The following is a 144,179-nucleotide window of genomic DNA, read 5'->3' on the forward strand; positions in this document are numbered from 1 at the left end:
GAGGCAATGGAGCTCCGCACGGGTGGTGCATCCACCTAACTAACCGTTGGAAGAACAGTCTCACCGCTCCAGATAGTTGGAAGAGAGCGTGGGACTATAAACCAGTCTATCAAGGAAGTGTGTGAAGACAGAGGTGCGCGTAGAAACAGGAGGTCACAGGGTTCGTGCCCACGCACTAGGGGGAGCGCTGCCATGCAGATAAAGTATGAAGTGACCGTTGGTGTCACTGTTCATGATGAGATGGTGAAATTAAGACAAAATGGAGTGGGCAGCGGACAATTAAGACGATAGTTATGGACAAGATTTTGGCAAATCTGCCACCCAGGGAGCATTTATGATCTGGATTTGGGGGGAGCGGTCGAATTCGAATTTGAAAAGTGTTATAAAACCACAAGTGCCTGCCACGAAACAACACTTGGTCTCTTGAGAATTGAGCTGTTGCAGAGTGTTAAGTGCCAAGCAATTTTAGAGCAGTTGCGTGCGCGATCAACTAATTTCAGACCAACCACCATGACTATTACCAGCCCATAGAGAATGTTTCCAAAACTATCACTACAGAAGCTGCGCAGCCCAGAATAATTCGAAATGAGCCCGCAGAGGAAGGAGTGGCATTGGAGGTTCCTAAATCTCCGTAAACGCCGAGGCCAAAAAAGAACAACTAGGCATAGGGACCAGTCTACATGTCTCCACGAAATCTGCGCTTTGGCCGGTTATCGATGAAAGAGAAGGGCAAGGCGGTGAACGTTGAATCTGAGGACGAGGAAGAGGATCTGCAGGAACTCATTGCGCAGATAGAGCAGCAGGACGATATAGAAGAGGACACACCACCTATGGTTTCCTCAACAAAGATTCCCGCGTACGTTCCTCCGTGGAAAGGTAAAGCAAGGGTTCCTAAGGATTTGGAGGCCACGAAGAGTGCGCTCCAGACCCCGCTCCTCCCTGATGGCATCACTTTTGAGGGTCCGCCGTTAGGCAGGGTGCCTACATTGAAATTTGAGGATTGGGACCTCGCGGATAGTGAGAAGTTCCCGCACTTGGCAGTTGAGAGCTTGATGAAGCAAAATGTTGCGGGGTCAGTAACGATTTTGGAGCCGCGAAAATGGTTGCACGGCATGGCGAAGGCTGGGTTACTCCATTTGCGATGGATACCCCACTATCACTGCGCGCTAATTATGATTTTTGTCATTAGGTAGCTGTTGTGCCTGGTGCACGATGGGTATCTGTGGCTGGAAGAGCCAATCCCCATCATGGCCATGCTGATTCATAGGGTTACTCGGCTGCCCTACCAAGGGAGTGACCCCGCGGTAATTTCGGGAAAAAGAAGCGACTTGGCCCTCGCGGAGGCAATGAAGGCCAAGTACAAACTCGAAAAGAAGAAGCGAGGGTACACTATCACGAGTATTCAAGATAAGGGGGTGCACGTAGCCACCCAGTTGCTAGCTGGCAAGCTCATGAGGAAGTGTCGTGCTGATGAAGTCCCCACGCTAGTGGTTGTGCTGGCTGAGCAGTGTGTGGAAGGCGTCCAATTTAACTGGCGAAATTCCTCTGTGAGGAATTTCTCATTAACTACAAGGAGGCCCAGGAGCAGGGTAAGACCTTCCACTACGCGTGGTTGCTCTTATCCATCTTGTTGGTGGCAGGAGAGTTGCTGGAGGACAGCCAGTTCCCCGGTATTGAATAGGACTTACCAGAGGCTGTGAGGCATGTCTCATTGTGGGCCACAGAGGACGTGAAGCAGATTCGTGAGGTCAAGATATTTTGGGTGCATATGGAGGCAAGCATCCACACATGGATAAATCGACGACCGCGCCTCTCTCCTACCGTCTACAATAACTTACAAGGCTCGGCCGAATTCAAGGTGGATATGCATAATGTGTATATTCGGGCGCGAAAGGACCCCGCGCGGAACTGGGAAAAGCTTCCATTCATCGTAACGGACAATGCCATATTTACTGTATTAGAGTCTTGGCCCCCGGAGTGGCATGCTCCAGACCTGACAGAGTTGGACAAAGTCGCTGCATAGAAACAAAAAGAAGAAGCCAGACATCAGGTTACACAGTTGGCAGAGAAGCAGCATAATGAGAAAGAAGTCGCGGAAGTTAGGGTGCATCACGAAGCCGTATTGGCGATCGCAGCGTAGAAGAAGGCTAAGGAAGCAACAACATCACAGGCAAAAGAGACTACAATAGTGCCCATAGAAGAGCCCGCGGAGGGCCAGGAAATGTCCCCAGAGTAAGACATCCAGGCGGAGGATAGGACAGAGGAATGCATAGACCCTTGACCATAATCAACTCAACTCAAGAGGCCATGCATCCATGAGAAGCCAGCCCCATGGAAAATGGTCAAGGCAACAAAGACCTCGATCGACCCAATCTCGCTCACCGAGGGAGACCTTTTTGACATTGGTGAAACAGTTCACGATGTCACTAAGGATACCTTTGAAGAATTAATGACAGAGTAGACAACTATGTTAGGGGTTCTTAGTGCGCAGTTTCAGGCATTACAGGTGTGACCCCCAGCAATGATGGCACCATATGTCGCAGTAGGTGCATCTGAAGCCGAGCAGATGTTGCATACCCACGCAACAAACACTTTTGTGTTACCAGAAGGCACAGTCTCAACATCAGCTGAGGGCAATAGGGCCACAGTAAGGAAAATGAAAGACTTGGGGTTGAATTTGGCTGCCCTTCCGAGGGAAACCTTATACCAACTACAGGATGGGGTAGCTACTGATCTTCACGCTAGGGAGGGCTGCGCCCTCCAGGTCTTGAGTGAGTAGAAAATAAATATGGAACAGCTCAACCTGCATCACAATGACCTAGTCACATAGACCCATGGATTGGAACAGGCCGTTGAGGAGGCCTGCAGCGGCATACCAGAGTTGGTCGTTCTAGCGGTACTACCAATAGCAGAAAAGATTCACCGACTGGTGGCTGGAGTTCACAAGGCCAAGGAGGAGACAGCGAAGGTTCAGTTGGAGTTGAACCTGTAGATCGCTAAGCTGCAGCTGAAAGTGCAACCCTCTACACCGTCGAAAGTCAGAGAGCAGCGCAACCGCACCATTTAATTGGGGTTGGAAGCAATAGAGCACGCCACACAGGATTTCACAAGATTTTTGGATCAGTCACTCTTCATGCTCACCTCACTGCAGGAAGATCCAACTATACAGTGTGTAGAGACAGAAGCACAGCAGTTGCAGCAGGCATATGACAATGTCTGGGGTACCACGCATACAGTTGCCCTTACTCAGTGACCGGCCAAGATGAAGGAGGCCGAGGCTCTAAAGGAACAAGTGGATGCCGCGCGTCAGAAAGAAGCAATGCTTAAAGCACACATCCAGCCTTGGCTCGAGGAAGCATTCACGGTCACCGCCAAGATTAAGCGAAAGCTGGCATAGATGCAGGGAATATACGCGCTAAGTCAAGGAGGTGTCCATGACAACGAAGCATCGGAGATACGCGCACAACTCGTACAACAGACAACGAAAGAATGTACTGCAAACTTACGTGAAGCACATAAGCTATTGGATGGACTTCACGCGAAGATCACCACACCAATGGAGTGACTCGAGGGTGAGTCACGATGTTTGTGTTGGGGGCCTGTTGGGCATCGGATCCCCCGCGCAACGGTTTTGGGGCTTAAAGCCTGAATTTTGGGGAAAATTGTATTGTAAAGACTCCGCGAAGTGCGCAGAGCGCGAAGTGAATGGTCAAGTCAAAGGGTTGTATTCCCTTGAGTATGTAAAGGACTATATCATAATGTCGGCCTACCCATGGTCCGCGGACCATGGGATTGTATAAATAGAGCGAGGCTCTAAGATGTAAAGCAGTAGTTTTGAAAAAGAAAGTCTTTTGTCGATGAAGGAATAACTCTGAGCCTGTAAGTTCGAGTCTTGGGTCGTTGGAGTAGGTAGAAGGCTCTGCAACTAAGTGCGTAGAGGCCTAGAGTCCGTAGGTGAGTGCACAAACCCCTACAGCTGAGTCCGTAAGGTAGGAGTTGGGATTGTATCTAAGAGACATCATTAATAAAGATAATGTTGACTCTGAATTACCGTGTATCTATGTTCCTGCTATCTTGTGCATCCTTTTACAGTTTTATATGTGCGTGCACTAGTTATGAATTATGAATAATAAATAAGAATATTAAGCCTACACAACTAAACTAAGAATCCTAAGCATTGTAAGAATAGAGCAACGAGAGAATACCTCCTTTTCATAGCTGCGTGAAGGTAGTTACACAGGTTGCGAGGGATAGACAACAGCGCGGAAGCAGCACAGTGCGCAGATTCGGACCACGAACTTTCCAAGACTCATCAAAGACATCCCTAGGGTGCAGAAACCTGGTTCCAGCACCCTCCCATACTACCTCGGGTGAGACCTCAGTCAACGCACCGCAGACTGTTGACGAAAGGGCAGGTAGTTTCAGGATTTTTTCGGTTAATTCACCTCTAAACCTGGGTCAGGCCCCATCAAGCCAACAGGAAGCCGGACCTACATCGAAAGCTCTATGATTACTGTCATAGAGGGGTCAAAGTCTAGGAACCAAGGGATCATGAAAAGTCCCCCTTTCCCTAGAACCATGGGCCCTTAGATAGAGAATTATGATAATCTTCTCGACAGGAATGCACAACTATGAAGAAGCCCTTAGAATAGAAGAGATCCTTGCAAGATCTAGTCCAATTAGACAATATCCATTTGTAAATATTTTTTGTTTGAGGCCATAGCCCATTGAAGTGGTAGATCAGGCCATTCTCTACCATTAGTTTGTGAAGGTCTTCCAGATATGGATGGGAAATGTTAACCAAGGGAATAGCCTTTGATTTTTCAATGATAAATGGACTAGGTACATCCCGGGAACGTCATCCTCATCCTTCGATCAAGGTTACTTCAAAAACCTTGCTCTGCTCCCTAATTATCAATTTAGTTTACGACGAAGGACTGGTTAAGTCTCGTTGTGGAGATAGGGCTTACTAGGCCCTGACCCAATAGGGTTAGATAAGTTTTTTTCTTTTTCTTTTTTTGTAATATGGTCATATTGTCTTAATTATTAGGCACAGTCACACGGTTGACTGTAGTTTATTTTGAAACAAGTCTAAACAAAATGAAACCAGACATTTGTTTAAGTTATGCGAAGCTTTTATCAGTTCTCCTAGTTTTATGTATGATATTGTAATTTAAAATTGGGCCTTTTAACATGGTTGGGATTCATGCATGTTGTTTACTCGCATAGTTTTATATCTTGAATATAAGTCCTTGTATAGTGAGGTTTTGGCCCAGAATCGATACTTGTGGTTTACTATAATTTTGTCCTCATATATTCTTTACCAATGTTAGTTTCGAGTATTGTATTTGTCTCCACATGCGTGGTGCATGTAAATGTATTTAATTTGTTTTCTGTATACAATCATTACCTACAAGTACATGTATATTATTTTGTTTCATATATATTTAATCATTACTAGGTCTAGAGCTATATCTCGCCCCTTGTATCTATGCCAATGAAGATGGCACAGTGCTTTTAATTACTACATGTTTTTTTTTTACTTTTCCCTTTCCTCGGTGGCTAAAAATTATTGATGCCTGACTGAGAAAACATCCTGGGTATTTCAAGACTAGTCTCTCGACCCTTAAGGTATTTAGTTAGGTTACTTAGAATCTAGGTTGCCTAGGTGGAGCTCTGGATCATCACCTCCTACTAACCAGGTTCCCCTTGAATCTTTGTTATGAATCTTCTGTGAAGGTTAAGAAGTATACTGGTTTTCTTTTTTGTCTCTCTATTTTTTTTTAAAATAAGTACTTTATTACTCGACATTTTTATTGAACATAACCACGTTACATACATCACATAGTAATTATTTCATGCACAGGATCATGATACACAAGAATTATTCTTTCCACATGCCTTTATCAACATTGGCTATAATAAAGAAAGACCAACTATTAACTGCTACACAACCTGTAATCCAAGAATAAAATTAAACCGAAAGTAACACTATTGCACAGAGTTCACTATTAATATATACAAAACTCGTAAGAAACTTTTATGTGTCTGTCTTGACTAGTTGTTTAGCACCTAAGAAGACCAAGCTACCCAACCATGAGTCTGGCAATGACATCCAGACTCTCCCCCCAGCTTCCTTGCTCCAGACAGTTACAATATTCAACTGCTGAGTTAATCCATTTTGAACCTCAAGACTTACTAGTCCAGCTCAGAATTACCCATTCTCAAGGTTTCTTGTTCGAGGGTTCCACTGGCTTAGTGTCCAGGTCAAAAACACCTCAAACCTGGCAGAACTATGTCCCCTTTCTAAAACTTCTACATTGATTCTATTCCTCAAGTTTTTCACTTCTTCGTTCTCTCAATCCTCTAGCTAACTTTTAGCCATCCCCCAGATTTCCCCCACCAAGATTGGGTTTTCCTTCTTTTCCCTTTCTCTAGGAAGAGAGCAAGTGATAACTATTTCAACTTTTTGGACATTTGGAGTTCGTTACCCTTGGTCTCTTTTAATATTTTTCAAACACACCTTTTTGTATTTGTAATCAACAAAGTTTATTAAAAAGTTCCACTAGGTTCTTCCACCGAGCCACAAGTTCCAAGCAACATACGAAAATCAAAAGTATTATGATAATTAAAATAAAAGTCACGAGAGTAACTTATGTATCATGGGGTGTTACATATGAAGACCAACACTAGTTACATTCTTCAACACCATTGATAGAAGACTTCAACTTCTGCTACCTTTTTGGTTTGTGCTCTTCCTTAAACCACCACTAATAGAACACTTCGAATTTTGCTATCCCATTTAGTTTGTGGTCTTCCTTAAACCACTAGATTTAGTGTTCGCATCTAGCCATTGTTTTTTATTTACCTTCATATTTTAGCTCTCTTCTTGGACTCACATACGCCCTTCAGATTGGTGAATGTTGGCAGCATAATCCTATAAATTTTAATATTCACTTGTGTGGAAATAAAAAAGCCACAAGTGAACATGAAGAGTTATGAGAAGTCCAAGAGACCTCTTGGAATATGAAACCAAGTGACATAATCTTTTGTATTTATGTGTATCATATGAATAATATTTGAATGTCATGTTTATCTAAACTTTCAAAAGGGCCAGATGCAAACATGAAAATGGAACCATCCATGAAGGATCAAGTCAATGAGAAAAGACAAAAAGTGTACCCCTTCTGAAATGTGATGATAAAGAGAGGGAGATGGTTACATGATAATTTCGATGTATTCATTGTTATTATAGTGAAGATATAATAAATTGATTTCAATTTTATCATTATTTTTAAAATTTTATGTAGATCATAATGAAAATTTCTTAAAATGGAGAAAGAAAGAGTTTAAATTAATTTTTAAAAAATTCATATAATCAATTCAACTTTGAAATTTCCTTTGGTCTAGCTCAAATGGTGGAAAGGATAATTTTTTATGATCTCTGTCAAGTTCATATCTTATTTATGACATGACTAATATTTATGATGATCCCATAAATTAAGAATTTAAAATATTAATAATTAAAAACATTAAAAGAAAAAGAATTATTGGAATTGTAAATATCAGTTGTTGAGATAAAGGATAAATTGTTAGGATCTCTATCCAAATTCAAATCTTATTTATGATACATGATCTCTGGATAAGCTAAACAATTAGGATATTGAGAATTAAAAATATTAGAAAAAAAATTATTAAAATTGCAAATATCAATGGTTGAGATGCCTAATTAGATTTAATTGCGAATTTCGGAGAAGGTCCTCACAGGGTCCCGAATCCCGACTGAGTCATCGCGGTTAGGTTTGAGGCGAGCAGGGATGGAGTTGCGTCGACGTGCACGAAACCCTAACCCTAAGGATGGATTTGCGTCCACGAGCTCTTAACCCTAACCCTAAGGATGCCGCCATCCTGTCAATTTCGGAAGCCATTTAGGTTTCCCTGGATTTCCGTCCACGAGCTCTTTACCCTAACCCTAAGGATGACGCCATCCTGTCAATTTCTGAAAAGAAAAAGATGGCGTCGTCAATTTCTGAAAAAAAAAAAAATCAATATAAACCGTGGAAAAAATGTAAAATCGGCCCTTTAAGAAGGCAAGGGCTAACCAGCCATATATTGAGTCATAAATGCCCTTGCCATCTATGTATGTGGTGCACGTCAGTAGGATGGCATACATAACTCCGGCGGGCGACCTCGCGTTTCCGGTGACATACGCGGGACCCACCAACGAGGGCCCGCCCGCCCCGTCTCGTTTTTGAGAACGGCGACCCTCCGTTCCCGCGCGCCAAAACGCCATTTTCAAATATCCAGAAATTTCAAATAGCAAGAAACACGCAGCTTCGAATAATTCAACGCATGGAACTGTGAGCGCATACTGATAGGTTCGCACCATTTCTGGTAAATTTAACATCGCGTGTGTTCCGATTGAAGCCAAAATGGAGATATCCCTGGTATCTATTGGCAATCTGAGGGATGGGGATTTACCAACACGGAACAATTCAAAAAATCGGTCTGCCCAATCGGTCTGCGCAAGAGCTCTGTTTCATTCCCGCTACATTCCTGTTACATTCAAACGATTGAAATCTGATTTTGCAGAGACCTGGAAGGAGCATCGAGACCTATATCTTCGCTATTTTCAACGAGAACCAGAAGCCAGGGGCTGAGACAGAGCGTCACTTTGGTGGCTTCAACCCTGATAAAACGCCGGTATACAATCTTCAACCCTACTAAAACGCCGGTATACTCTGTGTTTGAAAATATATTGAAGGTTTAATAGTGGATTAAATCTACAAATGCACTCAAATTGGCCTCCCAAACAGATTGGTATTGAGATATATTAATATTGGCCTTTACATGCCCTACAGTTTCTTGCTCTCGATAATTATTTGATGCCATTAAAGGCATACAGAACCTGTATCGCCACAGTTTCTCCTGCTTTTGATTCATCTGTCATGGTAATCTGTGTGTTATAAATGAATGGAAATGGAGAAGAGTAGTCAGTTAAGTACATTGCTGTTGTTGTTGACAATTGTATGTGGGCAATGCAAGAAAACCCACATTGAAGGCAACCCATTTTCAATATGTGAGCACAGTATTAATCAAGGACGACTGTGGCCAATATCAGGCGAAACAGAAAATTGTTCCCCATTAGCTTCAACCATTGATTTGGCACGCCAGTTCAGCATTGAAGACAGTTCTAATTCTGAAATGAGCGATTGGCTGCCCAGATCCAGTAATGTAGTGTGTGTAGATGAGTTTGGAGCTAAAGGGGATGGAGAGAATGATGACACCAAGGTGAATTTGCATTGCCCACTGATTCTAAAGCATTATTTGATGTTTGTTTGATGTGAGGGTTTACTAGTATCAGCTTTGACCGACTGGAATGTGCGGTAGGTATTTTGCTGTCTTTTGGTTAAGGATCCATGATTACATACATATGTATGTGTAACAGAGGATTTTGTTTTGGGTATGCGTATTGTACATTGTCACTCATATGTTTAGGAAACCCAAATAAGAGAAAGAAAGCCCACAAATTTTTCAGCATATATAGTTGATGGCCTCATAAACTTGATCTACTCTAAATTATTTGCCTTTGGGCATCATGGCTGGATTTGGTCTGGCGCACTTTGTTCCAGAATACTAGTGAATTATGATGAGTGATGTGTTTCAGGCATTTAAGAATGCATGGAGAAAGGCTTGTTCATCGGCTCGTGCAGTTTTCATTGTACCCCATGGAAAGAGGTATCTTGTGAAGCCCATCAAATTCTCTGGTCCCTGCAAATCTGCGTTGACTATGCAGGTACCGTCTTTCCTTGTATAGAGTACTTAGATGGAATTTCAATTTTGATATGGGTCCGATTCATATTGTTTTCCTACGCAATTTGTTTTTTTCCAGGTGTTTGGAACAATCATTGCCCCTGCAGATCCCAGGGTTTGGGATGGATTAAACAGAAGGCAGTGGCTTCGTTTTAAGGAAGTAGATGACCTGACAGTAGAGGGGGGAGGGACATTTTATGGTAGTGGAGAGCAATGGTGGGCAGAATCTTGCAAAATCAAGAAAACAAATGTAAAGGAGGCAAACTCTCATCTTCATAAAATCTCTGCTGCATTAATCGCTAATTTTGGCCTTCCTTTTGCCCCTCTTATATCTAGGTTAATATGTGGCAGAAAGAGTAAGACAAAATTAAGCTGGTTTGCATTGAATATATAAGTTCATGACAAACTTTTTCCTTCTCTGTTGCAGCCATGTCGATCAGCTCCAACTGTACGTACCTCCTCGGCCCTTTTTTTTTCTTTCAAAGCTCAACCCATGAGAGAAAAATAAGTTTGATGCCTTTTAAATTTGCAATACAAGAAAACGAACTGCGATACGATGTGCTTCTGAACTTAGAACGTTAGATGCCGTTATGGCTTTGGAAAATTGGGTCATTGGGGTTGTTTGCCAGTCTGTATGGACTTAGACTATGGAAAATTTGATTCTTTCAGGCAATCACATTCGAATTATGCAACAATCTAAGAATGATGAACCTGACTGTAGAGAATAGTCAACAAATGCATATAAATCTCAGAAAATGTGTTGGGGTAGTAGCCGACCATCCCAAGGTTCTTGCACCTGGTCATAGTCCTAATACAGATGGCATTCATGTTAGCGCTTCCAAAGACGTGGTGATTAGGAATACCATTATTGGAACAGGTATCTCCACAAGACCATTTATTTCTCTTTCGTTAGCTCTGCATAAGCTTCAAAATGCATTCCCTGTGTTGATATTTAAATACTGGGGCCTTCCAACTCCATTAGAACAGGACCACTAACTCGACCTGTAGCTTTTGTTCTACAGTTGGACCTCGACAATTCAAGAGAACTTTGTCTCAGTGGTTGCATATAGGTCTCAATAGTTGCTTCCCATGACTCAATAATTTGTCTTTGGTGCTCTGAAGATTGTTTAAATTCTGATGCAGGGGATGATTGCATTTCCATTGTAAGCGATTCATTTAACATTTGTACTGAAAACATCACTTGCGGACCAGGTCACGGGATCAGGTAATCTGAACTAAGTGGATAAAATTATCAGAATCTAGAATTTCATTGAAAAATCTTGTAATTACATGGGCAATCCTTGATATCAGCAGTATTGGAAGCTTGGGTGAGGGAAGCGCAAAGGCCCAGGTCGCTGATGTGTTTGTACATGGCGCCTTTCTCGAGAATACAACAAATGGTCTCAGAATCAAGACTTGGCAGGTATATTATGTCTGTTCATTCTTTCCTCTGGAGACCAGTAATTCATCACTCTGAACCCCCACAAAGTGCAGAGAGCCACAGGAGAGCTACAGGATAATCATAGTTTCTTAGAGAATAGAATCAATAGATGATGATAACCAGAGAACCTTACTGTGAAGTGTTTGAAAATAGCAAGTAGTCTTTTAAGGATTCATGACCATCTTTTAAGGATACATGACTAAGTGTTTAATGTCTCTCTGCATTTATTTGACCTCAAAAGTTTTTCACAATGACTTTAAATTTGGCATGCTGAAATCCAAGTAAGTTTAATTTGAATGACTCATATTTTTTTGATCACATAGATCTTGCATGCTTTTCCAGGACTGAGTGGACATTAACATTTCACTGATTTATTTGCAGGGCAGCTCTGGCTTTGCTAGGAGGATCACATTTCAAAATGTGCAAATGCAGAATGTCAAACATCCCATAATTATTGATCAGTACTACTGTGATTCTAAGAAACCATGCTTAAATAAGGTCTGTGAGTCTAATTAGCAAATTTTGATCATGTTGCTCTCATAACATGTGGAAACAGAGTGAAAGATATTTTGTTCCAACCAATGTATATGTATCGTGCTTGGGCTTATTGAATGATAGTAGAGTTGTTTTAAAATACAAGTGGGTAAAGAAGAGGATTGTACAAAAAGAGGGTTTGGAATTTCTAATATTACTTGTGTTGCATCAAGTGCAGACATCTGCTGTGAAAGTGAGTGACGTTGCATTCTTGAACATCAAAGGCACATCGGCAAGCAAAGAAGTAATGAGATTTGCTTGCAGTCAAACTGTTCCATGTGAGAACATTGTCTTAGCTGACATTGATCTTACTGCAACTTCGGGATGCACTCCAACGACATATTGTGAAAATGCCATGGGTTGCACCACGGGCTCAGTCAGCCCTCGTCCATGTATTCTGAATTACAACCAAACGGGTATCTACGAATTGAGCATGCTGGTATCAACTGACAGGAGGAAAGGGAAACAAGAAAAAAAGGACTATATTAGCCATTTTCAAAGATGATCTATTCTTTTATATTTATATATATATTATGATCTATTCTTTATATATATAGAGAGGGTAAGGTCTAGTTGACGAGACCTGATGGTTGACTAAGTTGAATATGTAAGTTGGTTGATTGCACACTTGGGTTGACCGACCAGAGTAGTTAGCCAATTGCAACTTACCTTGTAATTGATTCTTCAAGTATAAATATGTGATTTATAGCTGGTTTGCCCATTATTTTGTGTTTTTTGTTCTCTCCTCTGTGTGGGTTTGTCTAATATTTTGTGAATTGTTATATAGTGCTTTGTCCAAGGACATTATTGATAATTGTTTCCCGCAAGTCCCTAGATTACAACATTGGTTTTGTTGTCGGTAGTCCATGAACTCAAATCTGTATCATCGTGCACACATAAATTTTGAGTTTGGAAAAGATTTGTGAGTGGTGGGAGCTTAAGATTAATAACTATACCAAGAATTATGCAAGAACTCCACTGACTCTATCTGAAGCATGAACACAATTCTTCATGGAAACCCACAAATTATTTATAGAAACTATTCCTAAAGAATTATGCAAATATATTAATCGATCTATTTATGAATAAATATGTTCTAGATGATGAAATAATGATAAAAATCATTAATGGAGGTCATACAAACTTACATGAGTGGGTTGAGAAAATTGTTCAAAGACTACTATGAAGACTATTACCCACCATTTTGTGGGTGATATCCTTAGGGGTAATTTTGTTCTCCATGATGGTTCTCAATTGGCAACCACCAGTTCCTTGCAGCCACCAACTAGCTCGTTGTGCCATTTCTTTGCCACTTGAGCCAGCTATGTGGTCCCTCACCTATCTGTCATGATCGTATGTTTGAAAGTGGGCATTCCAAACCTAAAGGTATGCCTTGCCATTTCGTAATTGAGTATTTTAGTTTACTTATCATGGAAACTCTTGGGCATGGACTAATGGGGGGATTCAACGGAAAGAGTGGACTAGGTATGTGCTCTTGTCCCCTAGATCTCTTTTAGGATGTTAACCTTGAACCCTAGTACTGTGGGATCTCTTTTACTAGCCTTTGGGCTTCTGGGATTGTATTACGTGGGAAACCCGGATTTTGGATGTGTGGTCTTGATCCCCGATTCACATATATCATTCCCCTTCCGCTCATTATAGCTCCTTTCATCACTTCTCCCACCTAGGTCCACATTCCTCCACTGGGTCCATATAGAGTCAACCACCCCCTCCCTTTTCCCACATCTTGAGTTGGGCCTGGAATGATGCCCCAGAGGTTGATGCAGCGAAAAAGAAAAGAAAAAGCATATTTGGCCACATTCAATAGGAAAGTGTACCACAAAATGCTAAAGATGGTTGGGACAAACACATTTAGCACGTGGGAAAAAGACATGACATGAGCTCTTCTCCTTCCATGGCCATCACCCTGGTTCCTAGAGGCCTTAGATGAGTCTCCTTCATCATTCAAGAACCCATGATTGTTCCAACCCCTGGTGGGTGATGAACTGTCTCACCTTAAAAGGGGGTATCCACTGCTATACTTTGCACATCATTCTCTCATTCCTTTGAGCCCCGAGTAGTTAACCAAAGAAAATCATAAAAGGTAAAAGACATTCGAAGAAGGGTGGAAAAACCAAGGTTGAGATAACTCACGTACCATTATTGTTCTCCTACACATTATTTACCCAAGTGTGGGTTTTTGTTTTATTAGCTACCCTTGTGCCATGGGATGTGACCCAGGTTGTTCCCATTTGTCCCCTACTCCATTCCATCATTGTATCACATGCCACCACCATTTGAAGGATGTACCATGAACATATCAGCCCCTTTAGAAGCAAAAACTACCTAATATGATGATTTGTTAATTTGTCTTGGAGATTGGAGACATTAGCACATGCCAAAGCTCATTATGGAAGGGCATGCCATTATGAAGTGCCCACTTGTTTTCCATGGTTTGTAAACTCTTTTACTTGATTGCTTTAATGACTTGATATGTTGGAAGGTATGGGGAGGCATTGGATCTTTTGCAAGATTGTAGATGGTTTTGATTTTGGGTTTGGCCTTTCTATATGGGGTCTTAACCATCTAGAGGGTTACATTTGCACATGTAGGGTGTGTGTAGAGAGCCATGGGACTCCATAGCAACAGGTACCATTCCATGGATCCCCAGAGTCATTCAGAGATCGCTTATGGTTCACCTATTGGACGAGGAAGATGCACCTGGTTCACCATGCCTAGCCGGCCCCACAGTCACATTATGCACTTGGAAAATGACCCAAGACTTGTATGGTGATGTGACCTCATTTATACCATCATCCGAGCCCTTGCAGATGGCCTACAAGCATCTTCGATTTGTTTGGAGACCCATAAGGGCACTTATATGCCCCCACACACACTTGGGAGCACCATAGGTTTATTACTTGGAGAACAAGGGGTCACCCCCTTGTCCACTGCTTTGGGAGCCTGATTTCATATTTTGGCACCTATGGACTTCATTAGGCCTCCTCTAAGGCCCATCGACATGTATTATTAAATATTCGACCTCTTGAAGGACATATTCTTTTATTTTGAGCTAGTTTGGTGGGCTTGTCACCAAAAGTTAGTTATCTTGTACATTATTTTATATTAGGGGTTCAATTAGGCTTTATTAGGCAAATCGAATTCATTTGGACATGTATAAATACAAGTGATGTCATTTCATTATAGGATCATCACTTGGATTGGATCATATCTTCTTGTGAGATTTTCGCTATCTTTTGAGGATGAGACTTTTTGGATGAATGGATGAATTTCGATGTTTGGTTATTATTCTTTGTCTTGGAGCTTCTACGATTGGAATATCGTGGTGATTGGATATATGCAAAATCAAGTATGCAAACTAATTGCTTCTGTTGATGTGGCAAGTGAATTAAGGATGTTTGAGGATGGCTAGAATGGTTATGAGATGGTTGGATGGTGTGGAAGACCCTTGGGAGGATTTTGGTGACTTCTTAGAGGTTTTCCATCAATTTGGCCTCAAAACATGCCATTTCAGGAAAACCTACAAGATGTATTAGAAACCTACAGGATTCCCTATAAACCTACAGGATATAACCGAGAGAAAAATGTGAGGTGTTGGAGGTGATGGAAGGCCTAGGAAAGGTGTGTGATGGGTGGAATGGAGTGGGAGAAGGTCTAGGGTCACTTAGAATTCAACATGAAAGATAGTATATGGTTGGATTCGCTCAATGTGCTTGGAAGAAATTCTATGAAAAATGATGAAAACTAGTGAAGGTGATGGTGAAAACAAGGGATGACTAAGGTGGATGGAGTGGAAGGTGGCTACTGGCTATGAAGTATTAATATCCTCCCGAAGCACCTGCTCTACATAAAACATGTATATCTTTCGAAAAGCTATGCAAAAAAGAAACATTTTCGTAAACTAGAAAAGCAGAATTAATGAATTAATTGCCTACATTATGCATGAGGAAAGTTGTTGAAAGGAATGAAAGCATGGATGAGATCTACTGCAAAAATGAATAAGAAAAATATGACAATGGAATCCTACCTTGCAAAACTAACCAAATACTAATTTAAAAACAACAAACTCGAAAGCTCATAAAAGAACTAGAAATTTGTGTTTTTGGGGCTACTTAAGGGTCCCTTCCTCAAGTCATGATCCCAGAGGGAGGAAGTGAGGCCAAGACACCTGCTGACAACCTTATGGTGATCCTTTGATCCCTGATAACCTGCTACTAAAGTAAGGCACAAAAGGAAGCAAGTTAATAAATAACCAATCTAATCTACACTACTTGTAATGGAAATGCATGTAAAAAGAAAATTAACAATGAAGCTATGAAACTACACTAAACATACATATACAAGAAAGAGGATCGTTAGCTGCTAGGGTTGGGCCCTAACCTAAGAGCTTCAGCCCTGTGAGTTAACTTAGTGCTAGCTCAAAACAAAACTCATTCTTATTACCAAAACAACAAATTACATCAATAGAACTTTCACAATTCTGGAGATCGAAAATAGCTTAGAGTTTTACAATAGAAATCTGAATCCTAATGAGGCTCTAGGCCTCTATACTTATACAACTGAAGTCCCCAATGACTTCCTTAAAATCAGGGAGGCTCGGCTCGGGAACCCGAGATAAACTAGCTCTTTGTATCTCACTTGCTCGGCTGCCTTCTAATCCTCAGGACTTGGTTGCTTGCACTCTGAGCTGGTGTGATGGATGGAGGAATATTCAAATGGGGGATAAGTAAGTGAGGAGGATTTACCTCCTAGAATCCCTCTCCCTTGTCCCGTTCGAGTTTTAACCTTATTATTTGCAAAAATTCCTTGATTTTCTCCTTCAATATTGCATTTAATGCATATTAGTCCACCAGGCATAATATCCAACTCTAACTCCTCTCATAAACAAAATATACTAAAAAAACATGTAATAAGTTGTGAGAAAAGTTGGTTTGACTAAGCTAGGAGGTGAATTAAGGCCCATATAATTACGCAATTATGAGGCTCATCAGAATGCATGACCTAATTGGTGTTATGATAGCTATTGTGAGAAATATACATTGGTCATGTTGGAAATACTGAGAGGGGGGTTGAATCAATATTTCTTTTCAATTGTTATTTTCTTCAGTCAAAACATTTATATTCAGAACACAAGATGAACAACAAGAATAAATGCTTTTATTAATATAATGTTTGCAATCATATATATATATATATATATATCTATGGTTCCAATCTATTGCCAAGCACTAACTTGGACTTTTGTGAGGTTCCAACCTCCAGAGCACCAACTCTGTTTTGTCAAGGAACCAACCTTGGACTTAGGAGCACCAACTCCCAGGACACCAATCCTTCTAGTTCTGAGGCACCAACCTCAAGGGCTCCAACCATCTGCTGTCAAGGCACCAACCTTGGATATAGGAGCACCAACTCCAAAGACACCAATCCTTCCAATTTCTGAGGTGCCAACCCCAAGGGCTCTGACCCAATCTTGTCAAGGCATGTTTGATAGTAATTTTCTACTCCCAAAACTCTTCTTTACTGAATTCTATCTGTTTACAGCTTCACTGTAGTCTCCATGCTATAGCATCAATGGAAACCAGTCTTCATATGAAGAAGCCTTTACAACTCTTCATACTGTCCACATAGAGTCTGCAAAATTTATCTCATGATGATATCAAATAGTCATCATGATCTCTGATAATGTCTCCACACAACTTTAGTGAGTCTACTATTAGCTGCACTAAGCTCTTCATAAGAACCAACTCTCTGTTTCAAGCCTCTGTTCTCACTGTCATGGTGAATGCTTCCAGCGTGACTACTACGCACTGTTCTTGCTATTGCAATCTCTTACTTCCCCGAAATACGTTCACATATGCTTCAATACTGGTGCTGGCTACTATTCCCTTCAAGTGATATCAAATGAAACTTTATTTATTATATCATAGAATTGTTCTTCAGTATGCATTATGTACCTGATTAATTCATCACAGGTCTGAGTCTTTCATAGGGTAACACAACAGAGTTTCTTGTCCTTCAACTACCTCCTGTCCGGCTGGACCTTCGTCTTCCTTCTGTCCTGCTGGACCTTCGGCCCTTTTCTGTCCTGCTGGACCTATGGCTTGCTCCCTTCTTCTAGTTCACCAACAACAACACCATAAAGACAATTCTCTATTTTCTTATCTTGATATGCCTGACCCTTGGCTTCCCTTTTCGCTCGCTTGAGCTTCGGCTTCCTCAATGCTCGCTCGACCTTCCAGCTTCCCTCCTCCAGTCGCTTTAGCTTCCTCTACGCTCGCTCAACCATATATGCTCGTTTGACACTTCGGCTTTCCGATCCATGGCTTCCCTCTGTCTATTCGAGTGTTCCAATACTCACAGGACACGTAAATGTGGAAGAGAGACCGTATTATAATAATATTGCATATTAAAGAAATAAAAAATATCAAAGAGGCCCCCCTTTTTTTCAATATTCATACAATGGACCCAAATCTATCGAAAGCATTTATTTGACTTTAAGCCCTAGGAAACACATTTATCGGAACCATAGGAATACACAGAAATACACCCTCCGAACACATAAGGCCAAACTTCAAATGCATTACACCCGCATCTATAACTTCATCGGGTCGACTCCACAACTTTATCGCAATCGGAAGATTTGCACATAACATAGCCAATTCCCTGATACCCGGATGCGATATTATTATAAATTGTTTTTAATAACTCCGTCGAGTCCATATATATATAAATCAATTGATGCTTTCAATGTGGCAAGGCTTTAAGCCTTCAAACCCGGGACCAAACAACATATCTTCCAACATGGTGGACACGATATTACAATAGGGCGCATTACAATGGAGCAGCGGGTACGCGGTATTATCACAATCGGAGTTTTAACGTGACAAGGCCTTAAACACTGTGATACATAACTCCCGATACGACGGACGTGATATACCATTAGGGCGCAATAAAATAGGACCATCGGGTCCGCAACTGTATATCGCAATCGACTGTTTCAATGTGGCATCCAATTAAGACTTATGATATGATAATTCCGATGAGGCGGATGCGATATAATATTAAACGGTTGTTAATACATTCGTTGGGTCCATAGCTTATCGCATTCGACAGTTTTCCCTTGTTACCTATCTTCAAGACTTGCAATTGCTGCGGATGCGATATTACAATAGAGCATATTGTTATGGATCCATAATACATATCGCAGTCGAGGAATTCAATGTGAAACATAATAAAGCGATAAAGCTGCCGATATTGATTTTTCACAGTATTCCTTAGCGATCCTCCACCGTTGATCTGCTCACGATCTGATGGTCAACACTTAACCCGATCAACTCAGAACCGTCCATTGATCCTTCACCATCGATCAACCTGCGCTGGATCCAACGGCCTGCATGAATATCAGGTGAGAAATTTGCAAGGTAAATAACCACCCGAAAAAGTGGTTTTCTCTCTCCACCCAAGTGCTACGTGTCGCCCATTGAATGGAATCGGGCGCTCTCCTCTAAATACCACTTACCGCCTAGCGCCCACATGAAAACCACTGCCACTGTTACACATCCACCTTTTGGAATATAACCACGTGCATTCACTTTGACTTTAACCCGATATATGTGGTTATATACTTTAACCCGATATATACTCCTCTGTTCTTTTCTGGTATGATATGACGTCATGATGGCTTCTTATGCATTGCTCCAATAGCTCTTCTATGATATTCCTTCGATATCGCATGATGTGTCTCCTCTGTTAATTTCTCTTCCACTGGCTTCTCCTCCTGATGCATGTTCCTCTTCTGATGGCTTCGCTGATGGCTTTGCTCCTTGGCTTCTTGCTCCTGTTTCTTCATGGATCTACTCTACTTGGCTTCACATCATTGTTTACTGTCGAGAATATTTCCATATTGACATCAATGACAACTTAGATTAACAGGTCATTCTTGTTAAACCTCAGATAGGTTTCATATCCCTATGTTCATATATGCATTCATGACTTGTAGGTTGCATGTTAATCATGGGTTTAATGAAATTTCGATCCTAGTTGGGAGGGGTTAGGTCAAGTCCTTGTTCAATTTTTTGGTTTAGAAGCTTTGTTTCTATGTTATTCATCATCTCTTGAAGTTTCATTGAGTTCTAGGCAAAGGCCTGAGTCGTAGCCATGAAAAAGTGGCTTAGAATCCAGGGTTGCTGACACAAAATTGACTAAAAATTTCCATAGTCATTGGGAAGCAGAGCAACTGGAGGCTTACAGTCACTTGGAGACCTTGAAAAGGGAGTGACTGAAATCCTAGGCAAGTGAAAAAGAGAGTTAGCTTAGGGGTTGGACACTTGGAGGGGTTAGGTAGCTCCTAAAGGTCCTGTAGCACCTGAGGGAAGTCAGTAAAGTCTTAAGTTGTCGACTCCATTTCCTCAAGGTCATATAGGAGGTTGAGTCTTATCATATTGACCCTCAGCTCATGTTTACCCTGAGAAAACCGATGAAAGTGGGTAAATGTGGGAGGAGGCAGTTACATGATGACTGATAACACTTGACCTAAATCACAGTAGCCTTTAACATTGTTAGATTTTTTGACCACAAAGTTTTTAATAAAAGACATTTAGATCACAAAATGTCTTAATAGTACACCCTATCATCATTTATTCTACACCCCTATTGTTAAAAAATATTATAATAATATGAAAATAATAATTTTAACAATTATACTCAAAATTATTTTAATAATAAACAACATGAGTGGTTTTCTCTATATAAAAATAAAAACCTATACCTATAACTGATTTATTAATTTTATTATCCATTATAAATTAAGTGAAATGTTGAGTGAAGAAATGTAAGGACATTTTTTATTTTATTGTTATGATATCATTCTTTCTTTCATAATTAATTATTTTTAAAATAGCTCTCGAGAAAGCATGAGAAAGCATAAAAATGATATATAGTATAAGAGCTATTTTGGAAAGAGTATTTAAAGATATTTTTAGTGTTAATGATTTTTTTTTATGGTTAATAATTTTTGATTGATTTTCTATATATTTTTTATAAATTAATATAAAAAATATATTTTATTTTAATATCATTTTAACATTATATTAATTTTTATCATGTTAATAATATTGAGCGAGAATCTTATTCTACAATTATGGGGAGATGTGTAAGTTTGTTTTGTCTGTGTCTTTTTAAAATAAAAATAAAAAGTAAAAGTTATGTTTTAAATAAAAAATAATAATATCCGTTATAATTAAAAAAATGAATATATTTTAAAATTATTAGAAATAAAAAAAAAGGTGAATGAGATGTTTAAATCTTAATACATTTATGTCTATATCAACTTCATATATCTATATATGGGAAAAAAATTAAGTTTTTATGATTAATTTTTTTAATTGATCTTATATATTTTATTTAGCATTCAAAAATACAATATAGACAATGAAAAATAAAGCATTGTATTTTGTACTCTAGATAAAATTTAGACCTTAAGAAATTGCATCCTCCTCCACACATATTAAATCAGTACTTAAAATAAATCTATTAAAAAAAAACCTACTTACTTTTTAACATAATTTTCATAACCCTCCGATAAAAGAGTTCCCAGAAATTTATATATCTTTACAAATATGTTTTACTGTTATATTCCAAGTTAAGCAAGGAAGAAAAAATAATGGATATCAAATCATCATTTCCTAAGTGGTGTATCTCTATAGATATTCCCGCGTTTTACAATTTATACCATTTGAAATAATATATTACACTTTACATATATGATGGAAACAACAGGAAAGAAAATTTGTATTTTTTTGGTGACATATATATTGGATCTGTCTCTATACACACTCACGCGTTTTACGATTCATATCTTAAAAATAATATATTACAATTAAATATGATGGAAAAAATAGGAAGAAAAATGTTTAAATTTGCTAGCGCTTCAGAGAAATTGCGCGCGTATTGTAAAACCCAAGAGTGATTTGTAATTTTGTACGTCTCATTGTCCAGAAGTTTTGAATACGAGAGGGTTTTTTGAATTGTTCCGTGTTGGTAAATCCCCATCCCTCAGATTGCCAATAGATACCAGGGATATCTCCATTTTGGCTTCAATCGGAACACACGCGATGTTAAATTTACCAGAAATGGTGCGAACCTATCAGTATGCGCTCACAGTTCCATGCGTTGAATTATTCGAAGCTGCGTGTTTATTGCTATTTGAAATTTCTGGATATTTGAAAATGGCGTTTTGGCGCACGGGAATGGAGGGTCGCCGTTGTCAAAAACGAGACGGGGGCGGGTCTCGTTGGTGGGTCCCGCGTATGTCACCGGAAACGCAAGGTCGCCCGCCGGAGTTATGTATGCCATCCCACTGACGTGCACCACATACATAGATGGCAAAGTCATTTATGACTCAATATATGGCTGGTTAGCCCTTGCCCTTTAAGAATGTTGACAGTTTGGTGGGCAATGACTAATCCCTTCGATTAAACAAATCCCCTCCGATTAAACAATCTATCTCATTCGTCATCGAGATCTTATTCTTTTATTTTTAATTTTAATTCACATTTTAATGCGTGAAATTCTCTTTCAATTTCTTAATCATTGTTCTTTATTTATTAAAATAATTTACAATTTCTATCTATATAAAAAACTATTATAATTACGTTGATACAGTCAAAAAAAACTATTATATAAACAATATGAAAGCACGTGCTGCATATAGTAAGGGTCTTTCTGGAATCGCTTTGATGATCACCAAAGGGAACATTTGTAGGGGATTTTATATTGAGTCTGCAGCATTCAACCCCATCCTTTCTCCCTTGCAAGCGGCTCTCGTTGCGTTTCTTTGTCAGGATGGAGGACACTGACGCTATTATCGATGCTGTACCTGTGGAAAAGAAAGTTGTTGTTCAACAAGGTGATGCTATTAAACTTGCTCTGCAGAAAATCTCTTTCAAATGTTTATTTCATCTTTTAAATTGTAAGATAAAATGTTGATTTCATCTTTTAAAATGATCTGATCACTCTTAGTCATTTGCATTAAAGATAATTTGATTTTAAGATGATTTGTCATGCCTTTTGTAATGGTATTGCCCTTCTCAAATGGGAAGGGCATAACCAGAACTGATGCTTGAAATCATAAATTTTTGATATCATATTATTAATTTATATTATGGAGATCTCTTTTCGAGAGTAACAATTATAGCTCTTCTATATTAACATTTTATGTTTCATCTCTATCATGATAATATATTATCATTCTAATTATTATTGTTATGTCATTTTAATTTGTATTAACTTTATATGGAAGTTATGAATAAGTTAAATATTAGATAATGGTATATTATTATATTTCTAAACAAGAAATTATTATGATTATAATTAATGGTTAATTTAGAGGTTAGTGGTTTAGAGTTAGGATAAGGGATTAGTGAGTTAGAAGTGAAGAGGATAATTTTTTTTAGAGTTAGTAACTTGTGGATTAAAATAATAGATTAAAATTTAGTGGATTATTAGTTAATCATAGTCAAATATATAGCAACCACACTCAATTCCCAATTATGGTAATTGATGAGCCATGTTCAAAAATATAAGTATAATAAATCATAGTAAAACATAGTAAATTATGGTTAAATTGATTTGAATATGGGTTAGAGTCTCATATTATGTGGGTTAATCTATTAGTGGTTAGGTAAAATCTAAGTTCTCGTCATATCAGTGTACATTTATGTTAGGGTGTATTTGCTATGTATTTTATATTGCTGACAACATTTTTGCACGCAGTAGTTGCTATTAGTGAAGGCAGAGCATATGTTGCAAAGAGCTCATGTTGATGTCCATTGATGCAATATTTATGTATGCTTGTTGCATGTAGTATATATGGCCTTGTATTTGTACTACTATAGTTAATAGTTTTTTTTCTAGTCACTCATGTTAGTCTTGCTTTCTATGTTGGTGTTTTATAGCAAGGAAGTGATTATAAAGTGGATTTGTTGTAATTTAAGTCATAATATTGTGGATAATATAAGTTAGGGATGCCTTAGTGTCTTTGAAATTTTTATTGTGTCCCACCTCTTTCTTGTTAGGTTATGTATACTTGACACAATCTCTTGTCATTGAGGAAATCTCTTTCGTTTTGTTTTGTTAAATGTCTTACAGATGCCTAAGGGTATTTGTATTTATATCGTGGTTTCATTATCAATATTGCAAGGACTAGATTTGGAACCAATTTTACAAAGGCCCAAAGGGAAAAAAACAATGTTAAATTATTTCCTTTCTAATCATGTATGTCATTCCAAGAATCATGTTGTAGAATATATCAAGTTCATGTAGCACCAACAACCCCAGCCAAATTTGTGGAGATGTAGCATCAACAATACCGGCCAAATTCGTGGAGTGTCTAACGGGCCTAGCAATAAACCCAAAATAGTGTGGGCCAATATCTTGATGATTGGAATAAAGCCTTGTTACAGATCCATTTGGACACATCAATCCCAAACATCCAGATTAGTGTTTTAGGTCTCATCAAACCCTAATTTCAGTTGCTTCATGCCCTAAACAAGTCACCCCTTTGAATGTCTCATTCCAAGACAGTTTCATGACTTGAAGACATCTAGAAATAACCACTAGACGGACCAGCACACGTAAGCCCTTGTAAAGGTGCGCTGCAGAGAAGTTGAGTCCACTACCAGGGTGCTCTACAGAGCACTTAGGCTTCCTTTCACCTGCGCTTGGCACGAATGAGCGAAATTCACATAGGGTTGGGGAATATTCTTATCTTTTGGAGTCATCTAGAAGGTTGCCTCACTTATCAACTCCTATGAGCTCGAAAATGGATGAGGAATGAGTTAAGGTGCATCCTATCCTCTCACCGCTTCCTCCATGGAACTAATTCTAAGTATGGAAGGTCATTCAATGCCACCATTTCTGACAAAACCTCTTTCATCTTCCTATAAATTGACCACTCATCTAAGTGATTAGGGGCTGGATTATGTTGATTTGTAAGGAGATAATGCTGCTATGAGATTTGGCTTTGAAGCAAGTATTGTAATGTTACAAGTTTGTCATGCTTTTGATGTGATGTGGATGGGATCCAAGCTGAAGGAATGGCTTTGAATCAGACACCAATGGTTGTAATTTCTTCTTCTATCTAATAAAGTGTTTGAACCTTTCTCCGATATGTTGTATTGTTTCTTAATGCTTATATGTGTGAATTGTATCTGATTCCTTTCATTTATATTCAATAGATCATGTGCTTTGATCAATTCTTTGTTTTCTGTTTTGTTTACAGGGTACTTCTCAAGCGTATTAAGTACGAGAAGGAGTGACAGGATCGATACAAGGGAGACGAGAGGAAAGCAGAACTACAAGTAGGTCTTCTCATCTTCTCATATTATCTATCGCTTGTAGGAAAAGTCTAAAACACTTTAAACTGTTGTTCTAGATACAACTTCTTATCTAGGGAATTAGTATTTATCCGTAGATACCAAATTGTCCAAAACAAATTGGCGACTCCACTGGGGAAAGATCATCTTTCATAGTAGCTTATCCACCTCCTAAGACATCCTTGCAGACCTTATTTGTTTTCATATATTGTAATTCAGCTCCTTTCACTGAAAATTTGGTCAAAATTGTGTCAAATTGCCTCTTGAAATGGCTTACTGTCACCAGCGCAGGCTTGTGAGGGACACAGTGCACTGCAAAGCACCCCTGGCTTAGGGACAATTCTCTGAAGCACATTGTCTCCCACTCTGGGCTACGTTGATCCTCCTAGGGTCAGTTCCCCACCTTTGGAAAGTGTTTTTTTCCACCTTTTCTCTGTTTGTTTGTTTACTGATTGATTAATGAATGTTATGTCTTAGAAAAAAAGTTTCTATCTCCTGGTCTAGCCCAACTTTGATTAGATTGACTAATGTTTCTTGATGTTTTCTTTGTCATTATCGATCGATAGTCAAAGTTAGAATATAGTTGATTAATCTTCATTCGAAAGAAAGTGTCGTAAAGTCTTCTCTTCTTTCGAATTAGAACTGTCGTAAAAGTATCCGTTCTTATGAAATATTGATTGATTGTATGTGCATATTTTATTTTATTCATATTCACATTAAGGAAACCGAAAAGAAATACATGCATGTTGCATTGAAAATGTTTGTGTGTGCTCATAGGAATAGTGTAGGGAAATTGCATTAGATTGTGCTTTTTGCTCTTTGATCGAAAGAAATCTGATTGCTCTATCCATAAGTAGCTAGGATTTTCATCATTAAATTGAATGGAAAGAATGCTTATCATGATAGTTGCATTCCTAGGAAGTTCAGAATACATCACGCAGTGAACTTGAAAGGCAAATTCCTAAGCAAGATCAACGTAATATTAACATCAATTTACCTAATGGAGCATTGTCATTAACGAGAAAATTTAGTGGTTCTAGGCTAGAGATGTGTTCTGGCATCGTAAAACAAAGCAATTGTCGCTAACTTGTCTACAGTACATCCCGAGTGTGATACCTCATTCCACGTACGTGAGTATATCGTAGCTCGTCCACATACATTTGAGTATATAGGGTGGTATTATAGTACGTAAAGTATATGGGAATGATCTCACTGTGTGGTTTTGCATTAGACAACGCTTATACAAATTGGGCCTCCACGTACCTTTAGGTATATATAGGAGGACAACTCTAGCTTGCTATCCATCCTTAAGTAACCGAGTCGGCCACCTTGTACACTATGATACACTGAACACAACATTCAGAGAGATTGCCTGCTCGTACTTCTTGGTTTGCCAGGAGGTATTCTATAGTTCACAGTTGCTTGGTAAACCTTTTGCCTAGTTTACCCCCTTCTATTTATTTCTTTTTTGATAATAAAATTGATCAGTAATCATGGAGGAACATCAACCTTTACCCCATTGTTCGCGAAGAACAACGAGCAAACCGCCTTTGCTGCCCAAAGCTACACCTATTTGGTCAAAAAGGTCTCGTTTAACTGAGTCAAGTACATCAAAAAATCCTAGTTCTTCATCTGAATTACCTGAATCATCTATTTCGGTAAGTATTGAGACTCCAGTTACTCCAACCATTTCTGGTACATCCATTTCTGAAGGAGAAGTTTCATAATTACCTGAGGACATTAGCATTGATCCTAGTGAAATAGTAACCGAAGTTGTTCAACAACAAGTTGATCCTAAACTTGAAGTTGCTCAACAAGAAATTACTTCTGAACTTGAATCAGTTCAACCAGAACTTAATCCAGAACCTATCATAGTTCAAACAAAAGTTACATCTAAACCTGAAGTTGTTCAGGAACCTCTTTCTGAAACTGTTGTTCATTTACCCGAACATCTAGAATTCGAATTTGAACATTCAAAATTTGTTACTTTACCGAAATACGATCAACCGATTACCCCTCAAACAACAGTAACTCCTGAAACTTCAACTTTATCAACACCAGAAATATTTTACAGACTAGACGGTAAAGTTCTTCCACTAGGTTTAATTGCTATAGAGGAAGAATTGGAAGAAGATTCTACACCTGGAACCCCATTCGACGTTGGAGTTGGGCTTTATCTTTACCCTCATACTCCTCATTTTACTATTCCGTTTGATCCTGCTTATTTTCAAGTGCCCGTCAATTCCTTGGGACAAATTTTGGGTCAGTTAACTATGGTTGAACAACCTCAACATCCCAGTCTATATCATCTAATGTAGTTGCAGTAGAATTTTTTGTTGCAGCTTCTTCAATGTTTTCTACCACACCTGAGTCGCACCTATATGGTGAATCGTCCATCCCATTTGGTTACCAATATTTATCTAGAACCCACTCAGAGGTTGCTTCTACACCATGGTCATCACCCATGTCCTCAACTAGAATTTTACCTAGTTCTTCTTTAACATGAACTCAACAGTTTGATCCTGCATATCAATATCAAGCTGGGAAATCTGGTCAACAAAGACCTATGTATCCATTAAATACTAGATTTCCAACACATGAAGAGAAATACCTTATTCACGTTATCCTCCCTATCCTAGAGGACCGTCATATGGTAATATCCCGCAATATTAAGGTCAACCTAGAATTCAAGTTTGTCAGTGGCAACCAACAATTCTAGTTCAACCAAGGCTTGTGTATCCAACACAACCAATGCATACTGTGTTAGCTATTCCTACTACACCCGTTGTTACTACTGTACCACAGTCACAAGTTCAAAATATTGTTTCTCAACTCGTACAAACTAGTCCTTCTACCTCCCAACCACAAGTTTTGGGTCAAGAAGCTCAAATTTATCAGGTTGTTGTACAACAACCACTTGTTTCTGGGGTTCAACAACAACGTCAGGTTAGTATACCCTTATCTGGACTGACCCAAGCTTACACTGGTATATTTTATTCACAACCTACCCAAACTTTCATTGCTGGGAAACAACAACTGTTAAATCAACAATAGTTGTACAAAAAGCAACAACAGTTGATTCAACAACTGTGGCAGCCTCAATTTCAACAACCCGAAGTCTAGGAATTCCAACCCCAATTCCAGGAATTCCAACCCCAATTTGGACTTGCCCAACAGGCTCAACCTGGGTTTGGACAATATCAAGCTTACCAAGGTCCTGGTCAATAAGGCTTTGCAGGTTATGGACAACCACAAATTCAACCTGGGTATCAACAACCACCTTATGCTGGATTTGTTCAACAGCAACCTTACCAAAGGTTACCAAATGCAGATGCGCTATGTTGGTATGCAAATAACTATTGCTTAGGCAATTCCATCATATCCTGGGTATGTTCAACCTGACCTAAATTGACAGTTTCCATTTGTAGCAACTTTAGAATTAACAGATTTAAATTGGCTCACTAATGATCCAATCTTATATGCACCTTGGTGGCCGATAATTCTACATAAGTTACCTTCTGACATTCGAAAATTCAATGGAAATCCCAAAGAAGACCCATCAAATCTTGTCATGACCTCTCATTTGTGGTGTTCATCAAACTAAAATGATGATTTGGTTAGACTCCATCTTTTCTAAAGAACACTTACTGGTCTGACTATTAAATGGTACAATGAGTTACCAAGAGCTTCTTTCGACTACTTTATGACTTTAGCCACCACATTTCTGACCCACTTCCAATTACCTATCAGATACGAGTTTGGAACGAAAATACTAACCAACTTGAAAGAGACTACTGCTATCCATATATCATATCATATTCATGAGTGGCGGCATTGTCGTTGAATGGTTAAGACATCTGTTCTCGATCAAATTTTAGCTGAGTGGTTCATAAAATCCTTGTTGCCATCAATCACCGAGGATGTGGAGAAAGGTCGAGTCATCATAGAAGATCAAGTAATTACTCGTGCCCAATACTTGGATTTGATTTACACAAAATCCGGCACGCTCTACGACAAAATTCCCAATGCACCCGAACCATCTTTCACTGTTCCTCCTCCTCCACAATCGAGTAAGGAATCTCATGCCGACGATGGTGTGATTGGTTCTTCGAGCACGTAAACGGCAGAAAGACCATCTAGTCAAACTCTTGCCATCACCAATCAAACTACCAATGCATTAGAAAGTTAATGTTGTGTCATCTGACAAAGGAAAAAATTAAAAGCAATGAGGAGGCAAGAAAAAGGGGAAAAACAAGAATAAACAAGATAATTCCCCTCAAGAGAAATCATCTGATTCCTCTACTTTGGGAAGGAAACCTCGTTATCCGTGTCTAATCTGTAATGACAACCATTTTACAAGAGATTACCCACACCGCTTAGAGCTCTCTAAACTTTTAAAGACTTCAAACACATCTTTAGTGTTGACTGATCCGTTTCCAAAGCCGGAGACACATTTGGTTGCGAAAGACCATGCTTCCACATCCCAAGTACTCATGTTATCCATCACAAAGCCACAAAATGAAGTTTTGGTGTCAAAAAGAAATAAAGATTATGGAAATCCACCATCATCGTTGAATAATCAGGCCACTGATTAGCCTAATCCTTTGACTTCGACTAAATCTGAAAATATTCCACCTAGTGTACCAGAATTGACAATAAAACCACCAAAGGGAGTTGTGCATAAATCAACATTTAAACCTCAGGCTCGAGGAGCTCAGAACTATAACATAGTGGAATACCTTGCTCAATCACCTTTTGCTATGTCGACACTTAAGGTGTTACAAAATTTTCCCTCCCAGAAGCAGTCTTTATTGTCAGCAATTGGCATAATAGACCGTACAGATTCCAATCTTGTGGTTTTTAACCATGCGGGATATACACCACAGTTACCAGCGCAGTTACCTTTCCTAATTCAAGTAAAAGCTCTCAATAAGAATGTTCATCGAACTATTATTGATGAGGGGGCATCTACTTGCATTATGTCAATGAGCTGCTGGAAAACACTTGGTTCACTGTCATTGTCACGATCACCAACCACGTTAAAAGCTTTTGACAGATGAACATATACTCCTTGTGGGATTTTGAGTAACCTACAAATCGAACTAGGGGGAAAAACAATTACTGTTGAAGTTGAGGTAGTTGACGGACCCCTCGATTACAACATTTTACTGGGAAGGCCATGGGTATATGCTATGGCTGTTGTGGTTTCCACGTACTTTCATACTATTGCATTCCCTCATAAGGGTGGAATCACAGTCATCGATCAGCTTGCCTTCTTTGCCAATAGTTTACAGGCTACGGGAAGCATTCTGTTGGTACACGAACCCCCATTGTCACTTCAAAGTGTTGGAGTAGGTCTCTTTAAAGATCCTTCCCTAATGGGTACTTTTACACTACCATCACCATCTGATTTAGTGGAAGTGGCAAGAGTAGAGACTTGTAACATGATTTCCTCCACCACATATGATTTAAGGAGGATTACCAACATGTTGGAAGTTGATAGTAATATTGACGTAATGCTGCTAAGCCCCATTGAACTAGCATAGCAATCATTTTTTCAAGCTTGTGCGGAAAAGCCAAATCCCCATTCACCAATTGTATGGGTAGACCATTCATTAGAATATGGAACTTCTTCAGATCCTTTCTCTTGTATACATTCTATAGATGAAGGAATCATCCAATCAATGATGATAGGAGAAGAACCTTGGGAAGATTATCATCATCGTTCCCATCTTCCAGATGACATTGAAGATTATTCAAATGAACTAAACCACCCTTCAGTTGTTGATTTCCTTTCAAATTCAATTTTCATAGACACAGTAGAATCTGAGCGAAACCTGTCAAATATTGAAGAAACAATTTCTATTAATATTTTGACCAAGCCTAATGTTGTAGAGAACATTCATGTTGGAAAATCTTATTCTCCATTAGAACTTGATAGTTACCATACTCTCTTTCGTGAATTTAGAGATATCTTTGCATGGTCTTATGAGGAGATGCCAGGCATTGACTCTAGTATTGTTGAACATGAAATCAAAATGTACCCTGATGTCAAGCCAGTTTGACAGCAGCTTCGACCTGTTCATCCAAAGAAAGCCACTGCAATTAAGGCAGAAGTTGAAAAACTTTTGCGAGTTCGTTTCATTTACCCTATACCTCTTACTCACTGAGTTTCCAACCTTGTTCCTGTCATGAAGAAACAAGGGACAATTCGAGTGTGCGTCGATTATAGGGATGTAAATCAGGCATGTCCAAAGGAAAATTATCCTACTCCTTTTATCAACCAGATTATTGATGAATGTGCCAGATGCGAAATATTCTCATTTATGGATGGATTTTCCGACTACAATCAAATCAATATCCGCCCACAGGACCAATCGAAAACTACTTTTATTTGTCCATGGGGCACATTCGCCTATAGGAAACTCCCTTTCGGTTTAAAGAATGTAGGGGCCACATTTCAGAGGGCAATGAACTATGCCTTCCATGACATCAGGCACATTGTTCAACCTTACCTTGATGATTTACCTACTCATTCACGAAAGTGGACTGATCACCTACAACATTTGATAGCAATATTTTTACGGTGCCGACGCTACAAGACACGACTCAATCCAAACAAATGTTTGTTTTGTGTTGGTTCTAGTCGTTTGCTTAGATTTGTAGTGTCTAGAGAGGGGATTCGACTCATTCCATTAAAGGTTCAGGCAATTTTGGATTTGCCTCCACCTTCAAATCTTTTATAGTTACAGAGACTCCAAGGGAAAGGAAACTTTCTGAGGAGGTTCATTCCTAATTACGCTGAGATGGCTAAAGGTTTTACATGTCTTTTGGAAAAGGAGATACCCTTCCATTGGGATCAGGTTGCACAAGCTTCCTTTAATGCTCTTAAAGATACCTTGCTCAGAGCTTCATTAATGTATTCTACAAATTATCAAAACGACTATTACCTATATCTCGCCACTGCAGATATACCCATTGGCATGGTTTTAGTCCAAGAAGAAAATGGTATTGAACATCTAATTTAATATTTGAGTCGTAATCTCAATGATACAAAAAGCAAGTACTCTTATGTTGAAAAAATAGCTTTAGTAGCTATGCAAGCTGTTCAAAGATTTCGCCATTACATCCTGTTACGGAAAGCAACTGTCATTACGGATTGCAACCCTATGACATACATTGTGTCACGTCGATTGCTGGGGGGGGAATACTCAAAATGGATGGTTATTTTATAGGAATTTGATTTGGAATTCATCAAGTCCAAATCAATGAAATCTCTAGTTTTCACAGAGTTACTTTGCGACCTTCCCTCGACCTCCATTGATTCAACATCTGAACCATCAATTTTGGAAGAATCTCTATTTCTGATATCGTCATCTGACACATGGTATGGAGATATACATGTCCATCTCCAGACCCAAACTTTCCGGCCTAATACTTCTCACTCACAACAACAACATATTCGATACCAAATCAAAGATTCTCTGATCATTGGTGACACTCTTTACTGTCGTGGTATCGATATGGTTTTATGGAGGTGCCTCACACATGAGGAAGCTAAGAAAGCATTGAATGATTTCCATTCAGGTGCCTGTGGTGGACACTTGTCTCGGTATGCAACCGCGCAGAGAATTCTCCATGCTGGTTACTTCTGGCCAACTATATTCAAAGATTGTATTACTGCTATCAAAAGCTATCACGCATGCCAGATATATGATCGAAAAAATAGATTACCACCTACACCAATGCATCTAGTCATTGTTGTTGGCCCATTTACCAAATGGGACATTGACCTTATGACATGTAACCCCACCTTGGACGGGGGGCATGGGTATATTATAGTCGCCATTGACTATTTTACCAAATGGGCTGAGGCAATGCTAACATTGAACAACAGTGGCAAAACGGCTGCTCTTTTCTCTTTTAACCATGTGGTTTCTCGGTTTGGTATACCACAAGCCATAGTTACAGATCATGGGTTGCATTTTCGCAATCACATGATGGTTGAGTTGACTGCTAAGTTAGGACTGTCACATGATAGTTTTAGCCCTTATTACCCGCAAGTGAATGGACAAGTTGAGGCCATCAACAAAGTCATGAAGTGGATGTTTTAGAGAATGATAGGGGTTCATAAGTGAAACTGGCACTTAATCCTGTACTCTGCCTTGTGGGCATATCGAAACTTAGTGAGAAATGCAACTGGATTCACACCCTTTCAGTTGGTGTATGGTTTGGAAGCAGTCTTACCAATACAATGCGAAATTTCATCACTCAAACTTGTGATTGACCTGTTACTCGACACTTCTAAAGAAGAAGCATGTTTCTTGGAATTAATCCATCTAGATGAAACTCGTCATGATGTCGCATTGGCTAATGAAGCGCATAAGAAATGTATTAAGGCGCAATATGATAAAAATGTCAAGCCTCATATCTTCTCAGAAGGAGAATTGGTCTTGCTTTACGATCAAGAAGCTGATAAACTTGGAGTAGGGAAATTTGAACCAATGTGGATGGGTCCCTATATTGTCAAGCGTGTTCTGGAAAAAAGTACCTACAAGTTAGTAGATTATGATGGGATTCCATTGTCACATCCCCTAAACAGGCTGCACCTCAAACGTTACTATACTTGATTAAGTGTAGTAAAACTCACTGTATATATGCTTTCATTGCATGTGTGTGTGTGTATCTTTTAGAGATTTTATCTGGTTAGTAATCTGCTTCGCATTTGTTGCAGATGTTGGAGTCTTCGGAACCTTTTGTTGGTTATGTTGATGGTGCTAGTCGTAGTACGTAGAATTTTTCCTCTGCAACATGAGCTCTTTTCGCTCCAAGTGGCGAGTTAGTGAGTTTCCAAGGGATTTGTATCGGTCGATGTACGAACAACATCACTGAGTATATCGTGTTGATTAAACTACTTTATGACACCATTTCACTTGGCATTCATCGAATCATCATTAGGCTGGACTTGCAACTCGTTGTACTACAACTAACAAACATTTATACTCTCCATAATCAAAAAATTTTTCGTATGTTCCTTAGAGTTCATATTTTGGAAAGACATTTTGAACACATTCAATATCAATATATTTCTAGAAATCTTAACACATTAACTAATTCTCTAGCGAATTATGTGCTAAATAGACATTTGCGACACATGTAAAAGTAATATTTTCAATTCACATCATCAGTTGAATAGGATTGCATATAACCATAGAAAAATTTGAAAGTAAAATAGATAGGTGTTTTAAAAGTTTTTAAAAAATTTGTGTCCAAGACACGTTTGGTCATCTGACCCAAAAACTCAAAATGCATGCAAAATATCCTAAGTAGATCTAGTGGTGCTCATGGTAATAGGTCACAACATGTGCTATCATGCGCAAAAGCCTCACCTAGCAGCTAGGAACACCAATAGTGTGGCGCTGTAGCCTCATAGGTAACTCCTCAATTTGGACATCTGGAATACCAAGGGTTAACCCCTCTATGTGATCCTGCAACTCTACTAAGGTCTCAGCCAAATCCAAGTCTTCGAAAACTGCTCTCCTAATGTTTCTCCACATTGGTCCACCTACAATCTGTTGGTGTCCCATAGGTCAAACAGTACCAACATCTGCATGCATAAGAGTAATTTTAGTTTAGTCTGGGAAACATTAAAAAAAAAAACATGTAGAAACTTGAAAAATCAAAAAACACTTTGGTTAAACAACTTACCCATAGCACCCCATTTTGCTCCAACTGGTAGAATCAAATCTGGATCTCCATCGAAATCCATCCCTGAGTATGGATGCTCCTCGATGACAAGGTGTTGTCGCTCGAGCCAACTGAAAAATGCAGTGGAAAAAATGATTGTTTACTGACTTGCATGTCGATCCATCAATTCGACCCACCTCCTCGTACATGTATCTCTAGGACCAGCTACACCCAGTGATACATGTTGTGGTTGCATCAATGGGATTATTTCTAAGGTAAAATCGATTAAGATCGAACCATAGAATAAATTCTTTGTCTTACCACTTCTTACCTTGGTCATTTGTTATTTCAGTGAAGAAATCATAGCCTCGCACCAATTGAAAACTTTTGGCTCTAGACACTCCAGTGCATACTGCATATAAGATCTGTTCACCAAATGTAGTGTCACACTGCTAGCCAATTTTGTGATTGTGAAGAGGATCTTTCTCAAAGGAAAATCACCTACATCCCTGATGTTTATTTTCCCATCCTTACTAGGCTGTGTACCTGGCCGACAAAACTATCTAATATAATCTCTCACTGATTCACCTCCACGGGCAAATCCAGAAAGTGAGATGGGGGCACCTCGCCTCGACAGTCCAGTGAGAAAGTAAATGTCATCAATGGTAATAGGGACCATCTTGTCCCTATTGTGAAAAGTCTAATCTGTCGGATCCCATGCATGAACAAGGAACTATAGTAGTTCTATTTGTTGCCTCACACTACTGCATGTAGGGGGGTTTTAAGACAATATTTAAGACAATATTTGAGTCAATTGTCTTAACATAAGACAAAAAGAAACTTGTGTATTGTCTTAAATATTGTCTTTAAGCGGGTGTCTCAAAATATAATGTCTCAAAAATTTGTCTCTATAAAGACAAGAATTATTGTCTATTAAGAGACAATTTGATTTGTCTCTCTAGAGACAATTTCATTTGCCTCTCTAGAGACAACTTCATTTGTGTCTCTTTAGAGACAATTACATTTTTGTCTTTTTAGAGACAATAGCTGAGATTAAAAACATATTGTCTCTATAGAGACTATATGTCCATAATTCGAACTATTGTCTCTCTAGAGACAATATAAAAAATTATTTAAAAAAAATAAATAAAATCATTTTGAATGTTCTTTCAAAGTAGTTTCACATTCTCCCAGTTTTACTATAGTTAAAGAAGAATCTGTAGACTGTTGAATGGAAACAAATTTACATTTAGACAATGCGAATATTTATGCAGAAATCAATCGAGAGCCCAATTAATGAAATGGCGATACCTTTTTGTGTTCGACAGACAACATACCCGCAAGAATACCCAAGCAGGCTTGATAGCCACAGTTATCAACTATGTAAACCAATTTTAGAGTTAAAATAAATCCTCAGACATAGCTAGAATTTTCAGAAAAAGTTTTGACAAGCCATAATATATTACAAGAGATAATCATCGCAACTAGCATTTCCCCCAACAGTACACAACGAAAGGCACTTGAGCATTCTTGAAATATTTGAAGAGTACAAAAAGTTCTTGTGCAAAATGTGCAAGAGTATATAACGGAAAAAACTGTCTTAGCATATAAAAATAGCTCTGTAATGGAGTTGAACTAACATAGCTTAGCCAACTCCACCGATGAAAACATCTACACAGTACCCAAATCACATATAAAGAGATGCGATAATGATATTCTAAGCCCCGAATAAAAATCAGAATTAAATGTCGAAACTCAAGAGAAAACTCCAATGATACAAAACTAATTGAATCCGCCAATCCCTAAATATGCAAAAGCATCTTAACAAAGCTATTCAAAAGCATCATCATCGTCATCTTGAAGGGGTTGGGCCACAACTACTACAAGTTCTGCCTTGTACCTGACAACATAAAAGATTGTAAGCCAAAGTTTCAATCTTTTAGAAATGGAACAAATTATTTCAATAAAAGTTAACAAAAAATAATAATAAAATATCATTCTACTTATTGTTGCTGGGTTGCAAGGTCTATCTGAACCTCAGGAGGAGCAAGAGTAGATGACTCCACAAAATGAAGGTTTGGATCCCTATAAAAATAACCCATTATAGAATCAATGCAAATTTTTGAATATAACATTCATATTAGGGAGCATCAGAAACTAGATTAAAGGCTCACCCTGAGAGCTTCCATGCCAAGTACAGGAATGGCTTCTCAAAGTTGCAGTTACTTTTTGCAGATATCTCATAGTACTGAAGATTCTTCTTTCTATGAAAAGTAACTTGCTTAGCTTTCACTTTCCTATTCTTCACATCAACCTTGTTTCCACAAAGAACAATAGGAATTTTCTCACACACCCTGAAATTCACAAAGATATTTAGCTAATCGGTTCAGGCATTTGTGCCACCACACAATTAAGGAACCTTCATTTCTACTTAGAGATCCAACCCCTCTGCAAAAGAGATACCTGCAAAGATCTTTGTGCCACATTGGGACATTCTTGTAACTAAATCGTGCAGTAACATCAAACATGATAACTTCACATTTCCCATGAATACTGCAAAAAACAAAATCCCAATCAGTAAATAAGAAGGAAACAAATAAATAGAAGTGGAAAAATACGGAACCCTCGCCAATTCAATCAGGAAAATGCCAACAGAAACAGGAAAAGAAAACCAGTATTGATCAAAACAACCAATAACACAGTCTGTCTATAAATTCAAAATTAAACTAAATTAAAATTCAAATAAATATAAGTGGAAAAATACAGAACCCTCGCCAATTCAACAAGGAAAATGCCAACATAAGCAGGAAAAGCAAACCAGTATTGATCAAAACAACCAATAACACGGTCTATCTATAAATTCAAAATTAAATTAAATTAAAATTCAAAATAAAGAGACATAAATGAGTAAAACAAAGTGTTGATAAAAAGGAACCAAAAAAGGGCTCATAGTTGCTCCATTGTCATTGATATTGAGGTTAAAAGGTGTTGCTACTGAGCCCACACTACATACATATCAACACAGGAAAATAGAATTGATAAGTCAAAAGTTCTCTTGGGATCGATCCAAGTTTAAATCCATGTAGGACCTTTTTAAACAAAAAGTTGAAAAGGCACCCCAAAAGCTCAAATGTACAGTGCTCCAATCAACAGGTGTCTACTACACCTGCAGAGGATGACAAAAAACACTACTTTCGTAAAGTCCCAAGAGACCGCTCCTCTACCAAAGGATCCAACAAAGAGAATTATGACAAGGCATGATTAAGATTCTTCATATCAAGGAAAAGATTCAGTTACTAGAATCCCAAAAAATAAGTATATGCAATTAATGGTGGTTGAATCTCCTAGAGTGATTTAATTAGAAAACTGATTGTAAGAAGGTAAGGAGAAAGAAAGGGGAAATGGCAAGATTTTCCTTAAGGCTTAAGGCATTATATTATCTTTCTAATTTACACAACCCAAGATCTGCCTGCTGATGAAGAAAATCATATTTGAAGTTTTGTCCATGGGCATATTTATGGTAAAGACTGTAGATCAAACTGCAGAACCACTAAAAATAGGATCTGATATTTGTAATTTTTTGTTGGGCCGCCCAGATCCTTGTTGCACTATTCCTGTTATATATGCTCCACTTATCAGCCCAAATGCTCTCCATCTCCTCTCCTCCACATATTTCTTCAGTGCTGCTTCAATTCTTTTGTCTTCTTCTAGACCATTCGTGATTGTCATTGCTTCTCCCAAGCACCTTCCTAGCACCACTACATCCTCAAGTGTAGAACATCCACCTTGTACTAAGTCTGGAGTCATAGGATGCATTGCATCCCCTGCAACACAGACATTTCCCTTACATAGTTTTCCGAATAACACTGCCCATGGCCACCTCAAGCTGAGTGCGTTAATGTTAAAGTGTCTATTTGAGTTTTCTTTACTATATCCAGAATCTCCTCTGGATAGTCTCGAAGTCTTTCCAATGCATTTTCCAATATACTCTTTGGATCACGTCCAATATTTGAATCTGCAACACATCCAGTTAGGCATGCCTTATATTCTTGTTATTTTCTGTCAAATAGTTCACAGAGCTTGTGACTACTATATGAGGATTATAATATCAAGATAAAAAATTCAAATGCAACATAATTGTTCAAAATTATCTGAAAGGAATATAATAGAAGGTTTCAATAATTTTTGAAGAATCTATTTTTAAGATTGATGATTTCCTGCACCTACACATGATCCATAGAACAATTATAACAAAGGGTGCTATAATATTATACCACAAGGAAGTGAACTCTAGGTTGTGAACCAGTAAACATCCTTCTCATTGCATGGAACAAAACTTGCCCACAAATGTTCTCCCCAAAATAGCTGCACCTTTGGCCCAAACTTATGTCCTTCAGGGTATGTTGCCAATCCCCTAATAGCAGATCTCCCAGAAAGACTAGGGGCTGGAAGACCCAGCCATTCAGCGACTACAGAATTCCCTCCATCACAACCTATCAGTACCTGTGAGTAGAAACAAATTCCAAATGGTTGAGAGAAACATGATAACATAGAAGATAGATTTAATGATCAAACTTGCATTCAACAGACCCCTGTCGTTTTTTCTCAAATACAAAAGGACATCTAGTACTCGTGTATGAGAGAAACCACCACAGAAATTCCTGTCTGATAGAAACCAGCGCATATGGGTTATTAATATTACCTTTGTTTAGCAAGAGGGGATTCAATTCATTACTAAATTTACGCCCAAGTTTTACTACTTCAAATGGGAGTCAGAAGTTTGGATTTAAGATGCTACCTTAGCTTTGATAAGCATTCCATCTCCCAGTTTTACTATAGTTAAAGAAGAATCTGTAGACTGTTGAATGGAAACAACTTTAGCATTGAATCTGATCGTTCCTGGAGCCAATTCTTTTGCAAGGGTATCCAGAAGCACACTCCTTTGCACGCATCAAACTTCATGATTTCCACTGATAGACAGGAAAAGTACTTAGTATTACAAAGCATGTGAAAAAAAGATGACCAAAATAGTTAATGGGATAGAAAGTACATCATGTCATAGTGGCAATGAGGGAGTGCTGAAGCCATCTCCTAGATGCAGAAATGACCAGGAACAGAAATAAAGAATACAAACAGGTATACCCTAGACAAAGAAGTAGCAGGTGAAGCATTAAAGCTGAAACAGAGAAGCAGAAGCATTAATCTGAAAGAACCAACCAGACTAAAAAGTGAGGGATTTGAGACGAGAAGCATTGGATAACAAAATGGGCAAATCAAGAAAACATCCAATGTAAGTGAGATTTTTTTTTAAAATAGAAGTTTAAGGTACCCTCTAGATGCGAAATAAAAAGCTACCTGATATCAATCTGGATAGCCATATTTTTTCTCCTCTGTTTTATTATGTTGTTTTTGGATACTAGGTTTCATAGGTGCTGTGATTGCAAAGAATGTTAAGAATGTTGTGCCCAATAAGAATTGGCTTATATGATTTTGAATTTATATTGGTTAAACTCAGGGTTCACACCTTTTAGGAGTCCATATTCTAGCATGGCATGGACTATCTACCATGGAAGACCCCTCTAGTGAGCCCTACGGTCATTGTAATCTTGAAAATATTCAAATGAATATGGACATTTTTCTAACTGTCCACTGGGTGCACCTATATCAACCCCCTGTAAATGGTAAAACTAAAAACTAAAAACCTGTGGAGGCTTAGAACACATCCTCTGGTCACAAGGTTTGGAAATGCTAGTAGCCTTACATTTATAGCAAGACATCGATCATCCTCCCTTATGAATCTTGATAAAACAATAGCATAGGCATTTTAATGAAGAGTGCATGTGTTGTGCACGCTCCATCTCATAAACAGAATGAATGTGTAACAATTGTATATACCTATAACCCAGTTGGATGTGAAAAATGGTGTACATATAGAGCGTATACATGAATTAGAATTGTAGCAGAATAAAAAATGCATGGAAATGTTGGCAACCTTAGATTTCTAGCAAAATCAACGATACGAATATATACAATTTCATGAATTAGACTTGTAGCACCTCAAAAATGTTTGGAAATGCTGGCAGTCTAGGATTAATAGAAAAAAACATTGACCATCATCACTTGCAAGCCTCAATAAAGCAATTGCGAGGGCATTTGTATGAAGAGACTCTGACATTCGCTAAAGACTAACTGAAAATAGATGTGTGTGTTTTGTATGCTCCAACTCCTGAACAAAAGGGATGACCAGCAGCCCTGTTCCGTGTTGGATGTAAACAATGGTGGATGTACAACATGTATACAGGAATTGCAGCGAAACATTAAAATAGGATATAAAGACACCCTGGGCATACATCCACTCAGCGCAAGATAAAATGGACAGAAGTATACACATTGAGTATATGTCGAATCGCGATAGAGATGAAAGAATCCTTTCATTCAGAGGTGGATGAGGAAAGCGTGATTCTCCTCCGTTTCTTGGACCTTCAGCACTAGGTGGAACAGGTATCTTTGCTAGACCATCAACACTAGGTGGAGTCATGTTTGAATACAGTGAAACAAGTGTCTTCGCTTCAACTAAATGTGTAACAGGCCTACCAGTTGATCCTTGGCAGATTACAGTTGACTGGACCTACAATTGGGTGAATTACATAAACGATCAAAACCAAAAACTTATGTTTGTATATGAGATAAAAATCCAAGAATATTTCAAGGACATATAGGCAAGCAACCAAATAATAACTGGACAAAGCATAAGAAATTGATAAATGAAAACAGAGTAGGCTAACTGGAAACATTGTAAGACATTGATCTATAAAAGCATAGCCAAATAAAAAGCAGGTACATGAGCTAGAGGTTTACTTTTTCATTTCAATCCAGAATAATAAAAACCATTTGCAAAACTGCTATGATAGAAAATAATTTTTGAACTGAATTGGACAGAAAAAACACATCTAAGGATGGCACATGCATTTTTCAGCAGATTTGCAGCAACCTCAGCTCAACCATATATTAATAGCCAAGTTGGACACTAAATTGGTGTATGATGCTCCCTTGTTTGTGAGACAAGGGATCTCATCCACATAGAAATTTGACTACTAAAGTCTACCATATATGTTAGGGAACCTATCTACTTTTTGTACATTGAGGAATCAACCAAATCTGAATCTGAATCTACTGAAAACTTCAAAATATTTATCATAAAAGTAGCCTAGGGTTTATTGTCCATTATCTGAAACTTCTTTAGAATCTCAATTGCTTACTTACCCCTGTTTGAGGACCAACTCACCTCAACTGAGCCAAACCTCCGAGACCAAGAAATAACACATGAGGTTGATGTCCTTCATGTCAACTTCACTTGCCAATTTCTTATTGCATCATGGGATAGAGTTTTTTAAACTAACTGTTAGGACCAGGTAATCTACATACAACACAAATATAAGCATATCAAATTTATCATAATCAAACAAATAATAAAATTTAGGACCTGCAACAGTCTTAGTGATGCCCATAAATCCTTAGTGATGCCCAGAATATATCTTGTCTTGTGAGAGAGATTGAATGTTGCCTTGTGGAGGAGGTCGAGTGCTCTGTAGATAGTGTTCTGCCTGTTCGAATGGGTGTCTCTTCACTGGGGTTGACTTGACTTGAAGGAAGTCCTACTTAACAAGTTTGGAGCCAAAAAATCAAATTTCAAAATTCAAAGTCTTCTCTTTTGAGCTTTGAAATATCTTTTCAAGGGCTAATCAATAATAATGACATGAAGAACATGTCTTACATTTTCACTACATATTTCAAGGGCTAAAATATAAATTATGAAGACCGACCATAGCTACAAAATTCAACAGGTAGAAGGTGTGAAATCACCTTCAGAGGGATACTAAGTCATCATCATCCTCAATCATCTCTTCATGAAGAAGGTACAATGTTAGCTTGAGAGTGCCTGTCATCTCCTGGGCATAACTAATCTCCAAGCAACGTCCTAGCCTAGATCACCAACATCCAAGCTCTTGAGGTTGAGGGAGGGTCTCATCAACTATGCCAAGTCACCTCCAAGGTCAACGTCCCTCAAAAGGTGCCCAACTTCCTTTGTCAAAATTCTCTATGTCATCATCAAAATGGTTGGACATCATCTATGAAGAGTTGGAGAAGTATCATATCATCCCTTAAGGGATCTTGGCTGTGCTTGGAAGAATCATCTAACACATACTCAAAGAATCAAGTGAGATCAACATCATTGGTTCAAGAACCATAAATGCATCATGGTGGACCATACTCAATGTCAAAGCCATCAAAGTACTTCACACAAATATCATATTTAAATGTCTTACTAGCTTATGATTGTGCACAATTTCCTATACTTAGGTATGAGAGGGTTATTACATGACCCTATTAGATGTTTCATACCCTAAAGGGAGGAATAGTTCCTAAGTCGACCCTTTTAAATGATAGGTAGAAGTGCTAGGTGTTATGGGTTGGGGTTTACTTCATGAAAGGTGTCACACTTCACACAAACATCATATTTAAATGTCTTACTAGCTTATGATCATGCACAATTTACCATACTTAGGTATGGGAGGGTTATCACATGACCCTATTAGATGTTTCAAACGCTAAAGGGAGGAATAGTTTCTAAGTCAACCCTTTTAAATGATAGGTAGAAGTGCTAGGCATTATGGCTTGGGGTTTACTATATGAAAGGTGTCATAGTCTTACACTAGGTTATGTGAAATTCATTGTCCATGAGTGCCTTTGTAGAGGGAGCGCTTAGTTGCTTAATGTGCCCTCCCTTGCCTTTTTTTTCCAAGCCCCATATTTGCCTTTTTATTCATTTAACATGGCTTGCTTAATAAGCTTCATTGATTTATAGAGTAATAGTGATAATATAATCCTCCGCTAATGATGAGTAGTTTATCGCTTCATAGGGGCTGGGATGTTCTTTGAGAGTTCCTTGATAGGCGTTGTTGTTTCTATTTCTTGAAGGCAGTTTATTGGTTGGAGACTACGCCAAGCAACTCAATCTGCTTTAGGTTGAAGCTGGCCCTTGAACCAGAGGGGGCTTCCTCAATGTTACAAGGCTTTTTGTTGTTCCCCATCACTAAACAGCAGCCTATCAAGCATAATGGTCAGATTTAGGGGTTTTTGGAAGAGTGGTTGCTAATGAGTCACAAATCCCTGCTTAACAAATAAACCCTCCCTTTAAGAGACCCATTCAAAGTGCCAGCATCCAACTATGACAGACTAATCAACAACTTGAAGGCCTGGGTAGAAGACTTTAGAGACTATCAGCTAACATTTATGCTCTGTCCGAACACTTATATCAACAGATAGGATTGAAAAGCCTGAGAAGATCCTTCATTAACTCAACAAAATATAAATTTCAATTGTGCAATAACAATAATCTAGAGATGCAGAGGAGATCAAAATTAACAATATGTTTACTTAATCTGCCCAGAATTGAACATAACCTTGTTGGGGATGTCAGAGAAGCCGAATCTCAACCTAACCCTTCCCAATAATTGATACAATTGCAAAATATATGATGAAAATAATATGTGACACAGGAAAGCACGTACACATGAAACAAAATCTGGCAAAAGCAAAAACCAGAGATCTTTAATTAAAAACTCTGAAATATCAGGCTGTTACAATATACAAGAGTTTAGGTTCCCAAAAGCCAACCCTTTTACAATAAAAAAGAAAGAATATATAGCAAAGCATAATCTTGAAGCAGTTATAATCTTCAGGAATAAAAATTTAACGATATGCTAAAAATCAGTGTTATAATATCGGCGAAATATCGCAAATATCGCGATATTTTCAGGCAAACGATATTTCGGCAGGTAAATATTGCGATATTTTCACATTTGAAAATATCACGATATTTTGAAAATCTTTGCCTAAATGTCGGCTAAATATTGCCATATTTTGAAAATATTGGCTAAATATCGCCATGTTTTGAAAATATTGGCTAAATATCGCCATGTTTTGAAAATATCGGCTAATGTTTAAAAATCTGAAAAAAAATGATTTTTTATGTTTGCTGATATTTTCGCCGATATTGCCGATAAGATGTTTTAAGGACCCTCAATGATATTTTGCCAATACCGATATTTTCAACACTGCTAAAAATAAAAAATACTTCTGATTTGTTCCAGGAAGGTGTAAAGAATTGAGAACTGAATGCCTTCAAATCTGGACCAAATTCACATCTGCTGCATAATATGCCAACTGTATCCTTTGAATGCTCTTAATGCTGCCTGAATATTCTCATGTAATCTCTGAAAATTTGGAAATGTCCTCAAATAGCGAAATGACTCTATGACTGATAATCTTTAATCACTGGAAATTTGGAATTATGCTGATGCTATTCCTCCAAATCTGGAACTGATTCACTTGACTGCTGATCCTCTGCCTTTTAAAACTGAAACTATTTAAATTTTTCCTTGAAACTTTATCAACTTAATAAGGCAATCTCTGCCACCTATGTTAGACAACTCTCATTTACAAAACTTCCACCATCAGTCAGGGATTTGGATTTCTCTAGTACTGGTAGAACATCTTTTTCCAAGTCTGATATGTCCATGCGCTACAACTCTGCACATTTCAATCCTAACATTGCTAATTAATAATTATAATGCCTCCTTAAGAGGCCAATCTCCAGCATTACTGTCCAGAATTTGTTGAAATCAGTCATTTTCAATTACTCTTTCAACTGCATGTGTCAGAGTGATGGGTGGTTTTGCTATCTGCAATTGCAGAAATAATATTCCCAGAGCATAGAAATCAGACATGGGTACACAGATACCAGTCCTTTAGTTTTCTGGATCAATATAACAAAATGTACCTGCAGGGATGGTGTCTTTGTATTCTGTTACCCTGGTTGTAGTGTTTGTAGGCACAAGCCTAGCAAGACTCACATCACCAATCTTGCTAATAAATTGTGGTCAAGCAAGATATTAGCAGGCTTCAAGTCATGATGAACAATCGGCTTTGGCTTGGCACTGTGATGAAAAATCCTGTAAATGCCACTTCCCAAGCAACACTGAAGCATGAAAACCATGCAAAGGGAGTACTGTTGCCTTTGCAGTATAGACAATCTTCTAGGCTATCATTTGCCATATATTCATAGACCCAACACCCATGCTTAGGACAAGCTCCAAGCAAAAGTAGCAAAAGTTGAAATTGTTGTTGTATTTCTTGAGCTGCTGCACTTCTAAGAACTTTGATGGCCACTGTGGTATGTTGCAAACTTCCCTTGTGGACTGCAACAACCTCCCTCTCCTATCTTGAATGATTCAGATGAAAAATTTGTGGCAAATTAAATTTCTTCTATTGAGTATATTTTGTATCCTTGATGAGTAGATGCATGTGCTTCCTGTGCTTTCCTTCTCCCTTCTGTCCTTTGGAGAGCTAGTTCATTGGATTTGATCTTTTTTTATTTAGTGATTCTTCCTGGGCTACAACAAACATACCTAGAGTATGCTTGTGTTCAAGCCTTAACCTTCTAGCTCAATCATAATGTTTTTCTAGATTTGTGACAAAGGTTCATTCACTTTCTCTAATGTAGATGCTATTTCATAATCACATGAGATGTTGTCATTTTCATGACCACCTCTCATGCTGTTAAAGAAAACAGTTGTCTTGAGAGAGCTCAAATTGTTTCTATATGAACTGCAACTGGAATGATCTCTAAAATATTCTAAACTGCCAATTTCGAACATTGTAGATGAAGCTGGGTGAACTAAAGCCAACATGCCTTGTGATATTTTATATACAACACAAATACTTGGGGCATTTTCCTTAATAGTTGCTATTACATCAATGCCCTTGAATCAATGAAGTAAACAATGAAACCAATCATCCTAAGCTTCTCCACCTCAATAATGTTCTGGCCAACAAAACATCAACGTCAACATCTCTAAGATGAGGGAAGCATGACAAACGAATTTTCCTTATTTTCGCTCAGAGTTGTTGTCTCTGTATAAAAAATGGGCTCTAAAAGATGCCCATACCCAATCTGCAACTTGACCTTGCACACATTGAATCTACGGCCAAACCAATACTTTATAAGGCATCTAAGATTGATTTCGATTTTTCGTAAATAAATCTGAATACCCTTTCATGTTGTATATACAAGATCTATGTGATAAAGCTGTGGTAGCTGAATAGATGCGGTGGATCTGGATTGGGGCACTCTACATATTTTAACCCCTTCTCTATTGACATTACAAGTTTATAATTGTGTGATTTTCCTCACCCGTCCAGTGTTATTGGCCACAATATTCTTGGCATGATTTATGTCTTCCTTTGAGTGCTACAGGTCTAAAACAGTGGAAATTGAAGCACCTCTTAACCAATATTACAGGCCTGTATCTTTTGAGACCTAATGATTCAACACCAAAAACTATCCCATAGTAAACCTACTTTCACAATCCTTGATCCAGAACTAGTGTGATTTACACATGAATTGGAGTTTAGCTACAATGTGCTCAAAGCAGTTTCTTTTTGGCATCATATTTATCCAGATTCTAATCTCACCCAAAGAATCAACGATGTTAATCAAAATAATTAGGATATTGTCTTGGAGTTAGCTTCCTCAATAGTAATAGCACCATAATCTTTTCTTCATGAAAGGTGTGCGTAAGCTTCCATAAGTAATAATGCAGCGACTATGAATGCAAGAATGCTCGCATTCAGGGTTCAGAATCTGAAGCTAGATAAGGTTGCATATTAACATGAACAATTGCAGGTAAAGGATATGCCATTGTTTTTCCAGAGCCTGTATCAACAATACTAATCAAATTTCGTTCTTTGAAAGCCATGGGCTGCAAATACTATTCCATTGTAAGGATATCAACACCCATAGCACATGTGTCATTCATTGTTTGCTTTATCTCTTTATCAGATTCTTCAAGACCCAACATTATGGAAGATTTGGTCACCATTTCTCCCCTGAATCCCTTCACATGGTTCAATATAAGTAAGCTCTGGTCATACCTTCATCAACATATCTACATTGATGAATTTGAGCAACAATGGCCCTCCAACCTTACGGTTGTCAACATCTTGATGTCGGATTAGCTAAACACTTGCACACCTTTCAGGATCATGATGAATAATTTGGGCTATTTCTGGTTTACCATATGTATTTACAACTTCCTGTCCTCCTTGAGTTGTAACAGCTGTATGTTGAAACAACAGGCTGTGAGCGGAGGGGAGTACTCGCTGTAAGTGGTTTTTATAAAGGGGCCTCTGCTATTTACCATGTAGTGTTGTTTACTAAATACTAATCAGTACAGATAGGTGTCCATGAGGTATGTATAATAATTTTCTTTTAAAGGGTCCATCATAAGATGTAGTAGGGTTGAATTTATGGGTTTATATTTTAAGAAATACCCTAGTATTTAGAAACCTTAATCTTAAGTATTTGTTCCCTATGATTTGATTTCTAGGGCATGGGATAAACTCTAGAATGACATAAAGGGAAAAGAGTATGATCTAAGGTTTGAATTTAAGAAACCCTAAAAAGGCCTCTTGATTACATAAAAACCCTAGAAAAGTAACTTGACATCATGTTTTGGAATAATATATTGCTTGGGTTACTTGTTAAAATAGTATTGTATGTACAAGAAGAAAAAAATGGATGGGGTGATCCATTTGAAGGCATGATGTAGCTCTTCGTAACACCTCATAAATCATGGAGTCGTTGTGCAAAAACTTTATTAAATATATGCCCTAGATTTCTCAACAAATAACATAATCAAACTCACACAAAGAAATGGTTAAATCTTACATTTTGCATAACATTAGATGTATATGGGGGCATTAATGATCCCTGCATGCCAACATTGGTTGTATTGAGGGGCATAAATGAATCTTGCATGCCAACAAAATGCAGGATTAGTAAAAAGACAGATATTAATAAATATATATAGTGAAATAAGTTAATTAAATGCACAAAAATATTGATCAAGTTTTACCACTATCATTACCTTAGATGTATTATAAGGTGTTATAGGGGTTGGAATGACTTTAGCGATTGCCTGCATTCCACAAACATAAATTAGCATAATATAATAAGGAATATAAGATAATTGAACATATAAAAGACAATATTCAAGCTTACCTTACTAGAGTTTGATCTGGAATTCATAAAATCCAAATCAAAGAAAGCCCTGGTATTCGCGGAGTTACTATGCGATCTCCCATCGTCGTCCAACGATTCGACATCCAATACAACAATTGTGGATGAATCTCTGTTTCTGATATCTTCAAGCAATCCATGGTATGGAGATATAATCATCTATCTCCAAACCCAAAAATATAGGTCTAATACCTCCTGTTCATAGCTGCGGCGTACTCGATACCAAGCAAAAGACTACATGATCGTTGGTGATATGCTTTACCGTCATGGTATCGATACAGTTCTGCGGAGGTGCCTCACCCATGAGGAGGCTGAAAAAGTCTTGAATGATTTCCATTCAAGCGCGTGTGGGGGACACTAATCTGGCTACACTACAGCTCAAAAGATTTTGCGAGCAGGATACTTCTGGCCAACAATGTTCAAGGATTACATAACCGCAGTCAGAAGTTGCCATTCTTGTCAAATCTTCGATCGCAAAACCAGAATCCCACCTACACCTCTGCAGCTAGTAGTCGTTGTTGGGCCATTCGCCAAATGGGGCATAGACTTCATGACATGTAACCCCACCTCGGCCGGCGGGCATGGGTATATCATAGTCGCAGTTGACTATTTTACGAAATGGGCCAAGGCGATGCCTACATTAAACAACAGTGGCGAAACAACTGCTCTCTTCTTTTTCAATCATGTAGTCTCCAGATTCGGTGTGCCACAGGCTATAGTCATAGATCATGGATCACATTTTCACAATCACATGATGGTTGAGTTGGCTGCCAAATTAGTACTCTCCCACGAGAGCTCTACTCTGTATTACCCGCAAGCCAATAGACAAGTTGAGGCAATGAACAAAGTCCTGAAGTGCATGTTCCAAAGGATGATTGAAGTCCATAAACAGAGTTGGCACCTGATCCTATACTCAGCCTTATGGGCATACCGGAAATCGGTGAGGAATGCAACCGGGTTTACGCCCTTTCAGTTGGTGTATGGCCTGGAAGCAATCTTATCGGTTCAATGCGAAATCTCATCCCTCAAGCTCGTAGTCGACCTTCTCCCCGGAACTTCAGAAGAGGAGGCTCGTTTCTTGGAATTAATCTAACTGGATGAAACCTGTCGAGATGCTGCCTTGGCTAATGAAACCCATAAGAAATGAGTCAAGGCGCAGTTTGACAAAAATGTCAAACTCCGTGTCTTCTCAGAAGGTGACCTGGTCTTGCTTTACGACCAGGAGTCTGATAAGTTGGGAGCAGGTAAGTTCAAGTCTTTATGGATGGGCCCTTATATTGTTAAGCGTGTATTAGCAAAATGAACCTATGAGTTAGTTGATTATGATGGGATTCCGCTGGCGCAACCCCGCAAAGGGTTGTACCTTAAGCGTTACTATGCTTAACTTAGTGTAGTAACCCCTATGCTTTTGTTACATTTTTTGTTTTCGCTAAGAGTAATTGTTTTGGTTAGGTAATCCACTTTTTAATTTGTTGCAGATGTCGAACCTATTGGAATCATTTGTTGGATATGCCGTCGGAGCGAGTCATAGTTCACCGAACCTATCTTCCGCGGCCTGGGCCATCTTTGATCCAAGCGGCGAGTTATGAGTTTCAGAGGGGTGTGTCTTGGTCGATCAACAAACAACATCGCTGAATACAACGCGTTGATAGAACTCCTCTCTAATACCATCACGTGAGGCATACGCCGACTTGTTGTCAGGCTAGACTCACAGCTCGTCATTCTACAGCTCACCGATATCTATTTTGTACAGAATCCGGCTATCTATCGCATGTTCCTAAGGGTCAAGATTTTGGAAAGATAGTTCGATTCTATCCAATATCAACATATTTCCAGAAATTTAAACACATTAACAGATTCATTGGCAAATTATGTGTTAGATAGACATTTGTGACATTTATAAAAGAAAAGCATTTCATCAATATCTACGTTAGGATCATATAACTTAACCAAAACCAAGCTCTGAAAATCAAAAATATATATATAAATATTTATGGTTTACATATGGTGTTCCATGTCCAAGACAAAATCAGTCAAATGACCCAAAAACTCAAAATACTAGGGGGCACCCTAGTCTAATGGTGCTGGTGATAGCAAGTCATCACCTGTGTAATCATGCGTAAAAGCCTAGTCCATCGACGTGGCACACCAGTAGTATGCTGCTGTAATCTCAGAGGCAGCTCGTCAGTCCTCACATCTGGAATACCGAGAGTGAGGCCTTCGATCTATTCCTGCAATGCTGCAAGAGTCTCGGCCACATCTAGGTCGTGAAAGATGGCCCTCCCTACAACCTCTTCTGTTGGAACAGCAGCTGGTGCTCTCAAGCGCACTGCTGGTAGCACCGGTCCAATATCTGCATGAGAACATGAGTTTTGATTAGTCTTAATAAAAGAAAGAACACAAACATTATAAAAACAATGAACAGTGATATGGTCAGAAATTTTACCTATAGCACCCCACTGCTCACCTGTCGGCAGCACCAAATCTGGGTCACCCCGAAAATCCATACCAGCATATGGACACTCAGCATAAACCATCTCCTGACAGTTGAACCACTCAAAGAAAGCATTAGAGAAGGAAACATGTGGCTCACCAGCATGTCGAGCCATAAGGTCAACCCATCTCGGCATCCGTGGCTCAGTCGGTGGCGGCAAACCAAGTGAAATGTACTGTGGCTGCATCAGTGGGATCTTCTCCAAGGTGAAAGCGGTCAAAATGGAACCATAGCCAAAGTTCTTAGATCGTCCATTTTTCACCTTGGTAAGTTGTTCTTTTATTACTAGAAGTACTGCGTCGCACCAGTTGAACACCTTCGGTTCGAGGACTTCTAAGGCATACTGCATATAAGACCCGTTGGCCAAGTGAAGAGCCACACTACCTGCCAATCTAGTAAAGGTGAACAGGATGGTTCTCAAGGACCAGTTAGTGACATCTCGGATGTTTATCTTGCCATCCCTACTCGGTTGAGATCCCTCTCTACAGTACCAACGAATGTAATCTCTCATGGATTCGCCCCCACGAGCAGAACCTGATAATGAAAGAGGGGCGCCACGCCTCGATAAACCGATCAAAAAATAGATGTCCACAACGGTCAAGGGGATGGATTTGCCTCTGATCTGGAACACCTGGTTGGTAGGATCCCTTGCATTGAGGAAATACTGCAACAAGTTTATTTGCTGCCTCATGCTAGAGATGCGGAAGAACTTGAGCAAACCACAGTTTCGTAATGCAGTTACCATACCTGGATCATGTAAAGAAACCATGTCCTCTTCTTCATGCTCACGTTCTCACCATGTAACGACCATTTTTATTCGATGAATCCCTGAAAACAGACAAGAGAAGAGTCAGGATCCTGATTTGGCAAAAACAGGCAAAATTTCCACGAAATATCAATGCACAAGTTTCCCTCTTTACGCCCATCGCACCCCCAGTAGTGTACTGGGAGCGATGCATACTGACTGGCCAGTGGCCAGTCCAGTATGCATCGCACCTTTCGATATAGAAAGGGTGCGATGGGGCCAGGGAAAACTGTTCAAACCCCAGGGGCTCAGCAAAATAGGGAAACATGCTCAGAATTCAAAAAGGAAAGAATGAAACTGAAGAGCATAGGTTTAGCTCCTACCTGGTCTAGACGGTGCCAAGAATCATCCACAGAATCTCCCGGAATCATTTAGTGAAAATCGAGGGGGAAAACACCTCCAAAGCTCCAACAACCTCAAGTTCAAATGAAATGGTAAAATGAGAGGTAAATTCTACTTTTAAGTTACTTTTCACGTAATTCGCGTAGGGAATTAGTATTTTAACTCATTTTCAAGCATGTATTTTCATTTCTAATCAATTTGATGGAGCAGTTGAGCAGATGGTACGACTATCAAAAGAACATAGTGTTATCAATGGGTCGAATATTAATGACCATTATCACGAGTAGTTTTTATGCAAAGTTCAAGCTCGTTGAAAATTAAACCTTAGCGATGAGCAAACATTTCCCCAGAGTTTAAGCTCATTAAAAAATGAACCAACCTCCAGTAAATAACCATTGTGAATGCATTATCATCAGCTTTTGAGCCTTGGTCGTGTTCTTACCATCACCTCCACTATGTTTTGGCCGATCATTCACCTCCATTTGATTGTTTACCCCTTTTGAGGAACAGCTGCAAAGAGTGATTCTGTTAGCCATCCTTGTGACACTGTCATGATTGGAAAATTCCAAACCTTACCTGGAATTAGCTGCTACCCGAAAATATCGCTCATTCCTCAAAGACGAGTCTCCTTTAAAGCTCTTTTCATCTAACTCGTAAAATATGAAAAGATTACCGAGCAATTTGCCTCTCCAGCTCGTTAAAGCTATAGGAAGTGCTATCACTCTTCTAGATTTTAATCTTTTTGGACCTGAGGAATTATTACACAAAAAGATCGAGCGCTTGTCTTGTTCGGCTCGTTAAAATGATCGAAACTTCATCCCTTTCGTATTATTTTATACTTTTTCGGACTTAAGGGATTATATGACGAAAAATGATTACTGGAGTTTTCTTTTCGTCCCTTTTCAGACTCTCTAAAATTGAAAAAGGACCGAGTTGTCTTTGTCGTTAAACTCGTTAAAACCAATAGCGACAAACTTGTCCATGCAAACAAGAATGAGTTTCACTATCGCTAGGCTCGTTAAAACATAGCGACGGGTTTGCCCGAAGGGAAAATTATAGAACAAGCATATGTTATCCTCCTCAAGCTTGATAAAAAATAAAGAGGTACTGGTCAGCAATGACTAGGGAAAATTGGGAAGAAAACTTGAAGAAACTTTATTGGTAGCGAGTCGCTCTTGAACATGACACTTTCACTCCATCACCATGATTGAGTCGGGTTGGGTTATTCCATTCACCAGTCATACAGCCATTGGTCCACCGTACCATCCATTTTTGGGGTTAACGCTACCGATCCATTTCAGTGTCGCCGATATGTTCAAGAAAAGTCGATCAGAGAATTCACCAATTCCGCTTGTGTCTCACCCACAACAATACCTTCACGCTTCATTCCTTCATGACCGCCACCCTGAACACTGTATCGTCAGATCATTTTCACGTCCACAAAATCATTTTCTCCGTTCTGTGTCATAGATGTGGGATTCATTAAGGCCCTCCTACGACAGGTCACTTCTTGTCGACGACAACTCATTATCCAGGAAGTCGACCTAGGAACAACCCTTTAGTACTTTGAAGCTTGCATGCCTCAATGGCAAGTTTCTCACTTCTAGTGACAGGTTTACATCAATGGCCTTTGACCGAAAGATTTTGCATGGTGTTCAACGCCAAGTCTCATTTTCACACCACGCGAATTGTACTGTGGTACCTTGAGGGTCATTATCATTATCGGTGATTCCTCTCACGCCTATTAACATATTACATCATTGGCTGGTAATCAGGCGATGTCTTTCCATGTTCGACTCCAGAACACTTTTCACATGGATTGACTTGTACTTCGGACAAAGATTGGACGAGTTTCAAGACCCTGGATCTAGTTTCATCCATCCGGGCTACGATATATTCAGGAAAATAAAGACATCAAATGTACATTATTACTGCACAGATAATCATCCGAATCAAAAGGATGATGGCTCTATCAGAATCATCAGTCTGCCACACAAACGATTGTCTATCCTATGTACATGAAAATGAATCTATAAAGCCGAGCATGGGAATGCCCGCCTCAGCTAGATCATGAAAATGCTATGAAGATAATGTATTGTATTGTATCTTATTACAGGTTGCCTTACAGTTCGAAAAACCTCGGATCCTCATGATAAAGCATTTCACCCGACATCAAAAGATTCTCGACCTCATACTTTAGGGAGCAACTGTTATAGACATATTTGGTCACTACAACCCCAAACACATATGTCCATAAATCGAGGGCTTCTAAGTCCCTAAAAGTGTTGTTTCATTCCCTAAAGGAACAAGGTCAATTGATTACATCATCTCCCAGAAGTTCTCCACAGAAAACTGCTCAGAACTGGTCAAAATTGGACCATACAGACTGCCCAGTGCAAAGGGTGCGATGCATCTCACCTGCCAAGTGTAAAAAGTGTGATGTATACTAAAAATCCCTTCTGTAGGGTGCGATGGGCGAGAGTAGACAAATGGCAGAGACAGTTTGCAAGGTGGATGATCATGGAATCTTCCAGAAACTTCTCCTGTGACACTTGCCTCTCTGAATTCGCCCAGGGATGAGTAAGAGATCATCAATCTCCAAGTGGAATCAAGAACTATCAGAGAGAAGACACTAATCAAAATCCCAGAAGCTGACTCACCCCCTTTCAATCATCTATATATGGATCCCTCATCCCAGAGATCCAAAGGCTGGAATCTTGTATCTTGTAAGGAAGTGTTGTTGGTTTCCTGGTGGAATTTCATAGTGTTGGGTGATCTAAGCTTTTCATGAGGTGAAGAAGGGCTTTCATGCTGGGAGGATGACGTTGGGTCAGATCAATTGGTTGTAATCCTCTCTTCTACTCTTTTATCAATAAAGCTATTCAAGTTTTCCTCCACATTCTTGTATGTTTGATGATATATGCATTTGTGTGGTCAATATATATCTGGTCCTATATTGTTTGCGATTGTAGATCTCTGCACTTTAGAGGTATTATGCTGCTTTGACTTTACAGGTACTCATTGAAGCGGAGTGATCAAGGAAGGAGCGGCAAAGACCTGTCAGAGAGGAGAAGGAACAAGCAAGGAACCAAGCGAGAGATCGAGGTTGGTATTCTTTGCTCCTCTCCTATCTACTTCTCGTAAAGGAAAATAAGAGTAACTTTAATCTGTTTGTTTCTAAGATAGCTACCCATCTTAGTGGGACTAGAAGTTCTGCATAGACACTATATTTCACGATTACAATATTGAGCAAAAAATGGCATAATTTATTGGGGGATATATAGGGGGTAAAGGATTTTTATATTGGCATGTATAAAAAATGGAGCTGAAAGTTAATGAAAAAATATAAAGGGGTATAAAAAATAATAATGAAAAAATGGACACCTACAATATGCAGTGGAAGTAGGGGTTTTTTGAATTGGGAAGGTGTATTGGGTTTGTATTGGTAGGGGGTTAAATAATGTGAATTTTAGGGGTATTTTCCAATATGTAGTCAAATTAAGGGAATTGTTTAATATACCACGAACACACATGATAGGTTAAAGGTTCATTGAGTGAAGCCCTCATGTGTTGATCATGTGATTGACTGGTCTGTATTGCAGGTGGAACTAGATGGAGAATTGCAGCCGAAGCCTCGGTGTATATTGTATAAAAAGGTGCTCATGCTATAGAACGGAGCAATTGAGTAAGTTAAAGTGGAATGGAAGCACTTTGGGCCCGATGAAGCTACATGAAAGATGACAGATAAGATGTGGGATATGTATCCTTCTTTATTTTCTGGTTGAGGAAAAGTAGTTTTGGTATGTTGTTTGGTATATGTCTCGGTATATGTTTTGGTATGGCTTGGTGATGTTTGGTATATGTACATATGTATATGGATGTAAATACTACAATGAGCTATGTTATAAAGCTCCAATAATCGATATGGGTTTCATGTCATTATGATGTTATGTTTGTTATATTTTCATGATGATTTGCTTCTTAGAATGTTGATCATTGTAAATACTACAATGAGCTAAGTTATAAAGCTCCATCGGTAGTATGGTAGTATATTTTGCTTACATCAGTCTTGTGGTTATAGGTATTTTTGAACACCGAGGACAGTGTTCCCCCAAGGGGGAGAGTGCTGTAACAACGCTCGTGAAAATTCCATGTAATAAAATTTAATAAAGGTAAAATAATAACCATGATCGATGGGACACTTATTCCAAGCTGAATGTTGGGCAAGAAATCCTAGTGTGGGTGTTCATTTGGTTATTAATTGCTATGAAAATTGGCAAGGGCAATGGAAAAGGAAAAATGGCATTTTTGGCACATTTATATATGAAAATAATGGAACTTAGGAAAAAGGGAGTTGAAAGGTCACAAGTTGCATGTGAGGAGGAAATTGAAGGAAACTAATGGAAAATGAAGAAAATAGAGGCCCCATTAATAAAAATGCTTTTAAGGATCAGTTGGTAACTTTTTTTCAGCTCAGTGTTGGAGCTCTCTTATTATCCTCTCTCTCATACTCTTGGATACTTAGAGTTTTCTTGGAGTACTCTTGGAGGGGGTGGCATACATGGATTTCGGAGCAAGAAGGAAAACGAAGAGCAAAAAAGTGTAAGAGGACATCGAGATTAGTAGTTACAATGAATTTTTCTTGCATGTACCGAGTTGCGTGTATGTTTTCCTCACTAGTTTGGCATGCATGGAATATGCATGTGGTTTGTTGGTTGTGATCTGTCATTGGCATGGAGAATGACCGTGATTGACAGTGGATTACCTAGCCTTGCCTTTTCCTTGATAGCCATGGAGATTGTGGGTGTATTTGTTGTTTGTTTTAGTTGGTTCTCATGTTTCCTTATCTTGGTGGGTTGAGTTATTAGTCCTGGAAGCCCTGGTTGGACAAACGCTTTGGAAGCCCCGTAACAACTTGGGTTGAGTGACTAGTCCTGGAAGCCTTGGTTGGACAAACACTCTAGAATCCCTTGGCAGGTTGAGTTACTAGTCCTAGAAGCCCTGGTTGGACAAATGCTCTGGAAGCCCAGTAAAAGTTGTGGGTTTGAGTTACTAGTCCTAGATCGATACCAATCCATTGATGATTTGGTGATGTCCCACCATGAGGTTGAATCACTATTTGATGGGTTGAGGTGGATGGCCTCTAGAAGCCCTGGATGGTTTTGCAATGTTGTGTTATATGAGATCCCACATTCATGCTTGGAATAGGGCATGAGGCTGAATCACTAAAGAGATATTTGGCTCATCCACTCTATGGTCGGGTGGAACATGGAAGTCCCATCCCGGCTTTGGATTGTGTATCATCAATATGAGGTTATTTATCTTTGTATTTCTATGAGTATTATACTAGACTATACGTGGTTTATATGGTTGTGATTTCATTGGTATTTATACTACTATTATGTTGGTTACGTATGTGTTTTATGACAGTAGCTATGTATGGCTCTCATCATAGTTTTTTTTTTGTAAATGAATGAACAGTGTATCTATGACCTAATGGATGAAATGAGAGTTAATATGTTGAGGCCTCAATGTCTCTTAGTGATTCTCAGCGAAGTATGAGGCCCCAATGCTCAGATCTATTATTTACACCTATATATCACATATTCATGATATGCTTAAAAAAATGCTTGTCATGGCTAGTAGGGGTCTAGTCAATGTCTCATTCAAGTGATTTCATTTATACTATAATTTCCTTGTTATTTTACTGCTCTAACATTGTGATTCAATTATGGGCAGTACCCTGGGCTCTAGGCCTAAAAAAGTGTCTCAAATATCGGGGACACTGGCGCAACATTGTGTGAAAGAGTCCCTAGACACTGGCTTGCAGGTCTGTGGGAGCATCTATAGGTCCCTAGACACTGACATGCCCATAGCATGAGAGCATCCAGAACTCAAGTGGTCCAAAAGCTCAGTGGGACCTAGGGGCTAGTTAGCATAAAGGTTGGATTAGTTCATGAGGTTCCTGATGCTGATATTGAATGTTTGTATGGTGTGCCTCCGTCGGTTCCACTTCCTTAACGTGACTTAGGATGTTGAATAATTTCATAGTTTCCTCTTGTTGCATGTTTACTCTGACTGACCGGTTGCTTGGGTAGATGTGGGAGGAGGGTGTTACATACCCAAAAGGTATCATTTGAATGGCTAAACCTACTTAAATCCTCTTATCTAGCCTGAAATAGGTGAAGGTGACAATGAGTGTCATATATGTCTACTTCATGGTCAATTAATGGTATATTATCTAAATTAACAGGGTATTGAGAAGTAAGGTTTTCATATTTCAACTTAGTAATTATGAGAAAGACAAAGAGCAGTGGAAGAAGTTACTTGAGAATATTTCTTGGATACTCCGAGCTTGTAACTAACTTGATGTCCTTAACTATGAGTGCAAATGGTTCCCTGTAGAAGAATAATTGTATAACAGTTACATTCATGAGCATCGTTGTCCTTCCCTCTCACAAATAGAATAATAGAATACCTTCCCCCCTTTCTCCTTTGTCAACTCCTTTCTTTTCCATTGGGCATGAACTTCAAAATCCCTTCAAAGAGTATTTTCATTAGCGACTTCATTGATGGTGTCATGCTAACGTGGAATGCCACATCAATTATCCATGTAAACTACCTTGTCAACATTATTATGTCCACTTGTGCATTTATATCTTCAATGTTGTTGCTTACTTGTCCATTAAGTCACTTGCCTTGCCATCCTTTGGATGTGCACCAACATTGTCCTTGTTCATTGCTCCAAATCTTGTCATAATATGTGAAATCACTCTTGGAAATACAGTTGGTAATGCTCACCCCCTAGTGGTTTTAATTTGGTGAGAGGCGGTCCTTGCAATCAATCGCATCTATTGATCATACGTAGGTGGTTTAGCGTGAATCCTAACCACAACTCCTCTCCCCCACTAAATATCAACCACAGGGGGTCCATGATTCATATAAGCCATTAGATCTAGCACTCTTGTGGATTATTGATGATCCAACACTTGAATGCATGCATCATCTAACCTTTATATACTTTGCATGAAACCTTTGGAGAAAAATATATTTTAAGTAGAGGAGGAATGACCTGTTATAGAGTTTTATGAACCCAGAGGATGTTTGCTGGTAGCGAATTGAGGAATGAGATTGTTATCTCTACAATTTTTAAGAAAAATTAGATTGGAAATTAGTTTTGCTTTGGGTAATCTTAATTTCTCGAATTCTGATGTGCTACCCATCATGTCCCTTCCATGGTAGGACTTGATGTTATTAAATAATGAATCCATACAGGTGAGGAAAGTTTTAAATAGAGGAGGAATGACCTGTTATAGAGTTTTATGAACCCAGAGGATGTTTGCACGTAGCGAATTTAGGAATGAGATTGTTATCTCTGCAATTTTTAAGAAAATTTAGATTGGAAATCAATTTCGCTCTGGATGATCTTAATTTCTCAAATTCTGATGCGTTGTCCATCATGTCCCTTCCATGGTAGGACTTGATGTTTTTTCTCTCAAATCTCTATAAAGTTCACGTAACATCATAATCCCAACTTTTTTGCCCCATGCACTTAAACCTTATAACCTTTTTTTAAAGATATCTACACACACACACACACACAAACAAACAAGAATCCTTTTGCTACATCAACTCCCACAAGGGTTGAAACCATTACTTGTAGCATATGACTTCTTTATTACATCAAATCTACCTTATCCTCCCACAATTTACTTTTCTCAACAATGTCCTAAATCATGGCTTCCATTGCTAAGTGTTAGACCCTTTTGACATGTTTCATTATAGAGTTTGTATGACCCAACATGTCTACTACCACCTAACCACATATCACATAATTGAGTGATGAGTCTCCCAATAATTGATCAAGAGAACTCTAATTTCATATGAGGTTGCCCAATTTGCTAATAAGTTCCCTAGATAATTATTATGTCTTAAAACATGCATGGCTTTGATATCAACCGTAAAACTTGAATAAATTTCAATCCTTTTTAAAATGATATTAAGGTTAAGTTCTGACTTAAAAAAGTTAACATAAAATTATTGCTTTCAAATCCCCACTATAATTAGCTTATAAATATGAAGTGCAATTGCTTGAAAGAGGGGGCATAAGCCTCTCCCTAATTATTAATAAACTTCCCTAAATCAATAAAAATGATAATTCTAATTGTCCTTGAAAGTACACTACACACTACAATTCCACGGCTAAGCATTTACTTCTTATTTAAAAACTAAAACTAAGTATGTATATATATATATATATATATATATATATATATATATATTATTGATAGAAAACAACATTTTTATACATATATAAATATAAAATAAAAGAACTATTACCCTTTTGTGTTATATTTTGATGGAGGTTCCTGGTTGCGAGGCCTGTAGTTCTTCAAAGGGTGCCTGATGGGATGCTTTGGCTAGACCTACTAATTGGTTACCTCTCTAAGCTCTAAGTCAAGGGAGGCTCACCAGCAGGGGTTAAATTTGATGGGTGACTCTACCCGTCAAGGAATTTTTTTATGACGTTTTTATTTTTAAACTGCCCATCATATGACTTTTAATATTTATTTGTACAAGTTTCATCTAATTTCAAATTGTACTCATAATTGTTGCAAATTTTCCTTTCTCTATTGTACCATTCGACTCAAGTCTCATTGCTACACTTTGTTTTGAGACCTTTTGATCAAACTTTTTTGCAAATTTTCCAGATTGTTGAAATGTTCTGAGTTTTTTTTTTTTAAGATGGAAATAGTGATAAAATAGATGGGAAATATATATAGAAACAACAAAAAATAATATTATAAAGTGAAAAAATATATATTCATAATTAATCTCACATGAAAATAATGAATGTTAATATTGTTGCAACAAATTTGACAAAAATAATTCACTCACACATACCATGTTTTCCATTTAAGTCACTACCATGTTAATCCCATTAAAAGAACAATAGTTGTGAAATAATTTTCAAACCAAAAACATAATGTGCATGAAATATGTAAATGTTCAAAAAGTAGATTCAATATCATCATGTACAGAGACTAAATTTTGGATAGTTTCACCAAAAGAGGTAATTGTCAGAACACCATCATTACAAACATAAAAATAAAAGAAAAAACTTTAAATATTTAAGATTCTTCTTTCTTTAGCATCTTTCCAGATGTCGAATACCCTATCCCATTCCACCATCGATGAATCAAGCCCTGATAGAGACACCCGCATTAAGGCATCCAATGCAGCTAATGATAGCTTTGTTCTTCGGACATCCTTTATTATGCTTTGTCTTGAGAATCCTCTCTCACAAGCAACTATACTTACAGGAATAGTAAGTATTGCCTGCCATAATTTTGACATGTTAGGAAAATTTGTATGCAACCCTATAACATAAAAAATCCTCCATGCACCTTTCATGGATGATCCCTCGCAATTAACATGAAGAATGTCAACAAATGGATGCAACTCTTTCAAACAAGCCTCAAAATCAAATGTAGTTTTGTTTTGTTTTCTTCACTTTGATAATAAGGATGTTGTAAGTGTTGAAAAATCTTTTCGAGCCAACGCTTTGAATTTCGTTCTCTGCCATGAACATCCTCTAAATAATGGCAAGGGCTAAACAACCTTGCTGAGTTGAAAAATGCAAGATCAGGGAATTTTCTGTTCAAATTATCTATGAGAGCTTAAACATATCTTTTGCAAGTTGTTTGCAACTTTCTATTGAACCTTCAATACATGGTTTCCATGATTGTTTTTGTATATCAACACAATCAACATATGCATGTGAAATTGATACAAATCATAATTCATGCTTGTGAACAAGCCCCTTCTTATCACAAATTTCTAGAAAGCCAAATTTAGAGGCCTCTATAAATTTGGATAAACAACATGTGCCATCTACAAATGTGTCGCTTCTTAAAAACGACATTTTCAAAGTGTTTACCGTGACATCTATGGCTGCCCCTAAAGAGCTGACATCAATGTACTCTTCTTGGAATTTCTTGTTCAACTTGTTTAATTCACACATTATATCTCCAAGCATATGTAAACAAAATTATACTGAAAAGATTCTTGCCTTATCATACTATGAGTCTTTTCTTTCATTTTTCCACAATGTTAATATGGGAGACATAAGTACAACAAGTCTTTCAATGACTTGTCCCCTTGAAAGCCATCTAACTCCATGGATTTGAAGAGCTTCAAGAGTTTCAAGTTGCATAAGTTCTTGTAGAGCAATAAGTTGACTATTTCTTTTCGTAAAATTTTGCACCCAAGAATATACCTTATTTGCTAATTTCTCAACAAATAATAATTCAGGTATATTTTTTGAAGCATCTGATGCAGCTAAGGCTTCACAATGAGCAATGCAATGAACACCTACAATATTAGGTATATCGTTCTTCAAGAAAGTGATAAAACCATTTCATTACCAACCATTGAAGAAGCACCATCTGTGGAAACTCCTATCAATCTTTTTGTTGAAAGGCCCCTTGATTCCGTTAAATGTTTGATTGCATCATAAGTTGTTTTCCCTCTTCCATTGCAAACATTTATGAGCTTTAAAAACTGTGAAATTGGAGGATCCAATCCCTTTGAGTTTAAAAATGTGGCATAAACCACAAGATGTTTTTCTAAACTACGGTCTGTACTTTCATCTAACATCAATGAAAAAGGGCTATTTAGCTTTTTGGAAATTTTTAGCTCTTCAAGATACTGAGATATAGCAAAAAAGAATTCTTTTGCAGCCATGTGATTTGTATATGATGTATAATCTTTGTTCTTTGGCATATTTGGCGTGTGTAAATACATTGTAAACAAACAAAGAGATTCATATTTTGAGAGTGGTAGATCCTCTTGCACCATCCAGTATACTAATTTCATAGTAGTGATGACTCTTTCTTTGTTCATATTATCAATGCATGCAATGTGTTCTGTAATAGACTTCACCTTCTTCTCATTTCCACATATCCACTTTGCCTATGAGAGTTTATGAATGCTTGAATTAGCATGAACAATTATAGAATGCAGCAACCAGTCCCAATTCCCCATGGCCCCATTTCCTTATGCATTTCACAATATATGCATTTCATAACTTTTTTTCCTTCATGCTTTGCCTCTCTCAACCACTTATACTTAGTTTTCCATTGATCACGAAACTCTCTTTTTACTTTATTTTTTCTTTTCTTTTGGGTGCTAGGTTCTCTATAGTGAAATTCTTCATCACTTTCTTCATTATGCTCCAAGATATCATATTCTTCATTATGCCCCAAGACATCTAAATCTTCATTTAGATCAAAATCATGATCTTCTTTATCGGGCAATGAAGCTTGAGAAGTAGTAGACCATCCAAAGAATTTTTTGATAGAAAGTTGATTCCCTTTTTTTGAAGACATTTTTGATATATAATACCTATATAATAAAAATAAAGTATATAGTATATATGAATTTCATTTCATCAACTAAAACCATATTAAAAAAATAATCTTGTAGTGATTCAAGAAATGATATTAACTAGGGAATATACCTATTTATTCTTTATAATATTTAAAAATATACCTGTTAATTCTGTATAATATTTAATAATTTCTCAAGTCTAGGTAAACGTTTTTTCAATATTTACAATAAATTTTCTATTTTTTCTATATATTTCAGTGATTTGTTAAGGCAAACAAGTTGAATGTTTTAGCATATATATATCCATATATAAATACAATTCTTTCTCACATAAAAATAAATTAATTTATATATGAATTGACTTACTCCTTCTTAAACACTTGAAATTTGCCCACAAAGTAAGTTTCTCTCGCTGCTTGGACTGAAAAATTTGTAGAATTGTGGTCATTGTCCTGTTGTGGCCAAAATCAAAACAACAAATTTAACTATTTTTGGAATGCCAACAAAAAGTATGAGGTAAATCTTCATTGTAAATTTTTACTAAATATTGAAGATAAATAAACATGGAACATTTCTTTTAAGATAATCAATTTATATCTTCAAAAATATAAGTTTTTAGAATAATTAATTTATATATTAAAAAGTACACTTTATATAATGAAAATTTTTATTTCTATTTAAAAAAAAAGTTATATCAAAAATATAGTAAAACTAACATGTAAATAAACAAATTCAAATAACTAAAGAGCAGCATACTATATAAACATAAAACAGTAAAATAAATTCAAATAACTAAGGAGTAGCATACTATATAAACATAAAATAGTAAAAATTCTAAACATAACTTCTAGTTATGTATTCTATTATGAACAATATATCCAATATACCAAAAAATCTATGAAAATAGAAAAAACAAAATTCTTCTTCTAATTATATTTATTTTCATTTAATTCCTCTTTCTATAATATATTATGAACCATATACCCAAGTCCCAACCCTATTAAAAATCTCTGAAATTTGAAAAGATACCAAAAAGATTTAGAAAAATTCCCTGACGTACTCATATTTATTTTCATTTAACTTCAAGTTATGTTTTCCGTTATGAACAATATATACCAAAATGCTCCAATGGTTGGCTAAAAAGATTTTGAAAAGTGAGGAGAGATGTGTTGTGAATATATCCATTCCCTACAAAAAAAGATATGGGAGGTCTGAAAAGAAGTAAAACAGGGGCTTCAAAAAGTGATAGCCAAATATTTGGCGATGATTGATGGAACAGTCAAATATGTGAGAAATCAATCATGCTCCAACTAAATAGAAGAGTTGTTTAGAAATTAGGGGATCCCAAATCAAAGCCAACATCATCGCGTCACCCAAATAGTAATCTAGAAAAGCTCTTCCCCATCACTGAAAAGAAACTGCAACACCGGTTCATAGAAAACCCCCAACTCAATCTCTTACACAACGCTATGGAATTAGTTTTGAATATGATTATATAGAGGGAAAAGCCACAGTATCCATCAAATTTTCAATGAAGCGTGTCCATTATCAATTGACAGAAGTATGGTCAATTGGGAGAAGCAGAAAATAATTGTATTTCTTGTGTTGTTGGGTCAACAGTGCAGATCAATTTGCATGAGAATCTCTATGGTGTTAAACACTAGCCTACCAAGTTTGAAATATACCCCCTCCCATCACACCTTGCTCTACACATTATAATATTATAATTATTTCACAAACTTATTTCTACGCTTTTGGATGAGATGCTCGGCAACACAATCTCTGAAATGCCCTCGTGCTTTGAATATTTGGTTATGGGATCCTGAAGGCAGGGTATATGCCATCAATTTTTTAGAAAAGTCATTCTGACTATGAAACTATGTCACAGATATTTGAATACGAGTGTGTACACAAGTGTGAAAACCGAGAAATTTGGAAATATGCTCACCCCTATCACTTGAATTATAGAATTATAGTATGGAATTCATAAAATTATTCCTACTCTTCCGGCTTTGCTATGAGATTTTCATGTGTTAGGTTTAGTTCAAGCCACTCATAAGCATTGATAATCACATGATGGCGTACAGTGGCATTGTTTGGAAATAGAGATTCTTTCCAAATACACTAGTGAGGGAAATTGGAATAAGTCTTGGTTTGGAAACAGAGAGTCTTTCCAAATATGCCAGTGAGGGAAATTGGAACAAGTCTCGGCTAGGTCATGGCAACAAATCATGGTGAATTGATGGCGAAGGCAAACAAAACCATAGTAATGATGTGTCCAAAGATTATTTATTACTCATTACTTGCTATAATTTTCAGTCATTCCATGCCTACAGCTCAAGACAGTGTGACCATGGAGAGGTGTAACTAGGGTCCCTCTCCCGTTGGATAGACCACCTACCATTGTATGTGATCATTTCCCAAGTTCACAATGAATGCATTATGAATATATTCAATCCCTGCAAAAAGGCATGGGAGGACTGAAAAGAAGTAAAACAGGGGCTTCGAAAAGTGATCTAAGATGCATTGTGAATATATTAAATCTCTGAAGAAAGCAAGGGAAGACTAAAAAAAACTACATCTGAAAACAACTACAACCTATGATTGTGTGACCATGGCACAACAATTGAATGAACCCCATCCTTAATTGACCATCAATCTTGATAAGGATTCCATAGTAACCTTACTTCCTCATCCATTTCAATCATGGCCCATATATATCCGATTTCATCAATCTATGCACATTATCAATAAAACAATCTAACAAAAATACAGTAGAAGTCAACTCAAATAATCAAAGCATATGATGAACAGATGTCCTCAAAAAGAATTGATGTGAAGTTATAGAACAATATATAACTTTAAACACAAATGGATATCGATAGCCATGCATTATATATAAAATATGCACGCTGTTTCCCCATATATGAACAGTAGACCCTGACTTTTCAATAAATCTAGTCGATCCATTTCCATGCATTTCAGCAATTAAATGTATGGGATAGACATTAAAAAAGTACATAAAGTACATAATTGTCATGACCTTAATGGTCCAATTTCCAACTAGTTGATGTGTTTAAATATGCTAAATCATTCACTGGGACTCGGGAGTGCCTTTTAACTTATAGGAGTGGTGTGATAGGCTATAACCCTTCATTTTGGCTTGGGTAGACAAATTCTCTTCCAGCATTCAAATTTGGACCTGGATGCACTTCAAGCCATGTTACAAAAGTAGCATTTAGATGCACTTCAATTCATGTCACAAAAGTGTCTACCCATATTTATGGCCAAGAAGAATAAGTCTTCTAAGAATTGAGAAATCATAAATATTTGGATGCTTAATACTTCTGATAAAGGTGCTAAAGGCAAGGGCACACCAAGGGACCCTTGACTCCACAACCTTCTTCCAAGAGGCCTCTCGCATAATTTAAGACAATCAAGAATATAAAGAAGAAGCAAACTCTTGGGAAATGTATAAGATTGTTGACAAGTTAGCCAAAGAAGCATCCAAGGTTGTTGAAAGAGGAATTTGGGAGTCCTAGAGAACCTTCACTGGCAATCAAAAGAATGAAGTACAAAAAAAAAGAGTTCATATTGATCTCAACTCAAAAGTGCACATCTCTCAATGCAGTGCAAGCAGGATAAATGTACAACCAAAGAGAGATGTGCAAAAATTCAGCTAGGCAGTCTTCTGAGGAAGGATTTTCCCTGCAGTCAGATAAGATCAATTGAAGCAGAACCCCCAAAACCTGACTTATAGAAGAGCATAAACCCCTTCCACTTAAAGATCGAAGCTAACCAACCACTGTGTGAAGTTCTTCGTGGATTAATGGGAACAAAAGGAATCCTCAAGAGATTTATGATGCAGTCAAAATATTTGATAAGGAACTTGGGTTTCTTAAAGAAATACTTTGCCACAAGGCACAAGATTTAAGCCTAATGATAGCAAATTGCAAAGAAGGCCTGAAAAAGGAGGGAAACATACATGAGCTTCTGCTGCCCTTAAAAGAGTAGCTTTCACAGATGAGGACTGAAACTTCCACCAATCAAAATACACAAAGCCAAGTAAAGATAGAGAAAAATTCAATTTATTAAAAATTAAGAAAGAAAACACTACTGCCTCAGAGAGATATCCAGCTAGCATGCATAGAAAAACGAATACAGATATCCAACAAGCATGCATAGAAAAACGAATAGAGCAGAGCATCTCTCAAATATAAGTATAAGTAGTGTGAAACACTATCTATGGCTAATAGGCTATCAGTTACTGGTTACTTGGTCGGCTGAGTTCTGGTTTTGTAGCATTTGAAGTTCCAGACTTTGCAGAGTTTTTCTTATGCCCTGCTACTCACGAGAGTCACCACATTCAGCAATGAATAACTTACAGATTTCTTTTGATTGGAATTTGACACGAATTTGAAGTTGCAACTTGCAAACGAATCACCATAAATTAGTAACATAACTCGGCAGTGGGTAGCTGGGAATTAATTACCAATAATACCATATCATTTACCTATTGAAAATTAGAAATTGATATTTATGACTTAGTATGGAATCCAGATAGTGGTCACTTGGGAAATTGCGATATGGGTGGATTATTAAATTTAATTAATAATGTTAATGAATCACTATTCACAATGATTCACTTTCAGTTCAGCGCAAGGTTAAATATATATATAATTATTTTATTTTATTTTTACTTTTCATTTTTAAATATGCCCATCATATTGATGTTATTAAAAATTATTGGCAACTTACACATGACGAGATTTGGAACTAGAAAGTATTTTACTTGTAAAAAAGCCAAATACTGGTATATGGGCATCAAATTTAACCCCTGCTCGCTGGCAATATCTCCAACACGTGGAGGCTCGCCGGATATGTAGCTTCCCTGCGGATGAAGGAGTGTCATGTCACATGTATTTATCGGTGCATTAATAGATCTATAGAGATGAAAATAGGCGTAGGAGTGTCATGTCACATGTAATTATTGGTGCATTAATGGATCTATAGAGTTGGAAATAGGCATTATGTGATCTCCGTGTTTATGTAAACGAATTGCAACAGAGAAAAGGAGGGGCCCGGCTGGCGACGTCGACAATCCAAAAGAACCTGCAATCGACATAATCTCCATGACATAATCTCGGCTGGAGTAGAGATTAGTCGGCACTCTATGTTGGGCCCTAAAGGTTGAGCCCACGCAAGTGTTATTTTCACGAAAAATTCACTCTAGTGGAATCCTCATCTTGAATGTACAGACATGCTTAAGGCCTTAACCTGAGTAAAGTTTAGTCACCATTCCTACTCTGTCACTGCTCCTGCTTTGCGTTCATTTTTCATTATCTGTTGGAATCCTCATTTTCAATGTACAACACACACATTAGGTTAGAGGTTGAGGCTAAGGTTAAGTGGTCTGGGTTTGATATTTTAAGATTTCCCTTTCAGTGGTGAGACGGATAGGTTTAGTGTTAAGGCAAGCGTCTATGGGGGCGAATTTCGGGGAAGGTCCTCACAGGGTCCCGAATCCCGACTGAGTCATCGTGGTTAGGTTTGAGGTGAGCAGGGATGGAGTTGCGTCGACGTGCACTAAACCCTAACCCTAAGGATGGATTTGCCTCCACGAGCTCTTAACCCTAACCCTAAGTGTAAGGTCCTCAGGTGCGAGGGTGAACCGGGCACGGGCGCACGGGCATGCACGGCGAGTTGGGCTGCACGACCCGGGTGCGCGCACATGGGTGAGCTGCGGTGGCGACAATGCAACGGTCATGCAATGAAGTGCGCGACTGCGGTTAAACATTATGCGAGCTCCTTTGAAGTATGCAATGAAACTTATGTGCATATATGAGTGAGAAAGCATGTTTATATGCGTGGTGCATGAGTTAACATCCGTGGAGGCTAACCTATGTGTAGGAGGAGCCGACATGCATGTGGGGAGCATTTGCGATGGCGTTTGGGGCGTTGGGTGAGTCGGCTGGGCAGCCAGACTTCACCCATGCTTGTGTATATATTGGTGGATGCGTGGAGTCATTCCACCATCATTCGATCACACACATCTTCACTCTAAGGAAGAAGTGCGCAGTTTTCTAGTGCGCAGTTCAAGAGGGGAGGCGCACATCTCATGCGCCGGTCTTGGGTGAACGCACGGTGAAGGAAAGTCGTACTTGGTGTTGGGTGAAGGTGCGGGCGAGGGTGCGCCCGGTGGTTGGAGAAGGGCGTGCACGGGTGTGTGGCGCCCGCATTGTGCGACGACTTGGCGTGGGTGTCTTGGCGACTCGGGTGAGCGCCCGCCCACCGTGCAAGTGTGCACGAAGGTGAACGAAGGTTGGAACCGGAGGTCGTAGAGTTGGGCAGGCGGTACTACGTGCTGTTCATACGATTTGGGCGTTTGTCAAGAGTTGGCAAGCGGGACTGCGTGTGGGCAGGGATACACGGTTTGGGCATTTGCGACCAAATGAAGAGCGAACCGGTGAAGACGTGCGACGAGGTGAACGACGGGTTGGAGAGTCATGCGGCGACCGTGCGGAGGTGCCGACGAGCTGGGCAACCGAGTTTGCTGAAGTTGTGAAAATTGACTAAGTGTAAATTTGGGGTTTCCCAAGATTTATCTTGTACATTGTAAAAGTGAAGTTTATAAAATATATTGATTTGGGTAGACTCATATTGCAGGGAGTTGCCCCTCCCTTTATACTATGCAATTGTCTTCTTCGTTTATAATTGCTGTTGATAATGAATGAGTATGGGTGTTCATTGGTATAAAGGATAAACATAATAATACTTGGTTGAAAAACACAAACTAAGTAGGAGAAAGTGAATTAAGGCGTAGTCCACGAACATAAGTATTGGTGAAAAGAAAGTGTTCGGTGGTGTTGCACCTCGCTATAAGCGGTTGAAAGACTACCGTAGGTGTAGGGGCGTGACAGTTGGTATCAGAGCTGGCTGATGACTGGGTTGACGATGAAGTGCTGATCCCACTGCACTATCGTGACAGGTGGTATCAGAGCTCGGTTGGAGCTGATGAGCAAGGTTTCTCGTGACGAAGCGACAGTGGAAGCAGGTTTAGCATGGGAGAAGCTTCATGCTTGGACCAAGCTGAATGATAAGGCATGGCAAGTTTGGAAGAATGCAAAGGGAAGCTCTTGCTTACCTTATACAGGTTGAAGGGGATGAAAGAATAGAATCCCCGGATTTGAAAGGAACTTGAAGTCATGGAAAAGAATGTTGAAGATGAACTTATTCAACTTGGTTGGACAATGGAGCAAGGTGAAGTTGCAGATTTTGCTAACAAGGAAGAGGAAGTCGTGATGATCGATGATGTTGCAGATGTGACAACGATGGAAGATGAACTTGAGATTGATCAAGTTGGACCAGGATCGTGCAGTTTACAGACATGGATGGATGAGGATACTCATATGGAGGATCCTCATGATAATGAAGTAAGTATTGATACTTGTGTTTCACTTGAGCATTTGGTAGATGGACCGTATGCAGGGAAATGCAAATCCATGTTGCCGATGCTATGGAGGATCTTGCCATGGATGACTATGATGAAACCTTGTATGGTGAAGCAAGGATTGTTGATTGTTGTAGGACTTTTTGGGGTTGTTTGTGACCTTATGGTAGAAGGTACAAAGGCCCGTGACAAGGGAGGAACATGATGATCGTTGCGAAGGATTGGGTCATGCTTTAGCCATATGGAGAATTGGCTAAGTGCCCGACATGACTCATGGGCATATTGAAGGGCACACACTTGAGGTACGAGGATGCTTGGGTGGACTTCTCATGGGCGAGACCAAGAGCAACTCTTGGTGGAACCTTCAGTGGAGGAGCCATGATGGAATGGACTCGTGATGTGATGATGATGATATGGTTGGGTGACCGAATTCACTAGACCGAAGATGGCAGACTTGGCTGAGGATGACCGATTGTTGTGATGGGTCTACTTGGTTGGACTACATGGACAACTTAGTCATGGACATCAGGTTGGAGATAGGGAGCATGGCAGTCTTATGCAGGGACATTATGCGGGAGCATTTGTAGAGGTGTCACTTATGGGCATCCAATGAGGAGTGCCAAAGCAGGGATGTTGTGCAGGTGGATTTACTGATGTGACATGGAGATGTTTTACTTATGAGCCGAGGGAGAGGTTGTGCACTCTTGTACAGCAAGGCCATGGATTCAAATGGATTTGTGAGCAGAGTATGGAGCATTCCTACTACATGGAGAGCTGAGGCATCTTGCAGAGAGCTTTGCGCCAAGACTTGTATGCTTGCTAGGATGTTGGTTGGGGATGACTTATGGAGCTCATGATGACAAGAGGTTGTGACTTTTAGGGACTTCATACATGGTGGACTTGGAGGATCTGATGCATTGAGGAGCTGAGGTCAGAGACTTTGATGCAGGATGGGGTGCATACTTTCAAGTACATGTATGGGAATGGCTTGAAAGAGTGACTTGATGTGGAGGATCGATATGAGACACTTTGGAGTGATGGAGTTACAATGATGATGATGCCTTGGTGACAACACTTGGGCATGGGTTGAGCCGAGACTCAACTACTTTTTACACATGGGAGCTGATTGATCTATGATCATGGGCAGCACATGGATAGATGAGACAGGTGTATACTTATTTCTATGACAGACTTGAGGGATGGCACATTGCAGATATGATGGAGGTTGCTTCATGGACCTAGATGTGGCACATCGAGAGTTGGAGTTTGATGAGATGATCTCTTCATATGGAGGAGATACACATATGGATGATGTTGGGATAGATGTGGCTGATTTCATGTAGCACATTGACACCAAACATCATGGACAGCATGTTGCAGATGAGATGAGGACTACTTCATGGACCTGAGCATGGCTTACGTTTGTATGGAGACATATTCTTGATCGAGTTGATGATGTGACTGGATGTTCTGGGAAACAACTGATGGTGGCATGAGGATGTTCACTCTCATGGTTTGAACGTGACGGTTGGATTAGCTACCCAACTAGTTCAAACATGGGGACATGTAGTGTACAAAGATGTGTTAGCATTATGTTGGAGTATCATGGCAGCAGTTCACATGATGACACATGATGGGGTCGACACGAGATGTTGCAATGGGCATGTAGCTTGGATGGAGGGACCAGCCTTCCACGATGGGGAGCAGCATGTGGAGATTGTGACAGGGTGATCGATGATCATGGATTGAGATGATCTCTGATATATGACATACTGATGAGGTATGGTGATCTTGGTGACAGATGGTTGCCGAGGCGAGACATGATGGAGACGATGGTTCTACATATGTTGCAGAGATGGTTGCAGTATGTGGAGGAGTTGACATCATGGATATTGATGATCTTGGTGGATGGCTACCAGGATGATATGTTGTCGAGGACGACAATGATTTCAGGTGGAGGAGGATGTAAGGTCCTCGGGTGCGTGGGTGAACCGGGCACGGGCGCACAGGCGTGCACGGCGAGTTGGGCTGCACGACCCGGGCGCGCGCACACGGGCAAGCTGCGGTGGCGACAATGCGACGGTCATGCGACGAAGTGTGCGACTGCGGTTAAACGTTATGCGAGCTCCTTTGAAGTATGCGATGACACTTATGCGCATATATGAGTGAGAAAGCATGTTTATATGCGTGGTGCGTGAGTTAACATGCGTGGAGGCCGACCTATGTGTAGGAGGAGCCGACGTGCGTGTGGAGAGCATTTGCGATGGCGTTTGGGGCGTTGGGTGAGTCGGCTGGGCAGCCAGACTTCACCCACGCTTGTGTATATATTGGTGGATGCGTGGAGTCATTCCACCATCATTCGATCACACACATCTTCGCTCTAAGGAAGAAGTGCGTAGTTTTCTAGTGCGCAGTTCAAGAGGGGAGGCACACATCTCATGCGCCGGTCTTGGGTGAACGCACGGTGAAGGAAAGTCGTACTTGGTGTTGGGCGAAGGTGCGGGCGAGGGTGTGCCCGGTGGTTGGAGAAGGGCGTGCACGGGTGTGTGGCGCCTGCATTGTGCGACGACTTGGCGTGGGTGTCTTGGCGACTCGGGTGAGCGCCCTCCCATCGTGCAAGTGTGCACGAAGGTGAACGAAGGTTGGAACTGGAAGTCGTAGAGTTGGGCAAGCGGTACTACGTGCTGTTCATACGATTTTGGTGTTTTTCAAGAGTTGGCAAGCGGGACTGCGTATGGGCAGGGATACACGGTTTGGGCGCTTGCGACCAAATGAAGAGCGAGCCGGCGAAGATGTGCGACGAGGTGAACGACGGGTTGGAGAGTTGTGCGGCGACCGTACGGAGGTGCCGACGAGCTGGGTAACCAAGTTTGCCAAAGTTGTGAAAATTGACTAAGTGTAAATTTGGGGTTTCCCAAGATTTAGCTTGTACATTGTAAAAGTGAAGTTTATATAATATATTGATTTGGGCAGACTCATATTGCAGGGAGTTGCCCCTCCCTTTATACTGTGCAATTGTCTTCTTCGTTTATAATTGCTGTTGATAATGAATGAGTATGGGTGTTCATTGGTATAAAGGATAAACATAATAATACTTGGTTGTGAAACACAAACGAAGTAGGAGAAAGTGAATTAAGGCGTAGTCCACGAACATAAGTATTGGTGAAAAGAAAGTGTTCGGTGGTGTTGCACCTCGCTATAAGTGGTTGAAAGACTACCGCAGGTGTAGGGGCGTGACACTAAGGATGCCGCCATCCTGTCAATTTCTGAATCCATTTTGGTTTCCCTAGATTTGCGTCCACGAGCTCTTAACCCTAACCCTAAGGATGACGCCATCCTGTCAATTTCTGAAAAAACAAAAGATGGCGCCATCTTGTCAAGTTCTAGAAAAAAAATCAATATAAATTGTGGAAAAAAATGTAAAATCGCCCCTTTAAGAATGTTGACAGTTTGGTGGGCATTGACTAATCCCTTTGATTAAACAAATCCCCTCCGATACGTCCTCTAATCCCTTCGATTAAACAATCTATCTTATTCGTCATCGAGATCTAATTCTTAATTTTAATGCACATTTTAATGCATGAAATTCTCTTTCAGTTTCTTAATCACTGTTCTTTATTTGTTAAAATAATTTACAATTTCTATTTATATAAAAAAATATTATAATTATGTTGATACAGACAAAAAAAACTATTATATTTACATTGATACAAACAATATGAAAGCACGTGCTACATATAGCGAGGGTCTTTCTGGAATCGCTTTGATGGACCACAAAAGGGAACATTTGTAGGGGATTTTATATAGAGTCTAAAGCATTCAACCCCATCCTTTCTCGCTTGCAAGCGGCTCATGTTGCATTTCTCTGTCAGGATGGAGCACACTGAAGGTTTCCCTGGATTTACATCCACGAGCTCTTAACCCTAACCCTAAAGATGCCGCCATCCTGTCAATTTCTGAAGCCATTTAGGTTTCCCTAGATTTTCGTCGACGAGCTCTTAACCCTAACCCTAAGGATGATGCCATCCTGTCAATTTCTGAAGCCATTTAGGTTTCCCTAGATTTGCATCCATGGGCTCTTAACCCTAACCCTAAGGATGACGCCATCCTATCAATTTCTGAAAAAACAAAAGATGGCGCCATCTTGTCAATTTCTGAAAAAAAAAAAAAAAAAAAAAAAAATCAATATAAACTGTGGAAAAAATGTAAAATCGGCCCGTTAAGAATGTTGACAGTTTGGTGGGCAATGCCTAATCCCTCCGATTAAACAAATCCCCTCTAATACGTCCCCTAACCCTTCCGATTAAACAATCTATCTTATTCGTCATCAAGATCTTATCTTTTAATTTTTAATTTTAATTCACATTTTAATGCGTGAAATTCTCTTTCAATTTCTTAATCATTGTTCTTTATTTATTAAAATAATTTACAATTTCTATTTTTATAAAAAACTATTATAATTACACTGATACAAACAAAAAAAACTATTATAATTACATTGATACAAACAATATGAAAGCACATGCTCCATATAGAAAGGGTCTTTCTGGAATCGCTTTGATGACCACAAAAGGGAACATTTGTAGGGGATTTTATATTGAGTCTGCAGCTTTGAATCCCATCCTTTCTCCCTTGCAAATGGCTCTCGTTGCATTTCTTTGTGAGGATGGAGGACAGTGAAGCTATTATCCATGCTGTTCTTGTGGAAAAGAAAGTTGTTCAAGAAGGTGATACTATTAAACTTGCTCTGCAGAAAATCTCTTTCAAATGTTTATTTCATCTTTTAAATTGTAAGATAAAATGTTGATTTCATCTTTTAAATTGTAAGATAAAATGATCTGATCACTCTTAGTTATTTGCATTAAAGATAATTTGATTTTAGGATGATTTTTCATGCCTTTTGTAATGGTATTGCCCTTCTCAAACGGGAAGGGCATAACCAGAACTCATGCTTGACATCATAAATTTTTCATATCATATAATTAATTTATATTATGGAGCTCTCTTTTCGAGAGTAACAATTATAGCTCATCTATATTAACATTTTATGTTTCATCTCTATCATGATAATGATATTATCATTTTAATTATTAGAACTATGTCATTTTAATTTTAATTGTATTATTTTTTTTTGTTGAAGCAAGAGCCGAACCTTCTATTTCATTAATTCAAAATAAAAGTTACATAGTATATAGAAACCTGTCAATTTATACAAACTCAGGAGTAAAGGTAATCCTGCCAATGACTAACACCCTCCATCAAACACCAGAAAACCTCAAACCCATGGGTAAAAACACCGAAGGGCAACAAGAACTGGACCAACAACAGCCCCGGAGCTGACCAACAACGGCAGTCACCCCCGACCACCCAAATCACCCCAAGGATGGAAAAGGACAAGACGCGCCATCAGGATACAGGGAAATGACCCACCTGGCCCCACTAAACAGCGCGAACGATCCCAACCGTCAATCCAAGCTGCCGGATCCAACGGCCAGGAGCCATATCGCACCGCCATACACGACCGAACCTTAACGAGCGATGAAGGGCAGTTTCCGATACTACCACCCTGCCACGTGTTGTAATCCCTATGGGATCGCTCCCGAAACTACAAAACCACTAACCACTTTACAGACGTGCGATCGCTGGAAAACCAACTAGGGCCAGGATTTCGAGCCTAGAAGCGGAAAGAGGGAGAATGCCTACTATTGTACATAATTAACCGCTCATTCTTCCTACTCGTACAATGAAACCAGAACCCGATCCAGAGTATGTTTGGGAACTGACTCTGCAAAGTGCCAAACAAAAACTTGGGGATCTCGGTCTAATTGCTCCGGGGTAAAGTGAGACCGAAATTGACTATCCAACCTTCCTGGTTCGTCCAGCCGGGCTGAGGGTGCACAAACCAGCTACATCAATTTGTTCTATTCAACCTAGCCCAAAATCGAACGCGGATAGCCTTTAAACGACTTTGAGGAATCTCTTGCCACTTTTTAGCCATCCCACAGTCTACATTGCACACACCTTGATTGGCCAGTAAGTCCGCTAACTTACTGGCATTACGACGAACATGGTTGAAACTTACATTTCGAAGACCATGGAGATGAACTTGGATCCTTTGATAAACCTATATAAATTTCCAGTGATTTGAGACTCTCTCTGGCCGAGAACCACCGCTGATTATTTTCACAGAGTTAATGGTTATCTCAGAGTTCGCTTCTACAATAACATTTGAGCGATGGTTCTGAATCAGAAACTCTAGACACTGCTCCAAAGCCATCACTTCTGCCATGTTATTGGTAGCTTTTCCTAAATGATAGTGGAAGATAAAGATAATATTTCCCTATTCATCCCTTAAAACTCCTCCATAACCAGCAGTTCCCGGGTTGCCTTTAGAGGCACCATCGATGTTATATTTCAGAAAGCCTTTCGGTGGAGGTTACCAGAAGTCCTTCTCTGTAACCATAGTTGTATCCTTCCTGTTTATACCCTGAGGAATTATCACATGCATTCCCAGATGCCTGAGAGTTCTCTGCTCAGTCTCCGAGGGGGGATTCTTGGGGATATTGCAAACAGTGGAGTTGACTGTCTCTCTGAGCTGTTTCAAGATAAGATCAAAAAGACGATGTGGTGAAGACTTTTCATTCTTGAAAATTCTTTTATTTCTTTCTTTCCAAACATTCCAGATAATGAAGCAAGGAGTGAAGGCCCAGGCCAAATTAAGGAACTCATTCTCTGTATAGTTCCTTCTCCATTGGTTTAGGGTATTTGTGATACTTCCTCTGTCCCTATCCGACTGATGGAAAATTGAAGAGAATGAATCCCACAGCCAGGTGGTGTAAGAGCAGTTGTTGAGAATATGTTCCATTGTCTCCTCCTACTCATCACAAAGCTGGCATCTAGAAGGCCCCATAGCTCCTCTTCTCCTAATGTTGTCCCAAGTCAAGATTTTCTTATGATGAACCAGCCACATAAAAATCTTGATCTTCATCCAGCCTTGGTGGCTCTAGAGATGCTACCAAGTGTTGTCTGGAACTCTGGAACCAAGACAAAGGAGTAAACCTTTTGCTTCCTTAAGATTAAAGGTGCCTTTCTTGTTATTACCCCATCTCAATTGATCCTGCCCCTCTATAACTAAGATCGTTCTTTGCTTTAGCAAGCCCCCAAGTGCCTCGGCTTTGATTTTTAAGGGGTTTTCCTCTCTGCAGTGAATGTTTCTCTAGCTTCTCCACTTTCCAAATATATGATTAAGATCCAAAAAATCCTTTACTTTGATTAACCCTTGAGCATATGTTTCCTGCTTGAGGCTTAAAAGAATTCTGTTAACATCGTTGGTTCTTGTTGCCATTTGTCCTCCCAAAAGAGAGCTAGATATCCTGCTCTAATTTCCTAGAAACTATTCTTTTGAACTAGACTTCTGTTTTCCCAGGCTCATTCCATATGTAGGAGCCTTTTATAATTCCAAACATTCTTATGAGATCATTAGTGTGCCAAGAGCTGGCATATTTCTCTTTCCAGATCCTAGCCCAATGAGCTTTTGGCTCCTGAACCCATCTCCACCAAAGCTTGGCTCCTAGAACTTTACTAAGAATCTCTTGATTGTCCAAGCCTAGACCCCCATGACTCTTGGGTTTACATATTTTTCCCAAGAAACAAGGGCCCATTTCTTCCTTTTTTCTTGCTTGCCCCAAAGGAAATCTCTTTGTATATTCCTGAATTGCTCTAAGATACCTTTGGGCGCTGGGAGAGCTGATAACATGAAAACTGGGATAACTTGCAGAACTACCTTTGTCAGAACTAACATGCCTACCAGGTTCAACGCACGGAAGGTCCATTTTTTGACTCTGTCCTGCAACTTATTAAGCACTAGTTCCCATATACTCTTGCGCATGGGTCTAGCTGTAAGAGGAACTCCTAAATATTTTGAGGGGAGGGAATCTCTTTGGAAGCCAAGAATTCTAGAGATATTTCTTTGGATAGCAATGTTAGTATTTAAGAAGAAGATTTTTGACTTAGAGAGATTGACTTCCATACCTGTAGCCATGGAAAAATCCTTAAGGATTTGATTGTAGGCCGAAGCCTCTTTGACTGTAGGGATTCCTTGCAGCAAGGTATCATCGACAAATTGTTGGTGAGTCAGAGCCAAACCATTCTCAGAAACTTGAAGACCCCTGATTTTGCCCATGGCCTTGGCCTGCTTAATGGATCGCCCAAGACCTTCCATCATGAGAATGAAGAGAAAGGGAGAGAGTGGGTCTCCCTACCTAAGGTCTCTAAAAGGAGTTAAGATCTCTGGGGGAGAGCTGTTTACCAGAATAGAAAAGCTAGAAGAAGTCACGAGCGCCATGACCCATCTGACCCAGTTGTGGTCGAACCCAAAGGCAGTGAGAACCTTATTGATGTAAATCCAATTCACCTTGTCATACGCTTTGGCTATATCCAATTGCATGATCATCCCCACTTGCCTTTTGCTGGTTAGCATGTGAACCACCTCATGTGCTTGAATAATGTTGTTTAAAATCTGTTTGCCCTCCACAAAACCTGATTGCTCCTCTGACACTAGTGAAGGAAGGAGAGGTTTGAGTCTATTAGCTACTACTTTGGATATTACCTTGTAAACCACATTACATAATGCAATAGGTCTGTACTTGTGTTTAGTCAATTTAGTGTTCCTAAATTGATGTCATTAATTGTCAACCCGGGGCTCGTAAGCTGATGAAGTGAAGGTGTACTATATGTACTTAAGCAACCTCTTAGAGCTTTTTGTCATTTGGAGGGTGTTGTTTGTGGTTAATTTATCTTTCTAAAATGGAGTGGTGATTTATAAACAGATGAGTGATGGTCTGTGTAAAGTGAATTCTAGATGAGTGAGAGTGTGTGATTAGTGATTTCTAACTACTTGCTGAAAAGGAAAAGCTTGAAGGAAATAAGTAACTTGAAATAACTTGAAAGCAAAGAACCACTTTCTAATGGCATTAGACACCATTCATGCTGCTGCAAATAAAAGGTAAGAAAATCACTTAAAAGACCAATGATAAAGTTTATCTCTTCCTAACTCTCTGCCTCTAACACATAGTACTGTGTAATACACGATTAGGAAGTAGCTAAAGATAAGTCTAAGAAATGATAAAAATGAGAAAAATCTACTTTAAAGACTAGTTATGATGTTCAGCTCTCTCTAACTCTCTGCCTCTAACACATAGTACTGTGTAAGACACGATTAGAAAGTAGTTAAGGATTAGTCTAAAAAGCACCCAAAGCCAGCTGCAAGTTATTAATATTCTGATCTCTAAAAGATAGACAATTTATGATAAAGAGATCATTCATATGTTAGCAAACCACTTTGAGAAATAAAACTAAAAATCAGCTATGAAAATAAAGTAAAGGCAACAAATTGAATCTGTCAACTGAAACTACCACTAGATATTTAAGCAAATACACAAACACAAAATCAATCCCGGGCTTAAAAACCTGCAAAAGAACAATGCTGATCAGCTAAAAAGAAAGGCTGGAAATGAAATAACAAGAAAGTAAATTACGCTGTACATGTTTCAACTAAGAGAAATGCTGAATAGAAATAAGGAAATGCTGCATATAAAATACATAAAATACTTTACAAGGCTAACATGAACAGGGGCCCTCCATTCATATCATCCAAAAGAGACTCAAGGAATTGGAAACTTCAAAACAACACTGTTTCTATTACTCCATGTGCAGAAAAATACAGTCCAAAGTGCTAGAACAGCACTATAAAAACAGAGTCTTCGAATGCTCTAAATTAACAACAAGTTTATAAAATGCAGCAACTAAAAAGTAACATAAGCGTACGTAGATGCAAGTTTTTATAGGCATCTGAAAGATGGCCTAATGCGTACAGCTAAAACTGAAAAATAAACTAACTGTCATGCGTAATTAAGGTTCAATAACACGTCATAAGTCTGCGTGGATGATCTGGAGGTTCTGGTCATTATGGGCATTGAATCCAGAGTTGGATTATGTCCCCCACGGCCTGCATAAGATGGACAAGTCACCATTTGAACTGACGTGACCCAACAGCTTACGTATCACCGTTAAGCTGCCTTTATTGACCGTAACTTGACCCTCGTTGACCGGAGGTACAGATGATGTGGATGGCTGAACAGATAGCACAGGAACCTCGAGCACCTTGATTCCTAAGTGCCCATGTGGCTCATTTGGAAAAATGACACGTGGAACCTTGAGATTAACAAAAAGGCTGCGGGATCATCAGATGGCTGCGGAATCAGCAGATGGCTGCGGAATGCCTGTAAGTATGTTAAAATCTAAACAAAATAGTCACACATTAGCAAAATCCCTAAATCATGCTTAATGCCATCATATGTAATGATCTGGGTGAGTTTATGCAGCAAAATAGAGCAAAAGGGAGAGATGAGTGAGGGAAAACTGTAGGAAATGATGGATAACCAAGTGTAAAGTGGAGACTCTACATACCCCCACTGCAAGCGTATTGCATGTCCTCATGCAATCAAAAACATGGTTCAGTCCACCTGCTGGGATGCCTCTGCTAGGACATCCAGTCTTCTCTTCTTTCTCTGTGTGGCCACATTGACCCTTGGTCTTTTCATCAAACACCTGAATTTCAGATTGATTAAAGCTCTGTTTAATTTTCTGCATCTCTTCTTGAGCTTTTTGTTTTCCTTTTGCCACAAGCCCATATGAAGCATGGTGTTATCTTGGACCATCTTGTCCACATTGCCGTGTATCTTCAGTTTTTCATTTTCTTGTTTGATGTGGCGATTTAGTACCTCTAGTTCAAATATTTCCTGCTTCAGTGATTGGATTTGTTGCTCCAAGGGTTGAGCAGTGCTTGGCCCAGCCACTGCTTGTTCCAGCGTCTCCAGGTAATTATAAACTTCTTGTTGATCAGGGTCAACCTCAGGTGAACGCTTTGGGCTAGGCTCATACTGAAATTCGGATCCATGTTCATATTCAGGTTCATGCTCAAAAGGACTTTCCTCACGTGGAGGACTGGTGTCAACATACTCAGCGTGTGGAGAGCTTTTCTCAAAGTCAGGACTTGTAGCAACCTTTTCAGGTGTGCTCAAGTCAATGATGAGTGATTTACCCTTTGTGGCCCCCACTTTTCTTTGTAACCAGCTGCTCCTTCTCACGGTGGTGGTGCTCTGTTTTTCTTTTTGTACCTTTTGCTTCTGTTTTTCCACCTTTTTGGAAAGGGCAGTTTCATGGAGTTTGGCCATTCTTTGAGCTAAGGGCTGAGTGTCTTCCTCACTAGAATTCTCAGGAGTGAGGTAGGTTTCTTGGACTACAGCTTTGCCTTTATCTTTCTTTTGTTTCTTCCTTCTCTCTATTCTCTTTTGAGCAACTTCTTGGACAAGTTCTGAAAGGGTTTCTGTGATGATTCCTTGAGCTGTTTGATCAATGTCCACAGCAGGCTCAGGATCAATTTCATGTTCAGAATGATGTACATCAGTTTCTTCTTCAATCTGTTCTTGGACAGTTTCCTCTTGGACAACAGTTTCCTCTTGGACAACAGTTTCCTCTTGGTCAACAGTTTCAGGGGTAGCCTCCTTTCGTTTTCTTCTACTCTTTCTAGGCACAGAGGTTTCTCCTGCTTCCTCAAAATGGTTTCTCACAAGAAATTTCTCCCAGGTATCTCTTTTTGCTTTCAACTGTTCCTCAACTAACATTTTAACAAGACCATGATGACATAGATGTGATTCAATATTTCTTGGATTCCTTTGGGCCATTGAACACATTTTCTTAAGACTTGAGAGTAGAAAATATGGAAGGTTAATATCATCTCCTAGGAAATGCATCATGACCTTTGCATGGTAAACATATAAGACTCCAAATCTTCCCTCACAAGTGAAGAATTTTTGCACTAATAACAGTAAAGTTGTCCATTCTTCCTTGACATAAGTAACAGGAATCCCTTTTGTAAAAATGCTGGTATCCATACCTGGGTTCTTCAAGATTTGCTTCCACTGTTGGTCTTGTACTGATCGGTTTTCAAACCATCTTTCTCCAGTTTGTGGAAGTGAGGTAGCTTGTGCTATGCTACTCTCAGTGACTGTGAACTTTAAATCCCCTATCTCCACTTGATTATCTTTATCTCTGAAGAAGCGTGCAAAGGCCTTCGTAACTTCTTTGTGGTAACCTCTGAACTTCTGGATGCATTGTAGCCAGTTTTCTTTTTGCAACGCTTCTTTAACCTGAGGATATCCCTCCAGAAATTTTGAACCCTCTGGTTCTGCCCTTAAGAGTTTCCCCATTGGCTCTACGGCTCTGTTCTAAAACACGGCTTCAATAGTGGCCTTAACACAGTAAATTCACGGCTCTGTTCTAGAACTTTGTGGAAAAGGAGGTTACACGGCTTCAGCAATAGCCTTAACACAGTAAATTTACGGCCTTGACACAGTGGATTTACGGCCTTAACACAGAGGATTACGGCTCTTAACACAGAGGATTACGGCTCTTGACTCTTGATACAGCCGTAACAGACTTTCACTGGTGATCAGAATTAGCAGAGAGGAATAAAACAGAGTATGGTTAATGGTGGCAGCGTAGTGAGCACAGCGTGAATGGAATGAAACAGCGTGGAAATGAAACAGCGTGAATGGAATGGTATGAGCGTAGGAGGGTAGAAGGGTTATGAGATGATGAGTAGAAACGGCTAGGTCCTTAGATTTCGGGCGTAGATTTACACTTGGCTGCGGGATTATGTCATAGAGAGACGTAGTACAGTAGGCTACGTCACTTAGGTACGAAATCCTTAATGAAAGAAGCAGCCGCAAGTGAATTTCAAAATCGTGGTAATCAAGGACTGATAGATTTGGGAAATACGTGGATGTATGGTCGCATGATAGGGGAAACTGGTAATCATTACATTTAGTGGCAAAAAACATAACCCAGAAAACTTTGCAAAATGAGATAACCGTAAGTTTAGGATTTAAATCATACCTCAGATCCGTGCTTGGATTTGATTTTGATGATTTGCCACTAACCCTTCATTGATTTATTGCTGTTGCATGACTCCTTCCCATTTATTGTTGATGACTTCTGAACTGTAATTTTTTTTTTTTTTCAAACAGACTGTGTTTTTCTTATGCAGGTGCAGAGGGCTGCGGAATGGCTGAATGGCTGCAGAATTGCCAAATAGCTGCGGAAACTGCAGTGGTAACCTCCGGCTGCACAAAAGCAACTTTAGCTATCTAAAAATGACTTTATTGATGGAATGGAATGTAGTGAACGGATGGATGGATGAAAAAATGAAGTGGAGTGAAAATGAATGAAATGGTGGATGAAACGGTGGTAATGATGAAAATGAGATGGAATAAGGAGAGAAAGAGAATTTTTTTCTTTTGGAAAACATGAGGTGTCAGGTGACCCTGATTTTCACCTCAGGTTTTCTGCATGAGACTGCCAATCAGAGATTGGTTTTTAGGCTCATACATTTATTCTCTTTTTTTTTTTTTTTTCAAAAACCAAAGATTAGGCTGATGGAGGAGAAGAATCCTTCTCCACCAACCTGATTGCAGAATCTTCTTTAAACAACTTGACAAACTCTTCCTTTGTGAATGGCTTTTGGTAGATTTTCAAGCGATGGCCATTCACAATAAGAGGAGTATGAAATTCATCAATAGTTTTCACTCGAACTGCTCCATTGCTAAAGACTTCATCAATCTCATATGGCCCAAGCCAATGAGTTTGAAACTTTCCTTTGAAGTCTTTGAACTTTGAATCAAACAATAGAGCCCAATCTCCTTTCTGAAACTTTCTTTCTTTGATATGACGATCATGCCATTTAGATCTTTGGTGCTGAACTAGATCGGTCCTTAGAATTGCATCTTGTCTTATTTCATCTAGCTCATTTAGCTGGTCCATTCTGTGTCTTTGAGCTTCTGAGAGGCTCATTCCCAATTGGACTGCCATCTTGAAGGTCTTGATTTGGAACTCAATGGGGAGCAGGACTTCCTTCCCATAAACAAGTTCATAGGGAGAATGTCCTGTTGTGTTCTTCCATGTAGTTCTATAGGCCCATAAGGCTTCAGGGAACCTTTCCGCCCAATCTCTTCTATGAAGATGAACAGTCTTGGTGATAATGCCTTCAAGAACTTTATTGGTAGATTCCACTTGGCCATTTGACTGCGGATGGTATGGAGTAGATGTTCTGTGCTTGATCTTATATTCCTCCATCAGCTTCTCCATCAATTTAGATGTGAACTAGCTGCCCTGATCTGTTAAGATTTCCCTTGGGACACCAAAACGAGTGAAAATATCCTCAAAAAGAAATTGAACAACTGAATTTTCAGTGGCAGAAGGCAATGCTTTTGCTTCTACCCACTTAGTAACATAATCAGTACAAACCAGTATATACTTCTTTTGCTTTGATGGAGGATTAATTGGTCCAACGAAATCTAGAGCCCATTTCTCAAAGGGTTCGATGCATACCTGAGGCTGTAGAGGCATTTCATTTGAAGGAGTTGGTTTCCCAACTCTTTGGCAGCTGTCACACCTTTTAACATACTGCTTTGCATCTTTAAAGAGAGAAGGCCAATAATATCCTAGAGAAAGGATTTTATAGGCTGTCCTATTGTCAGCAAAGTGCCCGTCGCATGGTTCATCATGACATGCCTTAAGGATGTCAGGCATTTCATCTTCCCGAACACACCTTCTGATTATACAATTTGGCCCTGTTTTGAACAATTCATTAGAAATCCAAGAATAATGTGCACTCTCCTGAATGATTTTCCTTTTCTCATTAGGAAATAAGTGTAGAGGAAGCTTCCCTGTAACAAGATAATTAGCCATATCTGCATACCAAGGAGTCTTGGTAGTCACTGCAAACAAGTATTCATCTGGAAACTTATCTTCTACTGGAGAATCTTCATTAGTGTTTTGGATTCTAGACAAGAAATCAGCTACTGTGTTTTGTTTTCCAGGTCTATCTAACACAGTAATGTTGAATTCTTGTAAAAGTAAAAGCCATCTTGTAACTCTACCATTAGTGACAGGTTTGTTCATTAAATATCTTATGGCAGAGTGATCAGTATGGACAAAGGTTTCATAGCCGATTATGTAGTGTATAAACTTGTTGATTGCATGTACCACAGCTAAGAACTCTTTTTCTGTAACAGTATAATTTAACTCAGTGGGAGTCAAATTTTTACTTGTGTAATAAATGGCATAAGGGATCAAATCCTTTTGTCCCAAAACAGCTCCTAGAGCTGTATCTGAAGCATCAGTAGAAATGTGGAAAGGGAGTTTCCAATTTGGCCCCCTTAAGATGGGTGCTTCAGATATTCTAGTCTTTAAAGCTTCAAAGGCAGATTGACACTCAGGATCCCATTTGAACTCACAGTCCTTGGTAAGCAATTTGAAAAGAGGGGATGCTATCTTAGTGAAGTTTTCAATAAATCTTCTGTAATACCCAGTAAACCCAAGAAAACTCCTAACATCCTTTTGGCAATTTGGAACAGGTAACTTAGAGATGACTTCAACTTTGGATCTATCAACCTTAATCCCATCTCCTGAAATATGATGTCCTAAAACAATCCCTTCAGTAAACATCATAAAACACTTTTCACGACTTAAAGAAAGATTTGTTTCCTTACATCTTACCAGTACTTTTTCCAAATTTTCCAAAGCTTCTTCAAATGTATTACCATAAACTGTGAAATCGTCCATGTATACCTCTACACAATCATGAATCAGATCTGAAAAGATTCCTAGTACAACCCTTTGAAATGTAGCGGGTGCATTGCACAATCCAAAAGGGAGTACTCGGTAAGCAAAAGTTCCCCAAGGACAAGTGAACGTGGTTTTGTCTTGATCTTCAGGTGCTACCTGAATTTGATTATACCCACTAAAACCATCCAAGAATGAGAAATACTTTTTACCTGCTAAAGTGTCTAGTACCTGATCAATAAAAGGTAGAGGGAAATGATCCTTTAAGGTTGCCTTGTTCAATTCTCGATAATCAATGCAAACTCTCCATTTACCATTCTTTTTGGGCACTATAACCAAGGGAGAAACCCATTGGCTATCTGAAATGGGGTAAATGAAGTTTACCTTGAGCAATTTCTGGAGTTCTTCTTTCACGATTTCCCTAAGGTTTGGATTCATCCTCCTTTGCGGTTGCCTAATAGGTCTGCTGTTTTCTTCAATATAGATGTGATGAATACAAGTCTTAGGATCGATTCCTTTCATGTCAGTGTATTCCCATGCAAAGGCAGTGGAATGTTTTTGCAACAGTTTAGTTAATTCTTCTTGTTGTGGTCTTCCCAAGTTTTTGTTAATGTTCAATGTTTTTCCTGGAAGGATTTCAACTGTAGAACTACCAAACTCTTCCATTGAGAAGAGAGACATCTGTCTAGAGGAGAGATATTCAATATCTGCATCCATCTGAAAATGTGTAGAGTCATATTCTAAAGATACTTCAAAATTTTCTAATGTATTTAGAATTTGACTGTCTTCACTAATCTCAGAGATGGTTAAAACAGGTTGAATAGTATCTTCATCCTCTACCCATTCATCTTCTCCTATTTCTGTTATAGCTTTTGCTGGGGGATACAAGTTGAATTTCTTGGTGGAATTACCATCTGAGATATACATGTCCCCAGACCTACAGCTTATGAAAGCATCAGCTGTGGCCAGCCAAGGTCTTCCTAAAATAAGAGGATGTCCTCCTAGATTATTCTTGGGAGTTAAAATCATAAAATCAACTGGATATTCCCAAGAATCTAGAGAGACTGGAATATCTTCCAATACACCATCAGGTTTAATGATTGATCTATCTGCAAGTTGCAACAAAGTAGGTGTAAAGAGAAGGTTAGGAAGCTTTAACTGATCCATGGTCTGTCTACTCATGATGTTGATAGCGGCTCCTAAGTCAATCAAAGTATTTGGGATTTCAACCCCATTAATATGAGTTTTGACAATAGGGCTACCAAGATCTACATATTTTTGCATGGTAATCTTACCCATCATTATGTCTGCAATTTTTCCAACTAGATGTATCCTTGTAGTATCTCTGGTTCTTTTTCCTGTTTTCTTCAAACTCAACTCCTTTATTGTCTTCGCTAGAATGGGAATTTCTTTAATGGCTTGTAACAAGGGGATCTTGATACAGACATTCTTCAATTCATCTAGGAAGCTATAGTTAGGCACCCATATATGCTTTTCCACTCCTTTGTCAATTTGCAATCTTTCAGGAAAAGGAGGTGTAGCTACAGGTGTAGGTTGCTCAACTATGGGAGTTGTAGAGGTTGATTCTTTTTCTTTTTCTTTTTGGATATTTTGGTTTTGAAGTGATACTTCAGAACCTTTATTGACTTTGAGAGATTCTTCCTCAGAAATGCTTGGTTGTTGAACACTTGTAGAAGGTTGGTCTAGGATTCTACCTGATCTGAGTTGTACTTCATTGAGAGGAACAACCATATAGGTAGGGAATGGTTGACCTTCCATCATGTAAGCATTTTGAGGGTTCCTATTATTTGGATTTGGTAATGGCTGAGAGGGAAGTTGATTTGACTTCTGCTGGGATTGAAGCGATAGTTGAGAATTTTGATTTTGTGGAGGAGGTTGTTGTTGTTGAGGGTATGGCAATGATAGTTGTTGACCTTGGTTTGGAAGTTGTGGAGCTTGCTGGTTTTGAAATGATGGAGGATATTGATAGAATTGAGCAAATCTCCCCATAAGGATTTTGCATGCTTTGTATCCATGCTTGAAAAGCATTTTGAGGTTGAGGCCAAGGTTGTTGCCAAGGATTCCAATTTGGTTGGGATTGAGAATTCATAGAGTTGTTAAACCCTTGATTCTGTTGTCCTTGCCAAGGTCTCCTTGCAATAAAACAGAGAGATTCAAGTGTATCTGGATCCTTTTGAAAGACTGCTTTGAGGCCAGGAATTGAAGGACAATCCTTGGTCTCATGAGTTTCTGAGCAAATTACACATGTTTCTACAACGTGTGCATCTAAGGGACATTCCCTTAAAGCATGTTTCTTTCTACATTTCGGGCAAAAGATAGCCAAAGCCTCAGCTTCTGCTTTTTGTTTATTGTGAATCTTAAGGGTATCAAGTTGTTCACTAAGACTCCCTAAGATGTCAGTTTTAAATTCATCAAGCATATTGCCGATTTCAGCCCTACTTACTGATCCTGTTGCAGATTTATTTGCCCTAAGGAGAGAAGGATCTCTAGGCCCTTTTTGAGTTTTTGATTTGCCCCTTGAGAGATGAATACAAAGTTCTGCTATATCACTGAGTGAAAGTTGAGAAATATCCCCGTTCCCCATCATGTTTAAGATGTGTATCCATTCATCCCTAATGGCTTTTAATAAGAGGGCTTTTAAGGTATCTTCATCCAAGGTACTCATTTTTGCTCTCTTCAAGTTATATTGAAATCTTTCAAGTAAATCTTCTAAGCTCTCATCTTCTCTTTGTATCATTTTAAAAACCTCGTCCTTGTGATTAGTAGGCATACAATAATCCAAATACCTATCCAAAAATGTCTGTTTCATTTCATCCCAAGTCCTAATGGATTGAGTGAGTAACCCCATGAACCATTTCAAGGCTTGATCCTTCAGTGTTGAAGGGAACAATTTGAGTTTCTGAGAGTCATCGAGGTAGTCATAAGTTCGACATACCACTTCAAACTCAAATAAGAATGTTTCAGGGTCCTCGGTCCTTAACCCATGGAAGTTAGGGAGGACAGATGGTGATATGTTTTTCATGGTGGCTCGGGAATCCTCATTAACAATGGGAAATCCAAATGAATTATCCCCATCTCTATTTCCTCCTCCAAGGGGACCTCTTCCTCCATTATTGTTATTGTTGTTTCCTCCTCCTCTACCTCTACCTCTACCACCTCCTTCTTCTTCTGCCATGATGATTCTCCTAGGGATTTCAAAATCTTCTGGTTCCTCTACAAAAGGTGAATGAGAAGAGATTTCTCCTTCTTCTTCAGATGATTCCAATTCCTCAATTACAATTGGTCTTCCTGTAGGAGAAAGAGAAGAGTCTCTTCCTGGTTCAAATTCAATAGAAGGTGTAGGAGAGTCAACTCTTGGCTCTTGAATTCCAGGAATTCTAGGACTAGGAGTTTCGGTTGGAGATAAGGGGGGTGTCTCTTGTCTATCCCTTGAAGTAGATGGACTTGTAAAAATTGAACTTCGAGCTCTAGCTAAAAACCTTCCTCTAGAATCTCTAGCTCTATGCATGTCATTTTTTATTATTTTCTCTTCAAGTCAAGTTAATAGTTCTTTTTCTGATCTTCCAGTTCTCTTTTCTGGTCCTCTAGATCACCTTGCACTGTAAGAGGAGAGCATACTTTGATAGGTTATCAACTTCTTTCCTTGAAATTTTTATGTTTTTTTTTCTAAGAATATGGCTACTTAATTTCACTTCCCCGGCAACGGCGCCAAAATGTTTAGTCAATTTAGTGTTCCTAAATTGATGTCATTAATTGTCAACCCGGGGCTCGTAAGCTGATGAAGTGAAGGTGTACTATATGTACTTAAGCAACCTCTTAGAGCTTTTTGTCGTTTGGGGGGTGTTGTTTGTGGTTAATTTATCTTTCTAAAATGGAGTGGTGATTTATAAACAGATGAGTGATGGTGTGTGTAAAGTGAATTCTAGATGAGTGAGAGTGTGTGATTAGTGATTTCTAACTACTTGCTGAAAAGGAAAAGCTTGAAGGAAATAAGTAACTTGAAATAACTTGAAAGCAAAGAACCACTTTCTAATGGCATTAGACACCATTCATGCTGCTGCAAATAAAAGGTAAGAAAATCACTTAAAAGACCAATGATAAAGTTTATCTCTTCCTAACTCTCTGCCTCTAACACATAGTACTGTGTAAGACATGATTAGGAAGTAGCTAAAGATAAGTCTAAGAAATGATAAAAATGAGAAAAATCTACTTTAAAGACTAGTTATGATGTTCAGCTCTCTCTAACTCTCTGCCTCTAACACATAGTACTGTGTAAGACACGATTAGAAAGTAGTTAAGGATTAGTCTAAAAAGCACCCAAAGCCAGCTGCAAGTTATTAATATTCTGATCTCTAAAAGATAGACAATTTATGATAAAGAGATCATTCATATGTTAGCAAACCACTTTGAGAAATAAAACTAAAAATCAGCTATGAAAATAAAGTAAAGGCAGCAACTTGAATCTGTCAACTGAAACTACCACTAGATATTTAAGCAAATACACAAACACAAAATCAATCTCGGGCTTAAAAAACTGCAAAAGAACAATGCTGATCAGCTAAAAAGAAAGGTTGGAAATGAAATAACAAGAAAGTAAATTACGCTGTACATGTTTCAACTAAGAGAAATGCTGAATAGAAATAAGGAAATGCTGCATATAAAATACATAAAATACTTTACAAGGCTAACATGAACAGGGGCCCTCCATTCATATCATCCAAAAGAGACTCAAGGAATTGGAAACTTCAAAACAACACTGTTTCTATTACTCCATGTGCAGAAAAATACAGTCCAGAGTGCTAGAACAGCACTATAAAAACAGAGTCTTCGAATGCTCTAAATTAACAACAAGTTTATAAAATGCAGCAACTAAAAAGTAACATAAGCGTACGCAGACGCAAGTTTTTATAGGCATCTGAAAGATGGCCTAATGCGTACAGCTAAAACTGAAAAATAAACTAACTGTCATGCGTAATTAAGGTTCAATAACACGTCATAAGTCTGCGTGGATGAGCTGGAGGTTCTGGTCGTTATGGGCATTGAATCTAGAGTTGGATTATGTCCCCCACGGCCTGCATAAGACGGAAAAGTCACCATTTGAACTGACGTGACCCAACAGCTTACGTATCACCGTTAAGCTGCCTTTATTGACCGTAACTTGACCCTCGTTGACCGGAGGTATAGATGACGTGGATGGCTGAACAGATAGCACAGGAACCTCGAGCACCTTGATTCCTAAGTGCCCATGTGGCTCATTTGGAAAAATGACAGGTGGAACCTTGAGATTAACAAAAAGGCTGCGGGATCATCAGATGGCTGCGGAATCAGCAGATGGCTGCGGAATGCCTGTAAGTATGTCAAAATCTAAACAAAACAGTCACACATTAGCAAAATCCCTAAATCATGCTTAATGCCATCATATGTAATGATCTGGGTGAGTTTATGCAGCAAAATAGAGCAAAAGGGAGAGATGAGTGAGGGAAAACTGTAGGAAATGATGGATAACCAAGTGTAAAGTGGAGACTCTACAACTTGTCCGCAGTTTGAGTTGAGCCTTATTTGGGAATCAGGGAGATGAAGGAGGTGTTGAGGGCCTTCAGGATAGTTTTTCTGCTCCTGGAATCCTCTACCACATTCAAAATGTCCTCTTTGACAACATGCCAACAAGCTTTAAAAAAATCCACATTGAAACCATCCGAGCCTGGTGCTTTGTCATTCTACATGTCTTTGAGAACCTCACTTACCTCCTCTTCAGTAACTGGTCTATTCAAGTTAAAATTATCCTCTCTGGACACTAGCTTAGGGATATGCCTTATAATTCCCCTGATGGAATGCTCCCTATCTGGAATGTTTTCTTTAGTGATGTTCCGGAAATGTTGAACAAGCACAGCTTCAATATCTTTATGAGTGTTCTGAATCTCCCCTTCCTCATCCTTAATCATTGAGATTCTATTGTGAGCTCTGTTAACCATAGTGGATGTGTGGAAAAATCTTGTATTTCGCTCTCCTTCCTTGAGCCATTGAACTCTGGATTTTTGTCTCCAAAATATTTCCTCTTATTTGCATAACTTTTCCCAATCTAGATGGTATTTATTAGCCTGATCTCTTTTGACTTTATCAAATTCATTTTTTATCAGAGCCTGGTTGAGCTCTAGAACCTTGATTTCCACTTACTTTTTTGCCTCAAAAATGTTACTGAAATCCTTCAGGTTCCATTCTTTAAGTCTGAACTTAATGTGCTTTAGTCTTTTATGAAGGAGGTACATTTTAGATCCTTGGATTTGCAAGTCTTCAGACCACCATTTTTCTATGTTACTGGTGAAATCCGGGTGGGAGAGCCAGATATTTTCAAATCTGAAGGGTCTATTCCTGGGAGAATCTATACCCTTGATTTCCAATTGAATCGGCTAGTGATCTGAACCTCCAAATGGAAGAAATCTAGCTGTCATTTCTTTATTTATAAGCATCAACTCCTCTGATATCATAAACCTGTCTAACTTAGATGCCACCAGTGCCTCACCTCCTCTTTTGTTATTCCATGTAAAAAGGCCATTGCCCGATTCTGAATCAACCAAATTCATATTGTCTATAAATGATTGGAACGTTAAGGAGTCTTTGTTAAGCACTGTCGTACCTTCTTTTTTTTCCAAGAGAGATTTGATCATGTTGAAGTCCCCTCCCATGATCCAATGAATTCCAGCCTGTTTGTTCCTGAGGTCCATAAGGGCTTCTAGCAATTTGAGTTTATCCTCTATTCTTTGAGGACCGTAGACATTTGTGACCAGGAATGTTTCCGAAACCCCTACTGGTTGAATGACCACTGATAGGTAATTTTTTGATGCCTCTACATCCATTATGCTGACCCTTTGGGGGTTCCAAAGAGTGAGAAAACCCCCTGCTGTGTTCTCAGATTTAACCTCTAGAAACTCAAATCTATTGAGCCATTTACTGTGTATAAGTCTTATTTTCTGAATGGAACATTTCATTTCCTGGATGAAGATCATATCCGGCATATCTTGTTTCATTCTATAACTAAGCAACCTTTGTTTTCTTTTACTGCCAAAACCTTCGATATTCCGAGATGTGAACTTCATATTTAAAGACTTGTAAAGGAGTAACTAGTTAGGTCTTTCATCTTACCTGAATCTATCATTAGCTTTCCACACTCCATCAAAAGCTCCTTCTGCATTTTCTGGCTTCTCTTCTTGCCTGCATTTCTAGTAGCTAATCCTGGGGTAGATCGCATTGTTTTCACTCCTCTGTTTTCCTTCTTGTCAGAGGTTTTTCCTATGCCTAACTCACTTTCCTGTGTCTTCCATAAAAACAACTGTTGTATTCTGTTGCAATCCTCTTGAGGTAATGAATCTATCCCTCCCGTGGTTCCCTGGATCAAGAACCCTTCCAGATCTAGGTGTTCCTTTTCTAGAATTTCCTGAAGTTCGTGGTCCTCTAGATTTGTTTCACTTTGGGTCATTTCCAGATCCATTTCTAGTTCAGTTTCACTCATCATAGTCTCTTTCTTATTGCAAATCTCTTGTGTTGGGTTGTAGTTCTCTTCCTTCTCCTTTTCAATAGGGAATTCCTCCATTGATTGATCTTCATTTTCCATTTCTTCATTTTCTTCCAGTGCTTGAAACCTGTTCTGAATGGTCTTTTGCCCCTCATTGCGTTGTTGCTTTAATCCCTTTCTACCTCCTTTTCCCTTACTTGCCACTTTCTAAAAGTTTTCTGTATCCTTCTGTTGGGTCCCTATAATACTAGTGATTACCCCATTACTATTGTAGTTGTACCCCTTATTAATATTTTTGTGCCCCTATTATCCCCATATTGTTATTACTGTGCCCCATAGAATCCCTCTATTGTTATTTTTGTGGCTTTATATTATTATTGTTAGGTCGGTTGGGTTATATTGTGACTCCTTAGACTCCTATATATAGAAAGGAGGTTTTGTCATTTGAATCATCCAAGAATTGCTCATTTATGTAATGTAAAGGAGGTTCCCCCCTCGAAGATGCTGAATTCTAAGGCGTTGATCTATCTTTTCTATCTTTTTCTTGAGTTGGTTTCATAACATTTGGTATCAGAGCTTTGGATTCTAGGGTTTCAATGCTCCAAACAGGTCATCGTGGAATTTTCGCTATAACTTTTTTTTTGCGATGTTTCAAAAGTTTCAAAAAAAACCCATTTGAGAAGAAATCGCGTTGAACCACAGTTCTGAATTTCAGAGCTTTTCGCACTATATTTGCGGAGATATGATTTGAGGAAGTTGGTCTTTTTGTAGACTCCTGAATTACATTCCAAACAGGTGACCTAGGGAAAAGCGTCATAACTTTCTCTCTGGGGATCGGATTGAAATTTTGTAAGAAGGTACAGAAAGAGGACGAATAGTAGTTTCTTGTATGCATTTTTTAGATCCAAAGAAAGAAACAATGACTCATGGCATGTCGTACAAGTTCGCTCTACTGAACTAGTCTATAATCAAGTCACTGTGGGAGATTTCACATAACTCTTCCTTGGAGAATCCAATTTGGGTCAGACTTGTGGCATTGGAAAGAGGACACAGAGGGCTACTACAGGTCACAAATTCAGATCTAGATGATTGGAAAGTATAGAGATACATCAGAGGCAATATCGAGCTCCTACAAAGTGAAAAAAGGTGTGTAGATTTTTTTAAATCTTTGCTTAAGCTTGGTTTGAAAATTTATTTTGAAGGAATTCAAAGGTCATAGTAGAGCATTATTATCAGTAACTGATGCCCTGAGGAAAGAAAATGCAAACACCTTGTAAGGAACCTGAAAGCTCTAGCATGACTCATGAAGAAGAGGAAGAAATGCAACATGATATATCAAAATTACAAGACCAAGTGCAACAACTGTCCCTTGCACAAAAAGGAACAGAATCTAAGATGGATGGTTTAAAGAAAGGCGTAGAAGCTAAGATGGATTGTTTAAAGAAAGGTGTAGAAGCTAAGATGAATGACGTGGAAGCTAAGATGGATGATTTGAAGATAGATTTGAAGACAGACATGGAAGAATTGAAGATAAATATGAATAAGTTGCTACAAGAAAGGGTCACTAATGGTGAAAGGGTAGTAAAGGAAACTCATGATGAGAACAAAAGAAATGTTAATCATGATTCCATAGACTCTAATGTTGGATCAAAGACCCACCATATTCCAAAAATCGATATGAGGAAGTTTGATGGCAAGGATGCCGCAACATGGATATTACAGATGGAGCAATTTTTCGATCTCAATAATGTGCAAAACACACAAAAGGTATGTATTGCAACTTTATATTTGGAACCAAATCAGTTTGTATGGTATCAATGGCTTTGCTCTCGTAAACAATTTATCACTTGGGCAATTTTTACGGAAAATTGATAGCACATTATGAGGATACAAAAAGCAACACTTTTTTTAGCCAATTGATAAGTCTCAAACAAAAGGGTTCAATAATGGAGCACATTGAGGAGTTCCAAAAATTGAACATAAGGGTAAAAGATATTCCAGAGGAGCATAGGATTGATGTGTTCATAGGGTCTTTAAAGGATAATATCCAACATGATGTTCGCCTTTGGGAACCTGATTCATTAGAGAAGGCATTCAGGTTAGCAAGAAAAATGGAAAGCAAAATTATGGCAACCAGGAAGCATACCACTCACAACTATAAAGATGGAAGTGTTGTTGCCACTAGTCTTCCACAACCTATAAGGTTGACACCACAACAATTGGAAGAAAAAAGAGAAAAAGGGCTTTGTTACAGTTGTGATAGAAAATACACTAAAGGTCATAAGTGTGCTGAGAAGAAATTATTCTACATAGATTGTGAAGAGGAAGAAGAAAAGGAGCAAGAAAGGTCAAAAGAAGAGGATATACTCCAAGAAAAAAGCCTAGATAAAGAAGAAATTAATCCGACCATATCTTGTAATGCATTGGCGGGAATTACCACTCCTCAAACCATCAAGATAGAAGGACAAATCAAGAAGAAAAAGGTAATAGTGTTGATTGATTCAGGAAGTACCCACAATTTTATTCATTGTAAGGTAGCAAAAGAATTGAATTGCTTCTTATATCCAGCACCAGAGTGTCAAGTGATGGTTGCAAATGGAGGAACAATAAATTGCTCTGGAAAGTGCCATAATATCAAGCTATCCATGGGAGAATATGTATTGACTAGCCCAATGCTTTCCATTCCAATGGGAGGTGCTGATGTTGTACTAGGAGTCCAATGGCTACAATCCTTGGGTACAATAGCTTTTAATTTTCAAGAACTTTTCATGAAATTTTCTATGGAAGGAAAGGAAGTTGAATTAAGGGGTATTGCAGGGAAACCAGGAAAGATAATCAACTCTAATGGTATGACAAAGCTTCTAAAAAAGGAACAAAGAGGTGTAATTGCACAATTATGTTCGCTAGATGTTTCCACATTGGAATCATCTATTTCTCCAGATCTCCAAAAAGTCTTGGACAATCATTCCAAGGTATTTGAGACTCCCAAAGGTCTCCCACCTATTCGTGATCATGATCATGCTATTCATCTGATTCCAGGAAGTGTTCCTCCAAACATCAGGCCGTACAGATATCCCTATGCCCAAAAGAGTGAAATTGAACGTATGGTTGCAGAAATGCTAGAGGCTGGTATAATTCAACCAAGTCAAAGTTCTTTCTCTGCTCCAGTAGTATTGGTGCACAAGAAGGATGGATCATGGCGCATGTGTCCGGATTATAGGGAGCTCAACAAGCTCACTATTAAAGATAAGTTTCCCATTCCTGTCATTGATGAATTACTGGATGAATTGCATGGATCAATTTACTTCACCAAGTTGGATCTTCATTCAGGATATCATCAAATCAGAATGAAGATTGAAGACATTCCGAAAACAACATTTAGAACTCATGAGGGTCATTATGAATTTTTGGTCATGCCTTTTGGCCTTACCAATGCACCTTCAACATTTCAAGGTTTGATGAATTCAATTTTCAAACCATTAGTATTTTTTGATGATATACTAATCTACAGCAAGTCTTGGAAGGATCATGTTGAACATGTTGACAGGGTGCTACAACTATTGGAGGAGAAACAATTATATGCAAAAAGATCCAAATGTTTCTTTGGAGTACAAGAGGTGGAATATTTGGGTCATATTGTATCTCATGAAGGAGTTAAGGTAGACCCTAGCAAAATTAAAGCCATTAAGGAATGGAAAATTCCCACATCCATAAAGCATCTGCGAGGATTTCTTGGGTTGACAGGGTATTATCGCAAGTTTGTTAAGAATTATGGGAGAATAGCAGCACCTCTAACAACATTATTGAAGAAAGATGCATTTTCATGGACTCCAGAAGCAACAAAGGCTTCAAACATCTTAAAGAGGCAATGTGCCAAGCACCAGTCTTAGCTACACCGGACTTCACAAAAACCTTTATTGTGGAATGTGATGCTTCAGGAAATGGAATTGGTGTTGTTTTAATGCAAGATGAAAGACCCATTGCTTTTGAAAGTCGTCCAATCAAGGGAAAGTTTTTACACAAAGCTATTTATGAGAAGGAAATGTTGGCAATACTCCATGCACTTAAGAAATGGCGACCCTACCTAATGGGAAGACACTTCAAGGTAAAAATGGATCATGATAGCCTTAAATACTTTTTAGAACAAAGATTATCCTCTGAAGAGCAACAAAAGTGGGTCACAAAGATGTTGGGTTATGACTTTGAAATCATCTACAAAAAAGGGAAGCAAAATGTGGTGGCAGATGCACTCTCAAGAAAGGATGAGGATGTGGAAGCATTGTTGTGCACCATTTCTATTATCCAACCAGATTGGATAAACGAAGCAAGGGAGGAATGGAAGAATGACGAAGAAGTGTGGGCACTTATTCGAAAGTTACAACAAGATTCCAGTATTTCTGATACATTTAGCTGGCAAAATGATTCGTTATGGTACAAAGATCGCTTATACCTCTGTAAGAATTCCCAGCTAAAACAAAAGATTCTTATGGAATTGCACACTTCTCCCTTAGGAGGGCACTCAGGATTTTTAAAAACTTACCACAGGGTTAAGAAGGAATTTTTTTGGGATGGCCTTAAATCAGATATTCAAAAGTTTGTGGCAGAATGTTTGGTTTGCCAACAAAATAAAGTTGAAACAATTAAGACACCGGGTCTATTACAACCTTTATCCATTCCAAGCCAATGTTGGGAGGAGGTTTCAATGGATTTTATCACAGGTTTACCCAAGTCTGAGGGAAAGAGTGTCATCATGGTGGTAGTTGACAGACTTACCAAGTATGCACACTTTTGTGCATTATCACATCCATTTAAAGCCAGTACAGTTTCTATTGCATTTATGGAAACAATTCAAAAGCTACATGGAAACCCAAAGATTATTGTAAGTGACAGAGATCCCATTTTCACTGGAAATTTTTGGACAAAATTATTTTCTTGTCTTGGTACTCAGTTAGCTCATAGCTCATCTTATCATCCTCAATCTGATGGGCAAATTGAGATAGTAAACAAATGTTTGGAAGGATATCTTCATTGCTTTTTATCTGATAAACAGACACAATGGGTCAAATGGTTGCCTCTGGCTGAATGGTGGTATAACACTTCCTTCCATACAGCAACAAAAATGACCCCATTTATGGCACTTTATGGGTATCAGCCACCATCCATCACATCATATTTAAGAGAAAATTCTAAGGTTCAAGCAGTGGAACATCACATTGAACATCAACAACAAGTCCTCCAACTCTTAAAGGATAACCTTGTGTTGGCACAGAATAGAATGAAACAACAGGCAGATCAACATCGTAGCGAAAGAATTTTGATGTAGGTGATTGGGTATTCCTACGGCTACAACCATATAAGCAAATGTCCCTCAAGCAAGCTAAGAAGGATAATAAATTATCACCAAAGTATTATGGTCCATACAAGGTGTTGCAAAAGATTGGTACTATGGCATATAAATTGGAGCTTCCTGCAGCTTCTTGATTGCACCCAGTTTTCCATGTTTCATGTTTAAAGAAGGTTATAGGCGACAAGCTCCCAGTTCAAACAATATTGCTAGAACTTGACGAGGAAGGAAAAATTATATTGGAACCGGAAGCAGTCACACAAACAAGAACTCGACAGCTACGAAATCGATCAATTTCGGAGTATCTTATCAAGTGGAAGAACTTATCCGCTAAAGATTCCACATGGGAGGATGAGAATTTTATACAAAAGCATCCAGAACTTCTCAAGCATTGAGGACAACACTTTTTTGAAGGAGAGGGGCATGTTGGGTCCCTATAATACTAGTGATTACCCCATTACTATTGTAGTTGTACCCCTTATTAATATTGTTGTGCCCCTATTATCCCCATATGTTATTACTGTGCCCCATAGAATCCCTCTATTGTTATTTTTGTGGCTTTATATTATTATTGTTAGGTCGGCTGGGTTATATTGTGACTCCTTAAACTCCTATATATAGAAAGGAGGTTTTGTCATTTGAATCATCAAAGAATTGTTCATTTATGTAATGTAAAGGAGGTTGCCCCCTCGAAGAGGCTGAATTCTAAGGCGTTGATCTATCTTTTCTATCTTTTTCTTGAGCTGGTTTCATAACACCTTCACTGTATTAGGTTTGTCCTTGTTGTCTTCTTTACTAAGAGGGCAGTCTCTAATCAAGTGACCATGTTCGTGGCATTTCCGACATCTGAACGAGATATGCTCATAATACACAACTTGCACCCATTCCTCATAAAAAACTTCGAGGATAATTTCATCTAGAAGAGTGCCTGACAGATCCATTTCTACACAAATCCTAGCATAGGAAGTATATTTACCCCGTCTTGTGGCTTCCAAAGCTTTAACAAAACGACCTAGTTTATTGCCTATGGCAGCAAGCGATTCATTTTGCCAGTAATCAAGAGGTAGGGAATAGAACCTTACCCATACAAGTACCGAGGTGAAAGTCTCCCTCTCTGGAACGAAGTTCATCATCCATGGCCACATATAGAGGCCCACTGCTACATAAAAGTAGGGTCCTCCTTCGAATATTCTATCTTTGTCTTCAATGTTAGTGAATACCATGGTAAAAAATCCCTTTAACCCAAGATGGAGATCAATGCTACCTTTAGGTTTCCAGTGGTATTTAATCCATGTATGTAATTCCTTTTCAGTGGGCCATAATCCCATGAATTTGCAGATTATGGTGTAAGTCCCCATGTGTTCCCTATTCGCCTATAGAGCAGGATCATTTAACACTACTCTAGGAGTAATCTGCATTTTGGGTCTGCACGGTCCCTTTTTCTTTTTGTCCCTTGTTCCCTGGCTTTTGTCTTCTTCCTCCTTGTCCTTAGTGCTGCTATTTTCCTTGGACTTGTCCCCATCTGACTCCTTTTCTTTATTTCTTTTTTCCTCTTCATCAGCTCCTCTGACATTACCCAGTGGTGACTTGCCTCTGTTGGCAACAAATTCCTTGTAGGAGGGAGTGGAGCTCCCTCCTTTGCTACGCTCCATTGTGAGAAAACTCAGAGCCCCGCTGAAACCCTAGCTACGCATCCCAAGTCCGCTACACCCCCGGTTGAAATTCCTCGTCTTAATTTGTATTGTATTAACTTTATAGGTAAGTTATGAATAAGTTAAATATTGTTATGTCATTTTAATTTGTATTAATTTTATATGTAAGTTATGAATAAGTTAAATATTAGTTAATGATATATCATTATATTGCTAAACAAGAAATAATTATGATTATAATTAATGGTTGATTTAGAGGTTTAGAGTTAGGATAAGAGATTAGTGAGTTAGAAGTGAAGAGGGTAATTTTTTTTTTTTAAGTTAGTAACTTGTCGATTAAATTAATAGATTAAAATTTAGTGGATTTTTAGTTAATCATAGTTAAATATATAATACCCACACTTAATTCTCAATTATGGTCAATGATGAGCCATGTTAAAAAATATAAGTATAATAAATCATAGTAAATTATGGTTAAATTGATTTGAATATGGGTTAGAGTCTCATATGATGTGGGTTAATCTATTAGTGGTTAGGTAAAACCAAATTTCTCCTCATATCAGTGTACATTTATGTTAGGGTGTAGTTGCTATGTATTCTATATCGCTGACAACATTTTTACACGCAGAAGTTGCTATTAGTGAAGGCAGAGCATATGTTGCAAAGAGCTCATGTTGATGTCCATTGATGAAATATTTATGTATTCTTGTTGCATGTAGTATATATGGCCTTGTATTTGTACTACTATAGTTAATAGTTTTTTATAGTCACTGATGTTAGTCTTGCTTTCTATGTTGGTGTTTTATAGCAAGGAAGTGATTATAAAGTGGATTTGTTGTAATTTAAGTCATAAAACTGTGGATAATATAAGTTAGGGATGCCTTAGTGTCTTTGAAATTTTTATTGTGTCCCACCTCTTTCTTGTTAGGTTGTGTATACTTGACACCTTCTCTTGTCACTGAGGAAATCTCTTTCATTTTGTTTTGTTAAATGTCTTATAGATGCCTAAGGGTATTTGTATTTATATCGTGGTTTCATTATCAATATTGCAAGGACTAGATTTGGAACCAATTTTACAAAGGCCCAAAACAAAAAAAACAATGTTAAATTATTTCCTTTCTAATCATGTATGTCATTCAGAGAATCATGTTGTAGAATATATCAAGTTCATGTAGCACCAACAACCCCAGCCAAACTCGTGGAGATGTAGCACCAACAATACCAACCAAATTCATGGAGTGTCTCACGGGACTAGCAATAAACCCAAAATAGTGTGGGCCAATATCTTGATGATTGGAATAAAGCCTTGTTACAGATCCATTTCGGCACATCAATCCCAAACATCCAAATCAGTGTTTTAGGTCTCATCAAACCCTAATTTCAGTTGCTTCATGCCCTAAACAAGCCACCCCTTTGAATGCCTCATTCCAAGACAGTTTCATGACTTGAAGGCATTCAGAAATAGCCTCTAGACGGACCAACGCAGGTAAGCCCTTGTAAAGGTGCATTGCAAAGCAGTTGAGTCCACTACTAGGGTGCTCTATTGAGCACTTAGGCTTCCTTTCACCTATGCTGGGCACGAATGAGCAAAATTCACATAGGGTTGGGGAATATTCTTATCTTTTGGATTCATCTAGAAGGTTCCCTCACTTATAAACTTCTATGAGCTTGAAAATGGATGAGGAATGAGTTAAAGTGCATCCTATCCTCTCATCTCTTCCTCCATGGAACTAATTCTAAGTATGGAAGGTCATTCAATGCCACCATTTATGACAAAACCTCTTTCATCTTCCTATAAATTGACCACTCATCTAAGTGATTAGGGGCTGGATTATGCTGATTTGTAAGGAGATAATGCTGCTATGAGATTTGGCTTTGAAGCAAGTATTGTAATGTTACAAATTTTTCATGCTTTTGATGTGATGTGGATGGGATCCAAGCTGAAGGAATGGCTTTGAATCAGACACCAATGGTTGTAATTTCTTCTTCTATCTAATAAAGTGTTTGAACCTTTCTCCCATATGTTGTATTGTTTCATAATGCTTATATGTGTGAATTGTATCTGATTCCTTTCACTTATATTTAATAGATTGTGTGCTTTGATCAATTCTTTGTTTTATATTTTTATTATAGGGTACTGCTCAAGTGTATTAAGTATGAGAAGGAGCGACATGATCAGTACAAGTGAGACGAGAGGAAAGCATAACTACAAGTAGGTCTTCTCATCTTCTCATATTATCTATTGCTTGTAGGAAAAGTCTAAAACACTTTAAATTGTTGTTCTAGATACAACTTCTTATCTATGGAATTAGTACTTATTCGTAGATACCAAATTCTCCAAAACAAATTGGCGACTCCACTGGGGAAAGATGATATTTCCTAGTAGCTTATCCACCTCCTAGGACATCCTTGCACATCTTATTTGTGTTCATAGATTGTAATTCAACTTCTTGCATTGAAAATTTGGTCAAAACTATGTCAAATTGCCTCTTGAAATGGCTTACTGTCACCAGCGCAGGCTTGTGAGGGACACAGTGCACTGCAGAGCACCCTTGGCTTAGGGACAGTGCTCTGAAGCACACTGTCTCCAACTCTGGGCTGCACTGATCCTCCTAGGGTAAGTTCCCCACCTTTGGAAAGTGTTTTTGCCAGCTTTTCTCTACTTGTTTGTTTGTTGATTGAACAATGAATGTTATGTCTCAGAAAATAAGTTTTTATCTCCTGGTCTAGCCCAACTTTGATTGGATTGACTAATGTTTCTTGATGTTTTCTTTGTCATTATCGATCGATAGTCAAAGTTAGAATATAGTTGATTAATCTTCATTCGAAATAAAGTGTCGTAAAGTCTTCTCTTCCTTCGAATTAGAACTGTCGTAAAAGTCTTCATTCTTATGAAAGATTGATTGATTGTATGTGCATATTTCCTTTTGTTCATATTCACATTAAGGAAATAAAAAAGAAATACATGCATGTTGCATTGAAAAAGTTTGTGTGATGATAGGAATAGTGTAGATAAATTGCATTAGATTGTGCTCTTTGCTCTTTGATCGAAATAAATCTGATTGCTCTATCCCTAAGTAGCTAGGATTTTCATCATTAAATTGAATGGAAAGAATGCTTATCATGATAGTTGCATTCCTAGGAATTTTAGAATACATCACGTGGTGAACTTGAAAGGCAAATTCCTAAGCAAGATCAACTTAAAATTAACATCAATTTACCTAATGGAGCATTGTCATTAACAAGAACATTTAGTGGTTCTAGGCTAGAGACGTGTTCCGACATTGTAAAACAAACTAGTTGTCGCTAACTTGTCTGTAATACATCCTGAATGTGATACCTCATTCTATGTACGTGAGTATATCACAACTCGTCAATGTATGTTTGAGTATATAGGGTGGTATTACAGTACGTAAAGTATATGGGAATGCTCTCACTGTGCGGTTTTGCATTAGACAATGCTTATACAGACTGGGCCTCCACATACCTTTGGGTATATATGGGAGGACAACTCTAGGTTGCTATCCATCCTTAAGTAACCGAGTCGGCCACCTTGTACACTATGATACACTGAACACAGCATTTGGGGAGATTGCCTACTCGTACTTCTTGGTTTGCCAGGAGGTATTCTATAGTTCACAGTTGCTTGGTAAACCTTTTGCCTAGTTTACTCCTTTTTGTTTATTTCTTTTTTGATAATAAAATTGATCAGTAATCACGGAGGAACATCAACCCTTAACCCATTGTTCATGGAGAACAGTGAGAAACTTGCATTTGCCACCCAAAGCCACAACTATTCGATCAAAGTGGTCTCATTTAGCTTAGTCAAGTACATCAAAAAATCCTAGTTCTTCATCTGAATTACTTGAATCATCTATTTCGGTAAGTACTAAGACTCCAGTTATTCCAACCATTTTTGGTACATCCGTTTCTGAAGGAGAAGTTTCACAATTAGCTGAGGAGTTTAGCATTGATCCTAGTGTAATAGTAACCGAATTTGTTCAACAACAAGTTGATCCTCAACTTGAAGTTGCTCAACAAGAAATTACTTCTAAACTTGAATCAGTTCAACCAGAAGTTAATCCAAAAACTATCACAGTTCAAACAAAAGTTACATCTGAACTTGAATTTGTTTAGGAACCTCTTTCTGAAACTATTGTTCATTTACTCGAACATCTGGAATTCGAATTTGAACATTCAGAATTTGTTACTTTACCAGAAGACAATCAACCAGTTCCCTTCAAACATCAGTAACTCCTAAAACTTCAACTTTATCAACACCATAAATCTTTTACGAACCAGACAGTGAAGTTCTTCCACCAAGTTTAATTGATATAGAGGAAGAATTGGAAGAAGATTCTACACCTGGAACCCCATTCCAATTTGGAGTTGGGCTTTATATTTATCCTCATACTCCTCATTTTACTGCTCTGTTTGTTCCTGCTTATTTTCAAGTACCCGTCGATTCTTTCGGACAAATTTTGGGTCAGTTAACTATGGCTGAACAACCGTAAACATCCTAGTCTTTATCATCTAATGCAGTTGCAGCAAAATCTTCTATTGCAACTTCTTCAATGTTTTCTACCACACCTGAGTCACACCTATATGGTGAATCGTCCGTCCAGTTTGGTTACCAATATTTATCTGGAACCCACTCGGAGGTTGCTTCTACACCATGGTCATCACCCATGTCCTCAACCGGAATTTTACCTGGTTATTCTTTTACAGGAACTCAACAGTTTGATCCTACATATCAATATCAAGCTGGGAAATCTGGTCAACAAACACCTATGTATCCATTAAATACTAGATTGCCACCATATGAAGAGCAATATCCTTATTCACCTTATCCTTCCTATCCCGGAGGACCTTCATATGGTAATATCCCGCAATATTCAGGTCAACCTAGAATTTGAGTTTGTCAATGGCAACCAACAATTCTAGTTCAACCAAGGCTTGTGTATCCAACACAACCAATGCAAACTATGTCAGCTATTCCTACTACACCTGTTGTTACTACTGTACCACAGTCATAAGTTCAAATTGTTGTATCTCAACTGGTACAAACTAGTCCTTCTACCTCACAACCACAAGTTTTGGGTCAAGAAGCTCAAGTTTCTCAGGTTGTTGTACAACAACCACTTGTTTCCGGGGTTCAACAACAACCTCAGGTTAGTATACCCTTATCTGGACTGACCCAAGCTTACACTGGTATAGTTTATTCACAACCTGGCCAACCTTTCATTGCTAGGCAACAACAACCATTAAATCAACAATAGTTGTACAAAAAACAACAACAGTTGATTCAACAACTGTGGCAACCTCAATTTCAACAACCCCAATTCCAGGAATTCCAACCCCAATTTGGACTTGCTCAACAGGCTCAACCTGGGTTTGGACAATATCAAGCTTACCAAGGTCTTGGTCAACAAGGCTTTGTAGGTTATGGGCAACCACAAATTCAACCTGGTTATCAACAACCACCTTATGCCAGATTTGTTCAACAACAACCTTACCAAGGTTACCAAATGCAGATGCCCTATGTTGGTATGCAAAGAAATATTACTCAGGAAATTCCATCATATCCTAGGTAAGCTCAACCTGACCTGAATTGATAGTTTCCATTTGTAGCAAATTTAGAATTACCAGATTTAAATTGGCTCACTAATGATCCAATCTTATATGCACCTTGGTGGCCAATAATTCCGCATAAGTTACCTTTTGACATTTCGAAATTCAATGGAAGTCATGGAGAAGACCCATTAAATCATGTCATGACCTTTAATTTGTGGTGTTCATCAAACTCCTTAAATGATGATTTGGTTAGACTCTGTCTTTTCCAAAGAACACTTACTGGTCCGACTGCTAAATGGTACATTGAGTTACCAAGAGCTTCTTTTCACAAATTTATGACTTTAGCCACCACATTTCTGACCCATTTCCAGTTACATATGAGATACGAGATTGGAACGAAACTCCTAACCAAATTTAAACAGACTACTGCTACCGATATATCAGATCATATTCATGAGTGGCGCCGTTGTCGTCGAATGGTTAAGACATATGTTCCCGATCAACTTTTAACTGAGTGGTTCATAAAATCCTTGTTGTCATCAATCACTGAGGATGTGGAAAAAGGTGGAGTCATCATAAAAGAGCAAGTAATTGCTCGTGCCCAATAATTGGATTTGATTTACACACAATCTGGCACGCTCTACGACAAAATTCCCAATGCACCCCGATCATCTTTCACTGTTCATCCTCCTCCACAATCGAGTAAGGAATCTCATGCCGGTGATGGTGTGATTGGTTCTTCGAGCACACAAATGGCAAAAAGACCGTCTGCTCAAACTCTTGCCATTACCAATAAAACTAACAATGCAACAGAAAACACTCTTGCTTCCGAAGTTAATGTTGTTTCATCTAACAAAGAAAAAAATCAAAAGCAACAAGGAGGCAAGAAAAAGGGGAAAAACAAGAACAAACAAGATAATTCCCCTCAAGAGAAATCATTTGATTCCTCTACTTTGGCAAGGAAACCTTGTTATCCGTGTCTAATATGCAATGACGAGAATTTTACAATAGATTGTCCACACCGCTTAGAGGTCTCTAAACTTTTAAAGACTTCAAACACATCTTTAGTGTTGACTGATCCGTTTCCAAAACTGGAGATACATTTGGTTGCAATAGGCCATGCTTCCACATCCCAAGTACTCATGTTATCCATCACAAAGCCAAAAAATGAAGTTTTGGTATCAATGAGAAATAAAGATTATGGAAATCCACCATCATTGTTGAATAATCAGGTCACTGATTAACCTAATCCTTCGACTTTGACTACATCTGAAAATATTCCACCTAGTGTACCAGAATTAACAATAAAACCACCAAAGGGAGTTGTGCATAAATTGACATTTAACCCTCGGGCTCGAGGAGCTCAAAAATAAAACATAGTGGAAGACCTTGCTCAATCACCTTTTGCTATGTCGACACTCGAGGTGTTACAAAATTTTCCCTCTTAGAAGCAGGCTTTATTGTCAGCAATGGTAGAATAGACCCTACAGATTCGAATCTTGTGGTTTTTAACCATGCGAGATATACACCATAGTCACCGGCACAGTTATCTTTCCTAATTCAAGTAAAAACTCTCAATAAGAATGTTAATTGAACTATTATTGATGAGGGGGCATCTACTTGCATTATATCCATGAGCTACTGAAAAACACTTGGTTCACCGCCATTGTCACAATCACCAACCATGTTAAAAGCTTTTGATGGATGAACCTATACTTCTTGTGGGATTTTGAGTAACCTACAAATCGAACTATGGGGAAAAACAATTACTATTGAAGTTGAGGTAGTTGACGGACCCCTTGATTACAACATTTTACTGGGAAGGCCATGGGTATATGCTATGGCTGCTGTGGTTTCCATGTACTTTCGTACTATTGCATTCCCTCATATAGGTGGAATCACAGTCATCGATCAGCTTGCCTTCTTTGCAAATAGTTCACATGCTACAAGAATCATTCCGTTGGTACACAAACCCCCACTGTCACTTCAAAGTGTTGGAGTAGGTCTCTTTAAAGATCCTTCCCTAATGGGTACTTTTATGCTACCATCACCATCTGATTTGGTGGAAGTGGCAAGAGTAGGGTCTTGCAACATGATTTCCTCCACCTCATATGATTTAAGGAGGATTACCAACAAGTTGGAATTTGATAGTAATATTGAGGTAATTCCGCCAAGCCCCATTGAACTAGCATAGCAATCAATTTTTCAGGCTTGTGCAGAAAAGCCAAATCCGCATTCACCAATTGTATGGGTAGACCGTTCATTAGAATATGGTACTTTTTTGGATCCTTTCTCTTGTATACATTTTATGGATGAAGGAATCATCCAATCAATGATGATAGGAGAAGAACCTTGGGAAGATTATCATCATCGTTCCCATCTTCCAGATGACATTGAAGATTATTCAAATGAACTAAACCACCCTTCAGTTGTTGATTTCTTTTCGAATTCAGTTTTCATAGACACAGTAGAATCTGAGTGAAACCTGTCAAATATTGAAGAAACGATTTCTATTAATATTTTGACCAAGGCTAATGTTGTAGAGAACATTCATGTCAGTATATCTTGTTCTCCATCAGAACTCGATAGTTACCATACTCTTTTTCATGAATTTAGAGATATATTTGCATGGTATTATGAGTAGATGTAGGGCATTGACTCTAGTTTGTTGAACACGAAATCAAAATGTACCCTAATGTCAAGCTATTTTGACAGCAACTTTGACCTTTTCATCCAAAGAAAGCCACTGCAATTAAGGTAGAAGTTGAAAAACTTTTGCGGGCTGGTTTCATTTACCCTGTACCTCTTACTGACTGGGTTTCCAACCTTGTTCCTGTCATGAAGAAACAAGGGACAATTCGAGTGTGTGTCAATTATAGCGATGTAAATCATGCAAGTCCAAAGGACAATTATCCTACTCTTTTTATCGACCAGATTATTGACAAATGTGCCGGATGCAAAATATTCTCATTTATGGATGGATTTTTCGGCTACAATCAAATCAATATCCGCCCACAGGACCAATCGAAAACTGCTTTTATTTGTCCATGGGGCACATTTGCCTATAGAAAACTCCCTTTCGGTTTAAATAATGCAGGGGCCACATTTCAGAGGGCAATGAAATATGCCTTCCATGACATCAAGCACATTGTTCAACCTTACCTTGACGATTTACCTGCTCATTCATGAAAGTAGAATGATCACTCGCAACATCTGAGAGAAATATTTTTACGGTGCTGACACTCTAAGACACGACTCAATCCAGACAAATGTGTGTTTTGTGTTGGTTCTGGTCGATTGCTTAGATTTGTAGTGTCTAGAGAAGGGATTCGACTCAATCCATTAAAGGTTCAGGCAATGTTGGATTTGCCTCCACTTCAAATATTTTATAGTTACAGAGACTCCAAGGGAAAGCATACTTTCTGAGGAGGTTCATTCCTAATTATGTTGAGATGGCTAAAGGTTTTACACGTCTTTTGAAAAAGGAGATACCCTTCCATTGGGATCAAGTTGCGCAAGCTTCCTTTAATGCTCTTAAATATACCTTGTTTAGAGCTTCATTAATGTATTCTCCAAATTATCAAAACGATTATTACCTATATCTTGCCGTTGCAGATATAACCATTGGCATGGTTTTAGTCGAGGAAGAAAATGGGATTGAACATCTGATTTATTGTTTGAGCCGTAATCTCAATGATACAGAAAGTAAGTACTCTTATGTCGAAAAACTAGCTTTAGCAGCTATGCAAGCTATTCAAAGATTTCACCATTACATCCTGTTACGGAAAACAACTATCATTCCAGATTACAACCCTATGACATACATTTTGTCATGTCAATTTCTAAGGGGAAAATACTCAAAATGGATAGTTATTTTACAGGAATTTGATTTGGAATTCATCAAGTCCAAATCAAAGAAATCTCTAGTTTTTGCAGAGTTACTTTGCGACCTTCCCTCGACCTCCATTGATTCAACATCTGAACCATCAATTTTGGATGAGTCTCTATTTCTGATATCGTCATCTGACGCATGGTATGGAGATATACTGATCTATCTCCAGACCCAAACTTTCTGGCCTGATACCTCTCACTCGCAACAACAACATATTCGATACCAAGCCAAAGATTATCTGATCATTGGTGACACTCTTTACTGTTATGGTATCAATATGGTTTTACGGAGGTGCCTCACACATGAGGAAGCCAAGAAAGCATTGAATGATTTCCATTCAGGTGCCTGTGGTGGAAACATGTCTCGGTATGCAACCACGCAAAGAATTCTCCGTGCTGGTTACTTCTGGCCAACTATATTCAAAGATTGTATTATTTCCATCAGAAGTTGCCACACATGCCAGATATATGACTGAAAAACCAGATTACCACCTACACCAATGCATCCAGTCATTGTTGTTGTCCCATTCGCCAAATGCGGCATTGACATTATGACACGTAACCCCACCTTTGGACGAGGGGCATGGGTATATTATAGTTGTTTTTGACTATTTTATTAAATGGGCTGAGGTGATGCCAACATTGAACAACAGTGGAGAAACGACTGCTCTTTTCTCTTTTAACCATGTGGTTGCCCAATTTGGTGTACCACAAGCCATAGTTACAGATCATGGGTTGCATTTTCGCAATCACATGATGGCTGAGTTGACTGCTAAGTTAGGACTGTCACATGATAGTTTCAGCCCTTATTATCTGCAGGTGAATGGACAAGTTGAGGCCATCAACAAAGTCATGAAGTGGATGTTGCAGAGAATGATATGGGTTCATAAGCGAAACTGGCACTTAATCCTGTATTTTTCCTTGTGGGCATATCGAACCTCGGTGAGAAATGCAACTAGATTCACACCCTTTCAGTTGGTGTATGGTTTGGAAGCAATCTTACCGATACAATGCGAAATTTCATTGCTCAAACTTGTGATTAACCTGTTACTCGACACTTCTGAAGAAGAAGCATGTTTCTTGGAATTAATCCATCTGGATGAAACTCGTCTTGATGCCGCATTGTCTAAAGAAGCGCATAAGAAATGTATTTAAGGCACAATATGATAAAATGTCAGGCCTCGTATCTTTCAGAAGGAGACCTGGTCTTTATTTACGATCAGGAAGCTGATAAACTTGGAGCAGGGAAACTTGAACAAATGTGGATGGGTCCTTATATTGTCAAGCTTGTTCTAGAAAAAGGTGCCTATGAGTTAGTATATTATGATGGCATTCCATTGTTACGACCTTGAAATGGGCTGTACCTCAAACATTACTATGGTTGATTAAGTGTAGTAAAACTCACTGTATATATGCTTTCATTGCATATGTGTGTGTGTATCTTTTATAGATTTTATCTGGTTAGTAATCCGCTTTGCATTTGTTGCAGATGTTGGAGTCTTTAGAACCTTTTGTTGGTTATGCCGATGGTGCTAATCGTAGTACACAGAAATTGTACTCTGCAGCATGAGCTATTTTCGCTCCAAGTGGCGAGTTAGTGAGTTTCCAATGGATTTGTATCGGTCGATCTACGGACAACATCGCTGAGTATATCGTGTTGATTAAACTACTCTATGACACCATTTCACTTGGCCTTTGCTGGATCATCATTAGGCTAGACTCATAACTCACTGTACTACAACTAACAAACATTTATACTCTCCGGAATCCAACAATTTTTTATATGTTCCTTAGAGTTCGTAGTTTGGAAAGACGTTTTGAACACATTCAATATCAGTATATTTCTAGAAATCTTAACACATTAACTAATTCTCTAGCGAATTATGTGCTAAATAGACATTTGTGACACATGTAAAATTAATATTTTCAATTCACATCATCAATTGAATAGGATTGCATATAACCATTGAAAACTCTGAAAGTAAAATAGATAGGTGTTTTAAAAGTTTTTAAAAAATTTGTGTCCAAGACACGTTTGGTCATCTGACCCAAAAACTCAAATTGCATGCAAAATATCCTAATTAGATCTAGTGGTGCTCATGGTAACAGGTCACAGCCTGTGTTATCATGCGTAAAAGCCTCGACTAGCAGCTAGGAACACCAATAGTGTGGCGTTGCAGCCTCATAGGTAACTCCTAAATTTGTACATCTGGAATACCAAGGGTTAACCCCTCTATGTGATCTTGCAACTCTGCTAAGGTCTCAGCCAAATCCAAGTCCTGGAAAACTGCTCTCCTAATGTTTCTCTACGTTGGCCCACCTACAACCTATTGGTGTCCCATAGGTCAAATAGTACCCACATCTGCATGCATAAGAGTAATTACGCCGTAAAGCGTTCCCTCTGAGATGAACTTTCCTCTGGTCTGTGCTGTCATCGTTATCGTCCGTCTGATTTGATGTTAGACGATTCGAATAATGGCTACCGTTGGATCAAACTACCCAGCGCTTGCCATACTCAAGGCACCATTGTTTCTCTCTCATCTTCGGCAACTGCAGAAACATGTCAGAGATCGAGGTGAAGGTGTCAGAGATCGAGGTGAAGGTGGAGCGTTATGGCCGTTGAAGGAAATAAAGATTGAATTTCAACCAGCGGATTGAGTGGGCAGTGTAACGGAACCAGCACAAACTTTAAATCATTGGTTGAGACCTTACATGATTCAAAGCGTCAAAGGTCCTTACATGATCCTGCTACTGATTCTTGGCTGGAGATGCCAAACGGTATGGGAGATGGTTGGCCTGCAAGGCAGGCAGGGACAAAATTAAGCGTTGTGGTGGATGGTAACTTGTATGCGTTGGATCCTTCTAGTTCATTATACAGCGGTAAGATTAAAATGTATGATCCCCAGGAAGATACAGGAAAATAAGTATGTTTCTGTCAATTTTTCCATGATTTCCAACGCCCTTGCTCAGAACTGCTAACATCCTGGAGGAGCCTATTGAATCCAATACCATGTTGAAAAGTGGATAAACTAAGAATTAAACATAGTACTTGCTCTTACTCTATCACTGACTTATATGCCCCTTTCATCATTTCTTTTAACAATTCATCTAATTTAAAGGTGTGGATAGCTAGCGTCCTGTAACACTGAAAGTACAATATTACGCTATAGTTTCATTGAGGAGCTTCCTATTTTTCTAAAAACTGGTGTGGATAGTTAGCTTTCTGTTACACACAAAGCATAATATTAGGCTATGCTTATACAGAGGGGCTTCGTATTATTCTGAAAAGTGTCTTCTGAGAAAGATTTCGGAGTAGCAAGGCTGCAAAAGACATTACTTTGGCGATATGAAGAAGCAGAAAACCGCACAAGGCCAGCAAAATTCGACGACCGGAATAAGAGAAAAGACAGTGAGATTATCAGAATCTCCGAAGTAGGAGGAGATTAGAATTTTCATGAGATATAAATTCCATTACTCATGAAAGGCTCGGCTATTTGCTTCCATGAGACTGCCTTCTCCAAACAAGATTTAGAACTTAGGCCCCCTCAACGGAACCATTAGTTTAGGACATATGTAGTGATATGTGCATATTTCATAACCAGTTAGAAGCATGGTGTTTAGCACTCTCCTTACAGTACATTTTATATTTGGGTGAGAAGCTATGAAATCTATACTTATTTTTCTTTAATGGAAATCTTACATTCTGGTGATTTTAGATCAAATTCACACTGTATAACAGCTGTCTTTCCTCTCATGTAATGTTTGTTGCAATTAATCTGAATATCTTTTGTAGTTCTGATACAAGGCAGAGATCCTTACATATTGATGTTTGATTGTAATTTCAGTCAAATCATACCATTGCCCCAATTCGAGATGTATTTGGACTCATAAAAGGTTCGGAGGAGCCTAACAGGTATGGATCACCTTCTGGGACTTTAACTTCATGAGTGTATCAATGCATGTCCATTCATGGAGCGTATTTTAACGCTGAAACAATGGTTAATATCATCTAACTCCTGTTGCAAGTCTTCACTAAATATATTACAGCTTGAAATACTGTAGCTATTGATATAAGAAAAAGATATCTTTGGTGATAAGCAGGTATGTTTTGCTGGGTAACCACCGCGATGCATGGACTTTTGGTGCCTGTGACCCGAATAGCGGAACTGCAACCCTTCTGGAAGTCTGAATCATTGCTAGCTTAATCCCCCTTTTTTTCTAACCTATTTCTATTCGTAAAGATATCCAAGTTAACCACTCTCTGTCTTGTTCAGATATCTCAGAGACTAGGGAAGTTGCTAAAACAGGGTTGGCAGCCAAAGAGAAGTATACTATTGTGTAACTGGATGCAGAGGAATACGCATTGGTAAGAACTTGTATTTACTTTATGAAGAGTGGAGGAATATGATGTTCTGGCAATCGGTATTTCATCCCAATTATGTTCTGGGGCTCTGTTTTTGACGGTTATCTGATCCATGAATAAATATGGTAGTTTAGATTAAGATAGAGGAGGTATGTGTCAAGGATATCCATTTGGGATTCCAAAAATATAATTATAGCTACTCATTGTACCAAGAGAAGAGTCTATATCGATGGGTAAGTTTAACTAGTCTCTAGTAATAGTAATATTACTACTACTAAATATTTGTTTAATTATGGATTAGCTGTAGGTGTCCTGTTCCCTTTACTCTTTTAAATTCCCCACAAAGTTCACTTTGAAATATATATATATATATATATATATATATATATATATATATATATATATATATATATATATATATATATATATATATATCCAGATTAATCCAAAAAAGTTCTGAAAATTTTACTACTTTTCTGAGATATATGCTATTTATCAACCAATAAAAATTGCAGATTGGATCCACGGAATGGGTGGAGCAGAACTATGATTTACTGTTCTCATCAGCCGTGGCATATCTCAATGTTGATGAGGCTGTCAAGGGCCCGGGGTTTAAACTTCAATCAACACCCCAACTTGACGATTTTATTCAGGATATAGCTAAAGAGGTCAGTTGGATATTTTATTCAAGTGGGTCTATTCTACTTTCCACTGTCAGTAAAATACTGATCGTTATACTTTGAATTGATTATTATACTCTGATTTGCAAAGGTGGAAGATCCAGACAATCCTGGAAAGACAATCTATGAATCATGGGCTTCTTCCAGCCAAGATTCCCGTCCTCCTGTAAGTGTTCATGTTTTGTTTCATTACCTTATCCTTCAATTAATGATATGATAAGTAAGATTACATCTCACTGGTTTTAAATTAATATGATTAATCTGATTCTGATTAATCTTGGCTTCTTCCAGCCAAGATTCCCATCCTTCTGTAAGTCCTCATGTTTTGTTTCATGACTTTATGCTTCAATTAATGATAAGGATAAGTAAGATTACATCTCATTGGTTTTAAATCAATATGATTAATCTGATTCCCTATCAGAAGGAAATTTGGCAAATATTAAGTACCACACAGTAAGTCAATGATTAGTTTTGGTTTACTCTCTTTTCATCTGGTCAAATTGAATATCACATTATTCTCATCGGATTTGACTGCATGGTGCTTAATATTTGCCCATAAAAATCGGCTATTGCTGTAAATTGCCAATAAAAATTGGGTATTGCTGTAAAGAGCTTACTAAATTTCCATCTCAGATTAAAAGGTTAGGTGGAGGGGGATCCGATTATGCCCCATTTGTGCAGCATGCCGGAATTCCAGGCACTGACTTCACCTTTGGAGAAGGTAAAGAAATCACAGTCATAGAATACAGGAAATTGAAATTAAATACAAATAGAGAGATCAACAAGTTATTGTACTTATTTCTACAATGTATTGATGATAGACTTTCCGGCATATCATTCTCTGTATGATGATTACATGTGGATGGCAAAATATGGCAACCCGCATTTTCATAGGCATGTTGCACGTAAGTACATTGTCAACGTTCCATACATTGCCCTCTGGCAAGGAATATCAGCCATGCACAAGTTGTGTGGATCCAAAGGCTTACAGGTTGCAGTAACATACATCCCACAGCACAACCTGTAAAGTCTTAGTATCTGTGCAATTTGTTCATGGCAGACATCCCTGGCCCCTTTGAAGATGGTCGGAGAGTTAAATTTAATGATTATAATCAAACATTTGATTTTCTACCTATTGTCCAGTGGGAGCAATGTGGGGTCTAACAACGCTCAAGCTAGCGGATGCAAAGGTTCTCCCTTTCAACTATACAACGTATGCCGACAATCTGCAGGTAGGAAAGATGTTGGATTAGTTTAAATGAAGACTTTGTCTTTTTTATAAACAAATATATTAAAAAACCAGCAAAAATTCATGTTAAGTTTTTCATTTTAAATAAATAAAATCTAAACCTAACATAAATTCATCTGCTGTTCTGAACATAAATGGCAGCAAAGTGTTTGTTAACTCTTTTCTAATTGATAGTAGGAAGTTTTGTTCAGTCTAATTCTAATTGATACCATATGCTATAAATCAACTGCTTATACTTGGCAAATTAGTATCAGAAGATGCAAATTTTGAAAATCCATTGAAAATTCTTTGACATATTTGGCCTGTAATTCGGACAGTTGTATGTGGATACATTAGAATCACAGTTAAGCTCTGCCGATGCACCTTGCTTTGTGTCTACAAATCCATTGCATAAGTCCATTGCTGAGCTCAGAAAAGCTGCGTTGCAGATTAAGAAAAAAGCACAGGTTTGGTTTCTTCTTCAAAACCCCTGCAAGAGATATAAAGGCCTTTAAATTTTTGGATGGTAATTGATTAGGTACAACTTTATAATGCTCTAAATTCAGGAACTGGAGGCTCTTGAGGATGAAAGTGCAGAGCTGAGGAGCTTGAATGACCATCTTGTAATGGCAGAGCGTGCATTTACAGACGCAGATGGGCTGCCTGGTTCGCCTTGGTATAAGCACTTGGTAAAGGACATATGTTCAAAATATATGATTGCTGTGTTTGTGATGTTTCTTAAATGCAAGGTTATTAAAACAGAGTTGCACATATGTTTGGCTCGCATGCAGGTATATGGGCCGTCTAAAATCAACAAGTATGGGACAACAGCGTTTCCTGGTATAAGTGACTTGCTTGCGCTTGTAGCAGGTGATGAGGCCAATCATAGTGGTGATGGGTGGGCTGGTGTACAGCACCAAATATGGAGGGTGTCAAGAGCAATCAGCCATGTAGCTCTGGTCATTCATGGGGAGCTCAGTTGATTTGGTCATTTTCAAGCTGTTATGAGTTGAGTCTCTATTCAAAGTGTTCCCAGGGGGGTAAACAAAGGCAATGGCACATGAGATGCCATAAGGCCAGTGGGATTGATACCATAAGGCCCATCATCATGTTAGCTTAGGAACTGAGAGTAAAACTACGTATCTCTGGTTTTCGATAAATCATCAGGTTAGATGGGGCACTGGGGCAAACAAGATCAGAGTAAAACTATGTCTCTAGTTTTCCTTATGTATGGTTTAGTACGTCATAAACAAGAAAGCTATTAAAATTGTAATCAGCATATTATAAGGTTACAATAATTAGAATCAAGCTAACGATCTTGTGTTGTCATTTTGTAATATCCCAGCATTATCATCATAAATATATTGCCTTGTTTTCCCCGACAACCAACAATCAGAATATTAATTTATGATGGAGAGAGATTTTTACATATGCAAAACAATTATTATGGTTGCAAGTGACTTGCTTAAATTATTTCTCACAAAAAGGATCCGCTACTACCTAACATTTTTACGCCGTAAGGCGTTTCCCTCTGAAATCAACTCCCCCAATTGCCACCATGTCCTTGTTTGAGCCATCAGATTAGATGTTAGACGATTGAAACGTTCCAGACCGTTGGATGTAGTTTAGGTTAGTTTTTTATATTTTTTCGGCACAGTTTTTCTCGCTGCTTCAAATCGCCGCACAGTTTTTCTCGCTGCTTCAAATCTCCCTGAGCAGGCAGCGTCTCTGGGCATCCGACTCTAGGAGCTTGGAGCTTGATGAGCTTTTATCTCCAGTGAGGGTTTTGCAGGCAAAGTTCTCAATGGATCTTCAGGGCTTCAAATTTCCTCCATCGGAAGAGAAATCTTGCATTGATCAGAAGAAATTTCCCACGTTTTATGAAGGAAAATCCCCTTACAGACAGAGGACAGACTGGATTATGAACGAAAATGCCAGATTCAGATCCTCCAACTGTGGGGAGAATGACTTCATTTGTTTTTCATTCCACCCGCGAAGTTTGCTCTGATGCGGCCATTTTCCGCAGTGCTGTTTCAGTAGTCGGTAACTCTGTTTGGGTCCTGTTTGATGGTCTGGCGGTGGATCAGAAATGTTTACAAGTAAAAAGCTTTAGTTTTATCTTTCAGCTGGTTCTCCGCTCTTATTTCTTTGTTCTTCGTGACTGTAGGCATTCAAGCCCTATCATAAACCCTAATCAGTTTTCCTGTATTTGAAATGCAACGCAAGATGTTGGGACCCCGAGCTGGCTCAACCTGCTTGGTAGGGCGACGTGTCTACAGTGGCGGAGTTTCCTTACGGGTAAGAACTTGCCATAGTTTGAGGGGAAATTTAAAGCGTGGCTCCAATGCGACCCAATGGTGGAGCTTTTGCCAGAGTTTCCTCATCTCCAACTGTGGAGAGAATGACTTCATTTGTTTTGCATTCCACCCGCGAAGGTTGCTCTGATGCGGCCATTTTCGCAGTGCTGTTTCGGTGGTCGGTAACTCTGTTTGGGTCCCGTTTGATGGTCTGTCGGTGGATCAGAAATGTTTACAGGTAAAAAGCTTTGGTTTTATCTTTCAGCTGGTTCTCTGCTCTTATTTCCTTGTTCTGCTCTTATTTCCTTGTTCTTCGTGACTGTAGGCGTTCAAGCCCTATCAGATACCCTAATCAGTTTTCTTGTATTTGAAATGCAACGTAGGACGTTGGGACTCGGAGCTGGCTCAACCTGCTTGGTAGGGCGACGTGTCTACAGTGGCGGAGTTTCCAGTTATGGGTAAGAACTTGCCCTGGTTGGAGGGGAAACTTAAAGCCTGGCTATGGCTCTCTGCATCTATGGGATGCCTGTTTTGTAGCCAAAAAGCTCAATTTAGAAGAGGGTTAGAGCTTTTAATGGGTTTTTTCCCAAATGTAAATAAATTTTGCTATGACGATGTGATTATCATTTCAGATATTACCCAGAGCTTATTCTGCTCTGAAATTATGTAGTTTCCTGTTATTCTCTTTTGTGACGATGAAGGTTTATAGAGTTGTGCCAGTTAATTATTTTGCGGTTTGATATGGCTACCATGGCCAGCAGTCGACGGCACCATTTGCTTAAATTTGTTTTTGAATCTTTGCTAAATATGTATACCCAGTTCGGGGTTTGCGTCTTCGGTTATATCTTCAGAAAATAATGTGATGTATACTCAATTCCTTGCTTACTCGTGTTTGCCCGTATGTTATATCGTTTACATATTTCAAGGAGTTGTCTATGTTATAAAGAGTTATAAATCTTCGATTTGGATATGTGGTATCGACCAACCTGATCTCCGTTTAATAATTGCAGCTTGTTTACCAGTTACATACGTTTAACATTACCTACTGTATGTTCTTTTCCTTTTTAATTGTGGGGTCTGCTACCCAGTGTCATTATAGCCTGGCCTCCTCAGTTTCCAAGTTTCTTCCGGGAGCTTATGATCCACTCCCAACCTCCAGGGTTCATCATTTTGTGCTGTTATTGCCGCCTATGGAAGATTGGGTCGAGCTGCAGAGGCAGAGAAGATGTTTGAAAAGATGGTTAATGCAGGTGTGGAGCTAGATGTTTTTGTTTATGGTGCCTTGATAAATGCATTTGCTGAAGCTGGATGTGTGGAAGAAGCTGTACGTTACTTTCAAATAATGCAAAATGCTGGTTTTGCAGGGAACTCTGTGGTGTATAGTTCTTTGATTAAGGTTTATAGTAAACGTGGTTTTTTGAAGGAAGCACAAGAAAAGTACAAACGCATACAGAAATTGGGTGTTGAACCAGATGCCTTTTTATCAGGCTGTATGCTTGACCTTTATGCTCGCACTGATATGGTGACTGAAGCACAAGAAGTATTCAAAGTCTTGAAGGAAAAGCAGCAGGCAAATGAATTTTCTTTTTCCATGATTTTGTCCTTATAAAAAAAGAATGGAAGGCTTAATGAAGCCACTGAAATTGCAAAGGAAATGTTAGAATCAGGATTTCTTACTAACGTTCTTTCTTTTAATAGCGTCATTAGCCTGTTCATTGCAGATGGAAGATTGAGAGAGGCTGCTGAAGTTTTTCATCAAATGTTAAAACTAAAGGCTTCACCCAATGAGAATACATACAAAACACTGGGCATTCTTCTGAAGAGAGGAGGCATTCCAAGGGATACAGTAGAGCAGTTCGATGTTGCACGTAAAAGTGGGCTTCCACATGGTATTCAGGCCTTGAGAATGACAATATTTTCTGCAGTGGGGATGCATGCTGAAGTTTTGGAAGCTTGTGATGAACTGAGAGCTTCTGGGTTGGATTTTGATGTGTCTTCTTACAATGTTGTTATATATGCACTTGGTAGTGCTGGGAGGATTAATGAAGCTTACAACATGTTCATGATCATGCAAGCCAAAGGTCTTGAACCAGATACAATTACTTATGCAAGTATGACAATTAGCTATGGGAAGCTAGGGTTGGTAGACGGTGTTAGGAGAATGTTTTACAAAATGAAACAGAAGGGTTTTCAGCCAAACGAATTCATGTTCAAGGCAGTTATAGATGCTTATAAAAGTGCTGGGAAGTTTGCTTTAGCCAGATTTGTTACCCAGGAGAGGGAGTTCATGCATCAGTTGCAAGATCATGGTCACATTATATAAGATTATGCAGATCTGCTTTCGAGCTCGATTTCATGTGCACAACTTTTAAAAGGAAGCTGGCATACCCTGTATTCATGCTGTTGTGTCTTTTAACATTTTGTAAAATTGTAACAGTTTATTTTTTTTTGGGAAATTTAAATCTATGCTCCTTGTATAGCTTCCACATGGTATTCAGGCCTTGAGAATGACAATCTTTTCTACAGTGGGGATGCATGCTGAAGCTTTGGAAGCTTGTGATGAACTGAGAGCTTCTGGGTTGGATTTTGATGTGTCTTCTTACAATGCTGTTATATATGCGCTTGGTAGTGCTGGGAGGATTAATGAAGCTTACAACATGTTCATGATCATGCAAGCCAAAGGTCTTGAACCAGATACAATTACTTATGCAAGTATGACAATTATCTATGGGAAGCTAGGGTTGGTAGACGGTGTTAGGAGAATGTTTTACAAAATGAAACAGAAGGGTTTTCAGCCAAACGAATTCATGTTCAAGGCAGTTATAGATGCCTATAAAAGTGCTGGGAAGTTTGCTTTAGCCAGATTTGTTACCCAGGAGAGGGAGTTCATGCATCAGTTGCAAGATCATGGTCACATTATATAAGATTATGCAGATCTGGTTTCGAGCTCGATTTCATGTGCAAAGCTTTTAAAAGGAAGCTGGCATACCCTGTATTCATGCTGTTGTGTCTTTTAACATTTTGTCAAATTATAACAGGTTATTTTTTTTGGGAAATTTAAATCTATGCTCCTTGTATAGAGAAATTGTGGATAAAAGGGTACTAGTAGTTCTTTTAGTGTATAACAAAAATGCAAATAAAAAGACATTGGTCATTCCCTTCTCCAATATAAATTAAGACTTTGAAAACAGAGGAGGGCACCCCAAAATCCTGAAGCTTGACAGTGGTATCCGAGATTCTCAAAAAATTCTGTGAGATTTTCTCAAAATCATATTAGAATTTCTATTTTTTTTTCGAGCAAAATTGTGATCTGTTTAGACTACGCGATTGAGGAGATGCATTATCTATTGAAACTACAATTTTGCCCTGACGACCCAGTTCTCATCGAAATATGGTGAAAAAAATTAATGTGTTTAAATCGTTTTTTCGTTTCAGAAATAAAATAGTGATTTCAAATTCTCATAATTTTCTACACGATTTCAATTATAAACTGGCTAAACATCCTAACACCCAAATTAATCTCCTGAGTGGATCATTCAACACAGAGAAGCAATCTAACTTTCGCTTGTAACACAAGTGATACTTAAAGAAGTGGTGGATGTGAATGCTCAGAAAATGGGAAAACAACATATGAGATCACCAGCCGGTCATCCCTTTAAGTCAAGAACATATGCCTTTTCTATTACGTTACCAGATTGAACTTTTGTTCAAGGCTCTGTCTCACTGTTGCACCAATGGAAAGTAGAGCAGACTACTGGTCGGCCAGGGCCCAGCATAGATCCATGCAAACGAAAGGCAGAGACATGTGACTGTGATACTAGCCACAACTTCACATAAATAAATACATGCCCAAGCAAGCCTGACAGAGGGCAACTCCATTGAATTAATATATGAGTTAAGGGTATCATGGTTCAAAACAACATAATGTTCAAATGTGAAGCCAATGAAATTATATAAGATGACCCTGCTCCTTTCTTACTAATTTTCTCTTTATAAACTAGCCATTTGAAACTTTGATGTTACACATTCAAATTCTAGTATCATCCACCTGTTTAATTCTCATGTTGGGGCATCTGCAATATTTGACGACATAATGCCTTTAGAAGCACATAGTTTGTTTGACTACCTGTCCACTAGTTAGTTTGTCTATGCTCATTATGGTAAATTCGATCTTACACCTTGAACAGGCTTTACTTGTAGTTTACTAAATCCAATGGCTAGTTTTTTGGGTATCCGACACTTGATTAATTCTCACCTCGGGCAATCTTTGACAACATAATGGCCTCTAGAAGCTCATAGAATCCAATTTTTAACATATTTTCACTCTTTTTATCACTAGGAGTGCTTAATTCAAACAATGGTGAGACCATTTGGATGTTAGAAACCTAATGCTAATTTTCTATTTGTCCCCAACCTAATGAATATTAATATTGGTGATAGCATATCTTTAAAATGAACATATTGAGTTAATTTCCCTTATATAAAGGTCTTCCTTATTTATTCATAATCTTTGAATTTCAATTACATCATTGTTCTCATCCTTTGTCAAATGTTCATCAAGCAATGTCAGAAGACAGTATTGGCATCCATCAAGGACCTTAGGATAAACCTTATGAACTGAAAGCACTTGGTAATATGAATAGATGATCTAGCCATTTGTTGATGATAACAAATAAACACCGGTAAAGAAACAAAATTGCATAAAAATTTGACTTCTTTCTTCTATGCTGTTGTTTCTTATGTCATTTGCATAAAATTTTGACTTCTTTCCTCTATGCTATTGTTTTTTATATCATTGCCTTACGGCGTTTCCTTTGCAACATGTGATGCAAATGCTAGTTTTAGTTTAGTCTTGGAAACATTAAAAACAAAAAACACATGTAGAAACTTGAAAAATAAAAAAACACTTTGGTCAAATTTGCAACAACTGGTAGAATCAAATCTGGATCTCCATCGAAATCCATCCTTGAGTATGGATGCTCCTCGATGACAAGGTGTTGTCACTCGAGCCAACTGAAAAATGTAGTGGGAAAATTGATTGTTGAATGACCCGCATGTCGAGCCATCAATTCGACCCACCTCTTCATACGTGGATCTCTAGCACCAGCTACACCTAATGATACATGTTGCCGTTGCATCAATGTGATTCTTTCTAAGGTAAAAGCGATTAAGATCGAACCATAGAATAAATTCTTCATCTTACCACTTCTTTCCTTAGTCAGTTGTTCTTTCAGTGAAAAAAACACAGCCTTGCACACCAATTGAAAACTTTTGGCTCTAGACACTCCACTGCATACAGCATATAAGATCTGTTCACCAGATGTAGTGTCACACTGCTAGCCAATTTTGTGATTGTGAAGAGGATCATTCTCAAAGGCAAATCACCTACATCTCTGATGTTTATTTTCCCATCCTTGTTAGGCTGTGTACCTGGCCGACAAAACTATCTAATATAATCTCTCACCAATTGACCTCCACGGGCAAATCCAGAAAGTGAGATGGGGCACCTCACCTCGACAGTCCGGTAAGAAATTAAATGTCATCAATGGTAATAGGGACCATCTTGTCCCTAATGTGAAAAGTTTGATCTTTCAGATCCCATGCATGAACAAGGAACTGTAGTAGTTCTATTTTTTGCCTCATTCTGGACAATTTGAAGTATTTGAGTAACCCGCAGTTTTTGAGGGCCTCAACTGTACCCAGATTGTTTAGGGCAACCATATATTATTCTTCATGCTCTCTTTCTCGTAATGTAATCGACATTCTGATCCGATCAAAGCCTAAAACACAATCATAAGCTTAATTAGGATCCTTTCCATGCAAAAAATAGGACAAATTTTGGAGCAAATAGCTAAATCAAACTTGGGAAACTCGCCCAGCACAGCCCATGCACAAAGAGAGTGCATTGTAGAGCATGTGGCCTTCTATTTGGGTGCTCTTCAGTGTAGTTTTTGATCTGAAAGCTCGCATTGATCCCAAGGAAAAAAATGAAACCCCAAGGGCCCCAAAAAACCCTAAAACTTGTATGAAATGACAAAAGAATTACTTGAAAAGAAAGTAGAGAGATTTATCTCCTACTTGGTCTGGATGGCTCCAGAAATGGTCAGAAGAATCTCTCGCAACCAGTTGGTGAAGATCAAGGTAAAAAACTAGATCAGAGCATAAAACTGAATGGTAAGTTCCAAATGGTAAAAATGTAATGGAAAAAACTTGTTTTATGTTTATTTCATGTTCATTAATCGAGTAAACATAAGTATTTACCTATTTTTTCCTATGTAATAGGTATTTTAACCCATTTGGTGGTGTTTTCAGCAGGTTTTGCAACTGACTTACAAAATTCAACATGCTCAATTGTAAATTGTACCTTTGACCACAGAGCACACTTATATCTCCTTGTTGAGCTCTGTTAAAAACGAAAAAGGAACCCCCTTGGAGTCCTCTTTAATCTCTTTCCAAACTCTCTAAACATGAAAACATTGTCGAGCACTTGTCCTTTCCAGCTCATTAACGGATTGGAAATGATATCTCTCTTGTATTATTTTACGCTTTTTCAGGCTTGAGAGACTAATTTACGAAAAAGAACTTGTGGATTTTTCTTTTTGTGCCTTTTCAAACTCTCTAAATGTGAAAAGGACCAAGTTATCTTTGTCATTAAACTCGTTAAAACATCAAATATCAACAAACTTTTCCATCTAGACAAGATCGAGTTTCACCTTCACTAGACTCGTTAAAACATCAAATAGTGATGGATTCGCCCGAAGGGTGAAATTATACAACAAGCATATGTTATCCTCCTTAAGATTGATAAAATAAAGAGGTACTAGTCAGCAATGACTGGGGAAGATGGGAAAAAAGGGGAAAACCACTTTATGGTAGCAGGTCACTCTTGAACATGACACTTTCACTCCATCACCCTGGCTATTTGGGTTGGGTTATTAGCTTGATAGTTATCATATCGTTGGTCTATCATACCATCCATCACTTTGTTTTGGGTCAATGCTACCAATTCATTTCAGTGTCGCCGACATGTTCAAGAGAAGTCATCGAGTCAAAATTCATCCTTCGCAATACCATAAACCTTCATTTTCATGACTGCCATTCCTGAACCTTGTGTCATCAGTCAAATTCCATCTCCAAAATCACTACACTTATTTTGTGTCATTCATGTGGGATACATCAAGGCCCTCATGCAACGAGTCGCTTCTTGTCAACATCAGCTCATTATCCAAGAAGTTGACTTAGAAACACCCTTCCAGTACCTTGAGGCTTGCATGCATCAATGGCAGGTTTCTCGCTTCCGAGGATAGGTTGACATCAATGGCCTTCGATCGAAAGACTTTGTATGGTGTTCGACATCAAATCATATATTCACACCATGTAGAATGTATTGCAGTACCTTGACGATCATTATCATTATCGATGATTTCTCTTGCATCTGTTAATAGCTTACATCATTAGCTGGTAATCAGATGGTGTCTTCCTATGTTTGACTTCAAATCATATATTCACATGGTCAGATTCGTACTTGACCGAATGATTGAACAAGATGGAAGACCCCGGATCTAGTTTCATCCATTCAGGCTACGATTTCAGGAGTACTAAATCAGATGTACAATGGATTTACATTAATGGTCATTCTAATCATGGGTCTATATTTGTATATGACTGTTTATGTACATGTAATGAAAGTTTATACATTGAAAATGGGTATGCCTTCCCTCAACGATTCTTGTAAAATCAAATATCATGATATATATATTATAATTGATGCAGGTCACCTTCCACTTCGATACCTCCTCATCAAATCGTAAAGCATTCCATTCGACATTGGCATTTTTTCGACTTCATGCTTTAGGGGGCAGCTCTTACAGATCCATTTGGGAACATCAATCCCAAACATCCAGATCAGTGTTTTAGGGCTCATCAAACCCTAATTTCAGTTGCTTCATGCCCTAAACATGTCACCCCTTTGAATGCCTCCTTCCCAGATAGTTTCATGACTTGAAGACATCCAGAAATAGCCTCTAGAGAGACTAGCACAAGTAAGCCCTTGTAAAGGTGCACTGTAGAGCAATTGAGTCCACTGCCAGGGTGCTCTTTTAGAGCACTTAGGCTTCCTTTCACTTGCGCCGGGCGAGAATGAGCGAAATTCACATAGGGTTGGGGAATATTCCTATCTTTTGGAGTCATCTAGAAGGTTCCCTCACTTATCAAGTCCTATGAGCTCGAAAATGGACGAGGAATGAGTTAAGGTGCATCCTATCCTCTCATCCCTTCCTCCATGGAACTAATTCTAAGTATGGAAGGCCATTCAATGCCACCATTTATGACAAAACCTCTTTCATCTTCTTATAAATTGACCACTCATCTAAGTGATCAGGGACTGGATTATGTTGAATTGTAAGGAGATAATGATGCTATGAGATTTGGCTTTGAAGCAAGTATTGTAATGCTACAAGTTTGTCATGCTTTTGATGCGATGTGGATGGGATCCAAGCTGAAGGAATGGCTTTGAACTAGACACCAATGGTTGTAATTCCTTCTTCTATCTAATAAAGTTTTTGAACCTTTCTCCCATATGTTGTATTGTTTCATAATGCTTATATGTGTGAATTTTATCTGATTCCTTTCACTTATATTCAATAGATCATGTGCTTTGATTGGTTCTTTGTTTTCTATTGTGTTTACAGGGTACTTCTCAAGCATATTAAGTACGAGAAGGAGCAACAAGATTGATACAAGGGAGACGTGAGGAAAGAAGAATTACAAGTAGGTCTTCTCATCTTCTCATCTTATCTATTGCTTATAGGAAAAGTCTAAAACACTTTAAACTATTGTTCTAGATACAACTACTTATCTAGGGAATTAGTATTTATATGTAGATACCAAATTCTCCAAAGCAAGCTTGGACTAAGAAAAAACATCACATCCTTGGCTTCATTTCATGCACGAAATTTCCATTTTCTGGAGAGTTCACATGGCCTAGTTGGTCAAGAAGAATGGAGGGCCAAGGAAGCTCATTGATTGCATAAGCTTGTGAACAATTGTAATTGATTTAGGTTGTTTGATAAGATTGTTAAATTGGAAAAGTTGTACTTTGGTTTGAAATAATAATTGTTGTATTAGATTTAGGTTTTTTAATGTATTTGTGTTAAGTTCGTAATACACAATTAAAATAATAATTCAAATATTGAAATTTATAATAAAATCCATCATCTTTTAAAAATATATTCAAAAAAATTACTATAGTACATCTAAATGTATGAAAGGATATTAACAAAAATGATTTATACAAGACATGATACTTTCAAAATGTATGAAAGGATATTAACAACAAAATGTTAATAAAAGTATGAAAAAATATTAATAACAACAAAATGTTAATAAAAGGCATAATGTTTCATAGCAATAAAATTTAATATTTTATTCATTTTAAATAATTGTTTAGTGAAATTAATTATCCATGCTTCCACCCGCTAAGAAAAACACCTCTTTAATTGTCACATAAACCATCATTGAATTTAAAATGGCACAATACTTCACATGTTTTATATTTTTCCAAATAAAAAGAGAGTAACTAGTAATCATGCATAAAGCACGATCATATGAAAAGAAATATGGCAAATTCATTGGCTGGTATCAAGTTCAGACTAGAGCCTTTTATTTTTTTAATTAAATATGAAACAACATTGTCGAGCCTTCAGGCCATCTTTTTGTTTGAAGTTTGACTTAGATTTCTCACAAAACAACAATTTTGAGCCTTCACGCCATCTTGTCGTTACTCTTGAGGCTATCATTTCATTGTAAAATTTTATGTTACATAAATCTTGATTCTAGATATTAAAAATATTAATATTTAGTTCTATCTACTCTATAGGAATTACCATTCTATGTAACTAAGATGCATTGTAAATTTATAAATGTCAATAGAATCACATATAGGGAAAGCAAAATCAAGTGCTTTGACTGCTATGACCTTGGTCGAAGATCCAAAATATGTGCCTAACATCAAGTACATTGGATTTTGAATTGGAACTTCCTGTCTTCGTCGAGACCATATTAGTGAAGAGTATAAGCAACTTAAGTGGCATTCGAGGCATGTGAAGCCATAGAGGAAAGGCTAGATGAAAGTTTTGAGGTTAGTTATTATCCTATAATAATACATTTCAAATAAAAATCTTAAGCTGAGGTCAATTACCTACGCGAATAATTTTACTCATAATGTCATGGATGGTGGTTTTAATAATTATAACTTTCCCAATTTGTGCAAAAAGATAAACCTGTCATATTATTAGGATAATGGAATTGCCTTCAGTTGTATGATATGTTAAGATTGTATTTTAATGACATGAAATCAATATGAAAGATAGAATATAAAATGCTACCATCCAATTCTGTAACTTTATCAAGGGCCTTGGCTAATCCCCTATTCAAAATTTGAAATATACTTTTCTTCTCCACACATTGCGAATAATTCTAAATTTGCAGAAGACATAGAATGTGATTGGATATAAAAGTTCACCAGATGGTTAATACTAGAGGATTTCATCACATTTTAACCCTTCATTCTAATAATTTATTCTTAGTCGGAAAATATCATGAAGGAAAATTGAAATGAAACATAGAGACATGATTTTAAGCATACTATTCCCACAATGGGAGTTCCATTCCCTCGTATTACAGCATCAAAATGGTAATCTCTTTTCCAAACTTTGTTTTTAAAAGGTCCCCTGAATTACCAATCATTGGACAACATCCATACTATTGTGGGATATAAGGTGGTATATCTAGTAGTAACGATGTAAACTTCTCCATATAAAGTGTTTTGTTTTGACATTTATCACGGCACTCCCAATCCTTAAATTTGGGACTTTTGCTACAAATGCACGTGCAATTCACATATTTTTGTGATAATTCATTGAGGATGTTGTATGAAAAACCACGAGAAAAAATTGCTACTTCAAGCACAATGATGAAAGACAATCTTCCCAAATCTTGGCCACATGATCTTCCCAAATCTTCCATACCTTCAGTGTATGTTTTCACCTTTAGGGGAAATTGCTAGTTATAAACTAATTATAGTGGGTGGACTTGAAGGTAATAATTTGGCATCTTCATGTTGGATTTTCTAAGTTATATCTTAAACTTAATATTATTTTTAAAAGGATTGAAACTTATTTGAGCTTTATGGTTGACATCAAAGCCATGCATGTTTTTAGACGTAACAATTATGAAGTGGATGTACTAGCAAATTGAGCAACCTCATATGGAATTGGAGTTTTCCTGATCAATGATTGGGATACTCATCACTCAATTATTTGATATGTGGTTAGGTGGCAGTAGACATGTTGGGTCATAGAAACTCTATAATGAAACATGTCAAAAGGGTCTAACACTTAGCAATGGAATTTGTGGTTTAGGACATTGTTGAGCAAAGTAAATTGTGGGAGGATAAGGTAGATTTGATGTAGCAAAGAAGCGATATGCTACAAACAATGGTTTCATACCTTGTGGGAGTTTATGTTGCAGAAGGGTTCTTGTGTGTTTGTGTGTGTGTGTGTGTGTAGATATCATTAAAGAAAAAGCAAGGTTATAACATTTAAGTGCATGGGGCAAAAAAGTTGGGATTATTATGTTACGTGCACTTTATTATATATATATATATATATTCAAAAGGTTTCATGCAAAGTTGATAAAGTTTAGATGATGCATGCATTGAAGTGTTGGATAATAAATAATCCATGAGAGCGCTAGATCCAATGGCTTATACAAATCATGCCCCCACCTGTGGTTAATGTTCATTGGGGGAGAGGAGTCATGGTTGGGATTCGTTCCAAACCACCTACATCTGATTAACAGATGAGAGTGATTGTAGGGGCCCCCTCTTCCCAAATCAAAACCACCAGGCGTGTGTGCATTACCAACTATATTGCCAAGGGTGGTTTCACATATCATGATAAAATTTGGAGCAACGAGCAAGGACAATGTTGGCGCACATCCAAAGGCTAGAAGGGAAGGTGGCTCAATGGACAAGTAATCAACCACATTGAATATATACATGAACAAGTGGCCATAATAATTTTGACAAGGAAGTTTACATGGACAATTGATGTGGCATTCCATGTCAACATGACATTATCAATGAAGTCACCAATGAAAATACTTTGTGAAGGGATTTTGAAGTTCATGCCCAAAGGAAAAGAAGGGAGTTGATAGAGGAGAAAGGGGGGAAGGTATTCTATTATTATATTTGTGATAGGGAAGAACAACGAGGCTCATGATTGTAACTGTTAGACAATAATTCTTGTACATGCTCCTAGTTATGGACATCAAGTTAGTTACAAGCCAACCATCTCCAAGAAATATTTTCAGGTATATTCTTCCATTGCTCTCTGTTTTTTCATAATTACTAAGTTGAAATATGAAAACCTTACTCCTCAAGACCCTATTAATTAATATATTATACCATTAATTGATCATGAAGTAGACATATATGACACTCATTGTCACCTTGACCTATTTCAACTTAGATAAGAGGATTTAAGTAGGTTTGACCATTCAAATAATACCTTTGGGTGTGTGAATATGGTCTAACATTTTTCACCATTCCTCAAGTGTATGAGTTCCTTGGTTTGTTTCTTGATGTGGAATTTCTTATATACTAAAGAGTCAAACTATTGTTTCTAGTGATGATTGTATTCTCCTTTAAATATCGTCTGAACATATCTATTATATATTACATTTTTCGTCTGTTGAAAACCTCGAGTCACTAAAAAACATAAGTTTAATTCAATTATATATGGATTTATTAAAAGTTGGAAAGAAAACATTGTTGGAGTCTATGTTACTTGTTGGTTCCACTATCCCATAATTATCCCCAGCATGCCAATTGACTATGTTCTCTGAATTTGTTTAAGAAGCCCCCTCTACCATTTTTTTATTTTGGGCCTTGATGATATACATTTTGTTGATGAAAAATTATTAGGATTTTCCAGTGCTTTTTCTTCCATAATAAAGGCAAATGTAAATTATGATTTCGCTATGTACATCTGACATGCAATTAATTTTTACCTATCTAGATTTAGTGATACAAGATACTTCATGTATCCATCCTTTCTTGTATACCTAATGTTGTATTTCCAAGTCATATAATTTTCTATTTTTGGCCTACAAGTTCATAATTCTAAGGGTGAGCAACAATCAATGATCTACTAGATTTCCATTATGATAAGAAAGAAGAACGATGAAGTTTTTTTTAGGGTGTCTCACACATTTTATGTCTGTAGCATTTGTAATTTTTTTAGATGAAGTTCCCCAAAGATTTTTTCCATCAATCAAGCAAATTATATAATTAAGTCCTGATACAAGTGTGGGGAACTGGTACATGTATAAAAACCACACAAAAAATAAGAATATATGGTTCATAAGTGCCTCCTTATAAGTCCTATATTCCTTCCTGTTAAAATTTTTGCATTATAATATATCAAGAAAAGGATAAATTTAGGCCTTGTGCATTTTATTCCAAGGAAGCATGAGGTTACCTTAAAGCTTAAGCAAGAGTTGGGTCCATTCATTGTGAACACTAGGCATGCCTTCAATATTATTCTCAAATGATAGCCTTAATGAATTTTCCCAAAGGAAAAGTGTGAGCTAATGATCAATACAATACTATCTCCAAAAAATGATTGAAGTTTCATTCAGCTCCATATGAGCATGATAACCAACTAGATATTGAAAAAATAAAAACCAAGGATTCATGGGTTGAAGAAGAATAAAATTTAGAGAAACCTATAGAGATTGATTTGGATGGTTAGAACATAGTTACTAATAGAGAATTTAGAGAATGATTCAAAAAACCAATCTACAAAGAGCCAGTGGAAGAATCCATCTCAAGATACTTTGGTTTTCAAGTAGAATTATTGATTCCTATAGTAACATCTTCCTTTATAGAAAAATTGGAAAAAGGAGTATCCAAACCTATTCCTCTTCCTTATTCAGAGTGGAAGGTTCATATATTTTTATATTCTCTACATTAACCACAAGGTACACGTTCATGTATCGGGGTAGACTAAATATATGCATGTTATCTCCAAAATTTTCCATTATCTGAAAGGACCATATCACAAAGTCTTGATTTTCTTACTAGGATTACATAGTATGTCCTTGTTCAATTGTAACCATACTCTATTTTCCACTCTAAATGACTTCTTTGTTATATGTTGATTATGCTCAGCATTGTACTTTTCCCATGACTTCTACAACATCTCTTGTACATATATATGGATTTGTCATATCTTCTCAACAACTTTTTTCCCTTAAAAAATCCCTATGAGATCCTCCCTCACTGCTTGTTGTTTCCCATATGTATTATCCAAAGTTGAAGGTGGTATATATCAAGAATAAGTTTCAAATAGGGACTTACCAATATAAGTGTTGACTTCTCTATTATAAAAGTGTTGTATATATACCATATTTTCAACCCAGGCCTTTGAATTCTTTTGATTATAACCCCTCAAAATTTTCACCAAAGTCCTCTTGACTACTTTTGTTTGTCCATCTTTCTATGGATGAAATGTGTAGACCTATTAAACTTTGTGTCAATATTGTACCACAATGTAGTCTAAAATACACTGAGAAATCTTGTGTCCCTGCTGAAATGATGCTCCTTGGTATCCCAATGTGTACGAACAGTTGTCAAAACAATAAGTTTTCTACTTCTCACCTGCTTATGGTATTCTTACAAGGCATTAGAATACACATTACTAAACCTATCAACTACCATGAATAGGTTGTCATGTCCCTTCCCAGTTTTTGTTAAACCTCCCACAATGTCCATGGAAATGTTTTTCCAAGGATAATTGGGTACAAGAAAGACATGATATAGACCATATTTCTGATTACTATGCTTGTTGGTATAATAAATTATGCATCCTCTTATGAACCTAGCTACCTCTTCTTTCATCCTGTGTGAGTACACATTCCTTTGCAAGGTTTCCACTGTGTTCCATACACCAAAATGATTTGCAACCTTAGAGGTGTGAGCCTCCATGATTAGTTGTAGTTGATCATGTTTAGTAACATGTAACTTATCCAACTTATAAAATAACCCATTTTGGAGATGGCATTCAATTTTGTTATCACCATCAAGCACATGCATCATCCTTTGTATATGTGTTCTTTATATGCATCATGGAAGAAAGGCTCTATGTGCACTAAAGTTCCCAAGGCTGTGATCTTTGATGTGGGTGACCTTGAAATAATTTCAACCAAATTATTTGTGCTACCTTTCTTGAACTTGATTGCCAAATGAAAATGTTGTATAAATCCCATCCACTTGTAATGCCTAGTCTATGGTAGGTTACTTTAGGCTTGCAGGTACTGTAGTGGATGGTGATATGTGTGGATTATTTTATTCTTTCCCATCATTTAGTGTTTCCACTTCTTCGTAGATGCAGGGCATATACGCGCTAAGGCAAGGAGGTGTCCCTGACAACGAAGCATCAGAGATACACGCACAACTCATACAACGGACAATAGAAGAATGTGCTACAAACTTACGCGAAGCGCAGAAGCTACTGGATGGACTCCATGCGAAGATCGCCACACCAATGGAGTGACTCGAGGGTGAGTCAAGATGTTTGTGTTGGGGGCCTGTTGGGCATCGAATTCCCCACGCAACAATTTTGGGGCTTAAAGCCTGAATTTTGGGGAAAATTGTATTGTAAAGACTCCGCGAAGTGTGCGGAGCGTGAAGTGAATGGTCAAGTCAAAGGGTTGTCTGCCCTTGAGTATGTAAAGGATTATATCATAATGTCGGGCTGCCCATGGTCTGCGGACCATGGGATTGTATAATAGAGTGAGGCTCTAATATGTAAAGCAGTAGTTTTGAAAAAGAAAGTCTTTTGTCAACGAAGGAATAACTCTGAGTCTGTAAGTTTGAGTCTTGGGTCGTCAGAGTAGGTAGAAGGCTCTGCAACTAAGTGCACAGAGGCCTAGAGTCCACAGCTGAGTGCGTGGACCCCTGTAGCTAAGTGCATAAGGTAGGAGTTGGGGTTGTATCTAAGAGACATCATTAATAAAGATAAAGTTGACTCTGAATTACTGTGTATCTTTGTTCCTGTTATCTTGTGCATCCTTTTACAGTTTTATATGTGCGCGCACTAGTTATGAATGATGAATAATAAATAAGAATATTAGGCCTACACAACTAAACTAAGAATCCTAAGCATAGTAATAATAGAGCAACGAGAGAATACCTCCTTCGCATAGCCGCGTGAAGGTAGTTACGTAGGATGCGAGGGATAGACAGTTGCACGGAAGTAGCACAGTCCGCAGATTCAGACCGCGAACTTTCCAACACTTGTCAAAGACATCCCTAGGGTGCGAAACCTAGTTTCGGCACCCTCCCATACTACCTCAGGTGAGATCTCAGTCAACGCACCGCGGAATGTTGCTGAAAGGGCCCATAGTTTCGGAACTTGTTTAGCTAATTCACCATTAAACCTGGGTCAGGCCCCATCAAGCCAACAGGAAGTTGGATCTACATTAGAAGCTCTGTGATTACTGTCATAGAGGGGTTAAAGTCTAGGAACCAAGGGGTCATGAAAAGTCCCCCTTTCCCCAGTACCATGGGCCCTTAGATAGAGCATTATAATAATCTTCCCGACAGGAAAACACAACTATGAAGAAGCCCCTAGAATAGAAGAGATCCTTGCAAGATCTAGTCTAATTAGACAGTATCCATTTGTAAATATTTGTTGTTTGAGGCCATAGCCCATTGAAGTGGTAGATCAGGCCATTCTCTACCATTAGCTTGTGAAGGTCTTCGAGATATCGATGGGAAATGTTAACAAACGGAATAGCCTTTGATTTTTCCATGATAAATGGACTAGGTACATCCCAGGAATGTCATCCTCGTCCTTCGATCAGGGTTACTTCAAAACCCTTGCTCTGCTCCCTAATTATTAATCTAGTTTACGACGAAAGACTGGTTAAGTCTGGTTGTGGAGATAGGGCTTACTAGGCCCTGACCCAACAGGGTTAGATAAGTTTTCTTCTTTTTCTTTTTTTATAATATGGTCATATTGTCTTAATTATCAGGCACAGTCACAGGGTTGACTGTAGTTTCTTTTGAAACAAGTCTAAACAAAATGTAACCAAACATTTGTTTAAGTTATGCAAAGCTTTTATTAGTTCTCCTAATTTTATGTATGATATTGTAATTTAAAACTGGGCCTTTTACCATGGTTAGGATTCATGCATGTTGTTTACTCGCATAGTTTTATATCTTGAATATAAGTCATTGTATAGTAAGGTTTTGGCCCAGAATCGATACTTGTGGTTTACTATAATTTTGTCCTCGTATATGCTTTACCAATGTTAGTTTCTAGTATTGTATTTGTCTCCACATGCGTGGTGCATGCAAATGTATTTAATTTGTTTTCTATATACAATCATTACCTGCAAGTACATGTATATTATTTTGTTTCATATATATTTAATCATTACTAGGTCTAGAGCTATATCCCGCCCCTTGTATCTATGCCAATGAAGAAGGCACAATGCTTTTAATTACTACATGTTTTTTTTTTACTTTTCCCTTTCCTCGGTGGCTAAAAATTATTAATGTCCAATTGAGAAAATGTCCTGGGTATTTCGAGACTAGTCTCTCGACCCTTAAGGTATTTAGTTAGGTTACTTAGAATCTAGGTTGCCTAGGTGGAGCTCTGGATCATCACCTCCTGCTAACCGGGTTCCCCTTGAATCTTTGTTATGAATCTTCTGTGAAGGTTAAGAAGTATATTGGTTTTCTTTTTTGTCTCTCTAATTTTATTTTTTAAATAAGTACTTTATTACTTGACATTTTTACTGAACATAAACCACGTTACATACATCACATAGTAATTATTTCATGCACAGGATCATGATACACAAGAATTATTCTTTCCACATGCCTTTATCAACAGTGACTATAATAAAGAAAGACCAACTATTAACTGCTACACAACCTATAATCCAAGAATAAAATTAAACTGAAAGTAACACTATTGCACAGAGTTCACTATTAATATATACAAAACTCATAAGAAACTTTTTTGTGTCTATCTTGACTAGTTGTTTAGCACCTAAGAAGACCAAGCCGCCCAACCACGAGTCTGGCAATGACATCCAGACTCTCCCCCCAACTTCCTTGATCCAGACAGTTACAGTATTCAACCACTGAGTTAATCCATTTTGAACCTCAAGACTTACTAGTCCAACTCAGAATTACCCATTCTCAAGGTTTCTTGTTCGAGGGTTCCACTGGCTTATTGTCCAGGTCAAAAACACCTCAAACCTGGCAGAACTATGTCCCCTTTCTAAAACTTCTACATTGATTCTATTCCTCAAGTTTTTCACTTCTTCGTTCTCTCAATCCTCTAGCTAACTTTTAGCCATCCCCGGATTTCCCCCACCAAGATTGGGCTTTCCTTCTTTTCCCTTTCTCTAGGAAGAGAGCAAGTGATAACTATTTCCAACTTTTTGGACATTTGGATTTCGTTACCGTTGGTCTCTTTTAATATTTTTCAAACACACCTTTTTGTATTTGTAATCAACAAAGTTTATTAAAAAGTTCCACTAGGTTCTTCCACTGAGCCACAAGTTCCAACCAACATACGAAAATCAAAAGTACTAAGATAATTAAAATAAAAGTAACCATAGTAACTTATGTATCATGGGGTGTTACATATGAAGACCGACACTAGTTACATTCTTCAACACCATTGATAGAAGACTTCGACTTCTGCTACCTTTCTGGTTTGTGGTCTTCCTTAAACCACCACTAATAGAACACTTCGAATTTTGCTACCCCATTTAGTTTGGTCTTCCTTAAATCACTAGATTTAGTGTTCGCATCTAGCCATTGGTTTTTATTTACCTTCATATTTTAGCTCTCTTCTTGGACTCACATACGCCCTTCAGATTGGTGAATGTTGGAAGCATAATCCTTAGGGGATTATGTAAATTGTAATATTCACTTGTGTGGAAATAAAAAAGCCACAAGTGAACATGAAGAGTTATGAGAAGTCCAAGAGACCTCTTGGAATATGAAACCAAGTGACATAATATTTTGTATTTATGTGTATCATATGAATAATATTTGAATGTCATGTTTATCTAAACTTTCAAAAGGGCCAGATGCAAACATGAAAATGGAACCATCCATGAAGGATCAAGTCAATGAGAAAAGACAAAAAGTGTATCCCTTAAATGTGATGATAAAGAGAGGGACATGGTTACATGATAATTTCGATGTATTCATTATTATTATAGTGAAGATATAATAAATTGATTTCAATTTTATCATTAATTTTAAATTTTTATGTAGATCATAATGAAAATTTCTTAAAATGAAGAAAGAAAGAGTTTAAATTAATTTTTAAAAAATTTATATAATCAATTCAACTTTGAAATTTCCTTTGGTCTAGCTCAAATGGTTGAAAGGATAATCTTTTATGATCTCTCTCGAGTTCATATCTTATTTATGTCATGACTAATATTTATGATGATCCCATAAATTAAAAATTTAAAATATTAATAATTAAAAACATTAAAAGAAAAAGAATTATTGGAATTGTAAATATCAGTTGTTGAGATAAAGGATAAATTGTTAGGATCTCTATCCAAATTCAAATCTTATTTATGATATATGATGTCTCCGTAAGTTAAACAATTAGGATATTGAGAATTAAAAACATTAGAAAAAAAAAAAAAAAACTTTATTAAAATTGCAAATAACAATGGTTGAGATGCCTAATTAGATTTAATTGCAAATTTCACCAAAAATTATGTAATTAAATATTGATATTAATTTGTTGAAAAAACTAAAAAATTAAAATATTCATTAAATTAAATATTTAAATTTTAACTTTTATATATATATATATATATATATAGATATAGATAAGAGATAAAAATAAAATAAATAAATAAATAAAAAATAAATAAAATTATTTTAATTCTTCTAATTTTCAAAAACTTATTTGATATCTTAACCATTCCGCACAATCAATAAACTAATATATATTAGATGCATTTACCCATTGAATTTTTTAAAAATTCAACCTAATTTAAACCTGTTATGATTTGAATTTTTCTTAATTATTTTTATTCAAAATTCAATTAAAATATTAAAAAATGAGTTAGAATTGTAGAATTAATAATTGAAATTGCACAATCTAAAAATAATAATTTTTAAAAATATTCAATATAATTATACTTTCAAAAATATAATTTCATTAAAATTATATAACAAAACTCCAATCATATTTCTTTTAAAAAAGGGTAAGATTTTTTCTTTTAAATTTATAAAAAGTTTCCATATTTAATTTCTTTTATTTTACCTAATATTAAATTTACAAAAAATTAATAAACAACTTTTCATATTTACATCTTTCAAAAAAATTAAAACTTTATTTTACCAATATTAAATTTACAAAAAATTAATAAACAACTTTTGATATTTACTCTTTACTCCTTAAGAAAAATTAAAACTTCAAAACTCAATTGTCAAATGGTTTACACCTTTAAAAAAGATTGAAACTTCAAAAGTGCATTATTCAATGATTTACACCTTTCACATAAACTTTAAATTTTTTTTGTTTAAACACGTTATTATATTCTTATTAAAAAAACTTTGAAATATTATAATACCACAAAAATATTAAAATTCCTTTTAAATACATTTTATATCCATATATTAAAAAAAGACCTTTACTCTTCTCAAACAAACGTCAAACTACTCGTTTAAACAAATATTTATGCTCTGGTTAATATAATGGCTGCAGGTGATGCGTGGCTGTCCCATCTGCAGAATTTTAACGACTCTGCCGCCCCTACCGAATACGGATACATACGTGAAGTGATTCCAAGTTTTCCGACTTTGGCAGGGGATGTGATCTCCGTGTTTATGTAAACATACGGCAACCGAGAAAAGGAGGGGCCCGGCTGGCCACGTGGACAATCCAAAAGAACCTGCAATCGACATAAGCTCGGCTGGAGTAGAGATTAGTCGGCGCTCTACGATGGGCCCTAAAGGTTGAGCCCACACAAGTGTTATTTTCACGAAAAATTCACTCTGGTGGAATCCTCATCTTCAATGTACACACATGGTTACGGCCTTAACCTGAGTAAAGTTTAGTCACCATTCCTACTCTGCGTTCATTGTTCATTATCTGTTCGAATCCTCATTTTCAATGTACAACACACACATTAGGTTAGAGTTTGAGGCTAAGGTTAAGTGGTCTGGGTTTCATATTTTAAGATTTCCCTTTCAATGGTGAGACGGATAGGTTTAGTGTTAAGGCAAGCATCTGTGGGGGTGAATTTCGGGGAAGGTCCTCACAGGGTCCCGAATCCCGACTGAGTCATCGCGGTTAGGTTTGAGGCGAGCAGGGATGGAGTTGCGTCGACGTGCACGAAACCCTAACCCTAAGGATGGATTTGCGTCCACGAGCTCTTAACCCTAACCCTAAGGATGCCGCCATCCTGTCAATTTCTGAAGCCATTTAGGTTTCCCTGAGTTTGCGTCCACGAGCTCTTAACCCTAACCCTAATGATGACGCCATCCTGTCAATTCCTGAAAAGAAAAAGATGGCGCCATCTTGTCAATTTCTTAAAAAAAATCAATATAAACTGTGGAAAAAATGTAAAATCGGCCCGTTAAGAATGTTGACAGTTTGGCGGGCAATCACTAATCCCTCCGATTAAACAAATCCCCTCCGATACGTCCCCTAATCCCTCCCATTAAACAATCTATCTTATTCGTCATCGAGATCTTATTTTTTAATTTTTTATTTTAATTCACATTTTAATGCGTGAAATTCTCTTTCAATTTCTTAATCACTGTTCTTTATTTATTAAAATAATTTACAATTTCCATTTATATAAAAAACTATTATAATTTCTGGAAACGCTTTGATGACCACAAAAGGGAACATATCCATCCTTTCTCCCTTGCAAGCGGCTCTCGTTGCGTTCCTTTGTCCGGATGGAGGACACTGAAGCTATTATCCATGCTGTAATTGTGGAAAAGAAAGTAGTTGTTCAACAAGGTGATGCTATTAAACTTGCTCTGCGGAAATTCTCTTTCAAATGTTTATTTCATCTTTTAAATGGTAAGATAAAATGTTGATTTCATTTTTTAAATTGTAAGATAAAATGATCTGATCACTTTTAGTCATTTGCATTAAAGATAATTTGATTTTAAGATGATTTGTCATGCCTTTTGTAATGGTATTGCCCTTCTCAAATTGGAAGGGCATAACCAGAACTCATGCTTGACATCATAAAATTTTCATATCATATTATTAATTTATATTATGGAGATCTCTTTTCGAGAGTAACAATTATAGCTCGTCCATATTAACATTTTATGTTTCATCTCTATCATGATAATGATATTATCATTTTAAGTATGGTTGTTATGTCATTTTAATTTGTATTGTATTAACTTTATATGTAAGTTATGAATAAGTTAAATATTAGTTAATGATATATCATTATATTAACATTTTATGTTTCATCTCTATCATGATAATGATATTATCATTTTAATTCTTGTTGTTATGTCATTTTAATTTGTATGGTATTAACTTTATAGGTAAGTTATGAATAAGTTAAATATTAGTTAATGATATATCATTATATTTCTAAACAAGAAATAATTATGATTATAATTAATGGTTAATTTAGAGGTTTAGAGTTAGGATAAGAGATTAGTGAGTTAGAAGTGAAGAGGGTAATTTTTTTTAGAGTTAGTAACTTGTCGATTAAATTAATAGATTAAAATTTAGTGGATTAAGTTAATCATAGTTAAATATATAGCAACCACACTCAATTCTCAATTATGGTCAATGATGAGCCATGTTCAAAAATATAAGTATAATAAATCATAGTAAAACATAGTAAATTATGGTTAAATTGATTTGAATATGGGTTAGAGTCTCATATTATGTGGGTTAATCTATTAGTGGTTAGGTAAAATCTAAGTTCTCGTCATATCAGTGTACATTTATGTTAGGGTGTATTTGCTATGTATTTTATATTGCTCACAACATTTTTGCACGCAGTAGTTGCTATTAGTGAAGGCAGAGCATATGTTGCAAAGAGCTCATGTTGATGTCCATTGATGCAATATTTATGTATGCTTGTTGCATGTACTATATATGGCCTTGTATTTGTACTACTATAGTTAATAGTTTTTTATAGTCACTGATGTTAGTCTTGCTTTCTATGTTGGTGTTTTATAGCAAGGAAGTGATTATAAAGTGGATTTGTTGTAATTTCAGTCATAATATTGTGGATAATATAAGTTAGGCATGCCTTAGTGTCTTTGAAATTTTTATTGTGTCCCACCTCTTTCTTGTTAGGTTGTGTATACTTGACACCTTCTCTTGTCACTGAGGAAATCTCTTTCGTTTTGTTTTCTTAAATCTCCTGCAAATGCCTAAGGGTATTTGTATTTATATCGTGGTTTCATTATCAATATTGCAAGTACTAGATTTGGAACCAATTTTACAAAGGCCCAAAGGGAAAAAACAATGTTAAATTATTTCCTTTCTAATCATGTATGTCATTCTGAGAATCATGTTATAGAATATATCAAGTTCATGTAGCACCAACAACCCCAACCAAATTCATGGAGATGTAGCACCAACAATACCAGCCAAATTCGTGGAGTACCTTACGGGCATAACAATAAACCCAAAATAGTGTGGGCCAATATCTTGATGATTGGAACAAAGCCTTGTTACAGATCCATTTGGGCGCATCAATCCCAAACATCCAAATCAGTTTTTTAGGTCTCATCAAACTCTAATTTCAGTTGCTTCATGCCCTAAACAAGTCACCGCTTTGAATGCCTCATTCCAAGATAGTTTCATGACTTGAAGACATCCAAAAATAGCCTCTAGATGGACCAGCGCAGGTAAGCCCTTGTAAAGGTGTGTTGCAGAGCAGTTGAGTCCACTACTAGGGTGCTCTGCAGACCACTTAGGCTTCCTTTCACCTGCGTTGGGCGTGAATGAGCGAAATTCACATAGGGTTGGGGAATATTCTTATCTTTTGGATTCATCTACAAGGTTCCCTCACTTATCAACTCCTATGAGCTCGAAAATGGATGAGGAATGAGTTAAGGTGCATCCTATCCTCTCATCCCTTCCTCCATGGAACTAATTCTAAGTATGGAAGGTCATTCAATGCCACCATTTATGACAAAACCTCTTTCATCTTCTTATAAATTGACCACTCATCTAAGTGATTAGGGGCTGGATTATGTTGATTTGTAAGGAGATAATGCTGCTATAAGATTTGGCTTTGAAGCATGTATTGTAATGTTACAAGTTTGTCATGCTTTTGATGTGATGTGGATGGGATCCAAGCTGAAGGAATGGCTTGGAA

At 38.1% G+C, this 144,179-nt stretch overlaps 2 protein-coding genes and 2 pseudogenes across 4 annotated transcripts; 2 read left to right on the plus strand and 2 right to left on the minus strand.

Annotated features, from left to right (window-relative positions):
• The first annotated feature begins 8,389 nt into the window (after positions 1-8,389).
• LOC149254832 (putative polygalacturonase At1g80170) lies at positions 8,390-12,512 on the plus strand. 2 transcript variants are annotated; one of them, XM_089460236.1, is made up of 10 exons: positions 8,390-8,703; positions 9,122-9,291; positions 9,668-9,796; positions 9,893-10,063; positions 10,241-10,261; positions 10,483-10,690; positions 10,957-11,038; positions 11,128-11,236; positions 11,636-11,752; positions 11,967-12,512. In XM_089460236.1, the coding sequence occupies exons 2-10, from the start codon at positions 9,205-9,207 to the stop codon at positions 12,291-12,293; spliced, it is 1,251 nt and encodes a 416-aa protein (XP_089316362.1). In that variant the 5' UTR covers positions 8,390-8,703; positions 9,122-9,204; the 3' UTR covers positions 12,294-12,512. The 2 variants fall into 2 exon arrangements, with proteins under 2 accessions (XP_089316362.1, XP_089316361.1); XM_089460235.1 differs by lacking the exon at positions 8,390-8,703 and having other exon boundaries at positions 8,750-9,291.
• Positions 12,513-36,699: 24,187 nt separating this feature from the next.
• On the minus strand, positions 36,700-37,819 carry LOC149254833 (GTP-binding nuclear protein Ran1B-like). The gene is made up of 6 exons (XM_089454846.1): positions 37,805-37,819; positions 37,634-37,722; positions 37,333-37,422; positions 37,044-37,223; positions 36,883-36,954; positions 36,700-36,769 (listed from the first exon to the last, which is right to left on the minus strand). The coding sequence occupies exons 1-6, from the start codon at positions 37,817-37,819 to the stop codon at positions 36,700-36,702; spliced, it is 516 nt and encodes a 171-aa protein (XP_089310972.1).
• Positions 37,820-38,403: 584 nt separating this feature from the next.
• Positions 38,404-73,671, minus strand: LOC149254834 (monooxygenase 2-like; annotated as a pseudogene).
• Positions 73,672-73,757: 86 nt separating this feature from the next.
• Positions 73,758-118,754, plus strand: LOC149254835 (putative glutamate carboxypeptidase LAMP1; annotated as a pseudogene). Its single transcript, XR_016265491.1, has 13 exons — positions 73,758-73,814; positions 74,208-74,354; positions 115,016-115,083; positions 115,272-115,353; positions 115,445-115,536; positions 116,049-116,201; positions 116,305-116,379; positions 116,847-116,934; positions 117,035-117,118; positions 117,357-117,445; positions 117,780-117,908; positions 118,008-118,130; positions 118,233-118,754. The product of XR_016265491.1 is annotated as a putative glutamate carboxypeptidase LAMP1 (transcript).
• Positions 118,755-144,179: the final 25,425 nt, after the last annotated feature.

Source organism: Pinus tabuliformis, chromosome 7 (assembly GCF_031772625.1).
Source record: "Pinus tabuliformis cultivar Carrire ecotype Pingquan chromosome 7, CPIR1, whole genome shotgun sequence".
Taxonomy (NCBI): Eukaryota; Viridiplantae; Streptophyta; class Pinopsida; order Pinales; family Pinaceae; genus Pinus; species Pinus tabuliformis.

Excerpts from the sequence above, each read along its gene's own strand:
- LOC149254833 (XM_089454846.1), bottom strand. Across the intron at positions 36,955-37,043 it reads TTGGCATGGAAGCTCTCAGG|GGATCCAAACCTTCATTTTG; the intron begins GTGAGCCTTTAA and ends TTATTTTTATAG. Across the intron at positions 36,770-36,882 it reads CAGATAGACCTTGCAACCCA|GTACAAGGCAGAACTTGTAG; the intron begins GCAACAATAAGT and ends TTATGTTGTCAG.
- LOC149254832 (XM_089460235.1), top strand. The coding sequence starts at position 8,974 with ATGGAAATGGAGAAGAGTAGTCAGTTAAGTACATTGCTGTTGTTGTTG. Across the intron at positions 11,237-11,635 it reads TCAGAATCAAGACTTGGCAG|GGCAGCTCTGGCTTTGCTAG; the intron begins GTATATTATGTC and ends ATTTATTTGCAG. Across the intron at positions 11,753-11,966 it reads AGAAACCATGCTTAAATAAG|ACATCTGCTGTGAAAGTGAG; the intron begins GTCTGTGAGTCT and ends CATCAAGTGCAG.